Genomic DNA, 144,179 nt, shown 5'->3' with positions numbered 1-144,179 from the left:
GGTTTGTTCGAAGATTCCTTGGGAAACAAATAGAAGGCCATGGTTATTTCATCTATCCAATAATCATACTCAATGACACGAGGATTCTGAACAACTTTTCTCGGCCACTCAACTTCCGGAGGAGTGGGAAACACTGTGTCTCTCGGAGTCACTATTTCATTTTTGTGATTTTTTACTTTCCATACAAGATTATGTTTTGAAGATTTTTGTGAAACTGTTTTCTTTAAAAGTTGTGCTTTGGTGGATGATACATTTGGTTTTAAAAGTTGTTGTGCTTTGAAAATTGTACCATCAGATTTGACTATGAAAACAAATGAAGTTGTCTGAGGAGAGTTGGTTCGAGTAGATTGAGTACCCACAATGGAATTTTTCAGAGTAGGATTGACCATTTTCTTTTGTTTTACCGGATTGGGAGGTCTCTTGAGGATCTTAGTGGGTGTGAAGGTGTTGTGACTCTTAGTTAGTGAATTGGCAGTCCGAGATACACTCTTTTTGGAGTTCTCAAGGAATCTAGAATTTTGACTCGACTTAACTTCTTTTTTGTGAGCATTATGGGCTTCAACCTTAGGATCAACGTCTTTCCTTTTCAACAAGGGTTTATTTTTGGAATGAAGCGAAGATTTCGTGGTTTGTCCTACAGAAGGATTATCGAACACATGCTTGATTGGAACTAGTTATGTTTTGGAAATCACTTGGGGGTCAGAATCACATGAGATTGATGAATCATCGATGTCATTATCTAAAGATGCCCAAACACACTCAAAGAAGTTAGGTCCAGTTGTCTCCGGAAAAATTTCCTCAACAACATAGTTGTTAGGAGGGTTGTGGTTCAGAATTTGAACAACGGAGTTTGGAATACTATAGTGGGATTCCGGGGTCCGATTCAGGTCTAGGTTTATTAGAGGCGGAAGAGGCATGGAATCAAGACACTTGACAACTATAGGCTTAAACTAGGGAATTAGTGATGCAAATTGGTCAGAAGTCTCGGGAATGGGTGACAAAGGCTAGACAGTGTAAGTCCCAAATCCGGAACCAACCAGTGATCAAACAATGAATCAAGCTTAGATCAATCAATTAAGAACAAGAATGGAGTAGAAGAAGAAAATAATCAAGCAATGCATACGTTTATATAACCGTAAACATCGAGTACACCTTGAATAACATACACATACGTCTGACTAGATAACCCCTTGCACTGACACATTCCGACACTATATAAAGGACCAAGACCGAACACAGTTCACGACCATGAACACCCACATGGCCGCAAACACTAAAGAAACAAGACCAAAACCCTACCAAGACTTATACATAAAGAAACCTAGCCCAAACCATAATATGTGACCTAAAAATCTCCCCCTTGGTTTGGGGATAACATTGATTCAGTCTTTCTCGATTATGAGCACATCTGACCTCCCCATTGAGCCAAGCCACATCTCTTTCTCGATAATCTCTGCAATCATCAAAGTATACTCCTTAGCAGCAACTTCAAAAATATCTTCAACAACCTGGATTTGATGTTGAGTCAGATAGTGTATATCCCATTTTGCAAACTGAAGCAAATCCTTCTTGTCATATATCCGAAATACACCTTTAGGAAATATGATGACATCAGAATTTGTGGTTTCATCATAGACCCAATAAAGCATATTTCTTAGTGAACCATCGCATAAGTTCTGCACAATAGGAATATGTCTCAATTGGTTAGTAGGTGGCCATATCACCGTCTTGAATGGCTCGTTGGTCTTTGGATCCAGCACATATGGGAAGCTCTTGATGAGAGGTTTAGCAGTCTTCATATCAGTAAAACCCTTTTTCACTTGATTCTCCATAAAAAGCTTGAATTTTTTTGCCCGTGGATCATTGGATGGATTCGCAAAGGGAGCATTAGCAAGTTTAGACAGATCAACTCTCGTCCATGAACAAAAATATGTTTGTCCTTGTAATACTCCACATTCGAACTTTTGCGCTTCACAAGCCACATATTCAACTTGTCATGAAAACCTCACGACACTATTCCTGAACGATCACCGTACTTAGAACCAAATCGTTTCTTCTTGAGTTTTGTTATAGTGAGTTAGGGTTAACCTCCGCGAGCGTTCTTATCTGAGCTCTTTTTGAACATCCAATTTTGTTTCTTAGAAGATGATGCTTGTTGATCTCGCTTCAAAGCAACTATGTGAGGAGCTTGAACTGGCTCATGTTCAAATCAATCAACTAATCGAGTTGTTCTTACAGTGGGAGGATCAACAGGGGGTTCTTGATGTGAAGCTTGGGCAAGGTCAATGGTAGAGGTCTTAGCTTTGCCTGGTTCTCCGACAGATGATTTGAATTTGTCACCAAATTCCATAGTCAGCTTATTCTTGAGGTCGAAGTAACAGGCAGTCAAAGCTCCAAGGCGAGTTTGTAAATCAAAGATTTGTGTTGTCTTCAGAGAATTGTCTGCTTTAAGCTCCGATACTTGGTTTTTGAGGTTATCAATCAAGACATCTCTCTCAATGATTCTATGATTCATCACACCAATTTCTTCCTTGAGCTCTGACACAGATGGGTCTGCTCCCCCTGAACTGGCTTCCCCAATAGATATACCTTTGGCACGAGGGGAAAGGACTGAACCTTTTTGTACCAACAACTTGGCTAGCCTCTTAGAGGCAGATGCGCAGGTCATGGAGGAGAGCCCCCAGGATCTGAAGAACTCCTAACTTCATGAAATGAAAAGATTTGAAATAGATTGGTTCTTCATGGGTAGGTTGAAGCGGTGTAACAACTGTGGTAGGCGGTTGCACTGGTGGTTCTTGATCCCTAACAAGCACTCCCGGCCTTGGGTCAACTCGCCTTCTTTTCAACAGAGGCTGGGAGGAAAATGACATCACAAGATCACTCTCAGACGACAAAGAGGTTGGAAGAGCAACATGAAGGGGAGGAATCCTTGATGTTGAACCCGATATTTCTATAGTTTCGGCCATCTGTTCGGAGGTAGGAGGCATTACTTTTTGAACGTCACCAACTCCCCCTGTCTCCGACTCTCCGTTGCCGGTTGAGCAACTTCATCGACATTTTCAAAGAAGGAGTTGAGCTTCTCATTTGATGGGTAATACTCGCTATGCTCAAAATTGAATGAAATGTCATCATTGTCAAAGCCAGATAAACCACCACCTAAACCTATATATTCTTCATAATATTCCTCTACAATATTTTCCATCAACCCTTTCTCAAGATCACCTTCCTCAACATCATCATCATCATCATCCTCACCATCATTCTCTTTATTTTCTTCTTCATTTAATACTGGAACATGCTCTTCGGCGACTATGGCAACCGGATGAACGGGCTCTTCTTCCTTTTCAGAAGCAGTGGTCTCATCATCTTCAGATTCTTCATGAGCTGATGAGCTTTCAGTCGCGGATGAATCACTGACTTCTACGAATTTTCCGAATTTCACAAATGGATACTTGCCCTAAAACTTAAACTTCCCTTTTCTATTCTGCTTCATAAGCCCAAATGTGCTATAGCCGAGGGACTTCATATTAGTTGTTTCTCCTCTCATCTCAAGTTCCGAGTATTTCTTGTTAACAATCATCTGAAGGAACCTCGAAAACATGATGAATTTGTCTTTGCCTTTGCCTTCACTGTTGCCTACCATGTCATTCAGGATGAACTTTGAAAATTTGAAGTCTAGACCGGCAGCCAAAGCAGTAATTGCTCCTGTGTTGTGTAACGAGACCTCGTCAACCCTAACTCTTCTTCCCGAAATGCAACTCATAAAGATGTGGACCAAGAACCTCCAACAGGGTGGCAATAGTTTCTTGATAGTTGGAGGAAATACACCCTCATAGCCCATGCGAACGATAATTTCATTGATCTGGTCCATTGTGATTTTAGTTGGAAAACCCGGCTAGTCATCGATCTGGAGAACTTCATGAATGACTTGCTCTGTTACTGAGACTTTCCTTCCATTTACAGTAGCATCCATGGAGACAAGTTCACTATCCACTTTGAGCACTGCAACAGAGTTCCAAAACTACTTCACCAGCTCTTGGTAAATGGTTGGACTTGTAGTAAGAGCATAAGACAAACAACACTTCTTCAGTCCATGAATCATGGACTTGAAGTCGTCATGAGCTGCTGGTGGATCCATAAGAAAAACAGCAACGTTGTGGTTTTCAGAGATCTTCAAAGCAACCATTTTTATTCTGCATTAACCAAGCCAAGTGAGAAAACCAAATGATTTAAACAATTAAGATTTGGTTTTACTCATTAAACAATTTAATTAGGCTTTTATTTGAATTTAAGTGTAAAAAAGAATTTTGTTCATGTCCAAAAATTGTTCACGGTCAGAATGTGAGTTCACGGTCGAAGAAGGTTCACGGCCGTGAACGCTTCAAGGGCCGTGAACGCTTCAAAGGAGCCATGAACGCCGAAAAGTCTGATTTCTTCGATTTAACACTTAATACACGGTTGATTCTTGATGGATTTAGCATATTTGAGGTCGCCTTGATCATACCTATGCGAATAAACAAACAATTTCACAAAAAATACTAAAAGATGAGAGATCAAGAATTGAGAGTGAGAGAACACGGCTTGAGGGTTCACGACCGCAAATACAAAATGAGGGTCAGAAGGGTAAACGACCGTCAACCCTTGTATATATACCTGGACCCTACCCGATCCAATATCCATGGGCTGCAAACTCAAGCAGCTTCAAATCCAAGCCTAATACATTCTATTTATTTAAAAATAATACATTTTGAAGACTTGAAAATTAAAATGAAATAAAATTAAAAATTAAAAATAAAATAAAATCCAAAAGTTTAAACTAAACTAAACTTTTTATTTTTAGCAAAATAAAAAATAAAAATAAAATTTAAATTTAAATGAATTAACATTAATTTCTCTTTTACCAATGCAAATAATATTTTTGTGATATTGGGATCAAAGTTATTAGACAGTCTCAATCCGTTTATCGGTACCTCCCCCCCCCCCCCCCCCCCCTTCATGAATAGATCTGGTCAATCGTCGGTATTGTGGTCCACTTAAACACGAAAGATTGTGACAAAATTAGGACATACAATAAGTGACAAGACATTGTGACCTTACCTAGATAAAATTTAGAAGTACCATTCAACTGAAGACGACCAAGGATATTGTTGTCCACCTAAATTGAGCAACGAGATCTACAGACAACCTATTAATTGTTCAATTTTAGATGTACTGGAACATGTTTCCCGCTTCCTGATATACCCCAATAACCAGGGACTTCCAAAATACTCCTTACTGTAGATGAGCAGACAATTATTATGGGAGAAGACAGATTTATAATGTATATGTTGTACACCCATGTCGGATCTCTTCCAATCTCGCAGTGGGTGAACCATATGACTAACCAAATTTTGAGGGATTGAGAAGTATAATGGTGCATATGTTGTGTACCAGGTCGGATGTATTTCAATCACGCAGAGGAGACAACATATGGCTAACAGACAAGAAGAAATGCATAGATAGGAGATGCAGAAAGATAGAATTACATATGTTTCAGTCCAGGTCGAATGTATTTCAATCACGCAAAGGAGGCAACATATGACTAACAGAAAAAAGCAAGAAAATAACTTTCTACATACCTAATTTATCGGAATTCTCCAGTCGCCCTGTCAATACCGGAATTAAGAACAGAGTCCGCACATCAAGGAAAAGTTAAACCACGGTTCTAGATACAGATTATTTAGTGTAATCCGCAGATTCCCATGTATATCTCCCTGTTCAACCTACCCAAGCATCGTATTGTCAGGCTAAATAGAACTATCTAAGTCAAAATTTGTCAAGTCTCTATATACCTTAAGTTTATTTATGCCTAGTCAAAGTCCAATTAAACCTTTTGTGCCTACCAGCGCATTGAACACAGAGCCTAAACAATTCAACTTTGGTACCTTACACAAATTCAAATTGCATGTTATCACATATTGATATCACTTCCCATCACATAACCTACGTACCAGTTATTTTTGGATTTTCTATTTTTTTTTCTGATTTTTATATTTTTGAATTTTCTAATTTTTCTTTTGTTTTTATTTCTCCCCCTAAATTTGTGCATAGGAGAGAATAGAAATTAAATGCACAAATTTAAACTATCCTAAAACAAAAAATTAGTCTTCAAAACGGGTCATTTTCAAAAATCCTACAAGCACATCGAATTGAGTTTTGTTAAATGGTTTTGTGAACAAATCCGCCACATGGTTATTTGTAACGTCCGTAGATCCGGGCTAGTCAATTTAGAGATAATAAGTGTCGAAAATGACTTTTCGACAAAATATTATTTAGAATAAATAATTTGAACCAAGTTGTAGTATATGTCACAAGGTTTCCGTACATATAAAGAACGCCGAAATCCGAGTTATAAGGAAGAAGTTATGACCCGTCGAAGTTTCGCGACGCAAACCGGCACGACACCGGGAAGCGTAAATAGTGAATTTACGATAGAGCGAGTTTTAGCCTTAGCGATCTAAATGTAAGTTGTAGAATACGTTAAACCAAGAGCGTCCATAAAAAGAACGCCTAAATCTAACTTCGTATGAAGAAGTTATGATTTTTCGAAGTTTCGGCTTAGCGGTGTACAGCCCGAAATTCGAATATTAGATCGAGTAGTTTTTAGCTGATACAACCTAAACGAGAATTGAAGATCTCGTTATTTATAGCGTAACGATAAAAAGACAGACGAAAACGGACGTCGGATGAAGAAGTTATGAATTTTTAACGGACCAATCCTGTCCTGGCCTGTTATGAATATAAAATTTAAAATAAATTCAAAATTAGCCGACGGAGTCTAAATGAAAGTTGTAGAGTACGTTCCCACCTTCACGTGGATATAAAGAACGTCAAAAACGGTGCTTGTATGCGAAAGTTATGATTTTTCTAAGCCGGGAGGGTGTTGTGCGAGTTTGGGTGACGTGGCGCGATCACAGCCGTTGCTTCCTCCCCAAGGCTAGCCACCAGATGGTGACACATGGCACATTACGCCCAGCGTAATTTTGAGTACGCTCAGCGTAACTATTACGCTTAGCGTAATTTTTGAGTACGCTCGGCGTACTCGGCGTTGGCAGCCTATAATTAGAGGCGCAAATCTCCCATTTTCTTCACAACTCTCCACTTCTTTCCTCCCAAATACACCCAAACCTTCAAGGTTTTTCCCTAGCACCTCCAAGGTGTTAGAAGCAAGTCCCGGAGCACCGGGAAGCTCCGATAAGAGGAGCCTTTCGGCTCGGGAATGCTGCTCCAGCAAAGCCTGGTTTTCGATAAAACCCGCTGTTTTGTCGAAGGAAATTGTTTTAAGAGTAACGAAGTGATGTCCGAGTACCGAGTCACCACCGTATCAGGTGAGTGCATAGTACCTTTCATCTTAATCATAGATATGAAGTATTTTAATATGAATTGTGTGCTATGTGTGCATATTGTCTGAATACTTGTTGCCTATGCTGGGTGAAAGATTTTTATACATGTTTTAAATGATTTAAACTGTATATGTATTTTATATCTACAAAATGTTCTGGGTAAAACATGGGTAGATGAAATAGTTTTTGTGTGATAACACGATGGAAGACATCAATGTTGACAGTGATCCAGTCATCTAGTAGAGTATAGATGACGACCACGGACGATACTAGACAGTCCAGTGGAACGCTAGCAGGCTCGTAACCTGTAGGTGTTTTTGAACTAGGTGCTCATTAGGTATTTTTGAACCGAGTGTGTTCACTAGGTATTTTGAACTGAGTGTGTTCACTAGGTATCTTTGAACTGAGTGTTCACTAGGTATTTTGAACTAAGTGTGTTCACTAGTTACTTTTGAACTAAGTGTTTACCAGATGTTTTGCACTACGTGTTCACCAGTTATAATCTATAAACCTTGGTAACGATGGACTTCGTGCCGATTCCTTAGAATGATCCTTAGGAATAAATAAACGAGGAATAGCTGATTCTTAGGGTAGATCCTTAAGACTAAAGAAGATAATGGGGATGGGTAATTGGGTTGATTGTTTGATTGTTTAAACATAATAATTATATTATTGTGGGTTGAAAACCCTATGTACTCACCAGGTTTCCCAACCTGACCCACTCAGTTTATTTATATCACATGTGTTGATATGAAGTCACATTACACTGAGAGATTAAAGAGATGTAGATCACTAGTGTAATTAAATGTAAGTTCCGTTTATGCTTATGTTTCTGTATTGACGATGACATCTCGAACGTTTTAAAATGAATAAAATACGTTTCTTCGAGAATGTTTTGATAACGTATTTATCGTTTTTTTTTGAACAAATTCCGCAACATTTTTATGAAAAGAAGTACTCTGATTTTTTTACAAAGCATAAACAAAATCGATCTTTTATGGCCGTGAAAAATGCGGATGTCACATTATTAGTGTGGATTTGTTCTAACCGAATGAGCGAACGCTCAAAACAATCTCTGATAAAATGCACTTTGATTTCGATGTGCTTGGTTTTTGAATGTTGGACTGGATTTTTAGCAATTTGAATTGCATCATCGTTATCACAAAAAATGGGAGTTTGTAGAAAATTCAAACTGTAGTCCATTAATTGATGTTGAATCCATTTGACTTGAGAACAACAAGCAGAAGCATCAACATATTTCGCCTCCGTCGTTGAGGTAGACACCGTTTGTTGTTTCTTGCACTGCCAGGACAGTAGCCGGTCACCAAGAAATTGACACCCTCCATAATTGCTGTCAGCGAAAGCATATAAATCAAAATCATAATTTTTCGGGTACCAAAGACCCAATTTTGGGCTACCTTTGAGATACCTAAAAATTCTTTTAACTTCAATTTAATGGGAGAGTTTTGGATTAGCCTGATATCTAGCACATTGACAGACTGCAAACATGATGTTTGGCCTGCTCGCAACCAGATACATCAGGGATCCGATCATCGATCTGTACGCGGTCTGATCTACGGATTCGTCTTCTGGATCTGGATTCAACGGGGTTCGTTCAACCATCGGTGTCAAGACAGACTTTGCATCTTTAAACCTAAATTTCTCAAGCATACCATCAACATATTTTACTTGGTGGAATAGGATTCTGGTTGAACTTTGACGTACTTGCAAACCCAAAACATCGTCATCTCCCCCAAGGAACTCATCTCGAACCACTTCTTCATCACGGTCTCGAACTCCTTGCAAAGCTTTGGACACGTCGACCCGAAAATGATGTCGTGGACATAGATTTGCACCAAAATAAGATCGGCATCAACATGCTTTATGAACAGGGTTTAATCAATCATTCCCCGTGTATAACCGTGCGTGAGAAAGTGTTTTGTAAGGGTTGCATACCAGGATCTGGGAGCTTGATGTAACACGTAAAGAGCCTTGTCCAGCTTGTAGACGTGATTCAGAAACTTGGTGTCGATAAACCCAGGAGGTTGATCAACATAGATTTCTTCCTTCACCGCGCCATACAAGAAGGTGGTCTTGACATCCATATGGTAAACCATGAAGTTCATGTAGGAAGCATACGCAAGGAAAATGCGAATGGCCCCCAAGCGAGCAACCAGAGCATAAACCTCAGTGTAGTCTAGACCCTCTATCTTCCGGAATCCACGAACGATCAATCTTGCCTTGTTGCACATAATAACCCCTAAATCATATTGCTTGTTCCAAAAGACCCAACGTGTGTCAAGAGACTTCTTGCCCTTTGGCAGCTCAACGAACTGCCAAACCCCAAGTTTCTCAAACTGATGTAACTCCTCATGCATCGCATCAACCAAGTTGGGTTCATGCAATGCCATTTGGACGTTTTTCGGCTCGATCTGAGAGATAAAGCAAGATTAGAGACATGTGTTGACGTCTCCACCCTGACTCCTTGTTTTGACACCGTCTCCCTGTGGCCCAATGAAATTCTCGATCGGATGATCGCGTTGTAGTCTTGTGGGGATCTCATGGATGATATCATCAAGTGAGACATGAAGGTTGTGTACATTGACAAATCCATCATTTGCTGAAGGTTCTGCCTCTAATGATCTGGGACCATCAGAGGGGCTTTCCACATACTCGTTCACTATCGGTTCAGGAAAGAGAAGTTTCATGAAAGTTTAAGTTGCAGCGGAAGTATCTCTGGTCATGAACTCTCTTTCTGCAGGAGTGGGCGGAGTGGCATCAACATCTGGATTGATTTGTTGACACGGAGAATTTGAGGAAGTACTTGGAACAACTGTATCCACCATAGGAGTCATAAAAGGCACCATAGGTGGCCTATAGACAACATCCTCCTCTTCATCTTCAAGAACAACCTTCGAAGCGGAGGAAGTACGTGACACAACATCCGAAAACACATCAAATGATTTAAATAGAGAAGCGTAATCGAATAACCAGTCAGGACCGACTCGGGTGTCAGTCTCGTTCTCCTCCAGCCAGCGCATGTCACAGGTTTCCACAAATTGTTTTGATATTTTGTTGTAGACCCTGTATGTTGTGCGTACAACATATCCCACAAATTAGCTGTCATCGGCTTTCGAGCTAAATCTCAGGTTGGAATCCAAGTGAAGGAGGGTGCAAGGACATCCAAAGATATGAAAGTGAGCAACCGATGGCTTGTGACCGTATAGAATTTCATATGGGGTCTTTATCTGAGCTTTGTTGATCAGGACCCAGTTCTGAACATAGCAGGCTGTGTTGATCGCCTCGGCCCAAAAGAAGACTGGAAATTTGGAGTCATAAAGCATCATCCTTGCGGCGTCTTTTAACGTTCGGTTCCGCCGTTCAGCAACACCATTTTGTTGCGGTGTGTGAGCAGCACTATATTGACGAACGATCCTATTTTCAGCACAAAATCGATCTAGAACGACATTCTTGAATTCCGTCCCATTATCAGTTCTGAGTGCCTTCACCTTCTCGTTGTTTTGGTTCTCAATCATCACCACAAACTTCTTGATTAGGTCAGCTATCCTAGGCTTGTTGGACAAGAAGAAAACCCACATGAATCACGAGAAATCGTCTATCACAACTAAATAGTATGAACTTTTGTTGATGCTGAGAAATCGTCTATCACGACAATTGGAGAACTTTGTTGATCGAGTTGATTTGTTTTTGGTAGGTGTGGCTTCTGGTGATGTTATCCTTGTGCGCATGCCACACATTTTTCAAATGTAATGAATTCTTTGACTGGGTGTCCACGTATGATCTCGTTCTTTGCAAGTTGATTAAGGTTCTTTGCGTTAGCATGTCCAAGCCGACAGTGCCATAACATAGCATTGTGCTCGGAGACTTTGGAGAAGAGGCAGGCGACTTGTTCCGGGAGATTATGATTCATGTCTATGATGTAAGCGTTCCCGTCTCTTTTTGACTTTACTAGGATCCATTCTTCAGGTATTACGATGCCCGACTTAAAAACCTGACATTCTTTATCGGTGAAGTGCATAGAGTAGCCCTTGTCATAGATTTGAGAGACACTTAACAAACTATGCTTCAACTCGGGCGCGTAGTTGACGTTCTCAAAGCTTAGCAATCAATTGGTAATGGTTCCTTTTTGTGTGATCTTTCCTCCATCCCCTCCTGCAAAGGAAACATATCCCCTGTTAAAAGTTTGAATGTCGTGCAACTAAGAAATGTCTCTTGTCATGTGTCGGGAACAACCGTTGTCGACATACCATGGTCTGGCGACATTTCTCTGTAGTTGTTACTGCACGATGAGTGGGATCAATTAGATTTGGGGACCCAGGTCATTGCAAGCCTGTGTTTACCCTTGACATTCACAAATTTTTCTTTTTCACTTTTTGATTTTATTTTACTATTAGATGCACTGTCAGAAGATGAAGATGATTGGACAATTGAAGATTTGGGCACCCACTGGTAATTAGGTTTTGAAATATTCACATGTGATTTAGAAATAGTTTTCTTTTGCTTTGAGCGTTTAGACTTTCGGCTAGAATTAGTCGAAGATCCAGATGCAGTCTTTTATGATATCGACCTTTGCTTAGCCGCATTCAATCTCGTCAAGTCACCTGTGGCTGTTTTAGTACAAACTTGTTTATTCGTTTTAAGTTCGACCCTTTTCTTATCATTATGAACTTTCCAATCATCATCACGAAGACGAGATCTCGAGGATTTTCTCGTTAGAGACCTTCCTCGAGACTCATTTTCTCTTCTCAGTGAAAAAAAATGTACAAATGTCATATTAAGACAATTGCGAGCAATGTGGCCAGCACATTTAAAACATACTTGCTTTTTATCATGAAAACTGGCACTGCCTTTTTCAGTTTTTGTGCTATTATTTAATCTTCTAACTTTCCCACACGTGCAAGTGCATGAGTCAGGTTGTGTGACAGGTGTAGATGGAGTGGATGTGCTAGTGTCAGATTCAACAATTTTAACAAAGGCAACATCACATTTATCAGAAACATTAGACTTAGACACCAAATCATCACAAATCAAAATATCAGTTTTAACAACAGACACAAAATCAACATTGTTCAAAACATGAACACCAAATTTTGACACAAATTTATTTTTAGACTCAATCTTTCCATCCTCTTGATTTCCCTGACTTACTGACAAATCCGCAAAGGAAGTAGAAATGTTAGTATCTATTTCCCTAGTACTACATTCTGTCGTCTGTGCAGCTGGTTTACCATACACCATAAATGGTTCTCGGTCAATCTCCTCCTGAGTCAAAGGTTTGGCAATATAGTTGTGACTGAATGGCGGAGGGACACTCTCATATCCTATACCAACTTGTTTATGGTCCTTCCACTTCATTTTCTTTTCAATTATTGTTGCCCCTTTTTCACTTGACACATTGAACTTTTTAAAGTTAAAATCAACATTTTCAAAATGTATCTTCAATGTGTCAAGTTCTTTAATGACAGCAACAAGTTGTTTCTATATGTAATTATAATTCTCACACTTGTTGTTGTCTTCCGGCAACTTCCTAAAATCCCTAGTCTTGGCCTCTAATTTCTCTTTTAACGGTCTCTGATCTTTCTTAAGAGTATACTTCTCATATTCTAGGTCCTCGTTCTCTCTCTCTCTCTCTCTCTCTCTCTCTCTCTCTCTCTTTATCAACTCGATTTGATCACGCAAAATTTTGACAGTTTTAATACAAGATTGAGAACAAGAGTTTTCACTGACATTTGCCTTTGCAGACTCTGGGGTAGTTTGTACCATGAAGGCAAATTGCAGTTCCATCATTTCTTCCTCCGGGTCTACTTCAGGTTTCTCTTTAGGAACATCGTTGATCTGGGCCAGGTGAGCATTTTCAGGTCCTGAGATGTTCAGTGCCTGAATCTGATCTTCCCTGTCAAATGAATGATCCACCACTGCGAGATTCGTTGTCTGATTGTTGGTGGTAGCTCCTCGGCTGCTTCCTACGGGCACCATGGCTCTTTCACTGTTTTCCATCCTGTCAGGATTTGGGCATCTCTAGAAAAGTGACCAGGTTTATGGCAGTTGAAACATCTTAGTTTGTCGTTGTTGAAGCCGACCTTCTTCTCCATGTTCATTCCCTAATTGTTCTTGCCAGTTTTCTTTGCAAATTGTTTGGCCCTGAACACAGCCATGGCAATCTTCCATGTGATGTCTATCTCCTCAACATCTTCTTGGTGTACTTGATGGAGGTCATCAAAAGAGAACTGATGAGGCAACTCTCCAGCTACAAAAGTGTTATAGCAGTTAACAAGTCTGGTTGCGAAAGCCATATTCTCGTCTGATTCTTTGGTAGCAGGAGTGGAAATGGGTGCTTTGGAAAAGGATGCTGCTTGTTGAGAAGGCATTCGTGGTTGAAGTCAGTGCATCGGTGGTGGAATGACATGAGATGGTTGTGATGGAGCAAAAAATGTTTGTGGTTGTGGTGTGGTGAATGACGAGAAGGTATTGTTGGATGAAATCCCAAGGTTAGCATTTAAGTATGAGTTTACGTGATTGATCTCCCTCTGTTTGTCATCAAGGTCACATGATTTGATAATCGCCATGGATTCAGCGAGACTTAGATGATTAAGATCTTTTGTCTTCTTTATCCCTGAGACGTTCATGTCCCATGACTTTGGCAGCGAGTTCAACAGCTTCTTGTTGATTTCAGACCTAGTGACCAAAGCACCAGCAGAGCTCATCTCAGTAGTGAGAGTGATGAACCTCTGTAGTTGAGCTTCGAGTGGCTCTCCAAGAATGTGGTTGAAAAAAGTAAACTTCTGCCTAAGCATGTCCTAACGACTCTGCTTCATATCATCGTTTCCTTCGTATAACTCAATCAGTGCTTCCCACAATGCTTTTGCTGAAGTGTCTTCTCAAAAACCTTAGTGCAATCTCTGGGGATAAAGCCATGGTAAGTGTAGCCAATGGTTTTTCTTACTGTTCAACTTTTTCAAAGTCTTCTTCGGTGTAGTTATCAATTTCCTTGTCAATGAATTGTCCATTATCGAGTGTTGTGGTGATCCGAACTAGTCCTTTCAAGATGCTTCTCCAGATTTTGAAGTCTTTCATTTTGATATACTTTTCCATGTGGTATTTCAATTTCGGGAAACCTTAAGCAGACAGTAAGCGAGCAATTCGAGTAGCGGTTCCCATGATAGCGTCCAATTCTTGATGAACTGTTGAGTTTTGTGAATCCATTTTGTTTTTGGTTTTTCTGAATCGATTAAACAGACAAACTAACAAGGAAAGTATAATAGCAAACGGAAAGAGTCAATGAGCAAATGAGTTCACGGCCGTATAGTGTTCACGGTCGTACACACAAGTTAATTCACGATCCAAGAGTTGAACACGATCAAAGAATGGATCACGGTCACGACATGAACATGGTCAAATGGGATGAATAGTTTACGGTCGTACTCCTAGTTCACGGTCGCAAAAGCTTCAATAGGATGAACCGTAAACACCAAAAACAACAATTTTTCGAGCAAAATTTGATCCATTAAGCCTTGAATTTACTTACAATCAGCAAAACCCCGCAACAAACACTTGAAAATCTTGAAAAGTGAGGAAAAGCACCCAGCCGTAAACACCAAAAAACGAGTTTGACATCGGATTGGCTTTGATACCAATTGTAAGTCCCAAATCCGGAACCAACCAGTGATCAAACAATGAATAAAGCTTAGATCAATCAATTAAGAACAAGAATGGAGTAGAAGAAGAAAGTAATCAAGTAATGCACATGTTTATATAACCATAAACGTCGAGTGCACCATAAATAACACACACATACGTCTGACCCGCTAACCCCTTGCACTGACACATTCTGACACTTTATAAAGGACCGAGACCGAACACAGTTCATGGCCGTGAATAGGTTCACGTCCGTGAACACCTACACGACCACAAACACTAAAGCAACAAGACCAAAACCCTACCAAGACTTATACATAAAGAAACCTAGCCCAAACCATAAAATGTGACCTAACAGACAGGGGTGTCCAAATGTTTGATGTTCGGAACGTCTCCCATAAAAGTTAGGTTTTGTAACTACTTCAAGGGACAAGCAATAGGTTTCGGAAACTCGCTTCTGGGACCAGGAGCTTTTGACCAAGGATGACGAAAATTGTGAGTCATTCATTCAAGTGCTTCAATTGTGCAAAGCATCTATTTTAGCATTGAGACGTTTGTTGTCAGAAATTAAAATATTTCTTTCAGAATACGTGATTTCACATTTGTCTTTAAGAATGATACATTCATCTTGTGACATTACAAGCTCTCGTTCTAAAGACTCTATTTTCAACTTGTTATCCTTAAAATGTAATCTAATATGACTTAATTCACTTTCCTTCTTCTCACTAGCTTCTATGGCTGACTCATAGGCTTTGTAATGATGTTTATATCTGATTGGATTTGGGTTAGATATGGTTCTCAAAGAGATAAGTCAAAATTATTATCAGCAGGGCCGGTCCAGACGGTGGGCAACCCGGGTGACCACCCAGGGCCCACATCTCCTGGGGGCCCAAAATTTATGGGTTATGTAGTGTGTGTGTGTGTGTGTATATATATATATATATATATATATATATATATATATATATATATATATAATTACCTAAATGATTTTTAGGGCATAAAGTTGATTTAAACTCAAACTAGCTCAAAAAATAAACAATTTGGTTTGTTTGTTATTGCTAATTGAACACGTTTATAGTGAAGAATAAATGACATTTCTTTTGAATCTTTATTATATTTTTCTTTAAAGGGCCCTTTTTTTCTTTTCGTCCCGGGCCCCATATATGTTTGGACCAGCCCTGATTATCAGTAATCATAGATTTTACCTGTTGAACGATGCTTCTGCCAGGTGGATTGTTGGTAACCATGTAGCAGTAGTTTGGTTCAACATCTTCAACATCTCTCTCTGACCCAGACGACCAGTAGCCTTCATTACATTCTATTTCTTGTCGATCCATAAGACACATGTTCCTGCCAGCGGTTACGTCATCATCATCTCCAAAGGATCAATACCCTTCTACACCCCTTGATACAGTGGTAACAAAAACCTTTTCACTTTCTTCCATTTCTTGAGCTCGACGTGTATAGTAAGCAGAGTCCTTGATCCTGGGTTTATGTGGGACTACGGCTAGGCAATCCTTGGCAAAGTGGTTTGCATGTCCACATTTGTGACACACAATCTTGGCTTTTTCTGACTTTAGAGTTTATGATGATTTCGAGGAGTGATTCGGTGTAGGAAGGTCAGGCTTGTAGGATGACGGGTTTTTTAAAGGTTTGTTGAAAGGTTGAGGGTTATTTTGGTGAGGAGCATGAAAACGGTTGTGATGTGGCTTGTTATAAGGACAATTGTATTTCATGGAAAGTAAGGCCAACTCCTGTTGAAAGAGGATTTCTAAGTCCATATCTTCAAGATTAAGGTTACCAATGGATTGATACTTGTTGTTGGTGGGAACAGGTATGGTTGGAGGTGAGGGTTGAACAGGAGGAATATATGGAACAACAAGAGAGCATGGGTCCGAAACGGTGTGGTTCGGAGTTTGTGGATCATAGGAACTGAATAGAGCTAAAGGGAATCTAGTGAGTTCACGTAGGGTTTGTGCAACATTTGATTCATGACCTTGAAGCGCATCGAAAAGTTGGTAGAGCTTCAGTTTTTTCAGAGATCCATTACTTTGAAGACATGATTTTACATTTCCCCACCCCTTTCTGAGGCTGTTAATGAAATTGAGGTTGTATTCAATTGGATTTCGGACTATCCCATGAGTTGTCATGTTGTTGACGACGATTCGGTATCTGTTTGAGGCTGAGGCAACAGATTCACCAGGTGTTGTAGTGAAAGTGTCAAAATCATTGACAACTGAGGTTATACGCTTATCCTTCATGTTTTCTCACCCTTCGAACAAATCTTGAAGTGTGTCCCAAATTTCTTTTGCGGATTTGCACAATTTGATGCGCTCAAAGAGAGAAGGTGGAACACCAAACACCATTTTGAAAAAGGCAACTTGATCTGCATGCAGCTTTTCAAGATCATCCGCAGTGAAAGGTGCTTGACGTTGTTCATCCTGTCCCATGAGAGTTGCAGCAACATATCTAACAATGGTTCGAACTGGAACATGAGGACCTTCTTTAACGGATCTCCATAAAGATTCACCTTTTTCTTTTCCAAGTAAAAATCTTTCCATTCTGACTTTCTAGTGATCATACTCTTCAACAACTAGCAGTGGGACACATGTAAGGCAACCCACACTATTTGCTATTTGTATTGAGCATATTTGTTGAGAATTAGAAACAGCCATTGAAGTTAAGATATCTTGAGCAAAAGTGGTATATAGAAGAACTTTTATCCTAAACACAGAAATGATGGAAATACCAAGGTAATCTCGGATTAACTATAATATGTTGTTATGGATTCAAAGGACAACCACTCAAGCTATGATACCAATTGTGAGAACAATGATCTGATTACGCAGGGACAAGGATCGGAAATTCAAATCTTGAGTTAATGCTTAAGATCAATGTCTACTTCTGATTATAAGTTCCACCAGTCAAGACTTGAAGATGAGGATCAACAAAGTACTTCAAGTATTTGATAGAGAATAATGAGTATAATCAAAGTAAAGACGATAAATGAACAAGTAGAATGTTTGAAAGAGTTTGATTTGATAGAAAGATGCAAGTGAAGTAAATTCAAATATAGCTATCTTTGGAGGAACAATCCATCATATATTCTTTACATTAAACACTCCTTAAATAGGAGAAAGGAGTACATCATACAAACTCAAACACATACATAGGACCAAACAAAAGAGTTACTTCTGGCACTGTGATTATCCATTTGACAAAATAAACTAAGTCATATGAACTGTTACATCAAACTAAAAGACAAGAATAATTAATGCATAAAAGGATAGACGGATTCAGACTTATACTCCATTTTGGAACATCTTCACTTCGTACATTATCTTCTACTCCGGACACAAACTTCATTTCTGACCATATTCCACTTAGGAACTAAGACTAACTTCAGAACATGAAAGGTTAGATATTTCTATAGGTTCACTTTCAGGTTCCAACATAAAATCAACTAACTTGAATTCTCTCTTCTCCCAATTTTAGTTATGAAGATAGAAATGGTCTTCCTTGTTCTTATGGAAATGGTTTTCATCAATCTTCTGGAGATAGTCTTCCATATTCAAGTCAAGGTGAAATTGTATTCCTTCCTTAGGAAATGGTGGATTTGGGCATCGTCCTTCTTCAACTCTTCTACCTCTTCCACGTGTGACTCTCCCAATGTCACATTTTCTTCAAGTTGAAAGATATGAAACGACTCAAGCCCTATTGGCATGTAAACACAAAGATGGAAATTTTTGGATCTGTGCATGTTTTGAAAATGAAATCATACATTGAAAAGTTGGGAATTATGGTTTCGTATTCCCAAAGGATCAAACCAATGATTTGGTTCTTCTTTCGCTTCCTAAGTCATATGGTCAGTTTGTTAAGAACTTTCATATGAGGAATCTCGATGTGACCCTAATTGATATGAACCATATGCTGATGGTTGCTGAAGTAGGAATGCTCAACAAAACAACTGGAGAAGAAATTCTTGTAGAATTTAACAAGAAGCATTCCATGGACATTGACAATGGTAACATTGGTAATCTAGAAAAGACTTCTCTTTCCAATGGAAAGAGATCAACCAAGGTCAAACCGTTTGATCATATGGTAAAGATAAAGGATTGTTCTGAGATCATTACACATCTTGAACCCAATGAGTCTATTTGTTTCTATTGCCATTTGAAGGGACATTGGAAGCAAAGTTGCCTAAAATATCTGAATGATCTTGAAGGTGGTAAAGTCAATTCATGTGACTCTACTTCAGGTACATCCAATATCTAACTCCATAAGTTCCTATTCTTAGACTCTTAACACAAAATCTGATGATCACATTTTGATGGTATTTCATGATGTAAAAGAAAGAAACTTAAACAAAGTGAACTAAATCTAATTGTGGGAAATAGACTTTTGTCACATGGTTCGATGGTCAAAATTTGGAGCTACTACTAAAGAGTTAGGATAGCTTTAATAGATTGGTATTACTCTTGGATATGTCTAGAAATATAGTCTTTTCATTTTATGCATTCTAAGGACAAGTTCAATTTTCTTTTTATCAATAAAATGAATTTTTTAGTTTATTAAGTTGCCTTATATATATTTCCTTGCAATGGTATTTATGAAAGTGTTGGTTATGTTTCTAATAATAGAAATGTTAATAGTGGATATTGATTCTTCTAGAACGTGCTTGTGGTATTGTCATTTTGACCAAGTGAAAAGGAATCTCTTCACCAAGTTTCAATTGGACAAAGACTTGGAGTCATGCAATTCGAATTGTGTGATGCATGAAAATCTTGTTCATTGGAAAATGTGACTAATTCATTGCTCACTTGTTTATGTAATGAAAGTGAATGACTAATGGATCTAGTACATGTTGATATGGACTCTTCAGATCCACCACAAGAGATGATAACTTGATTTACTTATGCTTCAGTACATATGGTTTTATTTATAAGACTAAGCAGAATTCTAATACTTTTGGAGAAGTTCAAAGAGTAGCAAAATGAAGAGAAGAATCCATTATGAAGAAATATAAAATATTCTCCAATCTGAAAAAGAAAGTGGAACACTTCAATATCATGTTTTATGATCATCTTAGTAATTGTGGAATTGTATCACAATTAATTCCTCCAAAAACATCTTAGTTCAACTGTATGACTAAGAAGAGGGATCGAACATTGTTGGAAATGGTTCGATCATAGATGAGTCATACTTTCTTCAGATCAAGTTTTAGATCCATGCTTTATTAACTACGAATCATATATTGAAATTATTTCAAGCTAAGGAGGTTAATATCATCTTGTAATATGTGGAGTAATAATGTTTTCTTACTCTAGCACATATATAATCGGAGTTGTGATGTTTTCGTGAATCGAGAAACAAAATAAAAATTCAGTCCTATTGTATGAAGTGTTTTCTTGTCAGGAATCCACACGAAATTTTGAATATTTGTTTTATCTCGTCAAGGAATGTTCCTTGAGAGAAAACTCATATGTCAAGAAGTCAGTAAAAGTAATGATGATCTTGATCTTGCAAGAGTCCACCAACAACGATCCTTTTGTTATCACTAGCACGCAACCTGAGGTTGATAACATGTTGTGTTTAATCGACATATTCTTTTCTGTGCACTTCCAGATGAGTTGGAAATGCTTATGAGTTCTATGTTCTTCATTTAACTGCAAAAGCAACGCGGGTTGGCCAGTGCATGTACATTAATCAATATGGGTGAGCTGTTAACAACATGGAAGCACTAGTAGGCTCTTGAGCCGCCAGATGGCAAGAAATTAAAAATAGTGAAGTTCAGTCCATGAAGGAAAACTGAATTTGAATTTGGTTTGTCCTAAATCGTGTATGTTGGAATTGGTAGATTCACATAGATAGGAACGTATGCACCTTGAAGTCTAAGTGCAAAAAGGTTTCATTATAATTCATAAATATGGTTATGAGGAAATACTTTCGCTGATAGATTCTAAAGATACGATCAATATGGATATTGGTTATGTTAATTGCATTCTCAAATTCACAATATTATTATGACATCCCTCTTCATATTTTGAAATGTGAGGAACGTAAATGAATTTTTTGAAATTTCAAGAGATATATCTATCAAGTCTTGAAAGGTTTAAATGCACACACACACACAATTCAACTAAGGTGTATAAGCTTAAGAAGTCTAGTTAGAGACTTATTGAAGCATCGCGTAACAGAAATCTGCACTTCCGTAAGAAAGTTAAAAGGTATTGATTTCTAGGAGTCTAGTTGATTTCTAGGTACATGTCAAAGCTAGTGGGAGCATAACTGTTATGTTGGTATTGCATGCTGACAATACTATTAGTAGGAAATAATGTCTTTAGTTTGGAAATTGGAAAGTTTGGAAATTGTTTTGCTATATTGGACTCAAGGGAGAAGGCACACATACTTTGTTTCGAGTATAAAGGTTTAGAGTGTATGGTTTAATAGAACTTAGTCAAAGACATACACAAATAACATGTTGAAATGTTTCAACATAGGAGTTTTGATATAAAGAAATTTTATAGCAAGAGATTGAACATATATCAAGTCTTTATGTAAGACATAATGAGTCGAGTCCCTTATGCTTCATATATAGGATCGATTACATATGCTATATGAAAGACCCTAACTTTCATATTTATGAAAGACCCTAACTTTCATATTTATGAAAGACCCAAACTTTCATACTCGACAATATAGTTACTCCAAAACATGCTACTTGCATATTCATAAAAACAATATTTTACATTGATAAAGAGATTACAAACTACTGGATACAAACCGACTATTTTAAAGTGTTATATATTACATAACTTCCCCGGATTCTATAGTTTTGTACATATGGGAGTGCAAAATACAATAGTTTCAAACTATTCATAAGCTTCCATCGATACAATAGTTTCAAACTATTCAAAAATCTTCTACCAGTATATAACTATACTGGATGTTTATCTCCTGCAATTTGTTAAACATCGAGAGGGTAAGCGGACACGCTTAGTGAGTTCAATAATAGATACAATATAACGTTATGCCATATATATCCTTTAATAGGGCAGAAGCAAAGAGGAATAAGGAACAACAAGGGCATATGTGAATCATGTGACAAACATTCCATATCGATCATTGATTTGATTTAAAGATATACAATCAATGAGACATAACAATTTCCGTGCTTGATATACATCAATAAAGCTTTGGCCCAAACGGCACAGAAGATATACAACTTCGGATTAACATTTCGGTAGATTTCAGGCTTATAGCCCTATCTAACCTTCTGCCACTACCATAGAATAGAATTCATTCTCTTACGGAGACATGTTCCACATGGCCAGAGGCTACATACCAGTACCAACGTGAATCTAAGTCCTTTCACTGATCACATGGTTAAAGGTATTTCTTTGCTATTAAAAATAGCAATTAAAAATAACCCGGAATAATAACACTGAAAAGCACGTAGCACATATAACACATAACATACAATTATTTCTATATATTAAACTCACTGTAATTAACCGGGGGCTAAAATATTAATTTGGGCAGTACTTCGGCTCTAAATATGACTTTCGTCGTTGAAAACCGGGCTCTGCGAAGGTAGAGCTTCGAAACCGAAAAGATAAATTTTCGGGATTCTCGGGAGTCTCGAGGCGTGTTTCGGGCTTTAGAATCAGTACCGGGGCTTTAGGGGATGTCGGGATCGTAAAAATATTGAAAGAGGGGGTGAAAATGCCAAATTTCTAAAACTAGCCGAGAGGGCTCGCACCCCTTATATAGGGCTGAGCTTCGGATCCGAAGTGAAGGGAAGGAGACAGGTGGCTGCGAGGTTCGGACCAGATGGCAGCTTCGCAGGGCTCCAGCGAGGCTCGAATGCGAGGAGTCATCAGCTTCAGGCGCGTCATCGGCTGGGTCTTCGGCTCGGACAGCAGGTGGCTCGCACGTGGGTTGCGCATGCGAGGGTGATCAATGCGAGGCGCGTCGGATAGCCATTGGACCGCACCCTCGGTCGAATCAGCATGCGACACGCGAGTAGGGCACGAGGCAGGCATGCGAGAACCACGTGACGAATTCGGACTCCTGTGCGACACGCGTCGCTTCTCGGGCATTGCCGCGCAGCAACTTCGGACACGTTTCCAACTCCGAGCGAGGGTGACGTGGCATTTCACTATTCATACGAATTTTCTCGAAAAATGTACAAAAACTTCTAAAATCCATAACTTTCGCATACGAGCTCCGTTTTTTACGTTCTTTATATGCACGCGAAGCTAGAATTATGCTCTACAACTTTCTTTTAGACTTCGTCGGCTAATTTTGACTTTAATTTTAATATTATTATTTTTAACAGACCGGGACAGGAAAATCCGTTAAAAATTCATAACTTCTTCATCCGACGTCCGTTTTCGTCAGACTTTTTACCGTTGCACTACTAATGACGAGACCTTCAATTCTCGTTTAGGTTGTGTCGGCTAAAAATCACTCGATCTAAAATTCGAGTTTTTAGCTGTCTATTGCTAAGCTGAAACTTCGAAAAAATCATAACTTCCTCATACGAAGTCAGATTCAAACGGTCTTTATATGAAAGTTGATTATTTTCACAAGTTCTACAACTTTCATTTACATTATTATGGCTAAAAATTAGTTTATCGAAAACTAAATTTTTACGCGACAAGGTATTTTCCGGATTTATCACAGATCTTCGTTTGGTCATAACTTCTTCGTTATAACTCGGATTTCGATGAGGTTTTCACCTAAATGTTTCTAACGAGATTATCTACAACTTTCAATAATAAAATTTTAACTTATTCCAAATTTTATATTTTCGCTATATTTCACTATTTGGCTTTTAATTGGAATCTCATAAGACTTCCAATACTTTCTGAATGATTCTAAGCATAGTTTTACTTCAATTCTAGTAAAAACTATCTGTTAGAACTCAGCATTAAAATTCACATAATATTTCATAATATTATTTACTTAAAACACGATTTCAAAACGTGTATGTTACACTATAATATTTGATTATTCTAATTTTCAAATGCTTTTAGCATTGTGTGAAAATGACTAGAATTTCATGTGACTAAAGTTGTTAAAAAAATGTCAAGAACATTTTGAAGTTTTACCGAAGACTGGTAGCTTATGGACAGTTAGAGATTTGAAATTATTTAGAAAGGACCATAGTGACATGTTTTGGATTGAGATGATTCTTGGTCATAATTGATGGTCATATGAGAATATGGAAATGTTTCCATAATGGGAGATGCTTGTAGAATCTACATGTGAATTGGATACTTTAATACAAGAGAAGTGTTCAAGGAGTGTACCTTGAATTTGAGACTTCATAACCATGGAATTGTTTTAAGTAACAAATTTCAGTGGAACACTCGATAATATCAAAGGATCAAAATCTACATGTGAGTTTGAAACTTTGATACAAGAGAAGTGTTCAACGAAAGTACATTGAATTTGAGACTTCATAACCATGTAATTATTATGGGTAACAAATTTCAGTGGAACACTCTATAATATCGAAGGCTCGGTTTCTGTGACTTTATCACCTCCATATCACAGAAAGAAAATGTATGTAAATATGAAATTCCACTACATCTTATATAATGATAAGTATTTGGAATTGTGAAATGAGCATCATTGGAATAATGTCTAGTAAGTCTGTTCATAAATGAAGGACGGTCGAGAGGCACAATATGCTTGTGTATAACATGGCGTGACTACTCGAATCATTATACAATGAATAAATTCGTAATTGTTATGGCGATTAAATAATAGGGAATTATTTATATTCAATGTGTATGCTACCATAGTTAAATAATTTATTATTGTGTTTCACTTTGCATGTTTTTACTTCCCTGAGTTATTTTAATATTATTCAAAATTCCAAAGTCGTTCATACTTTTGGAAGTAAGTAGTGAATTCAGACTATCATGAATCGATTTGTAGATTGCCCATAGGGATTGGACATTGCATACGAATTGCTACAATGTTCATGAGTAATTGGAAATAGGAATTTGAGTATTTGATAAAACCACGCTTAGATCTTCATGGATTCAATCAAAATCTTCACAGATTCAATCAAAAGTAATTCTAAGACGATAATATTTTCTATTCTTCAAACAGAGATATATAAGTCAGATTTTGCAAACTAGTTGTGCGTTGGTTTACTCCAATGTATCTTGTAACTGGGTGTTATAAAGGGTAATTTCATGCATGATTTGGTGAGTAAAATGAAAGATTATATAGTTAAAGTTTATTCTTTCCTTTTGCCTTAATATAAAAGGCGATATCCATGGGCCATTCGGTGATTTGAGTTGATCTATAAGAACTAGGGTAGTCCGGACTAAATTAATGTATTCAACTTTGTAGTCTAAATTTGATCACAAATCGAGAAGTCAGAAAACAAAATAAGTGAACATGAGATTGATCATTTAATCCATGGCTCTGTTCATATGATAGCTTGTAGAATAAAGGAATGACTGATCACTTATCTAAGGGTCAATGTTTGATTTGAATCAGAGTTCTGCGGTGGTTTTGGAAAACACATTTTGATATCTGGTTCAAAATTATACTTGCAATTGTAGTTATAGACTTATCTAAGTGAGAGACTATTGGGTTAATGTGTCTAAGCTCATAACTAAATTGATATATTCTTGTAATTAGAAACAAAGTCCTTTTTGGGTTACCCTGATGACTAGAAATTGATTAGAATTACATTTGTAGAGAGAGGATAAATTTATTAGTTTATTATATGATTAATAAATTATAATAAATGATTTGTTACTATACATTATATGATTAATATATTAATTGGAAATAGATGGTTGACTTGTTAATTTATTATGTGATTAATAAATTAATATGAGATCAATTGATAAATAATTGATTTGTTAATTTATATGATTTATAAATTAATATGAAATCAATTAAAATTGATTAATTATTAATCATAATTAATTTGGAATTAATTTGAGATTAATTGAAATTAATTAAAGGTGTAAGGGTTGGATTGTAATTGTTCATAGTTGAGCAAGGAAAGACAATTCTAAATGGATCTATATGGTGTATAGTTTTTGTGGGATTTTTAGGCCTTAGAGCTGATAAGGATAACTGCCTTGAATAGATAAAATCTGCATATTTTATTATTCAAATCAGAGTTTATCCTGGAGATCCCTAGCTATAAATACCTTCCCTTGGGCATCAAATTTTGTTACTCTCACTTCATAAAGGGTTGTGAACAAAAATTTACTCTCTTCCTCTCTCCTCACCCATCTTCTAGTTATAGGGTTTGGGTGTGAGCCATTAGAGGCATCATCCTTTTGGTGCTAAGCTTTCCAATACCAACAACTATAAGGAATTGAAATGATTTGTTTACTACGACAAATCAAAGATATGTAACCCTAATTCTTGTGTTTTGATTATACTAGGGTTTCAAGTAGGGTTCATGTTAGTTTGTTGGTAATTTTATGTTATATTCAAAGTGTTATGTATAAATCCTTTAGGTTGCATGTTCCGTAAGTGTTAGGTGAAATTTCTCAAACGTATAGTTTTGTAACCTATAAAACCCATCATATTTTACCCTTAATTTAGAGGTGCTTCAATTAATCATCCAAGGAGTAATCCTCATACTTTTTAATCATCTTATTGGATAAGTCTTTCAAGATGGTATCAACTTTGCGATAATTACACCAACCTTAAAGAGCTCTGGTAGAGAGAGATGGAAAGCATGGTCAACCTTGTTAACTACGACATGAAGCTCATGAACCCTCTCCAAGATTAATCTTTCTTTGACCATTTATAACTCTAAGTACTTTGACACAAGGTACTTATTAGTACCTTCCTTATATGCCTTGTACTTGAGTTCCAACGCTTTTCAGAGTTCTTTAGGATTTGTGACCGCCAAGTACAAATCATAAAAGGTAGTTAGATATGAATTATTTATGTAACCAGGGAAAAAGGTAGTTAGATATGAATTCTTTATGTAACCAGGGCATAAAACCTCTGTTCTTTACGTAGAGACTTCATCATTTATGTACCATATATTGTTTTTAGCTATGGCTCTTGTTTATGCTTTCGGCACTAGATCAGATGGACTAGGGGTAATTTAGGGTCCATAAAAAAACCAACATGCAAAAACTTTACTTTGTCAACCCAAGAGGTATAGTTCCTACCATTGAGAAATTTATGATTCATGGGTATGAAGTTGGTTGGAGAGATTTTAGTATCAATTTATATGAGATTTTAATTACAATAAAAACTTTTAAGATTGTTGTGTTTCATACATGAAAAACAAAAACCAGATGATAAGTATAGTGAACTACTATTGAATCGTTACGCGAACAAGCCACACATTAATATTGATGATTATATATTGAATTGATGCAAATACTAAATCCAATTATTATTATTCTGTTACAAAGTTTTTTATAGAAAAGATTGATCATTCGCAATCAAATTTGATTATAAGAAAGGTAGAAGAAAATTGTCTCGTTATCGGACAAATTAAAATACGAGATATAAAACTCAAGCCAACCTAAAAGTCATAGATTAATAAATAGTAAAATTGCATGGGAGAACTTTAGTACTTAAAGGTTTTTAAGTCACACTAGCTGTAGATTATTATTAGTTCCAACATTTGTGGAAGAACCGATAATCGCAAAGCAAATACTCACTATCTTGAAGAATGGATAAGTATAGAGAGAAAAGAGAAGATAAGAGATCTCTATTTTGAGATGTTGAATACAGCTCCATGAGGGCTTTATTTTTGTCGCAAAGATCATAGGAGACTGAAAAAAATGTGTGATGTGATGGTGATGACTCTATCACGACTCACCACATGTAACGTATATTTGACAAGGTAAAACCCTAGTCGCAACTCCTTTTTCCTCAAATCAACACATTTTACAAAGGATTTTAGAAGCTTCCAGGTGTTTATCCAAAAAGTCAACTTGTGGTCAATGATGACCGACTTGGTTAACCATGATGTTGACTTGACCTTTATATTTTCATGCAAGTCTTTACATTTTCAATTGGCAAGATCGAAAATTTCCTAACTTGAATGATGCATCCGACTTAATTATAGTGATTATGGAAACAATGAACGATCTTGAGCTTTCTTTCATCTATTGATTATTGAAGCTAGCCTAATTTGTGATGATATTTTGAGCGTCTGTCTAATTTGTGTCGTAGATGAATAAGGATTGTCAATATTACGAATGTAGATCTAATGAATGGTTCTAAAAATGGAACCCTCATAAATAACTATTATATAATGTAATATGTCTCTAATATCTACTGAGATTGTACTTTTTCAATTAACCTTTTATTCTATATCATGTTAATCATGTGTGTGTCATGGTAAAATCTTGATTAGGATCTGCCTTACTCACAATTGACCTTCATGTTGCAAAAAAATAAGATAAACCATACAATATCATAAAAGACTACTAGGGTTCCGTAAACATCGTTTCATATAAACCATATAAATGAATGATCTCTCAAAATCTACCGACCTAAACGAACATTTTAAAGAAAACCAATATATGTTTTTATTTGTAAGTCCGAGTTATTTCCTACAACAAAATCAAAAGGTAAAGAATTCCGCAACTCGTGAGCTTTTTCAAAAGCATGCATCCAAAAGACAACAACAACATAGGGCAGCCAAACTGCACAAGAATAACAACATAATTAACAACAATACTATATTCACAAAGCATGTACATAAGGTAAGTAAAGTATTATTGTGATAAATTTGATTACATAAAATACATTACTACAATTAATATAATCTTATTTATAAACAAACTTATTTAAGAAGTTATATGCTTTCAAATACCTTTTAAACGATTTTCAACCGATTCAACAAAAAATAGGCACAAAAAGTGTACAACCAACGAAACCACAAGTAAATGTTAACAAAAACATAAATCTTGTTGGTTGGGTCAATGGAGGATCAAGACATAGTTTCTCCATTCTAAATTCATGCATAATTTGCAAGACTTGTAGTATCAATTTTTGTGAAATTATTCACATTTACTTTGATGTAATATCTTTTTATAACTCACATTTCTAAATTCTTGAAATAGATCTAAGAAAGATAAATAGAACTAATAATCAATTACCAGCCTTCCGCGAAACCGCTGCCTTGCGGGGGATGATGAGGAGGAACATAATGGAAGGCATACTGTTGTGGATACCCATGTTGTGAATATCCCTGTGGAGGGTATCCATGATGTGGATATCCTTGTTGTGGGTACCCTTGTGGAGGGTACCCATGGGATGGGTACCCGTGAGGTGAATACCCTTGCGGTGGGTATCCTTGTGGTGGGTATCCTTGTGGCGGATATCCTTGATATACGTATCCTTGTGATGGGTATATCTCTTTAGTTTGTCCTTCCGACGGATAACCTATAATACAATATCAATGATATATCATTATTTCCTATATTTATCTTTATAAAAAAGATAAAAGAAATCCAAATCCCACAAATTCTAAACAAAAAACGGAACCTTGTGGTGGTGGAGGAGGTCCGGTAGCAGCATCAGGAGGCTGGCTTTGATTGGTGTAGCTCATGATGAATACGATCGAAGATGATGATGAATGGATGTAAATATTTTCTAAAATTTTATTGGTATTTTATTATGACAAAATTTCACAATTGGTCCCTATGGTTTACAAAATATCGCACTTTGAGGACTTCCTAGCAAAAAGTCACGCCACTGGTCCTTATGGTTTCAGTTCATTGCGCGATTGGTCCTTGACCTAACCCCATCACTTTTTATCGTTAGTATAGGGTTATTTTTGTCTTTTCATTTATGTCTACCAAAACAACAAAAAGTTCAACCAATCATGACACCCCCCCCCCCAAAAAAAAAAAATAATAATTAAACTCCTAAAATACAAAACAATTTCCATGTTTACGTAGCCCTTTATGTCACATCTAATGCTCGACTCCTTCCAAATTTCTCAAATTCATGATTTAAAATTAATCAAATTTATAATTCTAAACATTTGTTTTATTGTTTATCAACCTACCTGAGCATGTCGGTGGCCTGCAATTGCAGCCCACTCAACACCGGCAAAATACTAAAATATTTTCCATCTCCAGTGAAAGTAGGGTGGCTAAGAGGCGTCAGCCTATTAGGAATCACCGGTACTTCAACATCTCCTTCCAACATATTCAATACATCCATAATCGTAGGCCTTAAAGCCACCATAAAATTCCCACAAGCACAAATCTCTCCATTATCCCTTTAGGGTTCATAGTCTCTGAATTTTTACATTCTCCCAACAATGAAGGATCCAAAACGTGCCCTAATTTTCCTTCTTTTATAAGCGACCATGCCCAATCAGTAATCACGAAACCATGCGTATCTGAACAAGTCAAATCCAAAGCTTTTCTCCCACACATAATCTCCAAAATCACAACCCTAAAACTGTATGTGTCGCTTTTTTACGTTAGTTGGCCGTCAGATCTTTGGAGAGGAAACAGTTGGGACGGGAAGAAACGGATTGAACGAGTTCAGTGGTGATCGCCGACAATGTTCACATGGTTCCACTGGAGTCTGTGATTATGATGGAGCACCACTGCCGCCCCTCATCGGGATCTGTGATTAAGAGGATGAAGGTTGGGTCAGATTGAGGGAGACGAACCTGGTAGGGAAAAGGAAGGGGACTGAAAATTTGGGTTGGCTATTTATTTTATTTTGATTTTTTTAATCTGAAAATGATGATAAATGAAAAGACAAAAATACCCCTACACTAATGGTACAAAAGTGACGGGGTTGGGGTCAAGGACCGAGCGCGCAATGAATTGAACCCTAAACCATCAGGACCAATGGCATGACTTTTTTCTAGGAAGTCCTCAAAGTGCGATATTTTGTAAATCACAGGGACCAATTGTGAAAATTTGTCTTTTATTATTGTGGGTGTTTTCAGAACATCCTGCTGATTTTGAGGGGTGGTTTACAAAATCATTGTCAACATCGATATTCACGCATTAGCAACTTCTATACTTGCAAAAATCACTACTAGTCATATAACCTATTCCAGGTATTTGATTTTTACCTCTATCAATTAATATTTGCACCTATAAAGTTAAATGCAACTATATATTGCAATCTAACAAAATACTAATTACAAATAACAATAGACAAAAAAAATTCATAATTAGTATGAGATTTTCTTAATTAAATGTTTATGTAACAACGTAATTTTCAAAACAAAATTTTCATTTCTTTAAAACATGATTTTATTCCAAACCAACCATAAAAAAAAATCCAATGTAACATAGTCATGATACAAAACATGTCAAATCCCAAGATCAACTAAATCCAAATCCGCCTGCGGGTGTGTGTACGAGTCATGCCGGTGCCTTCCCACGGTCCTCGCTAGTACCTGAAACACATAACACAACAGCTGTAAGCATAAATGCTTAGTGAGTTCCCCAATTTACCACTTACACACATACGCCCTTCCAGGCCATGAACTTCCGGTCCATGTGTCTCAGGGGACTTCCGTCCCAACCCGGTAAACCTTCCGGTCTTACCCATGTCGACCTTCCGGTCCATAACTCTCTGACCTTCCGGTCCACATCATAATGCCTACCGGCCCATAACATAATGCCTTCCGGCCCATAACATAATGCCTTCCGGCCCATATCAACATGGCATACAAATCACATACATAGCGCATACGAAACAGGCAACTCATACGATGCATATATCTCATAACATACCAGACCTTCCGGTCACACATAGGTACCCTTCCAGGTACAGTATAGTGAGAAGACTCACCTCGTATGATGTCTAGTGTCTCACGTGCTCGAAATCTCTAAATCTCGCAACAACAACCTAGCCTCGCCTAATCACATCAAATAATTATTCCAAATCATTAACGGCTCTAAAGGCTATACTATTTTCCTTTCTAAAATTCCACAGAAGGGTAAAAGACCATTTTACCCCTTCCTGACCCAAAAATCCACATGTTGACTAAAACCCTAAAAGTCAACAGCAAGCAGTACGCGGGGCATACCCTTGCTTTCTAGAAACGGGGTACGCGACCCTCTACGCGGCGCGTACTGGGATTACGCCCAGCGTAATGCCCAGTTTCTTTATCCAACACATTCAGGTCTTAATCAGCTAAGACTTGCATCCAAACTTCATATCTGACTCCTCTAATGTGTCTTAATCCATAAAGTTGAAACCTTTAAGCCTTTGCATGGATGTAAGGGTCATTTTGTGCTCAAAACACCTTTCCTCTTTCCATAATGAGGCTATAACTCATGCATGACACAAGATCCACGTCCAAGACTAGATTTTTATGACTCCTCAACACATATTGCACTAGAAAAGGTCAGATCTAAGCTTATGGAGACTCTTTGCACATAAAGTCTCCAACTTTGAACCAAAAACCCTAAAAATGGTCTAACAAGAAAAACTTATGCAGAACAAGGAAAGCTTTGAGCTTTATATCTCAGAAAGGATCTCCAACCACTGTAGAGCTCGGATCTACACTTGTTCTTCAACTTCTAGCTCCAACAATGGCTCCTTCTTCTCCTTCTTCACCTTGAAATGACAACTTCAAGCTCAAAAACACACACACAAGCCAAAGCACGAATCTCAGCTCTCCAAGGACTCACTTAAGGGTGTATGGTGGCTAGGGCAAAGGACTACATGTTCCTTTTATAGTGCAAGGCCAAGAATTAGGGTTTTGCATCTGGGCCGGTTACGCCCGACATAACCTTGGGTATGATGGATTTTGGTCATAAGACATCCTATGTGCTCATACAAACCCTAATGCTTGGATCTAGGTTTCTCTATTGTACATGCTTTGAATCCAAGACTATAAACCCTAATTCTAGCATATGGAAATCAATATTAACATATAATTAGGTTTATGATATTACCTTGATTGTTATGTAGCAATAACAATCCCAATTCCTCCTTGAATTGACTTTGGAAGGATTAGAGTCACAAGTGTCACTCCTCTAATGGTTTACAAACACCAAGAGCAAATGGAGAAGGTATAAAGAGAGAGGAGAGATGTAGGAATTCATCTTTAGGACTTCTTGGGAAGGCTTAGACGAATTCATGAGCCTTAGGGGGTTTATATAGGTGTAAAGATTAGGGTTTTAGTCCTTATCCTTATCTAGTTGCTTGCCCACCAAGCAACCATAAGATAAGTCTTAGAAACCCTTATCCTAGTCGAATTCTAAGGCATTATCACCTTAAATTCGTTCACCCTATATTTAAGATAATCCTTATCTTATTTTGTAACTATCACATAATTACAATTCAACCCCTCTAGTTTAATTAATTACACTTGATCACAAAATTAATTCTTAATTAATTATTGACCAATATTAATTAAACAAATATGATTTCTCCTTTAATATATTATTCTTATAACATATTAATAAATCATAATAACCTCTCTCTCTATTTATTTCTCCAATCAAGTTGCTTTGGTGAAGGCAACCCAAAAGGACCATGCACCATCGGGTCAAGTAAATACCAAAATAGTTATGGACTTAGACACTAATCCAACAGTCTCCCACTTGGATAAGTCTAACAACTATTATGCGTATGACTTCAGATCGTGATCTGCAATCGTAGCTTTCCAAAGCCGCTGTCAACTCTGATCATATCAAATACGTGTGTCCTTAGATAAGGGATCATATATTCCTCCATTCTAGATATCATATGAGATATGATTTCAAATCATTCTCTTTGTACTATATCTCGATTTCGATTTATGACGACTGACTAATTGAACAAATCAAATTAGCCCTAGCCCGGCCGAGCATTTACGTTTGCCATCACTAAACCATCGAGGGGCCCAAAGATATCGCTTTTATCCTACTTTGAATAAAAGGAATGGATAAACTTTGATACAATGCTTGCTTGCACTCACGCACTGAATCACACACAACAATATGTTTTATAACACCAAGTTACTAGTGCGTTTACATATTATCAATGTGAAACCGATTCGCAAGATACAACTCACACATCTCGGTTTCAAGAATATAAGATGTTATCGTCTCACCAATCACTCATGATACAATTCAAGGAGCGATCCAAGTGAGCGTGGGTTTAATCCAATGCTCAAATCATATTCATAAGCACTCATGAACGTTGCAACAAACATTTGCTTATGTCTAATACTCTTTTAGACAATCCACACACCAATTCACGACAGTCTTCATTCATATCTACTTCCAACATATGAACGACTGTGGCCCGTTCGAATAATTCGATTATTCTTAATAAACTCAATTATTCTGGAAGTCAAAACATGCAAATGTGAAACACAAGAATAATACTAATCCCATATGGCCTCAACCCTTTGAGCATAAATAAAACACCTTTTATTTATCACCATATTGATTACTCATTATTTGTCGTTTCGGGCAATCAACTTCTTACATGAATTATTACACTTGTCCCATGCTCCTAACATGCACACAATGTTTACCCATGGTTCTTACTTTGTGAAATAGATCACATTGGACACATTTCCAATCATTCTCATTTCACAACTCCAAATCCTTTTTCCATAAGTTTAAGAATATCAAATTCTTGCCACTTATAGAATATGCTAGATTCTAACATTTTATGTAATGATCCTTTCGTAATTTCACTGCACCAAAGTCACAAAGACTATTGCCATTGATATTACAAAGTCTTCTATCGGAGATTGTTGCAAGACAATTCCTTAGATATGAACACGCTTTTGCATAAAGGTTTCTAATCTAGTCATAGATTTTTCAATATTCAATTCCCAATATGGACACGCTTCCATATTTTCCATATGACAACTCATTCTTAATAGAATCTTATCTATTCGTAATGATGTCGATATGTTCCATCCAATATGGAAACATTTCCATATTTTCCAATACTATACTTTCAACTACTCACAAGCGACCAATCCTCGTCGAACTTTGGATTGTCCTTTGATAGCTGTTTAATCATTTTAGTCAAAACCGATTCTAGTCCTTTTTCCCTCTAAATGCGCTAGACATTTGGAAATTTTAGAATGGTCAAACATTAAAGCATTTGCAATCGATCCTATACCCGAAGCGTATGGGACACGATGCATAATGTTTTATTTGCTATGTTCTCAAAATTCGAATTGTGAAGAGGAATGCCATAATCATAATCGAAATTTTAAGAACACACTATGTACCTGATGTGTTTAAAACCCACTAGTTTTAAACCTACTTTTAATTATCAAATAACACACAAAAGGCAGTGAACCTATCAATTGTGGTATAGTTCAAGCAAGTAGGGTATCGAACACAGGGAACGGCAAATTAAATACTAAAACCTAATTTATCTAATTTAACTAATAAGTAGGGGTTTTCTCTAGTTTTACAAGACTAGAAACTTACTAATTATTACTAACTTAAACTAGAAAACAAAGTCTTGACTAGATTCAATAACGGAGAAGTACTTCTATTTAGTTCAACTTAATTGATCCTATGGTTGATTTCAAGGTAAAAGTGCAATGGATTAATTCTTTTGCTAGTTACCGATTCAATTGATTAATTCCGTATTCACTTCATTAATCCTTAGCAAATAAATCAATTTAAACAATGGCCAGTTGCCTATTTCAATTAAATTTACTAGATATAATATTCGGGTTAAGTTAGACTTGCAATAGCTAATTAATTTATCTTTAAATTAACTTCTTGTTTAATGGTCATCTCACAAGCTTGCACATAAATTTACTTGATTTTCTTATTAATCCTAGTTTCATGTTCATTACACTAGACATATGACTAAAAGTGTTCACCAAGCATATGAGATTGATAACTAATAGATGTTCATGCTAATTAATTATCTCCCTATTAACAGAAAATCAATTATCATTCATACACAAGGTTCTTTAGCAAGCTAAAATAACTAAATTAACCAACATAGAATTAATCCTACCAAGAATCAAACCATATTACCAATTTCGTATCCCCAAATAGAAGTTTAAAGAATTTAGCTCATAACTAAGGTAAATAACAGCAAACAAATAAGTTCAAGTTGCTTAATCATGTTGACAAAACAAAAGAAATAAATAGAATGGTGGAATTATGCCTTAATTACTCCCGGAATTGGATTCTAGCTTCCTTGGTCGACTTCTAGGGTTCTTCTGGCTTCTTATTCGCAGCTAAGCACTTCTGAATCGTCCCAGAACTTCTTGCTCTCGATCTGTGGAATTATCTTTAAATAAGCGGTTCGACTCGTCGAGTCAAGTGATGACTCGTCGAGTCCCTCTCACATTCTACGTATTGCGATAACTATCTGGGATCCTGAGTCGTTATCCTTCTGATTCCTCGACCGGACTCGTCGAGTAGATATATGACTCGATGAGTTGAAGCTTCTTTTTCAGTGTTTTCCTTCTTCATTCCACTCTCAATCTTCTTACCGCTTCTCTTGCTTCCTTTTGCTTCCGAACTTCATTTTTGGACTGAAAAACATAATTTAACACTTTTAAGTACCTTTTGTCCATAATATGCGATAATTTAGCTAATATATGAATAAAAAACTATACTAAATACACACTAAATATGCACATATCAGTACCTTTGACTAAATTTATTAACATTTCTCAACCTAAACCTTTAGATTTGAAATGAAGCATAATATTCTCTCCCTTAATTATAGCAAAACAACTTTATAACTCTTACTACTTTGCAAGGTATAACTCTTGTTTTCTATAATTAATATTGCCAACTTGCAATACGTGCCTTAATAATCATACAATCATAACATTTATGCTCCCACTATCATGATGATTATTATAAAACATAACACTTATGCTCCCACTAGCTTCGACATGTATTCATAAACATCTTAACTTTCAGAAAAACAATGCTTATTGAATTTCTTAAGTTCATGTTTCTAATACTTAGTGCTTTGATAATCTTTTATCAAGGTTTCTTGAACTTATACACCTTTGCCTTCGATAGTTCATACGTGTGTCTAAACACTTAAGACTAATTGCCAAACCTCACAATTCAAATTATGGAAAGGGATACCATAACCATAATCGAATTCGAGAATGCAATTTTACAATCACTATCTTCTTAAAATCTTTCTTAGTGAAAGCATTTCCTCACAATCATTTTCATGAAGGAGGAAATCTTATGACACTTAGATTTAAACGGTTTATGTGTTCCTATCCATGTGAATTTGTCAAAACTAAAGTTTACGACAAATTCAAACTCATATGGACCGAACTTTCTTAGTCTTGATTTCTTGCCTTATGGTAGCACAACTGCCCACCACGTCTTCCAAGTAGTTAAGCAGCTCACCCTTTCCTATCAATGTACTTTCCATTGATCAAGGTCCTTGCCTTTTATGCATTCATATGAGAACTCACAGGACTCACATGCATAATTAACTCGATTGGATTGGCACAGAAACAAAACAATGTCAACACGATAGGTTGTAAACCTCAACTCGTGTGCTAGTGATGATCGATAAGGTTTATTTGATTTGTTCTTGAAACCTTTCAAGACCATTAAGACTCCCACTGACTCCTTGACATATAAGATTCTCTTGTCAATAACCATTTCTTGACAAACAAATATTCAAGAGTTAGTGTAGCTTTTATCAAAACACTTCATAAATTGGTCCTAGTTGGTCTTCGTCTTATCTAAGACATCACAACTTACCACATTTAATGAATGTTTTAAACCTTCTTAATACTTTTTCACTCATTGTCACAATCTTAACTCTAAGACTTGTTTTGGAACGAAGTATGATTGACTTCTTGATTTGACCATTTCTTCAATCTTTGATTCCTCTTCTTGGACATACAATTGTACCAAGACTCACTTAGAGGATCAATTGAGATATGGTTCTTAATCATTAAGACCTATCATAAAGCATAAAAGGTACTCTCCCTTCTTCTTAGAATGGAGAAACTTTTATCTCTCTGCCTACTTGATTCTTGTTATTCGTTCTACTATTGATTTAAGCTTTTTCAATCAATTCAAAATTACACTTAATCTTATAAGTATAATCATATTTACTAAACCTTTAGTAAATCATGACGAATATCTCTTTACTCTTATGGTGGACTTTGATCAACACACAACTTTGTGTACTCGATCTCCTAGTCCTTCACTTGACATTTTGTCAATGAACTAGTCTAATTTCCAAATACGAAATTTCTCATTCGTCGTGCATCCACGTTGCATGATTCCAAGTTTCTGTCCAATTGACACTTGGGCGATGAGAAACTCTCCCTATTTGGTAAATTCTCGACTTTCCATAACATAATAAGAACCAAATCCATTATTGCTAATAATAGAAACATTTTAACATCAAATTTTTCATACACGCCATTGTAAGGATAAATAAATAAAATTTAAAATCAAAATTTATTTTATTGCGGAAAAATTTGTCCTTACAATGCAACTTATTGAAAAAATTATGCTAATACATCTTTCTTAGCAATCTAATTCTAACTCTAAGTAGTAGCTCAAGAATCTAATCTTCGAGAAACGCGATCGAAATCCATTCCTTCACGGTTAGATTCTGCTCACTTCTTCCCTTAAGCTTCCTTTCTTTTCTTCGATCCTACAAAACATCAATTGTAATCTTATCACATTATGTATTCAGAATCTAGAATGAAACTTAAAAGAGTTAGTCAATGGATTTTACCTAAATTAGAGCCATACGTTTCGACTCTCCCATCTCTTAGATCTCTTAGGTAAATGGGGCAGCTTCGTCTCCAATGCCCCTTCTCTTGGCAATAAAAGCAAATCGACTCTTTTGGAACAGGACATGGAACTACTTCAGACATCGCCTTTCTCTTATGATCAAACTTTTCGATCATTGCATGCCTTTCGTTGCCATTGTTTACATCCATTGAGCTCTTGAAGGTAGATTCACCAATCAACTTTGCTTTTCTTTTGCGCCAAACCATTGCTGATTTAGCAGCAATAAGCATATATGTGAGATCTATAAGGGTCACGTCGCGGTTCATCATATAGTACTCTCTTACGAACTCACTATATGAGTTAGGAAGTGACTGAAGAACCCAATCAACAGCCATTTCCTCACAGACAACGGATCCTAACATTCTTAATCTATCAATGTGTGACTTCATCCCTAGGACGTGTGCAAACACCGGCTTTCCTTCTTTATGTTTACTTGCCAAAAGGGCTTGAGTGATCTTTAACTTTTCAAGCCTTTGAACTTGTGGGTTAGGGAGAATAATTGGAGGAGGAGGAGGAAGTGAAGCATGATTTCTTGTTCCTCGATCGAATCGTGGAATATCATCTTCATGTGGAATGCTTGTTCCACGGGATTTGGGAAGACCATAGTTGTCGAACTTTGACATCTACAAAACGGGAGAAAACGAATTCAAGTTAGTTGATTGATTGAGTCCTTAGTATATCACCCAAATGAGATACTAAGGCTAGGACCCAACACAATATTCTACAACTCGGGAGAGGGATGCCGTAACCCTAATTGCAGAATATTTGAAGGTAAGTGAATGACGATTCACTAATTTCCACCATGAAAAACGAAAATAAATTTAAGTTTTAAATCTATGAAAACTCCTAGATCCTTTGAGATTCATTGAACTTTCAATGGCATGTTTAAATCTCGATATGCCCCACTTGTTTGTGACTGGGATGCCGAGGATCACAAAGCGGGTGTGAATAACCATGCAAATTTACATGGTGCCCTCACATGTTACAGTCACCTATTCGATGTGCCGGTAAACCACACACGCTCCACCGAACTATGACCAACATTGAGTCACCCTTTGCTACCTTTGCTTATAACCATTTAGTGTGCCGGTAAACCACACACGCTCCACTAACGTCTTCGCAAGGGCACAAAGTGTAATTTCATGGAATTGCATCAATTCACTTTTGCCTAAGTAACTAAGATTGGGAATTTTAAAAACATTTAGTTACTTTTATAATTCATTATACTTATAATGGAAGGTTTCGTCCTATCCTACCCGTTCGGCTAACGACCCTCCACTAGTCAAGAGTGCGGTGGGTAAGAGTGGATACTCATTCAATCGCCATTTTATAGGCAATTTCCTTAAACACCCCTTATAGACCAGCTTCGTGAATGAGGCCTACTAACGGTAAGACTGACTTTTACTCATATATATATATATATATATATATATATATATATATATATATATATATATATATATATATATATATATATATAGTATAGGGTGTATTTTATACTTTCAAAATACTAAGTGGTCTAATTTAACAATTATACCTTTAATTTAATTAAACTTTTATGGATTTATTAAACCTCTTTTAATTATACACCTTAATTAATTAATAAAACCATAAGGGAGTGATTTGAACTTTTACAAAACTATACTAGAGTTTTAGAATTTAACATTCCTAATTAAACTTTTAATCAACTTTTAAATTCCAAAACTTGAGGGCAGGTTTTGAAACATTTCAACACATTAGGGTTTAGAATTTAAATATTCATCAAATTAAACCATTTAATCAAAATTTAAATTCCAAAACTTGAGGGCAAGTTTTGAAACCTTTTTTTCAAAACATTAGGGTTTCAACTATTTAAATTTCAAAACTACAAAACTTTTGGGTTCAAATTTAAACTATAAAACCTAAAGGGCAAAATATGAAACTTTTCATAACAACAAGGATCAAATAACAAATAATTCAAATTAACATTTAATCACATAATTATCCATATTTGATTTATTTAATGATTTCTTACAAAACAATTTATCAATTTACTAAAAATAATTAATCAATTATCTTATAAGGAAACAATTATCTTATTAATTGATAAATATCTTCAATTAGATCAAAAATATTGTCAAATATATCATATAATCGGATTAATATTGATCTAACATGATAAGGTAACTATCCATAAGCAAAAACAACAAGAAATCCCAGAATACCCTCCATCTGACGAGCCGACTCGCCGAGTCAGGCATGGACTTGTCGAGTCACCTTGGACTCGGCGAGTCCAGCCTCCAGAAACACAAAATTCGAAATTTTCAAACATATCAAGCATCAATACAATAGAAACCAATCAAGTCTCTGATACCACTGATGGGTTTTGGTCATAAGACATCCTATGTGCTCATACAAACCCTAATGCTTGGATCTAGGTTTCTCTATTATACATGCTTTGAATCCAAGACTATAAACCCTAATTCTAGCATATGGAAATCAATATTAACATATAATTAGGTTTATGATATTACCTTGATTTTTATGTAGCAATAACAATCCCAATTCCTCCTTGAATTGACTTTGGAAGGCTTAGAGTCACAAGTGTCACTCCTCTAATGGTTTACAAACACCAAGAGCAAATGGAGAAGGTATAAAGAGAGAGGAGAGATGTAGGAATTCGTCTTTAGGACTTCTTGGGAAGGCTTAGACGAATTCATGAGCCTTAGGGGGTTTATATAGGTGTAAAGATTAGGGTTTTAGTCCTTATCCTTATCTAGTTGCTTGCCCACCAAGCAACCATAAGATAAGTCTTAGAAACCCTTATCCTAGTCGAATTCTAAGGCATTATCACCTTAAATTCGTTCACCCTATATTTAAGATAATCCTTACCTTATTTTGTAACTATCACATAATTACAATTCAGCCCCTCTAGTTTAATTAATTACACTTGATCACAAAATTAATTCTTAATTAATTATTGACCAATATTAATTAAACAAATATGATTTCTCCTTTAATATATTATTCTTATAACATATTAATAAATCATAATAACCTCTCTCTTTATTTATTTCTCCAATCAAGTTGTTTTGGTGAAGGCAACCCAAAAGGAGCATGCATCATCGGGTCAAGTACATACCAAAATAGTTATGGACTTAGACACTAATCCAACAGGGTACGCCCAGGGTACTCGGATGGACCCGCGTACAAAATAAGCACGCGAGTACGCGCGACGTACCCCCAGTACGCCCAGCGTACTCACCAAATCCACCTTTCAATCTTTAAGGGACTAATTTGTCAATTCTCCAAAATAGAAGGGTCATAAAACTAACCTGGCTTTCAGGTTGTTACAGTTTATTTAACGAGAAATAAACATAGATTGACAATTATATCCCTGGTTCTAGTTTATAAATATTGAAGATATGGAAAGTTCCATCTTTTTTCCAAACGGTGAAAGGGAGAAAGATCTTGTTTGTTTCCTCCATTGCTTCTCCTTCAGCCGTTGCTTCTTCCTCCCAATCTTAAGCACTAAGTGAAATTAAATCAATCTCTTATGTTTGACTTGAGTTTAGAACCATGGGTGATGTCTTATTCTTTTTAAACTTGAATGTGATGTCGTTAAAATTGACTCAAATGGGAATGGATAATCGTGCTTGTTCCAGTGGCGCTACTAATCCGATAGGTAAAAAGAAGGCTTTAAACGTCGGTAGCAATGGAGACTGAACGTCCGTTCAATTTTTGCCACGAAAAAAACCCACAGTCAGTGGGTGAGGGAGGTGGTGGTAGAATCAAAGGAGTTTTAAAGTACTTTAGGCAAATTGAACTGATTAACCATTGGTATTGGTTGTGCAGTAATTAAATTCAAGACATTGATTACTTGGAGTGTCGATCACTCAACCAATTGGCTAAGCTATGGGTTATTGAGAGCGGAGCATAACTTTTCACTTTCAATTTTGATTTCCTTGTTAGAGCTATTGATTTTTCTTTTGGTGATAAACTTGATGTAATCACCACTGACCCTTTATGGGTTTAAATTTTATCCATAAACAACATATTGTTGGTGACCATGTGGGTAGAGAAAGCAACTTTAATGCATTGGTAATTGGTTTGTGTTATAAAATGACAATTTGTGTAATACCGCGTTTAGAGGTTGGTGAATCTGTAGTAATACTTAAGGGTCCTCAAGGAAGGATCAATATAGTTGTTTGGGGACCTTTAAAGAAGACCATCATTATGCTTCCATTATCTCTCCAAATTATTTTTTCTCTGATCATAAATAAGGTCAACGTTGACTTAAAATGATTGTGACAAAAGATGATAAGTTTGTTCCACATCCAGTGAAGGATCAGCTTCCCGGAGTGGAGTTTTGTATAAATAGTAATCCTCCTTGGGGTATGTTTTTTTCCCTGATTTAATACCCATAAATTGTTATCTAATATGTATAGTTTGTGATTTGTATTTTGATTATAATTGATGAATGCAGCCGAAGCTGCTATTTTGGCTTTTCAAAACTATCTGGTGATGTTCGGGACCATTGTTCTCATATCTTCCATTATTGTTCCTCTAAGGATGTCAACGGGGGCAAACGGGACGGGGAGTGCATACCCCGCCCCGTCCCCGCCCCCGAAATGTTCAGTCTTCCTACCCCAGCCCCCGCCTTCGAATCCCCTTTATTACCCCCACCCCCGCCCCCGATTGATTTTGGACTGCTTTTTTTGCTAAAAGAAGTTGTTATTCACGTTAAAAGAAGCTATTTTTTAGGCAACAAATAATTATTTATATTAGAATTTTACATGTTAAAAATAAAAAAGTTATGACATCTTAAAAACATTATACTAACAATTTAAAAACATGTTTTTTGATGAATTTTGGAAGCTCAAAATCATGTTATAATTTATTATATTTATATAATTAATATATGTAAATATATGTGTAATTTATTAGCGGGGGTCCCCATGGGGTTAGAGACGGAATCGCCTATCCCCGCCTCCGCACCCGAAATTAAAACAGGGGTTAACCTTGCCTCCGCCCCCGATTTTTTTAAAACATTTCCCCCAAATGGGACGGGACCCCTATGGGAACGGGGTCCCATGAGACTTTTTGACATCCCTACGTTCCTCCAATTGTTGGAGGTCATGTAAGAAACTCATAAATCTTAGTGTGTATATATATATATATATATATATATATATATATATATATATATATATATATATATATATATATATATATATATATATATATATATATGTTTGAAATTAAAACTTTCAATATAAATATATAATGAATTTCTTATTAATTAATCATGTTTCAATTAATCGTGTTTAATAATTAGGTGGAGAAAGCTTATATGATACAAACAATGTTATTTGTTGCTGGAATGAACACATTGTTACAAACATGGTTTGGGACACGACTTCCTGTGGTGATTGGAGGCTCATTCAGATTCGTCGTTCCTATGCTATACATTGCCTATCACATCGGTATAGTTTTTACTTTGAACCCGCTATTGAATGTTCCCAACTAATTAAACATCTTATATACGTTTTATATTTAATTTGTTTGATATTAATATGTATATTAAATTTAAGCAATATGTATCAAATGATTCTTTCATAAACTTATTATGGATGCATGTATTAAAACATTATTTAAACGACTAATAAATAATTAACTACTTGTTAATTTTAATTTGTAGAGGTTTCGTCATACAATGAGGGAAATGCAAGGAGCACTTATCTTCACTTCTACCTATTATACTTGGATTCCTTGGTATTTGGAGATTCGTTGTCAGGATTCTTACTTTTCTATTTAAATGTTTTTAAATATTTGACCAGTTCATACAAAAGTCGTTTCTGATAAATACTTTAGCTAACTATTTCTTAACATTATATTTGGAGAATCCAAGTATTGTATATATTTATGCTTATCCATGTTTAACTTTATAAAATTTAATAGGTTATCACATAATCATTATAAAATCATATATATATATATATATATATATATATATATATATATATATATATATATATATATATATATATATATATATATATATAAGTTCAGGTTCATTTGAGACCATTCTAATTTTGTGAGACCGTGAGACCAAATCTAAAAATAATTTTAAAATGCAAAATAAATGGAAAAATTCAAAAATTCTTTTTTTTAAATATTATTTTCGGAACTTGAATTAAGTAAAAAAAATATAAAAAAATTAAAAAAAAATTCCGTTTTTTTTTGAAAAATACGTGAAATATTCTAAATAGAATATTACACTAACATATTCTAAAAAATAATTTTAAAATGCAGAATAAATGGAAAAATCTAAAAATTCTTTTTTTAAATATTATTTTCGGAACTTGAATTAACTAAAAAAAATAAAAAAAAATTCCATTTTTTTTGAAAAATACGTGAAATATTCTAAATAGAATATTACACTGTACATATTCTAAAAATAATTTTAAAATGCAAAATAAATGGAAAAATCAAAAAATTCTTTTTTTAAATATTATTTTCGGAACTTGAATTAACTAAAAAAAATTAAAAAAAAAATAAAAAAATGCGTCTCACGGTCTCACAAAATATACGTGGTCTCAAATGAACCTAACCCGATATATATATATATATATATATATATATATATATATATATATATATATATATATATATATATATATATATATTTGTCGAAAACGTTTTGTTTTAGGTTTTTAACTTTTTATGTTAGTAATGTTCAAAAAATCATTTACACAACAAAAAACGGATTTATTTTATAAATTTGACCTAGAGTAAACTACACGAATGGTCATTATGGTTTGGGGTAATTTACGTGTTTGGTCTCTAATTTATTTTTTTTTAACTCGGAAGGTCCCTAATATTTGCTTTTGTTACGCGCTAGGTCCCTACTATTTGTTTTTGTTACGCACTTGATCCTTATCTTACCTAAAAAGACTATTATTTATGGGATAGGTAAGGTAAGGTGATGAGGGTGAGGTTGAGGTGTGTTTATTTAAATAAATTAAAAAATAAATGGCAAAAGTCTTTTTTTAGGTAAGACGAGGACCAAGCGCGTAACAAAAACAAACAGTAGGGACCTCCCGAGTTAAAAAAATAAGTTAGGGACCAAACGCACGAATCACCCTAAACCATAGGGACCATTCGTGTAATTTACTCTTTGACCTATGAAAACAAAAAAACAAATTTTCAAACACTTGTCAAATTCACATACCATTAGCCATTTCTTACATTTCACCTGGGAGATTCATGACTCTTATTGAAATTCATGACTCTTATCGAAATTTCTCTAATTTTTTGCTTAAAACTTAAAAAAAACATTAAAAAGATTAGATAAATTTGTTTGTCCCTCTATAATTTATAACTTACTAAAAAGACAATATCAATATCAAAGTAAATAATATTAAACTTTTTCTTAAAAAAGCATTTTAACAACTAACAAACATAAAACTTAATTTCTAATTTGAAGTGATCTATCCTTCTAAAAAACATAAACCCTAATTTCATAAATAAATAATTATAGAGTTAAGTGAATAAAAAGTAACTAACCTTTTCTATTTTCTTATTTAAAATAATTAAAAAAAGAGTGTTAAATATATTTATTTCAAAAGTATTTATCTACTCTAATAAATGAAAGTTTTTTGTTGCTACATGTCACACTCTCATACAATTTGCCAAATGTCATTTTGTAGTTATTTTGAATTAATTTTTTTTACATGTCATTTTATGAGTTTTTCTATTTTAATAAATTCTACATAATAGTTTAATGTAATAATTACAATAAATATAGTAATAAATGAATATAGATTTAATTAATCGACTTACCTTCTTCTTTCAAAATTCTCAAATTAAAGCTCATTAGTTTATTTTTTTACTTATTTAAATTTAAAAGATAAAAGAAAACAATTTTAAAAATTCATTATTTTTCTTATTTTTTTATAAATTCAAAGTTCTTAAATATTTAGACATTTATATTTAATTTTAAAAAATTAACCCATATAATATATGTGTTTTACCCTAGTATTTTCTAAACGTCTTTGTATTAACGCCACGACATACATCGAATTCCAAGGTCATGCCACTTTCATTACCAACTTACCATTCATTATCAGCCTTGTTAGCCTCCTATATTATGGATAATGTTCATAGATAATAATTCAAAATATCATAGAGATAAATATTAAATAGTTGTCAATTCATTTTATATTTTTCATAAGAATTATATTTTCAATAGTTATCTTATCTTTCTTTTGTACTTTTGTACTAAAGACACTTATAACCTCCATCTTTCTTTCTTTTTTTTCCTTTTTTTTTTATAATTTTTTAAAAGCATAATTATTAAAGAGTCATTCATTGATTTGTTAACCCCTTGTTTTAATGTCATGTTTTGACCATCTATTGACCTTTACTTTACCTTTGTACAATGACATCATCTTTGATTCTAACTGAATACGTAACTAGAAAAGTGACCCTGCGTTGCGGCGTCGGTAAGAAGACGGCGCTTTAACCCAAAACTGTAAAAACAAATAGGGGACAACCCTAATATTTTTTGAAGTCATCTTACGAATTTGGTCTGTTTGTTTCACTCAAAACTGCAAGTTCAATCCGCAAAGTCTGAATTCATTTTATGAAGGGCAAACTAAAAGACGACATTCAAATGATTCCAAAAAATTGGACAATTTTTGTAAATATATATATATATATATATATATATATATATATATATATATATATATATATATATATTTGAAAATTAAAGTAAATGATAAAAGGGAAAAGTAGCTATTTTTCATGGGAGAAAAGACCAAAAACATCATAAAAATCTCTATTGGGGAATACTACTCCAAAAGATTTCTTTTAGGACCTAATCCAAAAAGACCACCTAAACACGGGGACCTAAAGTGAAAATTATTGATTATAAAGAAATTATTTTAAGCAGAAGCTACAGTTCTAACCACCATTCACTGTCATAAGATGATTGAATCCATTAAAGGCAGTGATTCTAAATATGAATTGCCACCTTTCCCGATGCTGCCTTATTTAATCTATACAAAGATTTGTTATAAAGTATGATAGTTAGCAAATAATAATGAAAATCTCATTGAACAACAACAAACTTGCCTTGCTTTTATCGATTTCATTAGCGTTGCATTTCATTACATCTTTGCACTTGATAATTTTCATTTGCCCTTTGATTTTTATCATTAACAAACCCATAATCCACTCTTCCGACTGAATCCATTAATATAACTCAGTAGCCTGCATTTCATACAAACATCAAGAATCAAAACATGAATCCAAAAAATTTATAGATTTTTTAACAATTTTTTCTACTTATGAACAAACTGAAATATTAAAAAAATAGAACCTTCAAAGTTCTTCAATGTCACAAGTGGTGACAGTGTAAATCTGTCCAATTAACACTCCTACTAAAATATATGTAACACCGTGAATTTTAAAATAATTTTTCACAAGTTATAAAAACATTTCTCATTTAATTTTCATAAAACATTAAGTTTAAATCCCAATTCACATCATACAAAATCCCAAGATCAAATGTATATCAAAAATCCCATGCGTGTGTACAGATCAAGCCGGCGCCTTCCCACGGTCATCACTAGTACCTGAAACAAACAACACTAACACTGTAAGCACAAAGCTTAGTGAGTTCCCCAAAATACTACATAAACATATATTAGCCACTCGAGGCTATAACTCTATAGGTCCGTGCACCCAAGCTCTGTGAACCCTCAGGTTCTAACTTTGGGAACCTTCTGGTTCCAACTCTATAAACATGCACAGCATAAATCACATAGACATCATGCAGTACAACACATAGCATACACATAACATACACATACTCTGACACATACTCTGATTACCTACTCAAGGTAAAGTATAGTGAGAAGACTCACCTCGTATATCTCGATAACCCGCGAATCCCGGTAATCACTCGTGCTCGATCCTCCGAGCTATAATCCTCCTATAACATCATACATCTCTAATTAACACTTTTACCACTAAGGTTGACTACCCCTATCAAGTCAACTCTGGTCAACGGTCAACTTTGACCGGACTCGGCGAGTGCACTGGGGCGACTCGGCGAGTCTATACGTGTTCACCAACTCTCTAGGATTCTCTTTTGACACGTCGAGTACTCCCCTAACTCGACGGGTTCCACCTGGCATGAATCGCGGGGCCACCACGACTCAACTCGCCGAGTCTGAAGAACAACTCGGCGAGTCCCAGCTCGACTCAGTCCAACTATCAACCCTCTCTAACTCTACCTGACTCACTGAGTCGACCCTTAACTCGGCAAGACCACTTGCTGAGTGGTTAAGGATAATCTTCATGCTACTCGCCGAGTCTGTTCTTCAGACTCGGCGAGTCCATGCCATGCATCAACTCAAACTAGCTTCTGAGGTCAGATCCACACCATCCACTCATAGATCTGGCCCTCCTAAGCTTATTCATTACGTAAAGTTCATATCTTGGTTACCATACAACACCTACAAGGCTCTTTTTGGAGAAATGACCTCTAAAATGGCAACCCTAGCCTCCAACCCAAAAGGGAGGACATAAAGCATGACATTAGGGACTCTCTGGACCTACTAAGGTCCAGATCTAAGCACCATATCCCCGAGGGACCTCTCACACTTCCAATACAAAGCAAATAAGGCATGAAGAAACCCTAGATTTGACCATATCAACAAAAATACGGAAATAAGCTCTGAATGATACCTCAAGAAGCCTCCTCTGATGAAATGAAAGAAGATCCAAGCTCCCCAACTCTTCTAGCTTGACTTTCCTCTTCCTTTCTTGCAAAAACACACAAATTTGGTGAACAATGGCTTCTTTTCTCACTCACACGAATCCCTCAGCTGCTTTGGTGCTCTCAAGATCCAGGTAGCCGCAATGAAGGCCATAAGGTCCTTTAAATAGGGCTTAGGACCGGGAAATTAGGGTTTCATTAAACAGCGAGGACTCGCCGAGTCCATTCCTTGGACTCGTCGAGTCCGGGCGCGAACCTGCGTCCAAATCCGCGATCATACTCGGCGAGTCTAGGCTCCAACTCGCCGAGTCTCCACGCAAAACTCAAAAAATATAAGCGTAAAAGATACCTGGAAATCCGGGCTGTTACAATTCTCCCCCACTAGAACTAGACTTCGCCCTCGAAGTCTCGCTCTGCAAATAGCTCCGGATGCTGCTCACGCATCTCACGCTCCGGCTCCCAGGTCATCTCCGATCCCCTCCGATGCTGCCACTGAACCAACACCAGGGGTACGTCCTTGTTCCTCAAAACCTTGATTTTCCGATCTCTGATGGCCACTGGTCTCTCGGCATAATTCAGGCTCGCATCCACCTGAATATCCTCTAATGGAACCACTGCCGACTCATCGGCTATACACTTTCTCAGCTGCGACACATGAAAAGTGTCGTGAATCTGCCCCAACTCTGCTGGCAAATCCAAACGATAGGCTACCCGGCCTACCCTCGCGATCACTCGGAAAGGACCAATATATCGGGGTCCCAACTTGCCCCTCTTCCTGAATCGAATCACTCCTTTCCAAGGAGAGACCTTCAGGAGTACAAGGTCGCCGACCTGAAACTCAAGCTCGGACCGGCGCCTGTCTGCATAACTCTTTTGTCGGCTCTAAGCGGTCAACAACCTCTGTCTGACCTGCTGAATCTGCTCTGTCGTCTGAAGCACGATCTCTGTACTGCCCATCACCCGCTGACCAACCTCTCCCCAACAAATAGGGGTCCGACACCTCCTCCCATACAACAGCTCAAAAGGCGGCATACCAATGCTCGAATGATGGCTGTTGTTGTAGGAAAACTCTGCCAAGGGTAAGTACGCATCCCAGCTACCCCCGAAATCCAACACACATGCTCGGAGCATGTCCCCAAGCGTCTGAATCGTCCGCTCACTCTAACTGTCTGTCTGGGGATGATATGCGGTACTAAAATGCAGTCTAGTACCCAACTCCTCATGAAATTTCTTCCAGAATCTGGAAGTGAAGCGCACATCACGGTCCGAAACAATCGAGATCGGCACCCCATGCCGAGATACCACTTCCCTCACATACACCTCCGTCAATTTCTCTGCTGAAGAACTCTCACTGATGGCAAGGAAGTGAGCGCTCTTCGTCAACCTGTCCACAATCACCCAAATTGCATCAACTCCTCTGGCAGTCCTCGGCAATTTGGTGATGAAATCCATAGTGATCTGTTCCCACTTCCACTCGGGAACCTCCAATGGCTGCAACTTGCCATGCGGCCTCTGGTGCTCGGCCTTAACCCTACGGCAGGTCAAGCACCTCTCAACAAACCACGCAACATCCCTCTTCATACAGGGCCACCAATACTCCTTTCTCAAATCCAAATACATCTTAGTGGCCCCCGGATGGATCGAAAATTTCGACCAATGCGCCTCCTCCATCAAAATAGTACGCGTTCCTCCCACAAACGGTACCCAGATACGCCCCTGAAATGTCATAAGCCCCCGACCATCGGTAACGAACTCTGAAACCAAACCAACAACCTGTTCCCTCTTCTGCATCTCAGTTTGCACAGCCTCGGCCTGTGCCCCACGAATAGTGTTCAATACCGGGGCTATCACAGTCAATCTCAAACATACCTCCCGCAGCGGGGTGCTCTCCGCCCTGCGGCTCAATGCATCGGCTACCACATTAGCCTTGCCTGGGTGGTACAGGATCTCACAATCATAATCCTTGACCACATCCAACCACCTTCTCTGACGCATATTTAGGTTGGGCTGATCCATCAAATACTTCAAACTCTTATGGTCCGTGTATATCGTACACCGAACCCCATACAAGTAGTGACGCCAAATCTTGAGGCCGAACACCACTGCCCCCAACTCTAGATCATGGGTGGGATATCTCGTCTCATGAGGCTTCAGCTGCCTCGATGCATACGCTATCACATGCCCCCTCTGCATCAGCACCGCTCCCAATCCCAAAATCGATGCATCACAGAATACCACAAAGTCCTCCATCCCTTCCGGGAGAGCTAACACCGGGGCTTCGCACAACCTCTGGCGAAGTGTCTCAAAGGAGGCCTGCTGCTCGGGGCCCCATGAAAAAGTAACACCCTTCCGGGTCAATCTGGTGAGTGGCACTGCGATCTTGGAGAAATCCTTAATAAACCTCCGATAATACCCTGCCAGCCCTAGGAAACTCCTGATCTCGGAGGGTGACTTCGGCACCTCCCAACTCATCACCGCCTCAACCTTGGCCGGATCGACCAATATCCCTTTCTGATTAACGAGATGTCCTAAGAATTGGACCTCCCGCAACCAGAAATCACACTTGGAGAATTTGGCATAAAGCCTCTCCGATCTCAGAACCCCGAGAACCTCTCTCAAATGCTCCTCATGCTGCTCTCTAGATCTCGAATATACCAGAATATCATCGATAAATACAATCACCGACCGATCCAACATCGGTCTACATACTCGGTTCATGAGATCCATGAACACTGCTGGGGCATTGGTGAGCCCGAAAGGCATCACCACAAACTCGTAATGCCCATATCGCGTTCTGAACGCTGTCTTCTGGACGTCCTCATCCCGCACCCTCACCTGATGATATCCAGATCTCAAATCAATCTTGGAAAACCAAGATGCTCCCTGTAACTGATCGAACAAATCGTCGATCCTCGGCAACGGGTAACGGTTCTTGACCGTCAGCTTGTTCAACTCCCGGTAATCAATACACATCCGGTGTGTACCATCCTTCTTTTTGACGAACAGGATAGCTGCTCCCCACAGCGAGCTGCTCGGCCGAATAAACCCCTTCCCCAGTAGCTCCTGAAGCTGCGAGGATAACTCTTGCATCTCTGGAGGTGTAAGGCGATAAGGCACCTTGGCGATAGGCGCGGCCCTCGGAACCAAATCGATACTGAACTCCACTTGCCTCACAGGAGGCACACCCGGAAACTCCTCGGGAAATACATCCGGGAACTCACGCACCACCGGAACCTCCTCAACTGAACTCGGCCTCTTGGAATCCACCCGCGTATCCATCACATACGCCACAAAACCCTTACAGCCCTGCCGTAGACACTGCCTCGCTCTAGCGGCCGAACAAAACGCTGATCCTGAACGTGTACCCTCGCCGTATACCGAAAGAACTCCCCCACTAGGGTCTCGTATGGTCACCAGCTGTCGCTCACAGTCGATAACCGCACCGAATCTGCTCAACCAATCCATGCCCACAATGACACAGACATCACCCATAGCAATAGAAACCAGATCAATCGGGAACTCAACACCGAAAATCTCAACTACGCAACCTCGGAGAACCTCCGTGGCATATATCACCCTCTCATCAGCTATGGAAACTCTCAGAGGCCGACTCAATGCCTCACGACTAACACTGATATGCTGACTAAAAGCCAAAGATACAAAAGATCAACTCGCACCCGAGTCAAATAACACCAAGGCAGGTACAGAATTCACAAGAAAAGTACCTACGCATAACATAACATAAGCATAATATCATAACATCAAAATAAATACATGAAAGAATACATACCAGCCACGACATCAGGCGCTGCGCGGACCTCCTCCGCGGTCAGCTGAAAGGCTCTCCCTCGTGCCCTCGGCGCCTCGGCCTTCACTGGCCGACTCTCTGTAGCTCTGATGGCGGCAGGGGCAGATCCCTGAGGTGCTCCCTGAGATGACCCTCGCAACTACGGACACTCTGCCTTCCGGTGTCCGGTCTAATTGCAGTGGAAGCACACTGCAAACCCCTTGGGGCAATCCTTGGCCATATGCCCCTCCTTGCCACATTTGTAGCAAGATCCCGCTCTGCAGACTCCATCGTGACCCTTGCCACACTTCCCACAAGTGCGGCCCTTCTGGCTCCCTGGTTTGGGATCAGCGGGCTTGGCCTGCTTGGCTGCCGGCTGAGACTGTGCCGGTCGCCGATCCCTCCCCTGAAACTCCGCCTCCTCCCTGGCCTGAGTCTCCAGCTCAATCTCCCTCTTCCGGGCATTTGCCTGAAGCTCAGCAAATGTCCGGTACGAGGAGTTCGCCGCGAACTCCCGAATGTCTCGCCTCAAAATACTCAAATATCGGCTCATACGTGCCTGCTCAGTGGACACGTGCTCAGGGCAGAACATCGCCCTCTCATGGAACATCCTAGTGATCGTTGTAACTGACTCAGTACCCTGTTTGAGGGTCAGAAACTCCTGTGCCAAACGCTCCCGCTCCACCTGGGGAACGTACTCATCTCGGAACATGACAGTGAACCTCTCCCAGGTCACTGCCGCAAGCTCAGCAAGCGTATAATGCGTTGTCACAAACTTCCACCAGTCCTTCGCTCCCAAGCAAAGCTGGTTCAGCGCGAACCGAACTTTCAAATGCTCAGGAGATGAACAAGTGAAGAAGCACCCCTCTATATCAGATATCCACCTCATAGCTGCCACCGGATCTTGGGTCCCATCAAACTCTGGTGGTTTTGTGTTGCTGAACTCCCGGAACAGCAACGCATCACCACCTTGCGGCCTCGCGGCAGCAATCGCTGCGGTGGCCGCTGCAACAGCAGCCTCAAAAAGGGCGGCATAGCGCTCGTCAAAGGTCTCAATCAGCATGGTCTTAATAGACCCAAACATCTCCGGTATCTCTGCCCTGATGGCCGTAGCCACCTCCTCATGAATGATCCGGCGGATCTCCTCATCACTGGTACCACTGCTCTCAGGCATCAACCGTGTCCTCACCATGATCTACCTCTGAAATACAACATACGAAAAATTTGAACCCCTTCGAGCATGCTCACACTCATCAACTCTTTCCTCCTTGATCCTTGGTATTCCAAAGATTCTTACTTGGGTTGTACACTGCTCCGGTGCTTTCAGTTGTACGGGCCCAATACTACTGTCCGCACCGTATCAGAATACACCCCAAGTCCTCCTCTTCGAATCCCAAATTCCAAGTACTCTAACATGCATAGATCACTCTCTAATAGATCTCTCATAAGCCCCTCGCTGCTACCTACTCACTCTCAAGCATCTCATAGCAGCTCACCTCTTCCTAGGCTAAGGCATCACAAATCAGGCCACTCTAGTCCTAATAGGAATACCTAGCCTACTCTAACATGCGAATACATCTTATCAGTATCAATATCACATAACATAAGGGTATTTTGGGAAATCACCGTTCGGGCGCGGACTGATCGTACATACAACTCTGCTCTGCGTTTCTTTTCAAAATCTTTTACTCTTTTTGAAAATACTTCTTAAATCTTCAGTTTGAGTTCAAATACGCCCGAAGGTGTACTCGAATCCCTCAAACCAAGGCTCTAATACCAACTTGTAACACCGTGAATTTCAAAATAATTTTTCACAAGTTATAAAAACATTTCTCATTTAATTTTCATAAAACATTAAGTTTAAATCCCAATTCACATCATACAAAATCCCAAGATCAAATGTATATCAAAAATCCCATGCGTGTGTACAGATCAAGTCGGCGCCTTCCCACGGTCATCACTAGTACCTAAAACAAACAACACTAACACTGTAAGCACAAAGCTTAGTGAGTTCCCCAAAATACCACATAAACATATATTAGCCACTCGAGGCTATAACTCTATGGGTCCGTGCACCCAAGCTCTGTGAACCCTTAGGTTCTAACTCTGGGGACCTTCCAGTTCCGACTCTATAAACATGCACAGCATAAATCACATAGACATCATGCAGTACAACACATAGCATACACATAACATACACATACTCTGACACATACTCTGATTACCTACTCAAGGTAAAGTATAGTGAGAAGACTCACCTCGTATATCTCGATAACTCGCGAATCCCGGTAATCACTCGTGCTCGATCCTCCAAGCTATAATCCTCCTATAACATCATACATCTCTAATTAACACTTTTACCACTAAGGTTGACTACCCCTATCAAGTCAACTCTGGTCAACGGTCAACTTTGACCGGACTCGGCGAGTGCACTGGGGCGACTCGGCGAGTCTATACGTGTTCACCAACTCTCTAGGATTCTCTTTTGACACGTCGAGTACTCCCCTAACTCGACGGGTTCCACCTGGCATGAATCGCGGGGCCACCACGACTCAACTCGCCGAGTCTGAAGAACAACTCGGCGAGTCCCAGCTCGACTCAGTCCAACTATCAACCCTCTCTAACTCTCCCTGACTCACTGAGTCGACCCTTAACTCGGCAAGACCACTTGCTGAGTGGTTAAGGACAATCTTCATGCTACTCGCCGAGTCTGTTCTTCAGACTCGGCGAGTCCATGCCATGCATCAACTCAAACTAGCTTCTGAGGTCAGATCCACACCATCCACTCATAGATCTGGCCCTCCTAAGCTTATTCATTACGTAAAGTTCATATCTTGGTTACCATACAACACCTACAAGGCTCTTTTTGGAGAAATGACCTCTAAAATGGCAACCCTAGCCTCCAACCCAAAAGGGAGGACATAAAGCATGACATTAGGGACTCTCTGGACCTACTAAGGTCCAGATCTAAGCACCATATCCCCGAGGGACCTCTCACACTTCCAATACAAAGCAAATAAGGCATGAAGAAACCCTAGATTTGACCATATCAACAAAAATACGGAAATAAGCTCTGAATGATACCTCAAGAAGCCTCCTCTGATGAAATGAAAGAAGATCCAAGCTCCCCAACTCTTCTAGCTTGACTTTCCTCTTCCTTTCTTGCAAAAACACACAAATTTGGTGAACAATGGCTTCTTTTCTCACTCACACGAATCCCTCAGCTGCTTTGGTGCTCTCAAGATCCAGGTAGCCGCAATGAAGGCCATAAGGTCCTTTAAATAGGGCTTAGGACCGGGAAATTAGGGTTTCATTAAACAGCGAGGACTCGCCGAGTCCATTCCTTGGACTCGTCGAGTCCGGGCGCGAACCTGCGTCCAAATCCGCGATCATACTCGGCGAGTCTAGGCTCCAACTCGCCGAGTCTCCACGCAAAACTCAAAAAATATAAGCGTAAAAGATACCTGGAAATCCGGGCTGTTACAATTCTCCCCCACTAGAACTAGACTTCGCCCTCGAAGTCTCGCTCTGCAAATAGCTCCGGATGCTGCTCACGCATCTCACGCTCCGGCTCCCAGGTCATCTCCGATCCCCTCCGATGCTGCCACTGAACCAACACCAGGTGTACGTCCTTGTTCCTCAAAACCTTGATTTTCCGATCTCTGATGGCCACTGGTCTCTCGGCATAATTCAGGCTCGCATCCACCTAAATATCCTCTAATGGAACCACTGCCGACTCATCGGCTATACACTTTCTCAGCTGCGACACATGAAAAGTGTCGTGAATCTGCCCCAACTCTGCTGGCAAATCCAAACGATAGGCTACCCGACCTACCCTCGCGATCACTCGGAAAGGACCAATATATCGGGGTCCCAACTTTCCCCTCTTCCTGAATCGAATCACTCCTTTCCAAGGAGAGACCTTCAGGAGTACAAGGTCGCCGACCTGAAACTCAAGCTCGGACCGGCGCCTGTCTGCATAACTCTTCTGTCGGCTCTAAGCGGTCAACAACCTCTGTCTGACCTGCTGAATCTGCTCTGTCGTCTGAAGCACGATCTCTGTACTGCCCATCACCCGCTGACCAACCTCTCCCCAACAAATAGGGGTCCGACACCTCCTCCCATACAACAGCTCAAAAGGCGGCATACCAATGCTCGAATGATGGCTGTTGTTGTAGGAAAACTCTGCCAAGGGTAAGTACGCATCCCAGCTACCCCCGAAATCCAACACACATGCTCGGAGCATGTCCCCAAGCGTCTATCGTCCGCTCACTCTGACTGTCTGTCTGGGGATGATATGCGGTACTAAAATGCAGTCTAGTACCCAACTCCTCATGAAATTTCTTCCAGAATCTGGAAGTGAAGCGCACATCACGGTCCGAAACAATCGAGATCGGTACCCCATGCCGAGATACCACTTCCCTCACATACACCTCCGCCAATTTCTCTACTGAAGAACTCTCACTGATGGCAAGGAAGTGAGCGCTCTTCGTCAACCTGTCCACAATCACCCAAATTGCATCAACTCCTCTGGCAGTCTGTGAATGCAAGAGGTATATATGTTATATGTATGTATACCTTAGAAAACCCATTAACTGTTACTGTTTGTTGCGACATACAGGTAAAGATGCAAAACTTATGTGCTCATAAGTTTCATTAGAAAGAACCTGAACAAAATCATCATTAATTTTGGATATATTTGTAAAGACTATGAAGCAATGTTACCATCACCATCTTCATCTTCTGATAAGCCTCTCACAAATGATCCAACCAAGATTCAGACCCAATTTTTTCAATATTTGAAGCATGGGCAGCTGCCAGCCCAGGGTTGGAAGCCTTCACTTGATTCGAAATCCATAGAGCTTGAATCATAGCCATCAAGCATCCACAATGACATCATATTTTCAGATTTCAAGCATTTTGATTTAAGGTATGGGAAAAAGTCTAATCATATTCCTTGCAAAATGCAACAAATGCCATTTTTGTTTTTACCGGTTGTAGTAAGAAATCCAATTCATAAATAATGCAGTAATAGAATAGGTGATGAGGCCTAATTTGAACTCTTATGAAATAAATATACTATAACAGTTAAAACTGAAAAAAAAAATCAACAAAAAAACATATACCTTTATAATATAATAATCAGAGGTTTGAACATTTTGGTTGTGGTTGGTCTAATTGGATCCAAGTATACCATTGTCCAATGCTTAGAGATGAAATAAAATGAAAGTAAGATGTTGCAATACAGGTATCAAACACAAAAACAATAGAGACATCAAACACCAACACAACTACAAAAAATCCAATAATTTGAACATGTAGCAATTAAGGAATAACAAATAATTGGATCTCAATCGAGTTAAGCAATATTTCAGTAAGGAAGATGCTTACCAAGCTTGTTGATATTTGAATCGTTGTAGTTCTGAGGCCAAGACACACTTCCCACTAACACCATATGTAATTAGACCAAAATAGATTCAATCAGATGAAAATCTTATGCATTAAAGATTTTATATAATAGTTAATTTGGTTGAAAATCAACATACCCTAGTTCAAGCATTTCATCGACCAGTTCGGGTGCATAGTCAAATTCTCCTTCGAATCTCATTACAACATCAAGGGCGATGCAGTGCATCAGGTGGTGAGTGGTGATGATGAAATCCTCCTCGGTCGTAACTTAACTACCAACCACTCGGTGTTCTTTTTCGTGCTCGCATTCTCCAATTGCAGAAACAACAGATATGAAAGTAAACCCAAAAAGCGAAGACACGCCAACCAAAAAGCAGCCGACATCAGTTGTTGTAGGCTTCATCATGCCTGATGACAAAAAAAAACAAATGATCTGGTGTGACAGATTCTGACAAACCTAAATTAAAAATCACATATTTGTAGTCGTCTGGTCCAAAATCAAGCACAAATCGGAGAGAGTGAAGTCGTAAGTTGCAAACACATACCCAAATCAGTAATGAATGGCGGGAACAGAAGGAAATCAATGAAGGAAGAACCAAAAAAGACCCAAACCCATAAATAGGGTTTTTTTTGCCAACCTCTTAGGCCTGTCTTGGACACCATCGATAGTAGCAGAAGAATATCAGTCATGAAGCATCGACAATTTGAAGTTAGAAGGGAGAACATCGAACGTGAAGAGGGAACTGATTTCGTGAGAATCATCAACAAAGAGAAGTAGAGATATCCGCCTATACACCAGTTTCCATCGCCTCCTCCTGAGAGAAGGTGTGTAGACGCCGACGAACTCATCAACGGAGCATGTAGAGAAGGAGGGTAAAGATGATAACCGATGTGAGGAGATCGATAGGAACCTTCTGTGATTTCTAAGCACCTGATGATCGGTTGAGAGAAGAGTGAGAAAGGACAGTAGGAAGTAGAAGAAATCAGGTTAAAAATTAGAACAATCGGGAAGATATCGAAATGGAAGCGGTTTGGAAGAAGGGAAAGAGGGATTACACAGATCTGAATTCTATTGGAGAAAAAAGCGGTGAGAAGCAACACGTATACACAAACAATATGAATATTGACATAAAATGACCTGGAGACATATCTGAATGCACATACATAAACAGGGATACTAGAAGGGCCGAAATTGACAAAATATATAGGAGTTTACTGTAGCTAAGAACACACAATTTTAATCTATAGTATAATTGTTTTTTACCCCCCCCCCTCTCTCTCCCTCTCTCTTTCTCTCTCTCTCTCTCTCTCTATATATATATATATATATATATATATATATATAACTTTAGATGTTAGTATTTATTTCATACAAACACCATTATGTTTACATCTCCAGGTTTGTTTTTTATGATATCATTAACTTTATAATTGTATTCAAAAGTTTCTTCAAATTTGCATTTAATTTACTGTTTTCAGTCTTAAAGTCATTATCGTTATTTTTTTTACATCAAAAATCTCGATGGAAACTTGGATTTGCATTTTCGATTTTATAATGATCCAAAAGCTTCAAATTTTGTTTTGCATCGTTTTAAAGCTTAATGATAGGATACTACTGGAGAGTCGACTTTTTATTTGGGTTCACATTGATTAAAAGTTATGATTTATTCTTCTTCCGTACCTCATAATCTTTATATATTTAAGCTATTATATATTATACTGAAATAAGCAATATTTATTGTTCATAGTTAAAGCTAAACTGGATAGACGTATATTCCCAGTAATGGAAATCGACCAAACATATGGAAAACATTAGACTGCCACCGTTTAGATCTTAGAATGTCATCACGTACAACATATGACCAAAGACGATAGTGAGTACAAGAGAATTATGATGATCCATCAAGAAGGAACGAAAGTGATAGGGCTCATTTTTAGTGATCATTTGGATCATTATGCAACCATCTTCAGCCAATACCACAAGTATAATATCTCTAGTGTTGATGTTATATGAAATAATCCTAGGTATTCTGTTGGTTCCTATCATTTTTCATGGATTTTGACCAAAAGTACTCTTGTGGAATAAATCTACTCTAATAAATGAATATTTTTTTTGCTACATGTCACACTCTCATTCAATTTGCTAAATGTCATTTTGTAGTTATTTTGAATTAATTTCTTTTCCACATGTCATTTTATGAGTTTTTCTATTTTAATAAATTCTACATAATAGTTTAATGTAATAATTACAATAAATATAGTAATAAATGAATATATATTTCATTAATGGATTTACATTTTTTTTCAAAATTTTTAAATTAAAGTTCATTAGTTTATTTTGTTTACTTATTTAAATTTAAAAGATAAAAAAATCAATTTTAATAATTCATTATTTTTCTTATTTTCTTATAAATCTAATTTTTTTTAAATATTTAGATATTTATATTTAATTTTTTTAATTACCAGAATGTTGTAATACATTTGGTAATAAATCTCCATACTTAATAAAAACCTCTCTTATGTGCCACTTGTCGTTTTTTAGACTTCATTTTGCCACATGTCCTGTTTCTGTTTACCCAAAATTTGTTTTCCCACTCATCTTCCTTTAACAGATTTCATCCCCAAAAAATCAAGGATCTTAATTTACAACTTAACTGTTATCCCAATAAATCAGAAATCCTAATTCATCTCTTAATTTCTATATTTGTATTATGCATTCCATTGATGTATCTCACCGTTTGCTATTCCCTATGTGATGCGTCGATTAAACTCTGGAATACACAGCTCTCTCCTACATCCTTCTTTCTCGCCGACAGTCAGTCCAGAAGAAAGCAAACATACTTCCGCCTTCGCCATGTATTCTCCCTGCAACAACTGCAACAACAGGTATACCACTTTTGCCACCGTCGATGATTAGGTTGTTCCTCCGGTAACCGACCTTCCCACCAAGAAAATGCACGAGCCAAGATTCGTCGTTTTGGGTTCCGGTTGCACCTACCTGCATACTTGGACATCCGAGGCAAGATTCCCAAAGTCAAGCCCTATGCTTTCACGAAACCACCAAGAATCATGCTTATATGTACTCTGACTATGAACCCTAATCCTCTCCGATAAGCATCGGGTTTGAATTTTGAAAAATTTTACTTAGTTACACAACATCGATGAAGGGAAAATGCTTATGCCATACATGTTTGATGAATATGCTGTTTGTTTTTTAATGAATGGGTTTCAATTTTACTTTGTGTTTTGATTTCAATTTTTTTTTTGCTTCTATTAATGGTGAGCTTTATAATTTCCAGTTACTATTCAGGTTCAACAATCTTGAGCATGGTTTTTTTTGCTAATGTGATTTCTTATAAGTAATGTAACATGCAGATACATCCAAAGTTGGTATGCATAATGATATGTTATACATGAGCTTTGTTTTTTATTCAATTTACTTTTTTGATTAATTAACAAAGATTTTGTGTTAATTGGATAAGTGGTTTTAATTGGTTTGGCGAAAAGCATTTTTTTTCTTCTAAAAGTGAAGAAAGCAAACCTTTTTTACCGTTGTATATAAACAAGCTTTATTATTTTTTTTTTTACATCCCATGGTTTTTCCTCCACAGTTTCCTCTTTTGAATCTTACAATCAAAATAATATTGCCGAAAGGTTGATAATCATCATTTTATTTAACATGCTCTGGTTAGATGGGATTTTTTCTACTAAGTTTTTTGGCATCTAAGTTGCATCTTCTGTTTTGTTATTATCATTTGAGATAAATGGATAAAGTTGGCTTTGTTTAAAGGGGCGATGGAGTGTACCACTAAGAAAGTAAGAGAAAGCAACATAAACTAGACGACTTGAAAACAGGGTGGAGCTGGAAAAGGAGCTTTTTTTTCCATCTTATCTAAGGAATTACAGGTAATAGGCTTGTATTTTTAGTCTTTAGTTATGGTTGAACAATGTATTTGTGCTAAAAATTGGTCAAACTTTTTGGACATGGTAAATCTTCTTTTATGATAGCAATTGTGAGACTAACACAGACAGGAGACATGAGACAGGAAATGGAACTATCATTGTGGTCATTTTCTAAATCATTGATTAATCACTCTTTTAGCACATTTTTGGTTGAGAGTTTGGTAATGGGGTAATTAGTTATTCCTAAATGGTTACTAAAGTGAAAATAAGTTTTTCTCTTTTACTTAATCTTTTTTTCATATTGATACCGGAATGATATGTCTGTTTGTTTGGTTTCTATTGCTCAAAATGAATTTAAACTTATTTTTCTAAAATTGTGTTTGATTTGTACACTATAACATCTTACTATCACCTATTTTGCCACGTGTCATGTTGAGATAGGGGTGTCAATTTATGACACGACACGACAAAAATACACAACACGAAACGAAATCGGGACGAAATAAAAATTCGAATTCGTTTCCGTTTCGTGTTCGTGTCAAGTATAAAAACACGATGTCGTGTCGTGTCGTGTTCGTGTTTATAAATCCACATGAAATTGACACGATTGAGCATGTGTTTGCCGTGTTTTTCTTGTTTGTCGTTTTTATCGTGTTATATATGATTAAATATGAATTAAATAAAATAATAGTTATGTAATATTATCTTTGTCGTGTCGTGTCGTGTTGTCGTTTTTTAATTGGTTCGTTTTCGTGTTAATGAAAAAAAAACACGACATCGTGTCGTGTCGTTTTCGTGTTACAAAAAACCTTGTCGTGTCGTGTCGTGTCACACAAAAACATGACACGACGATCCGATTTGACAGACCTATGTTGAGAAAGCATCCTGGGTTGTTTTTCCCCAGTAAAATGCATAAACTAGCAATGTATTTTCTATTGTCCTCTTATTATGGGAATGTATTTTCATTTCCTTATTACAACAATATACTTTGAAGATTATTTTGTTAGAGCTGAGTACTTTATCCCATATTGCTTTATTTAATGGTATTAAGACCTACCATAGTATTGTGTGTGGATTAGAATACAAAAAGACCTGAAAATTTATGCGTTCTCTTTAAATGTTATCTATCTTGCACTTTTTACTACATAAAGTTCTGAACTACATAATTTCCCATTCATGAAACTAATTTTTCAAAAACTTAAAGGTAGATGCTATATTAGAAACAAAAGTTAATATTTAGAAAATAGTTAATTTCAAAACTCGATATAATCTTTGTTCTGACATTACCTCCATCAAAAGTTAATTTCAACAAAATAGCAATGTACTTTTATTTTATGTCAAATATTGCATCATACTTTAATTTTTTATTTGTATTTAAACATTACTTTTTTACAGGGATCATTTAAGACCTCTATTTGATTAATTATTTTCCTACAAGGATCGTTTATATACACTACTATTTGGTTAAATATTATTCTTTATGCATCTCTCTTACAAAATTTTAAGCTCTATCACATATATTAATTGAGCCTTTATTTTTTTCTTTTTCATATATTATTTTAATGTCTAAGAATGATTTTAGAGACTTAAAATTTAACTATAAAATTTTCACACCACCGTATAAGTGGTATTTATGAATACCTATTATATAAACCTCTTATATGTTAATATTGTGGACGCTAACCTTCAAAATTATAAATAAAAATCTTATGAATGAAAAAGCACATGCATAATGTCCCATATATCTTAAAGGAATTACTTATTTATTAACATAGTAATAATTATGTTTTTCAAGTACCAAAATTAATTTAATTTTTTAACCGGGATTCCACGGGTTATAACCTAGTAACTAAAATCAATTTAAGACGGACGGGTGTGGGCAACGCGAATGTAACATCCAAAAAATACGAGCCAAAAATTTCATTTTTAAAACATATTCTTAGCAAACCAAAAAAATAAAACGTTCACTGATCTTATCATTTCATAAAAGTTATCGCATGTCTTGAAAAACATTTCATAAAAACATAATAAGGTCAGAGTACAAATTCCCAGGAGGATCTCATAAGGCGAAATACAAGGTGTGTGTGTGATGGGCCGCTACCGCGGCAGCTCCTTCCCCTTCGAAGAAGAGGTACCTGAAACCAAAACTGAAAACTGTAAGCACGAAGCTTAGTGAGTTCCCCCAACATACCACATAACATACAATTACATATCATACATTTTGCCGGGCAATTCTGGGGTGCCCGACCTACCCGGTACGGCCATTCTGGGGTGCCGACCTGCCCGTGTCAAGCCGTTCTGGGGTGCTGACTACCCATCGGTCCTAACAACCGATCCTCGGGGACTATTTCACCCCCTACTGCTACTATCACAAATATCATAACCTAACATATCATCAGACATATCTGGGGTGTCCGATCTACCCTTTGGTCCTAACGACCGAACTTGGGGACTATTCCCCTCATACTACCGCTATCACATATAACGTATCATGCTAGCATATAAACATATCAGGTAGCAGCAAACCTAGATGATATCACAAAGACAATCATCTAACATACAACTCCTACTGGTGGGCCGGCATTGTGGCCGTAGACACACCGCTATTAGAAGGTAACTCACCTCGAAAGTAACTGCTGAAGTCTGCTTGCTAAGCGCCTGACTGCTGAATCAGAAATCCTCCGGCTATAAATCATAAACATAGGTTAGCCTCTCATTCACACCCTTAGGTCAGATGACTGACCCTCCCTTCGACCAAAGTCAACTTCTTAGTCAAGGTCAACTTCCAGTGACTGGACTCGTCGAGTCGTGGCACCGACTCGCCGAGTCCTTCTCCACTAACCCGGTTCCACTCTACAAGTCCCTTCTTCCCACTCACTGAATCGTCCTTAACTCACTACTCGGGACAATAGGACCGGCTCGTGATCTGTGACATCCCCAAAATCACGGCCAGAAAAGACCGATTTTGTTTATGCTTTATAAAAATCAGAGTTACATTTTAAATGAAAGTGTTGCGGAATTTGTCCCAAAACAAAAATATGATAAAGATTTATCAAAAGCATTTCCATAGAAATGTATTTCATTAAAAGACTCGGGATGTCATGTTCGTATAGATCAAAAGCATAAACAGTACAATATAAGCCTTACTACATTATTTCATATCTACAGGCCTATATCCGTAATCCCTCGTCCAAAACATCACACCTATGCTCATGCGCCACTACCTGTAATACAAGAAACTGAGTGGGTCAGGCTTGGGAGCCTGGTGAGCACATAGGTTTTTCAACCCACAATAAATAAGTTTATTAATTTCATCGATCAACAATAACCCGATTACCCGTTCCCGTTATCCTCACTTTACGTCCCTAAACACCTATCATAAGGGACCTAGCCTAAGGATCATCATCGGGACGGACACTACTGCTAAGGGGATTCCTCAACAATAAATGTCCTAAAGGCAACCATGTGGGGGATGGAGTACACCGGTAAACACATCGTTCACAAACACCTACAGGTTGCGAGCCTGCTAGTGTTCCACTGGACTGTCTAGAAGAGTCCGTGGTCGTCATCCATACTCCGCTAGATGACAGAAACAACAACATCAACATCGAGGCCTCTCATCATTTTATCACACATCAGCTATTACATCTACCCATGTTTTACCCCAACATTTTCGTAGATATAAAATACATATACAGTTTAAATCATTGAAAACATGTATAACAATGTTCATCCAGCATAGATAGCAAGTATTCAGATAATATGCACACATAGCACGTAATTTATATAAAATACTTCATATCTATGTGTAAGCTGAAAGTAACTATGCACTCACCTGGTAAGGTGGTGACTCGGCACTCGGACAGCTCTTCGTTACTTCTTAAAACAATTTTTCCTTGACCAAACCTTGTATTAATACCACTAGAGTTTAGTTTTAACGTTAATCGCGACTAATTAATAGTCTAGCTATTATTACTATTATATAAGCGTTAAATAACACTCAATATAACTCATAATAATAGCCCAAATAATTATTTTAATGTCCTAATAATGTTACTATAATTAAATAAAAGCTATATTAAATATAGTATAGGCGTAACTCACTTACAATGGGTTTTTATTAAAAACCGGACTTCGCTGGAGCAGCGTTTCCGAGCCGAAAGCTTTTCTTCTCGGAGCCGTCGGACGCTCCGGGGCTTTCTTCTCGTGATAGGGAGGTTCCCTAGACTTGGGAGGGGTTTAGGGAGGCTAGAGAGAAGTTAGAGACAGAAAGAGAGGCTTATGGTGTGAAGAAAATATGAGGAGTTCACCCTTGTATTTATAGGAGTTTTATAGTAAAGTAGTCTCTAAGCTTCGTCCGTAACTTTTGCATACGAGCTCCGTTTTTGTCTGTATTTTTACCGTTGAGTTCCTATTAATGAGATCTTCAACTTTCATTTAGACCTCGTTAGCTAATTCTCATTCTATCTCGGATTTACAAAACTGTATCGAATTCGCCGCGCTCGAAAAGTAGAGACTAAGCTTCGTCCATAACTTTCGCATACGAGTTCCGTTTTTGTCTGTCTTTTTACCGTTGAGTTCCTATTAATGAGATCTTCAACTCTCATTTAGACCTCGTTGGCTAATTCTCATTCTATCTCGGATTTACAAAACTGTATCGAATTCGCCGCGCTCGAAAAGTAGGGACTAAGCTTCGTCCATATCTTTCGCATACGAGCTCTATTATCAACGTTCTTTATATCCACGCGTTGGTATTTACGAGTACTACAACTTTCATTTAGATCCCGTCGGCTAAAAATCGACCGATCTAAAATTCAGATTTCGGGTTGTGCACTGCTATGCTAAATCTTAGAAAAATCATAACTTCCTCATACGAAGTCAGATTTGGGCGTTCTTTTTATCGATGTTCTTAGTTTAACATATTCTACGACTTTCGTTTAGATCACTAAGGCTAAATCTCACTCTATCATAAATTCACTATTCACGCTTCCCGGTATCGTGCCGGTTCTGTCGTGAAACTTCGACGGGTCATAACTTCTTCGTTATAACTCGGATTTCGGCGTTCCTTATATGCACGGAAACCTTGAGAGATATTCTACAACTTTATGTAGAGATATCGGGATTATCTCACACTTTAATTTTGACGCTCATTTTTATTCTTTATTAATTATACATTTATAATTAAATAATAAACACATATAATTCACATAATACTCAAATATTTCATCTTTATTACTTCAAAAAGAGTTACAAGAGTTGACCTAGACTATTACATTGACAAAAATGCTTAGCCCTGAAACCCGGGCGTTACAATTCTCTCCCCCTTAGGATGATTCCGTCCCGGAATCATGCATCAGCAAACAGATGTGGATAGCGACTCATCATGTCATCCTCTGTTTCCCAAGTGAGATTCGGCCCATTCGAATGTTTCCATCGGACTAGCACCAAGTCGACCATCTTGCGTCGTAACTTCTTAGTCTTACGGTCAACAATTGCCTCAGGCTCTTCGATCATCCTTTTATTTTCATCCATCCTTAACTCTGAGATTGGAATTATGTCGGGAACATCTCCCGTGAATTTCCTCAAATAACACACATGGAAGGTGTTATGAATACCATTGAGTTCTTCGGGCAATTCCAGCTTGTAAGCTTGGTTCCCTATCTTCTGAAGAACTTTGAACGGTCCAATAAACCTTGGACTCAACTTTCCCCGTTTCCCAAATCGTATAAGTCCCTTCCACGGTGAGACTTTAAGCAAAACGGAATCCCCAACTTCGAAAGTTATCGGTCGTCTTTTCTTGTCAGCATAGCTCTTCTGACGATCCTGGGCTGCTAACATCCTTTCCCTAATCACCTTCAACTTCTCAGCAGTCTCATGGACTATCTCGGGGCCCATAAACTGCTTCTCTCCGGCTTCAAGCCAACAAGACGGCGTACGACACTTCTGCCCATACAAGGCTTGATAAGGAGCCATCTTGATGCTCGAGTGAAAACTATTGTTGTAGGAAAATTCTACCAGAGGTAAGTGCTCGTCCCAATTCCCTTGGAATTCGAGGGTACATGCTCTCAACATATCTTCCAGCGTCTGAATCGTTCTTTCGCTCTGACCATCAGTTTGCGGATGGTAAGCAGTACTCAAACACAACTTTGTACCTAACTCCTCTTGTAGACTCCTCCAAAACCTTGACGTGAAACGACTATCACGATCTGATACAATCGTAAGAGGGACACCGTGAAGTCTTACAATTTCCTTCACGTAAGCATTTGCGAGCTTATCCATAGACCACTTCTCGTTGGCTGCTATGAAGTGTGCACTCTTGGTGAAACGATCCACGACTACCCAAATCATGTCGTGACCGTTCTTCGTCCTGGGCAGTTTAGTCACAAAATCCATGGTGATGTCTTCCCATTTACCCATGGGTACAGGTAAGGGTTCTAAACTCCCATACGGTTTCTGATGTTGTGCCTTAACCCTCGCACATGTTACGCACTCGGCCACATACTTCGCACCATCGAGCTTCATCGTCGGCCACCAGTAGTAGGGTTTTAGGTCCCTATACATTTTAGTGCTACCGGGATGAATCGAGTACATGGTCTTGTGTGCTTCTTCCATTAGAAGATCTCTTATTCCTCCCGTCTTAGGTACCCAAATTCAATCTTGGAATGCCTTCAGTCCACGACTGTTTGTACCGAACACTAACGTTCTTCCCAAACGTTCTTCCTTTCGGTCATTTTTCTCTAAAGCTTCTTCTTGAGCTTTCCTGATGCTTTCCACAATCGTCGAGACGACTTCAATTCTTAACGCTCTTGGCCTTTTCCTTTCAAGATTGACTTTCCGACTGAGAGCATCAGCAACAATATTTGCTTTACCTGGGTGGTAAAGTATCTCACAGTCGTAGTCCTTGAGAAGTTCTAGCCAGCGTCGTTGCCTCATGTTCAACTCCTTCTGATTAAAGAGGTACTGGAGACTCTTATGATCAGTGAAGAGCTTGCACTTCGTGCCGTAGAGGTAATGCCTCCATATCTTTAAGGCAAATACTACCGCTGCCAACTCCAGATCATGAGTGGGGTAGTTCTTTTCGTGCTCTTTCAATTGTCGAGATGCGTATGCTATCACCTTTTCTCTTTGGGTCAGAACACAACCCAACCCGACTCCAGAAGCATCACTATAAACCGCGAAATCTTCGACTCCATCGGGTAGAGAAAGTATCGGTGCTTCACATAACTTCTTCTTTAGTTTCTCGAATGCCTCATCGTGTTTCTCACTCCAGGTATATGTAGCTCCTTTATGAGTCAAAGCTGTTAATGGAGCAGCTATCGAAGAAAAGCCTTGGATAAATCGTCGATAATATCCGGCTAATCCTAGGAAGCTTTGAATTTCCGTGGGACTTTTCGGACGTTCCCACTTCATCACAGCCTCGATCTTTGCGGGGTCAACCATTATTCCCTCCTGGTTAACAACATGACCCAAGAATTGGACTTCCCGTATCCAAAAGTCGCATTTGGAGAACTTTGCAAAAAGCTTCTCCTTCTTCAACACTTCTAATACTTCCCGTAGATGCTTTCCATGCTCCTCTTGGCTTTTTGAGTAGATGAGAATGTCGTCGATGAACACTATCACGGATTTATCGAGGAATGGTTTACAAACCCTATTCATCAAATCCATGAATGCTGCGGGAGCATTGGTTAGCCCGAATGACATAACCAAGAACTCGTAGTGTCCATATCTTGTTCTGAATGCAGTCTTTTCAATATCCTGCTCTCTCACCTTCAGCTGATGATATCCTGACCTAAGATCGATCTTTGAGAAGTAGCTCAAACCTCGTAGCTGATCAAATAGGTCATCAATCCTCGGCAATGGATACTTGTTCTTCACCGTTGCCTTATTCAGCTCTCGGTAGTCTATGCACATCCTCATGCTTCCGTCCTTCCTTTTTACGAATAACACCGGAGCTCCCCAGGGTGATGAACTAGGTCGAATAAAACCGTTGTCCAACAGCTCCTGAAGTTGCGTCATGAGATCCTTCATCTCCGTCGGTGCTAATCGGTAAGGTGCCTTTGCTATCGGTGTTGTTCCTGGTAACAAGTCTATACGAAACTCCACTTGTCTATCAGGTGGTAATCCGGGAAGGTCTTCGGGAAAGACTTCCGGATAATCACACACAACCGGTATATTCTGCACCTCTTTCTTTTCTTTCTTAGCATCGATTACGAATGCCAAGTACGATGCGCATCCCTTGGACAAACATTTCTTGGCTTTCATCAAGGAGATGATTCCAGAATTCACTCTGTGTTTGTCCCCGTACACCATAAATGATTCCTTTCCGGGTGGGTTCACCTTTACTATCTTCTTTCGGCATTGAATCTCAGCATCGTTAGCGCTAAGCCAATCCATACCCAAAACGATGTCGAAACCGTTTAACTCTATGGGTAATAGCTCTTCGTGGAATTCGTTTCCGTTTAGGTCAATGACGATGTTCCTAATACGATTACTAACAGGTACGAATTTGCCACTGGCAACTTCTACAATCAGGGCATTATCTAGTTTTTCTACAGGCAATGCTAATTTCCCACCAAATTTATGCGACACAAAGGAGTAGTTGGCTCCGGAATCAAATAGTATATTTGCAGGCAAACCATTTACAAGAAAGGTACCTGAAGCGACGTCTGCTGCCTCCTTTGCAGCCTCGAGCGTCATCTGGAAGGCTCTTGCCTTCGGCTTCGGTGGTATGTTGGGTCTTCCTGTCTCCTTCTTCTTCGGACAGTCCTTCAAAATGTGCCCTTCTTCATTACACCCATAACAGGCCTTCTGGTTGAGGGTGCATTCATTAGCATAGTGCCCATGCTTTCCGCATTTGTAACAAGTGACCCCTCCGTCACACTTTCCTTGGTGCTTCTTCTTGCATTTGTCGCACCATTTTGCTTCGACTCCTCCTCCTCTCGAACCAGACTTCGAGAATTTACTCCTCTTGCTGGACCTTGAATATCCATCTAACATCCTTTTCTCTCCTACCTCATATCTCTACAGACCTTCTCCCTCAACTAGGTCGCTACATTCTTGGCTGCTCTAACGGTTGTCTTCAAAGTAGTTGCCATTTTGACCATTGGGCCAAAGTCTGCTGACAATCCATTAGCAAACCTCTCTATCTTTGAGAGTTCGATAGGCACCAAGCTGAAGTTTGAGACGAGAATATTAAGTTAGGGAAATCTTTACTTACGATAAACGTTTAAATCCTCCTCGAAACATTTACATGCTAGTTCTAATATCGTAGTCGTACGTTTAGAATCCTAAACACATAAGGTTTCCAGATCCGGTCGGCAACAGACCATAGATCCGAAGAAATAACAGCATATCATGCACAAAGCATTTAGCACATAAAAGCATTTTAGGCACAATTCCTAAAATAAGCTAGTGCTCACACCTCACAATCATCGCTTAGCATTTTAAGTTTAAGTCTAGAAATCCTACAAATTCCTAGTTCGCTTAAACTAATGCTCTGATACCAACTGTGACATCCCCAAAATCACGGCCAGAAAAGACCGATTTTGTTTATGCTTTATAAAAATCAGAGTTACATTTTAAATGAAAGTGTTGCGGAATTTGTCCCAAAACAAAAATATGATAAAGATTTATCAAAAGCATTTCCATAGAAATGTATTTCATTAAAAGACTCGGGATGTCATGTTCGTACAGATCAAAAGCATAAACAGTACAATATAAGCCTTACTACATTATTTCATATCTACAGGCCTATATCCGTAATCCCTCGTCCAAAACATCACACCTATGCTCATGCGCCACTACCTGTAATACAAGAAACTGAGTGGGTCAGGCTTGGGAGCCTGGTGAGCACATAGGGTTTTCAACCCACAATAAATAAGTTTATTAATTTCATCGATCAACAATAACCCGATTACCCATTCCCGTTATCCTCACTTTACGTCCCTAAACACCTATCATAAGGGACCTAGCCTAAGGATCATCATCGGGACGGACACTACTGCTAAGGGGATTCCTCAGCAATAAATGTCCTAAAGGCAACCATGTGGGGGATGGAGTACACCGGTGAACACATCGTTCACAAACACCTACAGGTTGCGAGCCTGCTAGTGTTCCACTGGACTGTCTAGAAGAGTCCGTGGTCGTCATCCATACTCCGCTAGATGACAGAAACAACAACATCAACATCGAGGCCTCTCATCATTTTATCACACATCAGCTATTACATCTACCCATGTTTTACCCCAACATTTTCGTAGATATAAAATACATATACAGTTTAAATCATTGAAAACATGTATAACAATGTTCATCCAACATAGATAGCAAGTATTCAGATAATATGCACACATAGCACGTAATTTATATAAAATACTTCATATCTATGTGTAAGCTGAAAGTAACTATGCACTCACCTGGTAAGGTGGTGACTCGGCACTCGGACAGCTCTTCGTTACTTCTTAAAACAATTTTTCCTTGACCAAACCTTGTATTAATACCACTAGAGTTTAGTTTTAACGTTAATCGCGACTAATTAATAGTCTAGCTATTATTACTATTATATAAGCGTTAAATAACACTCAATATAACTCATAATAATAGCCCAAATAATTATTTTAATGTCCTAATAATGTTACTATAATTAAATAAAAGCTATATTAAATATAGTATAGGCGTAACTCACTTACAATGGGTTTTTATTAAAAACCGGACTTCGCTGGAGCAGCGTTTCCGAGCCGAAAGCTTTTCTTCTCGGAGCCGTCGGGCGCTCCGGGGCTTTCTTCTCGTGATAGGGAGGTTCCCTAGACTTGGGAGGGGTTTAGGGAGGCTAGAGAGAAGTTAGAGAGAGAAAGAGAGGCTTATGGTGTGAAGAAAATATGAGGAGTTCACCCTTGTATTTATAGGAGTTTTATAGTAAAGTAGTCTCTAAGCTTCGTCCGTAACTTTTGCATACGAGCTCCGTTTTTGTCTGTCTTTTTACCGTTGAGTTCCTATTAATGAGATCTTCAACTTTCATTTAGACCTCGTTAGCTAATTCTCATTCTATCTCGGATTTACAAAACTGTATCGAATTCGCCGCGCTCGAAAAGTAGAGACTAAGCTTCGTCCATAACTTTCGCATACGAGTTCCGTTTTTGTCTGTCTTTTTACCGTTGAGTTCCTATTAATGAGATCTTCAACTCTCATTTAGACCTCGTTGGCTAATTCTCATTCTATCTCGGATTTACAAAACTGTATCGAATTCGCCGCGCTCGAAAAGTAGGGACTAAGCTTCGTCCATATCTTTCGCATACGAGCTCTATTATCAACGTTCTTTATATCCACGCGTTGGTATTTACGAGTACTACAACTTTCATTTAGATCCCGTCGGCTAAAAATCGACCGATCTAAAATTCAGATTTCGGGTTGTGCACTGCTATGCTAAATTTTAGAAAAATCATAACTTCCTCATACGAAGTCAGATTTGGGCGTTCTTTTTATCGATGTTCTTAGTTTAACATATTCTACGACTTTCGTTTAGATCACTAAGGCTAAATCTCACTCTATCATAAATTCACTATTCACGCTTCCCGGTATCGTGTCGGTTCTGTCGTGAAACTTCGACGGGTCATAACTTCTTCGTTGTAACTCAGATTTCGGCGTTCCTTATATGCACGGAAACCTTGAGAGATATTCTACAACTTTATGTAGAGATATCGGGATTATCTCACACTTTAATTTTGACGCTCATTTTTATTCTTTATTAATTATATATTTATAATTAAATAATAAACACATATAATTCACATAATACTCAAATATTTCATCTTTATTACTTCAAAAAGAGTTACAAGAGTTGACCTAGACTATTACATTGACAAAAATGCTTAGCCCTGAAACCCGGGCGTTACATGATCCGACTCGCCGAGTCCATGAACAACTCGCCGAGTCCATGAACAACACGCCGAGTCCATGAACAACTCGCCGAGTCCATGCGAGCGGACTCCCCACTCACATCCAGATCCTTATCCGAACATCCTTTATGCGGATCTGGGGTTTCTGGGACTAACGGAACACGTTAGATTGCTAATCCTACGTGCAAACACGAAGGGTTGGACTTTTGACACTTAAACCCTTTGTACTCAATAACAGTTCATGCAACTCGCCGAGTTTGAAGAACAACTCGTCGAGTACCATGCAATCTTCATAGGACTCGCCGAGTTGTTCATCCAACTCGCCGATTCTAAGGCCATCTTCATGGAACACGCCGAGTTCCACTTTGGGACTCGCCGAGTCCCTTGACCCATTTCCCATATGAGCCAAATCTGAGACATGCAACTCTTCAAAACCACAAATCTATGTTCCTAGGGCATGCCTAACACGTAAAGTTGCAAACTTTACGTGCATGCATGGCCTTGTAAGCTCAAAAATGCAATTCCAAGCTCTTAAAGAGGTCATGCACTCCATGGGGTCCTCAATCACTTCAACCACAACAACTTTATGTTTATAACACATCCATAAAGTCTAGATCTGAAGTCCTTTCGGATTATTAAGCACAAACACATAGGGTTTGGTGTTTTAGGGCTTGAAAACCACCAAATTGGGACAAAATGGGATCTAATGAACTAAAGATCAAGGTAGAGACTTTACTACCTGAATGCAAACTTCTCCCAAAGTAGATTTCTGATCTACTCCCTCTCTTGCACTCTTCAAACTCTTCTTTTCTTCTTCTAAGCTCCAATTCCCTTCACCAAGCAAGAACTCACTTACAAGCACAATGAGGGGGACTAGGGACTCTCACTACAGCTCTCTGGAAGTATTAAGGACAAGGGGCCGAGTTAATGTGCTTAAATAGGGTGACAATGCTCGGGTTAGGGTTTTTGCCCAAACAGGGCCTACTCGCCGAGTCGGGAGACCGACTCGCCAGTCCACGGCTCGGACCCCGTATCCCATCCCGCTTTTACTCGGCGAGTTGGTCCTTCAACTGGCCGAGTCCAAGGCAAAAATGCACGAATTAAGAATTTAAATTACAAGAAGTACGAACCGGGAACCAGGTGCTACAGCGAACATTACGTTATCTGACGTGCCACGCGCCATAACGGCGCCATAATGCGGAACATCGCCCCATGTAGCCGTTATGGGGCGTTACACCATTAGCCGTGACCATGGTAACGAATGGTAACACCATTTTTTTGACCGTTGCAAATTTTGTTCCGTTGAAAAACGGTAATATTACCGTTTAATACGGTGATTTGTAAAAAAAAATTACTACTTAAAAAATTAAACTATATCAATACATATACCTCATTTTATTATACTTATATTTCTCTATATCTATATCTATCTCTATTTCTCTATATTTCTATCTATTTCTCTATATCTATCTCTATTTCATTCAAAACAAAAAAACCACTATGGATCAAAACCCGAAGACCCCTCCTCCGAAGACAAACACATCCACTCCATTAGGTTTTGCGGGATATGAGGGATACATTAACCTTCTAAACTCCCAAAACTCACGACAAATTTCATATTCCGACAATTTTTTCAATCCCGCTTCACCCCCACTACAATTCTCTACCTCACCATTTATGCAACAAAATGCAAACATTTAACAAAACCTTTTTAACACATTCGGTCCCATGCGCCAAACAATCACACAACCCACACCCACGCAAGAACCCGTTGTCGAGACGCAAGCCGGGGGTAGTCAGAAAGCATCGAGAAAAAAAGGGAGACCAAAAAAGAAAGGGAAAGAGGTCGTTGTCGGGACGGACGAAATGGAAGCACCTCCAACATGGTGGACACCGGAGGAAGAGCATGCATTGGCAACAACTTGGTGCGGTACTTCAAAACAACCAACTATGGAGAACAATATGAAGAGAGTTGCTTTTTGGGATGCCGTAATCGTCAAATTCCGCACAATTTTAAACAAGGGTGACACGTATCGCAATAATGATATACTTAGTGGCAAATGGACTCAAATTAGCCGGAAGTGCACCAAATTCAATTCCATATACAACAAACTTTCTTCGCAACGTCAAAGTGGTGCCAATGATATCGATGTGTTTAGAGCCGCGAGGGAGGAATATCACGTGCAAATGGGGCACGTATTTGAGTATGAAAAGTATGGGACATAGTGAGGAAAGATCCAAAATGGATAAAAACGCCAACATCATCGGAACAACAATCAAAGAGGTCTCGTGGTTCAGGTTCGGTTGACGTTTCCGACGAACACACGAACATCGACCTCAACGCGGACACCGATGAGATCCCAGACGAGTTTGATGACATCGAAGAAATCTCTTCGCCACGACGATCGATGGGGCGTGACAAAGCCAAGCGCGCGCAACGACATGCGCAAGAGAATGAAAGTCGGCTTCGAGAGCACGACGAAATAAAAAAAAATCAACGCCTATACGGAAATCGCAAATAAAATATATGAATTGCAAAGAGAGCATTTGGATTTCCTTGGTAAAGAAGCCGAAGAAGATCGTATATCGAAGGATTTGACAATTCTTACGACAAACGAAACAAATTTACCACCGAGACGAGATGAAGTGATACGGAGGATGAAGGCAAAGATCGAGAGCAAATACTTGGGCGAAGAATAGTTTGTCGGTGTTTTTTTTTAAATTATTAGGACTATCGTGTGTTTCTTTTTTGTTTGTATGGTATTTTTAATTTACTATTTAATGAAATTATGTTTTATTAATTTACATGTTTTTTTATAGATAGATGATATAAATAAAAAAATAAAACGAATTAGAAATATATGAAGTAAATGAAAAAAATAAAACAAATTAGAATAATAGAAATTAAAAACATTCAAAAAAAATAAAAAAAATAGAAAATAGAATGTGTTATCCCATGTTATTTGGTGTTATAACACCAAATTGTGATTAAGGTGATGACGTGTACAATTTCGATGTGATAACATCTCCCTATTCTAATAAAAGAGTATGTTTAATCTTCTATTGACGTGTACAATTTCGATGTGATAACATCTCCCTATTCTAATAAAAAAGTATGTTTAATCTTCTATTGACAAGTGTCATACAAGTATCACTTATCATGCCACTTGTCAACCTATTAATTATCCATTTTAAATTTAAAATTTTAAAATTTCCCACTCTAATTACATTAAATTAATAATTGATTCTTTATTTTAAATTTCAAATTTTAAATTTTCTCACTCTAATTATATTAAATTAATAACATTAGATTAAAAAATAAAATAAAATTAATACATATTATAAGATGATATAACTTCACGTATTTATTTAAATCAACGGTTATAATTTTATATAACTAAAAAAATATCTCTTAAGTAATGATTTATTTAAAATAATTAATTAATAATTTTGATTTTTTAATATGAAAGTTTAATTAATTTTATAACCGTGGTTCTCACGGGTTATAAATTAGTATAATAATAATGTAATAACATGGTGTTTTCCACCTTTGGTGTTATATCACCAAATTGTGAGTGATGAGGTTTACAATTTGGATGTGTAATAATAATGTAATAACATGGTGTTTTCCACTTTTGGTGTTATATCACCAAATTGTGAGTGATGAGGTTTACAATTTGGATGTGTAATAATAATGTAATAACATGGTGTTTTCCACCTTTGGTGTTATATTTAACATACATGTTTTGAAATCGTGTTTTGTAATCAATAAAATTGTGAAATACTATATGAAATTGAGTGTTGAGTTCTAACAGATAGTTTTTACTAGAAATGAAGTAAAACTATGTTTAGAATCACTCATAAAATATTGGAAGTCTTATGAGATTTCAATTAAAAGTCAAATAATGAAATTTAGCGAAAATATAAAATTTGAAATGAGTGAAATTTTATTATTGAAAGTTGTAAATAATCTCGTTAGAAACTTGTAGGCGAAAACCTCGTCGAAATTCGAGTTATAACGAAGAAGGTATGACCAATCGAAGATTCGCGACAAAACCGACACGGCGCCGAATGACGTAAAAAGTGAGTTTTTGATAAACTAATTTTTAGCCTTAGTGATCTAAATGAAAGTCGTAGTATTCGTTAAACTGAGAAGTTCGATAAAAAGAACGCCAAAATCTGACTTCGTATGAGGAAGTTATGATTTTTTACAAGTTTCAGCTTAGCAGTAAACAGCTAAAAACTCGAATTTTAGATCGAGTGATTTTTAGCCGACACAACCTAAACGAGAATTGAAGATCTCGTCAATAGTAGTACAACGGTAAACAGTCTGACGAAAACGGATGTCGGATGAAGAAGTTATGAATTTTTAACGGATTACCTGTCCCGGTCTGTTAAAAATAATAATATAAAAATTAAAGTCAAAATTAGCCAACGAAGTCTAAACAAAAGTTGTAGATCATAATTTTAGCTACGCGTGCATATAAAGAACGTCAAAAATAGAGCCCGTATGCGAAAGTTATGGATTTTAGAAGATTTTGGCTCAAAAACCGAGAAATAAGTGGATAATATCGGAAATTTTCGCATAGCCACGTCACCTCGCATGAACAGTAGCCACTCTACCCAGATCCGACGCGTGTTGCCTTCCGCCGCGGCCCAAACAGCTTCCGACGCGCCTCGCCCCGTGTCACCCTTCCGAGCCTCGCACCTGGCCGCCTCGCATGCGCGACGTTTGGCGACCGACCCTCGCATCCGAGCCAGCTGCTGCGTCCGATCATCGCTGCTGCGCCCTCTGCCTTCGCCTCCTGATGCTGCGTGTTCCTTCTGCCAGCGCACCATCCGAACCTTGGCCCTATAAAAGGAGGGCTGCGAGCCGTCCCGGGTAATCTTTAAAAATTGTCATATTTTACCCCTTTTTCCATGTTTTCTTCATATTAAAATTCCACGAAGCCCCGATATCGATTATAACCCCCGAAATACGCCACGAAGTGCCCAAGAAGCCCAAAAAATTTATCTTTTCGGTTTTGGAGCCCTACCTTCGCAGAGCCCGATTTTCAATTAAGCTCCCAAATTTCAACATAGAAAGTCATATTTAAAGCCGAAGCACTGCCCAAATTACTATTTTGACCCCCGGTTAATTCAAGGTGAGTTCAATATATAGGAACAATTGTATGTTATGTTTTATATGTGCTATGTGCTTTTCAGTGTTATTATTCCGAGTTATTTTCCCGTGTTATTTTATTCGCTATTTTTATAGCAAAAGTAATACATTTGACTATGTGATCAGTGAAAGGACTTAGATTCACAGTGGTACTGGTACGTAGCCTCTGGCTATGTAGAGCATGTCTCCGTAAGAGAATGACTTCTATTCTATGGCATTGGCAAATGGTTAGAAAGGGCTATAAGCCTGAAATCTACCAAGATGTTAATTAGAAATCTTATGTCTTCTATGCCATTTGGGCCGAAACTTTATTGATGTATATCAAGTATGGAAATTATTATGTCTCCTTGATTGTATAACTTTGAATCAAGTCATTGATTGATATGGAAAACTTAACATATGATTCACATATGCCTTTGTTGCTCCTTGATTCTCTTTGCTTCTGTCATATTGAAATATATATATATATATATATATATATATATATATATATATATATATATATATATATATATATATATATATATATATATATATATATATGACGTAACATTATATTGTATCTATTATTAAACTCACTAAGCGTCACCGCTTACTCTATCAATGTTTAACAATTGCAGGTGATAAGTAACCAGTATAATCATATGTTGTTGAAAGAATTAAAATAGTTTGTAATAATACTTTTGTACTTCAGTTTATGTTTGTATAAATTACAATATTCTGGATAGTTATGTAATATATAACAATTTGTAATAGTCGGTTTGTATCCAATAGTTTGTAAACTTTTTATCAATATAAAATATTTTTTTTTTATGAATATACAAGTAGCATGTTATGTTTTGATGTTATGTTTTGTGAAGTATGAAAAGTATCGTGAAGTATGAAATTATATCACCAAATTGTGAGCGATGAGGTTTACAATTTGGACGTGTAATAATGTAATAACATGTTGACACAGTAGTCTAAGCGAAATCATGCCCCCATCGTTGTTCATGGTTTTGCGGATTATGCAATATCCGTTACCCAATAAACGCATAACTCAATTGATTGCTATATCAACTTCCGTCATGGAATCAAACTGAATTCAAACTCATCACAGTGAATTGTGAATCGACTGAATTTGGGATTTATTTGATGATTGTAGGTTCTTGAGTCCTCTATCCGCCGTTCCTCTGGTAACCCTCGTCGGACTTGGTCTCTATGCACAAGGATTTCCACTCGTAAGCAAAATACTTTCTTTACTTCGTTTAGGTTTTGTTTGGTAACTCTTTGCTTTCGATCAAAACGTCAGCTCTTATTGCTCCCATTAACGGATTGTTTTGTAACCCTTGGATCTATTTGTGGGACTGGATTACTGTTGTTTCTCTATCAAAAGTCACATTGTTTTACAGACATATAACCCCTTTCTAACAGATTTCTTTCATGAATCTTGATGCTTTTGTAGTTGGCAGAATGCGTTGAGATTGGGCTTCCCCAGTTAATTCTACTAGTTCTCTTCTCCCAAGTGAGTTCAATTTCTTGATTAATTAATATCAATTCTTTCCCCAACTTCTCATCTTCAGTTATGTAATTGATTTGTGACGATTTATTATTAACAGTATGTCCCTTACTGGTACAAATCAAAGTGGCTCGATCGATTTGCTGTCCTTATCTCTGTAGCAATTGTATGGGCATACGCATCTCTTCTTACAGCAGCTGGCGCTTATAAAACTAGACCCCCAACACTCAGTTCAGTTGTCGTGTGGATCGCTTTGGTCTTGTAAGCGCTGCTTCATGGTGAGCCACATAGGATTAAGGCCCTGTATAAGCTGACTTACTTTTTGAGCTTATTGCAGTTTAGTGTTTGGTAAAACCACAAAAGTAGCTTATCATAGCTTATAAACTAGCTTTTTGATAAGCTATTTCAGATAACTTTTTGATAAGCTAGTGTCCCAAACACAGCCTTCTTCATGGCTTATTATGTTCATCATGTTCATTTGTGTTATGAATTTTCTTGTTGCAGGATAAAGTTTCCATATCCACTCCAATGGGGTCGACCCACTATTCATGCTGGAGATGTTTATGTAATGTTAGCAGCTGCTTTTGTGTCTCTAATCGAGGTCTGTATATATATGCAAAAACTTGATTCGACCTACCTATTGGTTATTGCTTTTCATTAAAATCCCATTTTGTAAAATTTAATTTAAAATCCGGGTTGCAGTCAACAGTTCAATGAAGGGATGTTTGTGATATTCACAAAGATGTAAGAACAGATGGAGGAAGACATTGGTGGGGAAAATTTAAGTACTTTGAAAGAGATGTCAGGAGTGCTGAATTCTATTCCCTTCCTTATGGACTTTCTAAGTACTTTCCTTCTGTTTGATTCTTGAATCTTGATTTTGTGTTTATTAATATATTCAGATACATTCATTCCAGCCTATAGAAAAGAAAAGCTTTTAGCTTATTTGTAGGCTTTGTAGTCTTGTGAATATGACTGTTTGTAATGAATGAATGTATCTATTAATAATTTAATATTCCAATGTATCACATGACATGGCTTATCTTATTTTTTCTAAGATGGCCCTTATTCATAGAGGTGCACAAAACGGGTCCTGAGCCCAACCGAAATGTCTTAATTGGGCCTATAATGATAGGTTTTGGGCCTGCTCCAAAAATAGTATCAATTAATATTTGCACCACCTATAAAGTTAAACGCCAACTATATATGGCAAATTGGCAATCTAGTAAAATACTAATTAAGAATAACAATAGACAACAAAATTTCCATAATTAGTATGAGTTTTTTTTAATTAAATGTTTATTTAACGAGATATCCAAGAGTTAACATAATTCTTCGTTTGATAACCTAATGTTTTACCATGGGTCAAGTTTTGTTGGTGAGATTAGGTCATTGTCTATATACACAAAAATCCATCCTAACTTCAACTACACTGCTTTTAAAGCAAAAAACACCATAAGATTTTCAAGTATATTTGTTACAATCAACCACCATTTTCCATTTTATGCTTCCACTATCTCTCTAAATTATTTTCTCTAAACATAAATAAGGTCAACGTTGACTTAAAATGACAGTAGCAAAAGATGATAAGTTTGTTCCACATCCGGTGAAGGATCAGTTTCCCGGAGTGGAGTTTTGTATAAATAGTAATCCTCCTTGGGGTATGTTTTTTTCTTGATTTAAAACCCATAAATTGTTATCTAATACGTATAGTTTGTGATTTGTATTTTTTTGATGCATGCAGCCGAAGCTGCTGTTTTGGCTTTTCAACACTATCTGGTGATGCTAGGGACCATTGTTCTTATATCTTCCATTATTGTTCCTCCAATGGGTGGAGGTCCTGTAAGAAACTCATAAATCTTAGTATATATATGTTTGAAATTAAAACTTTCAATATAAATATATAATTAATCTCTTATTAATTAATCATGTTTAATAATTAGGTGGAGAAAGCTTATATGATACAAACAATGTTATTTGTTGCCGGAATGAACACATTGTTACAGACATGGTTTGGGACAAGACTTCCTGTGGTGATTGGAGGCTCATTCAGATTCGTCGTTCCTATGCTATACATTGCTCTATCACATCGTTATAGTTTTTACTTTGAACCCGCTATTGTATGTTACGTTCAATTCCTAATTAATTATATACGTTTGTTATTAATTTCTTTTGATATTTCGTATATTAAATTTAAGCAGTATGTATTAGAGGATTCTTTTATAGGTTTATTATGTATGTAGGAGGCACGTATTAAAACATTAGTTAAACGACTAATATTATATATAATTACTTGTTAATTTTGATTTGCAGAGGTTTCGTCATACAATGAGGGCAATGCAAGGAGCACTTATGATCTCTTCACTTCTTCCTATTATACTTGGATTCCTTGGTATTTGGAGAATCGTTGTCAGGTTTGTTACTTTTCTATTTATTTTGATTATATATTTGACTAGTTCGTGCAAAAGTCGTTTTTTATATGAACCAAATAAGCATCCAAATACTTTATCCAACGATTTCTTAAAAGTTAATATTTTAAATTTTATAAATTTAATGGATTATCACATAATAAACATTATAAAATGTTATAATTATAGGTTTTTTTTTTTTTTTTTTGTTGAAAAACGTTTTGTTTTGGTTTATTATGTTAGAAATCTTCAAAAATCATTTACACACCCAAAAAAAAAAATTATTTTGTAAATTTGAATAAAAAACAACATCTCGTTAGTTTCACATACCATTAGCCATTTTATTCATCTCACCCGTGTGTCGTTCTAAAAAAACATAAACCTTAATTTCATAAATAAATAAGTAAATAACTAGAGTTAAGTGAATAAAAGGTAACCAACCTTTTATTTGAGTGTTGAAAATATTTATTTCAAAAGTATTCATAGCAAATAACTAAAATCAAACAGTCGATTTAATTATAATAAATAATAAATTAAATATTATTTTATATTTTTTCTTATTCATATAAAATAATAAAATGTTAAATAAAATATACTGATTATCTCTTTTATTTTTTTTTTAAATTTTGATAATTGTCTCGATCTAATAAATAGGAACATAGTTAGGAACTAGAAGTGGACAAAAACAGAACCATAAATAAAAAAATTGAAATAACTGCATAAACTTAAATCAAAACGAAAACTGACGATATGATTTTCAATTTTTCAAAAAAAAATAATTTCGTGGTGGACCGAACTACAAATAACGAACTACACCGAATAGATTAACGGTTAACCGAACTACAAATAATAACCGAACCACAGCTTTAAATAATTTAAACAAGTATATATATATATATATATATATATATATATATATATATATATATATATATATATATATATATAATAGTTATTAATAGTAATTAAAAATAAAAAATTGAAATAACTGCATAAACTTAAATCAAAACGAAAACTGACGGTATGATTTTCAATTTTTCAAAAAAAAAAAAATTTCGCGGTGGACCGAACTACAAATAACGAACTACACCGAATAGATTAACGGTTAACCGAACTACAAATAATAACCGAACCACCGCTTTAAATAATTTAAACAAGTATATATATATATATATATATATATATATATATATATATATATATATATATATAATAGTTATTAATAGTAATTAAAAATAAAAAAATTGAAATAACTGCATAAACTTAAATCAAAACGAAAACTGACGGTATGATTTTCAATTTTTCAAAAAAAAAAAAAAATTCGTGGTGGACCGAACTACAAATAACGAACTACACCGAATAGATTAACGGTTAACCGAACTACAAATAATAACCGAACCACAGCTTTAAATAATTTAAACAAGTATATATATATATATATATATATATATATATATATATATATATATATATATATATATATATATATATATATATATATATATATATATATATATATATATATATATATATATATATATATATATAATAGTTATTAATAGTAATTAAAAATAAAGGGTTGAATCAATATGGTTAAGCCTTTAAACTAGATAATTTATCAAAATTCTAACTTGCAATAGCTTTCTACAATTCCATTCTTGTCTAGATAAGCCCTCACTATTTTGTCTTCGACATATGGCAAACACCACATCAATATACAATAACTAACTATCTCATAAAAATCACAACTAATAGTCTTTGAACTTTTATAATTTATTAGTTTGTTGGTGTTTTAATTTTTCTTATATTTTATTATTTTTTATTAATACAACTAATAGTTTTTAAACTCGAAAAAAAAATACAAAATCCATGTGATTAATAAACCGATTGTTCATATTTTATGGTTTTGTGGTCTGCGGATTACCTGAGCGCATCAACTGAATTCAAACTCATGGCTTTATCTGCTAGGAGCTAAATCAGTGAATTGACTAAATTTGGGATTATTTCGATGATTGTAGGTTCTTAAGTCCGCTATCTGCGGTTCCTCTGGTAACCCTCGTCGGACTTGGTCTCTATGCACAAGGGTTTCCTCTAGTAAGTAAAATGCTTTATTTACTTCGTTTAGGTTTTGTTCTGTAATTCTAATTCCTGTATTTGGATTCGAAATTGGAGCCACTTTTGTTGTTGCCCAATTCGTTCGAAACCAGAAGCTCCATGATCCAATACCCTCCGAAACTCTTTAAAACATCAGCTCTTATTAACTGATTTTTGGACCCTCAGTTCCATTGCTTGTATCTATTTGTGGGACGGATGGGAGCATATGACCCCTTTCTAACTGATTACTCTCTTGATGCTCTTGTAGTTGGCAGAATGCGTTGAGATTGGGCTTCCCCAGTTAATTCTACTAGTTCTCTTCTCTCAAGTGAGTTTAATTTCTTGATTAATATCAATTCTTTCCCCAACTTCTCATCTTCAGTTATGTAATTGATTTTTGACGATTTATTATTCACAGTATGTCCCTTACTGGTACAAATCAAAGTGGCTTGATCGATTTGCTGTCCTTATCTCTGTAGCAATTGTATGGGCATACGCATCTCTTCTTACAGCAGCCGGTGCTTATAAAACTAGACCCCCCAACACTCAGTTCAGTTGTCGTGTGGATCGCTCTGGTCTTGTAAGCGCTGCTTCATGGTGAGCCACATAGGATTAAGGCCCTGTATAAGCTGACTTACTTTTTGAGCTTATTGCAGTTTAGTGTTTGGTAAAATCACAAAAGAAACTTACCATAGCTTATAAGCTAGCTTTTCAGCTAGCACACCAAACACAACCTAAGATAGTCCTTCATGGCTTATATTCATCATGTTCATTTGTTTTATGAATTTTCTTGTTGCAGGATAAAGTTCCCATATCCACTCCAATGGGGTCGACCCACTATTCATGCTGGAGATGTTTTTGTAATGTTAGCAGCTGCTTTTGTGTCTCTAATCGAGGTCTGTATATATATATGCAAAAACTTGATTCGAACTACCTATTTGCTATTGCTCTTCATTAAAATCCCATTTTGAAAATTTAAATTTAAAATCCGGATTGCAGTCAACAGGCACGTTTATTGCAGCAGCAAGATATGGGAGTGCTACACATGTTCCATCTTCTGTATTAAGCCGTGGAGCTGCTTGGCTGGTGAGAAGTGATTGTGTTATACTAGTTTTTTAGACTTGGATGTAAAGGGTATTAACGTCTTTTGCACATATGAGATATCGAAAGAGAGTCCCTATCTCACCTTGCTCAACTTTTTTGGGTAGGACAAAGAAAGGCATTTCTTGTCTCATTGACAATCCCAGTCCAATGCATGTCAAACGCAGTACAACTTGTTTTGTTCAGTCATGTCAAACAAAGTACAACCTGGATGATGATGTTAGTTTCTAAACACATATTAATCTTTTTCCACAAAATCTTACAGGGAATTGGTATATTGATGGATGGGTTATGGGGTACAGGAACCGGCTCAACTGCATCAGTGTATAAAATCAATTTAAATGACTTTATCTTTTTAATAAAAAAATTCACTTTCCTTTTCATCCATGAATGATGTATTTTTTTGGTGTTTTTTCATAGTGAAAACGTTGGTCTTCTAGCAGTAACTAAAGTGGGAAGCAGAAGAGTGGTACAAATGTCTGCAGGTTTCATGTTCTTCTTTTCCATTTTAGGTTTGTTCCTCTATCTCCATCTTCATCATGCTCCAATATCTCCATTACTTTTAACAATTTTAATATAATTTTCTCTTGATTTAACCAGGAAAATTCGGCGCCATTGTAGCTTCCATACCTTTACCAATCATTGGAGCTCTATATTGTGTCTTGTTTGGCTACATGTGTAAGCATAATTCTTGATCTTCAACACTCCTTTCATCCAACAAAAACCACAATACATAGATTTTTTAATATATGTATTGTGACATGACATAACAGATTGTACTTTCTTCTTTTTGTACTCTACTTACTGTACTGAGAGACTGATGTCAGTAAGACAAAAATTGCAGCTTCTGCTGGTCTAGGGTTACTACAGTACTGCAACCTTAACAGTTATCGTACAAAGTTTATCCTGGGTTTCTCACTCTTCATGGGTCTTTCCGTCCCACAATATTTCAATGATTACGTGATAACAACTGGAGCAGGCCCTGTTCGCAGTAGATCCACTTGGGTATATAACAAAAAAAGTTCACTTTTAATTTTTTTTTCTATAAAAAAAAATTAAAATATGATTTTTTTTTCTTATTTACAGTTCAATGAAGCGATGTTGGTGATATTCACGTCTCCAGCAACAGTAGCGGCTATTGTGGGTATGTTTCTTGACAGGACTCTGGGGTATAATCACAAAGATGTAAGAACAGATGGAGGAAGACATTGGTGGGGGAAATTTAAGTACTTTGAAAGAGATGTGAGGAGTGCAGAGTTCTATTCCCTTCCTTATGGACTTTCTAAGTACTTTCCTTCTGTTTGATTCTTAATTCTTGATTTTGTGTTTATTAATATTTTGAGATTGAGATACATTCATTCCAGCCTATAGAAAAGAAAAGCTTTTAGCTTATTTGTAGGCTTGTAGTCTTGTGAATATGACTGTTTGAAATGAAGAATGTATCTATTAATATTCCAATGTATCAATATCATGACATGGCTTATCTTATTTTTCTAAAATGGTCCTCTTAGTCGTAGAGGTGCACAAAACGGATCATGAGCCCAACGGAAATGTCTTAACTGGGCCTATAATGATAGGTCTTGGGCCTGCTCCAAAAATTGTATAACCAGTGTAGAGGTGCGCATAACATATACAGTCTTTGGTTTTCTCTGGACAGGAAGTTATAATCGGTTTGGTTTTTTAGGAAGGTGAAATTGCGTTAAAAAATCGGTTTGGTTACGGTTTAAAAACTAGTAAAAAAAATCGGTTTCGGTTTTGTGGGGCGAGTTAAAAAACCGATTTGCTTTGTGCCTCTCTAAACCGGTGGGGCCCAATCCTTTTTTATATCCAAAATGATTGATCTTTATACCTTATGCTACTATGTTCGAGTCATTCTTTTGTATTTTGGTTCTTGACTGAATTTTGTTTAAGGGAGAAATTCCCCTTAAAATGATATTGAATATGTTCAACGATTGTGGGCAACACGATTTTTATTTTCTCAATACATTTTTAGCCATTATATTTTCATTCTTTTCACAATGGTATAAAATATGTTCATTTTTAAAATGAATAGTTTTAGGTGGTGCATTGTTTTGAACATGTATATAAGGTTGTCTCCTTCATTATATTAAGCATATAAATTCAACTTTTTACTTATGAATGTTTTTAGGTGGCCCATTGGTTTTTAACATGTATATAAAACTGAAATCATTTCTATTTAAATTTTTGTTTGATTTGTACAGAATTTGAATTATATCTATGCTAAATGACAAAATAATCTTCTTTTTTCAATTTTTAATTATTACATGTTTGTGCTATAAATTGTTAAAAATAAATTATAAATCATTATAATCTTTAAATATTATTTTTTATGTATGATTTTTTTAATTATAAAAGTTGGTTATTCTATAAAAATGATTAAATTAGTGGCCACAAAACAAAACACATTTTTTTTTTCATTTTCTATACAAATCTAGTTTATTATTATTATTATTATTATTATTATTATTATTATTATTATTATTATTATTATTATTATTGTCTTGGTGTTTTTTATGTATGTTGTGTTATGAAAAATAATTAAAATTTTAATTTTACAAATGAACACCTAATAATTAAGAAATATTTGGTAATTGATGATTTATGATTATCTTTTAGTTATTTGAGTTATTTTGAACAATATTGCTTTATTATTTAAAGTATAAACTTATTCATCATTTCTTTTTAATTAATCCATGTAATAAAACAATCCACTCGGACCAGGGTGAAGCCTATTTAGCAATAACGACATTCGACATAGCGCGGCGATCAATGGAACCTGCAAAAACTTTTTCCAACGAAAATTCGAGCAACAATGATTTCTTTTACTATCCTTTTTTTGGGGTCAAAATTTAAATTTCAAATATGAGACATTGGTAATTCATATAAGATGTGTATGAGATTTTTATGGCCATATTTATGCACATGTGGCTAAGAGGGTTTTCTTTTCACCCTCGTCTTGAGATAATTTTTGTCTTAAGGACCATGCATTTTTTCCTTCGGTTGAGTAGTAGACTTTATTATCAGCTCAATATAGAGGTGTGCGACTTTTAGTCCCAATAAATGGGTTTATGGTCTGCTAGGTAGGAATCTCCTGAGCTGAAAGTTCCATACATGCCTTATGCTGCTCAAGAACCGGTGAATCTTTGTACACATTCAATATATAATATAATATTATTGATTTGCTCCTCCTGTCATCCAATACAATATGGACCCTGAAAACTGATTACATAAACCCATTTTCAATAATAGAATGATCCTTTAACCCATATGCTAAATGTGGCTCGAGCATTCACATGGAGAATTTAGAGCAATTGAAACTCAATGAAGCACTTGGGTATGACATTCCCATTTTTACGGCTATAAAAGACTAGTTTTGTTTATGCTTTATAAAAATCAGAGTACCTCTTTTAATAAAAATGTTGCGGAATTTGTTCTCAGAAAAAGATAATAAATACGTTATCAAAGCATTTCCGAATAAATGTATTTTTATTCATTTTAAAACATTTGGGATGACATCGTCACTACAGAAACATAAGTATAAACAGAACTTACATTCATTATCACTAGTGATTTGCATCTCCTTAATCTCTCAGTGTAATGTAACTTTATATCGACATTGGCAAACCTGGTGAGTACATAGGGATTTCAATCCCACAATGTTATATTATATATATAATTTAGATCTCAAAAAATATACAATTTTCCCCATATATATAATCGACTCTTACCCCACCCTGTCAATCCTTACAATGAGACTATCCATACTCTCGGACATTAAATTTTACCTCTTACTCCCGGATTTAATCCATACTCTCGAATCAATATTTGTGCTCATTCCATGCTCTCACATTAGGGACAAATGTCTATGTCTAAATCCATACTCCCAGATTAATGACGAATAACTATGTCCTGTCCATACTCCCGGAATAAAGACAATTGACTATGTCTTAATCCATACTTCCGGGTTAATGACAATTGACTAAGTCCAATCCATACTCTCGGACTAGGTACGAATAACTATGTCTAATCCCAAAGAGTGTCATCATATATAAAGAGTGTCATCGTATCCAAGTGAGTCATCACATCCAAGTGTGCCATCACATCCAAGCATGCCATCACATCCAAGCATGCCATTAAATCCAAGCATGGCATGAGATCCAAGCGTGACATCACATCCAAATGTGCCATCGATCCAAGTGTGCCACCATATCTAAGTGTGACATTAGAATGCCCTAAATACCCAAGTCACATTTAACACTACTGTCTGATGCTTTTTGAGGTATTGACAATATGAAAGTATAAAATGAAGTAAATGAGATAAAACTGGAATAGAAACAACGACGACTTGGAGAATCTTTATATATTTACTGACAAGGTGTTCTTATTGCATTTCTCAGTGTATTTTCTATAACTATGATACGAATAAATCGGGTAGGTAAATAATAAAGCAAGTTTGTTCTACTACCAGTATTTAATTGTTATTTATTTTCCCAATAAAGTCAATAAGGTAGTGTTTGTCATACGGAACTGGATTGAACGAGACTGAACTGAACGGAACAATATATATATATATATATATATATATATATATATATATATATATATATATATATATATATATATATATATAGAGAGAGAGAGAGAGAGAGAGAGAGTTAGATTCATGTATGAATTTTAATTATTGTATGAATGTATGACTGATTTTGGACCACTCATTTGGTAAGAGTATTATAGTAATTTAGTTATTTAAATTAATTATTATCTTAATTAAATCCTTATGTTTATGGAAGATAATTTGAATTTTAACTCAAATTCCTAGTTTTATGGAATGAAAGCATCTTTTGTGCAAATTACGTTCATTCTACCAAGAACCATCGTTACTCCAGCATTCATCATACGCCATCAACAACATAAAACCAACATTGACACCTGTTCGTAACGTACAATAGTAAACTCTTATTCCACAAATACTTCAAGTTACCATATAACGTCAGTTACCGTCTTCACCAAATCTCCACCACCACCCACCATTAACATACACCTGTATAAACCAAGCCACCATCGCATATATTCCATCTTGTTATCATTATCTCCGTGTCGTCTTCAATTTGTTAATCAAAACCATCACAAAAGACAAACATGTTCATCACATCTTCATAGCAGTACACCACCACCATATCCTCTCCATACAACAATTATTCAATGAAGTCATATCAAGTTCTTGTTTCTAGAAAACACACTAACAAGTAAGAGATAGAGAGAAGAGGAACAAAGGTTTCTTCAAGGTGCTATATTCTTAAAGAATGTTAAATATTGCATTCTTCAAGCATTCTTTATAAAAAGGGTTGAATTCTTCAAGAATGTTTAGATTCTTCAATAATTATTCAGATGTATAAAAATATGTATATTATTACATACATACAAGTCAGAATTTCATGTCAAATTATGAATTTTTCTTCTACAATCTCGCATAATGTACTTGATGTACGTTCTTGAATATGCCATCTTATCTTATATTTTTCATTCTCTTATAATTCTTGAAGAATTATTAAGTTGTATAAATATATTTGTAGTGTTATAGATATGCAAATCAAACTTTTATGTCAAATTCTGATATTTTATTCTTCATTCTCACAGAATGTAAATGATGTTCTTCCTTAAACCTGATATCTTATTTTTATCTTCTTTATTCTCTCATAATGTACATTCTCAAATAGATTTAGTTTTATTATCCATCCTCATACCATGTACTTCATGCACACAATTCATAAGATTAATTTAAGAATGATAAGAATGGATGCAACCATATTAGAGAATATTAACATTAGTGAGAATGTTTTTGAGATTTCCCTAAATAATTGAAAATGTATTTTTGTGAGAATGTTTATTAGATTACCTGCACTGTTAAAAATCTATGTTCATAAAACTAATGTTAGAATGATAAGAATTGATGCCACAATATGTTACTTCAATTTCCTTAAAAAATAAGAAACGTATAAGCATGTTTGGAATCATGGACAGATTAAATGGTGCACCCTAAACTATTCATTTTTTAATTATAGTGGTTAGAATTTGGTCATACATTTAATCCTAATCCTCTCTCTCTCTCTCTCTCTCTCTATATATATATATATATATATATATATATATATATATATATTGGTTAGAATTTGATCATACATTTAATCCTAATCCCCTCTCTCTCTCTCTCTCTCTCTCTATATATATATATATATATATATATATATATATATATATATATATATATATATATATATATATATATATATATATATATATATATATATATATATATAGCTTGTTAATACATTCACAAAATGGTAAAATTACTTGATTGTCATGTCTTTTAGTATATAGTAATAATTATTAAAGATATATTTTATTTTTTTGTGCTAAAAAAGGTTACATATAAATATACAAATCTCATTTTGTTAAAATCAACCGGACCCCTCCTTTGTTATCTCACTTCGTAATATGATTTTCTCATCTCATTTTTTATTTTTCCAATTAACTAACTAAAATACACAATATCTTCCTCTTCTTTACTCCCTCTTTGTAACCAAAGAGTGTAAAATCCATAGAAATTAAACGTTCCCCTATGTAGTCAGAAAAATCACCTCTCGATCGCACTCTAGATCCTTGATTATCTGAAGAAATTAGTAAGCCTTGCGCTGGAAGTATTGTGGGCATTTGACTTTGTGTTTGATTCACTAAAATCTAATTGATCAGATGTAAATAGGAACTAGGAATCTTAAATAAATGGTGTTTTGATTTTTTTTAGAATGGCATTGTAGTAGTATTTTTATAGCTTAGCAATTTACAATCTGATTTTTGATGTTGTTTAAGATGTGAGTAGAAGAGAGGAACTTGTTACAAAACGGAACTTGCCAGACAAAATGATGGTGGAGATTGTAACGACCCAATTTTCACGTCCAAAAATTTCGTTTGTAAAACATTACTTAGAAAGCATTAATGATTATAACATTGTTTAATTAAACCATTTCACATCGAAAACCTAATTTGAAATCCACAACATGTAAATAATCAAAACATCAGAGTATCAATCCCAGAATAAGCTCATAATTGCGGAAACAAGAGAGTGTGTGTGTGACGTGCTGCTACCGCGCCGACTCCTTTCCCCTAGCTGAGGAGGTACCTGAAACCAAAATTGAAAAAACTTAAGCACAAAGCTTAGTGAGTTCCCCCCATCGTACCACATACCATACAAACACATAACATACATACTGCCAGGCTATTCTGGGGTGCCTGTCTACCCGGTACGGCCATTCTGGGGTGCCGACTATCCGTGCGGCCATTCTGGGGTGCCGTCCTACCCGTGTCAAGCCATTCTGGGGCGCTGACCTACCCATGTCGAGCCATTCTGGGGTGCTGACTACCCTTCGGTCCTAACAACCGAACCTCGGGGACTATTTCACCCCCTACTACTACTATCACATTTACACATAACATAAACATATTATCAGACATATCTGGGGTGCTTGAACTACCCTTCGGTCCTAACAACCGAACCCGAGGACTGATCCCCTCCTACTACCTCTATCGCATAAACATAACAAGCCAGCATGCAACACATCATCACATACTGTTAGACGTATCTGGGGTGTCTGACTACCCTTCGGTCCTAACAACCGAACTCTACTACTTTCACATACAACATATCAAGCTAGCACATAACATATCAGGTAGTAGCAATCCTAGATGATATCACAAAGACAATCATCTATCATACGAACCCTACTGGTGGGCCGGCATTGTGGCCGTAAACCCACCGCTACTAGAAGGTAACTCACCTCGAAGTAGCTGCTGATCTGCTCGGGAACTGACTGTCTACTGCTGCTGCTGCTGCTCCGGAAATCCTCCGGCTGCAACTCCCACAACATACTCAATCAATCACTGCTAACTGACCTTTGGGTAAAATGACCATTTTACCCCTGATCATGTCATAAGTCAAAGTCAGAGTCAACTTTCAGTTGACCCGACTCGCCTAGTTGGCTCTCCAACTCGCCGAGTCCCTATCCAATCGATTGTCCTGGATCCCCTCCCTACTCGTCGAGTTAGGCGTTGACTCGACAAGTTCTTCTTCTAAACTGAGGTTCAAGTCCTTCATCCTACTCGCCGAGTTGTATGAACAACTCGCCGAGTTCATCTTCATCCGAAGAACACTATATGCTGTGACTCGCCGAGTTGTATGAACAACTCGCCGAGTCTGTTCTTGATCTAAGGAGATTGCCTTGAACTCGCCGAGTCAGGGCATGGACTCGCCGAGTTCCTCCATGGATGAGTTTGGCTTCCAACTCACTGAGTCACACCCCGTGACTCACTAATCGCACTCGACACAACGAAAAGGGGACAACTCGGAGACTCGCGAGCAGACTCGCCGAGTCATCGCCATGCAATCACTATATACGCGATTTTGCTCGATTCCAGTCTATGCCATTCACAGATCTGGGTTCCTAGAACATGAATGACACGTAAAGTTTCCAAATTTACGTGTAGATACTCACCAATGAGGGATTTAGGGCTCAAAATGCCTCAAAAGGGTAGATCTAGGGTGAACAAGCAACATGGGTCCATAAAGGTAACGGATCTGTGCTCCTGGAGCTCAATCTTGCCTAGATCTAAAGGCCAATCAACTTATTACGACTTATATTGCACATACAAGCTTGGGGAAGGGCTCAAGAAAGACTTAATGGAGCAATAAGCATAAAAACAGAGGGAAAACGGGTTATACCTCAAAGAAATTACTGAGGGGACACTAAGATGCTTGGCTTCCTTCCCTTCCTCTTGATCTACACCACTTCCTTCACAAATCCTTCAAGAATACACAAGAATGCTTCAAACTCTCAAGGAAATAAGCTTTGGAACGAGGGTTGGGAGCTCTGAGGTGAATGGGGGCTGGTTTGGGGCGGACATGAGGTTTAAATAGGGTGCAAACCCCTGAAACTTAGGGTTTAATCCAACAGCGGTGACTCGTCGAGTACAGGATATGGACTCGCCAAGTCGCCAACTTAAACATGTCCCGGGTCCCGTATCTTCTCGGCGAGTCGGTCCTATGACTCGCCGAGTCCAAGGCTAAAAAAATGGATAATACTCAAGTGAGATTTACGTACCAGGAACCAGGTGCTATAGAGACCAAGATGTGGAGTTAAGATCTTGATTTTTGATGGCATTTTCGTCAAAATGTTTTAGTCTAACTTTGTTCCATCCTTGAGTAGGACTAAAATTTAGAAAAATTGTTCCATTTAACTTGGCCTTTATTCCACAACCACCTTGTTTCATCCATGCCAAACGCTTCATCAAATGAACTTGTTCTATTTTGTTCGGCCCAGTCCAACCTACCAAACACAACCTAAATATACCACTACCTCTCCAACCTTTCAATCACACAAATAAAAAAATCGTAGATATTCTATAATAATTTGTGTTTATTCATCATGTATTCACCATCTTCTCCATACTCATCTAACACCAAAATGAATAAACTCGCTAAGAAAATTATGTTGCATGGATACATGAATTAACCGATAGCAACAAGGAGAAGGGGCAATATAAGAAGTGGGGATTAGCTAGAATTCAAGAAAGCTACACACCTTAAAAAACAGGAAGATATGAAAAAGCACATAGAGTCATTGAAGTAGATTCCAATTGGTGAAATACACGATCTTTCTTTGCTTTACCTTTATGAAAAGAATGAGAGGGATAAACATTTAGTGAAGAAGATTGAGGAGGCCATGAGAACATTGATGAAGAGAAACCGTGTCAATATCTTGTTTTAGGAAATAATATTTGTTTTTGAATTTGTGTTGTAATGTTTGTGTTATTCTGTTTTGATGTTATTGATATATCTTTTGTGTTTCTAGGTAGTTTGTAATGATATAACATATTCTTCATTATCAAAATGCAAGTGTTACAACATGTTTACAAATGACCCAAATCTTAACCTTAGTTCAACCTACCAAAAACCATGTTAATTACAAACCTAATACCAAAATGCAAAATAATCATGATTCCTGCTCCTTAACTGAAAATCAACACTTCATGATTATTGATGTTTTTCAGTAATCCCGATATTATCACACAACGGACCTTGCAAACATTGGAGGTTCAGTCAATCTTAAAAAACCACATTTAGAACCCTACAAGATAAAAAAAGTGTAAATTATTTTCTATTTTGTGACTATTGAAATCTTTTCTTTAGGCCAAGCAAGAAACCTACGACCAGGGCTTGTTGACGTCCAGGAGAAGTACCTATAGTCACCACTCTACCACAAAAGCACAACACCATTTGTAGTTTTTTTTTTTTTAAAACTTTGTAGGTCGAAGAAGAAAGAAATTTATGTCTTTATTTATGCACCCTGTGCCACATATGAGAAAGACTACAATGATCGATAAAAAAAACTTGTTCTTTAAGCACATGGTACAAATAGTAACAGTTTTACCATGAAAAATCAAAATCACTAAGAAATCCAAAATTATACTTCTGTTACAAAGTTCAAACATTTTTGAACCACAAATCATTAAAAAGAAGTAGTAACCACATTGACCATTTTTTTTATTAAGTTCTTACTTATAATGATTAGTTTTGTTTAAATCCATATATTAATTGCTTATCATTTTTATTACTATTAATTATTCGATGAAAATGCAATAAATAGAAAGAGTTGTTGCCAATGATATATCCAATAATGTGAACGTTCCTAAAATACGTGTTGGTGTAGTTGACTAGTCAATACACGAATTCCCAAGTGAGCCTGCCTAATGGAAAGTTGAACCGAGATCTGTTCATATACATCGCACCACACCCGTAATACCATACCTCAAACACACTCGCCGTTGATCCATCTTCCACCATTAAATCATCTTTTTCCACTCCGTCTTAAACACACACACACACAAAAAAAAAAAAACAAATTTTGTTAGAAACATGTCGTCTTCCAAACCATAAGCCATGTGTTCCTCCTCCACCACTACCACCACCACCACCACTCTTCCACCAACATTCGCCACCACCAATGCTGTCTTTGTCTTAACCGGCACTACCACCACCACAGTCTCCCTTTTTATCGACACTTTTGCTGTTGTTTCTTTCTTTGTTCTTCACCATGTCCGACAACTCAGCTTCTAGTCTTTTTTTCTCCGCCGCCGTCAACCACCTGTCACCATCGATCCAAGATTCCATCATCGACTCACTCATCGCCGCAGAACCCCATCACTCCCCGCATCCTGACTACCTCCTCCGATGCCAACGCCGCTCCGTCAATCTCACCCACCGTCAAGATTCCATCAACTGGATTCTTAACGTATGCTATGCTTATATTTACATGCATAAATCGCTATCTGCTAAAATCTTTTTCAATTGAATGCAGGCTCACTCACATCATCGTTTTCAACCAATAACCGCCATTCTTTCCGTCAATTACTTAGACCGGTTTCTCTCTTCCTCCGCCGCCTCTCTCCTGGTATTTAAACTTCTACACATTCAATTATTATGTAATTTCTACACGACCATGACGTTGGCATTTGTGAAAACAGGGGAATAATGGATGGGCGTTTCAGTTGTTATCGGTGGCATGTTTATCATTAGCTGCGAAAATGGAGGAGCCTGATGTACCTTTGCTTTTAGATCTTCAAGTTTTGGAGTCCCCTTTTATATTCGAACCCAAATCGGTTCAGAGAATGGAGCTTTTGGTAATGGAGAAACTCAATTGGAGGCTCCGATCGGTGACCCCTTTTGATTTTATCTATTATTTCATCTTCAAACTTCCACCTTCTTCTCGAACCAACGAACTCCATTTTCACTCGAAATGTTCGGATCTCATCATCAAGACCATTCGTGGTAAAACACGACCTGACCCGATTAGTTGATTCTTAATCACTTGATATGGTTTTTTTTTGTCAATAATTTTAGGTTTTGTTTATGAATGCCAGTGATCGACTTTTTAGGATTCCAGCCGTCTGTAATTGCAGCAGCGGCGGTGATTTCTGCCGCCGGTGAAGGAGTGGATGTACCGGAGAGTTACTACGAGAAAGTAAACAAAGTACTGATTCGTGATTTTCTTTGTGATTTTGTTTTCTTACATAAAAAGCGTGAAATTTAGAATCAGATTGTTGATTTGTTTTTTTAATTATTGAATTCTACAGGAAATGGTGAGAAGCTGTCATCAACTAATGGAGGAGTACTTGGTGGACACGTGCCCTTCGGCTGTTCATAAAGTCAGAAAGCAATGGAGACCTGATCAGCCACCGCCGAGTCCAGACGGTGTCCTGGATGCGGCGGCGACTTGCGTCAGCTGCGACACGCGTTCCGATAATCTTTTGTTTGTTCCGACGACACCCTCCGGCGACGACGACAGAGAAGCCAAGCGACTAAGGTTTAGTGTACAGGAAGAGCAGCCATAGTCCATAGATAAGCAATTTCTAATTTCTATTATTATAATATCTTGGATTAAGTAAAAAAGTGGGAACTTTATCTTTTTTTTTTTCTTTTTGTTTTATTTATAAATTTTGATCTGTCGTTTGATTATGAAAATGAAGGGTAGGGATCTTTGCTTTCAAACATTTTTAAAAAGTTCATATAAATAATATATAAATTTTTGAAAGCTGGCTGTGGAAGCTGTCAATTTAGCTGGATTTAGTTTTAATAAATTAATGTTAAATAATATTAACTAATTATTCTAACCAAAATAATCAATTAAATTACAAGTATTTTTCCAGATGTTTTAGTTTTATCAGAAAGGGTATGATATAAAAATTTAAATCATTTTTGTAATTTAATCTTAAAGGGTAGAATATTTTCTATTTTAATCATAAAAATTGTAGATTGGTATTGTTTTTATAAAATTTGATATTGTTATTATATAAAAGTTTAATTAATAGTTATAGTTTTTATTATTACTTATAATGATTATCGTTTTATCTATTAATATTATTATTGATGTTGTGATGAGAAAAACTTATCAGTATAAGTTAGAAATGAAATATGGGAATTGATTAAAACCCAAAAATAAAACCAGCAACCCAACCCAAACAAAATTATTACTGCCTCCGTCTCATATTAATAGTCCATGTTTCCTTTTTGGTTTGTTCCAAAATAATTGTCTACTTTTAAAAATAAATATGTCTTTTACCATAATACCCCTCATTATTAGTTAAATTACCATAAAATTAAATACAACTACCATAGAATTAAATGCAACATAAGAGTAAGACTGTCATTTCATTTAATAAAGTTAATGGTAATTAATGTTTTCTTAAACTGTGTGTTTTTTGTCTGTGGACTATTATTTTGGGACGGAGGGAGTACTATTTAGTAGGAATTTTACTTATATTTCACCTTTTGGTTGGATGCATGATCCTTAGCTGTAAATGACTAGAAGGTTTAATAATTTACGTTCATTATATATGATATATTATTAATTTGGCATAGGAACTTTGAAATGTTAATATTCTTATGTGCATTTTTTTAAATAAAAAAATAAAAAGTTGTAGATAAGTTTAAAAATTATTTTTTCATTATCCAAGTACATTGGAAACCGGAGTACAAGTACAGTATTTGGCAATGAGTATAGTATAAGTACAGTATTTGGCAATGAGTATATATTAGTTTCAGGGTTGTCTAAAAACACTTTTTATTTTACGGTGTTGACATATTGTTTAATTATTTATTAATTTTTATTAATTGAAATTGTATTGTTTTTTTTCTTGAAAAAACTAGTTATAAATAGTTAATGATGGGATGATTTTTAATAAAAATTGTTCAATGAAGTGTCTATTTAGCAAAACACCTTAGTTTATTAACAAAATTATTGATTTATACACATGCAATTTTTGAAACTAAATATTAATAAATTATCAATAAAATGGTAAAATTAATTAAATAAGTTGGTAATCAATATTTATTGCATGAAAAGCAATTTTTTTTTTTTAAATGAAAAATGAAAACATAACAGTAATACATTTAATAGTGAAAGAAGTAGATTTGTTGGTTGTAAAATGAGACGACAGGAATTAAATTGGGGTGGGGTTATATAAGTAAACCCCGTGACCGAAAACCTTCATGTGAAAACTGTAGCAGGCCTTTTTGTCCTGCGACCTGCCTATTGTGGGGTTCTGCCACGTGTCATGTCAGATTATAAACTCTTTATCTGCTCACCAATTTCATTATGTTTAATAAATAATATTTATTATTTTTAAAATATTTAAAGTAAAATAACAAATACATATAAATCTAACCTTAAGTAATACTTAAGGTTTATTATAAAACTAAATGTTTTAAATGTTACATAAAAAGTTAATATTGAATGTTTCTTATTAAATAAAAAAAATTAGAGGCTTACATAAAATAACGTAAAATACACCAAGAAAAATTACATAAACTAAACTAAAAATTAATCTCATTACCAGGTTTCCTGTGCATAGCTAGAACCGCACACATGATTCCTTCCCAGTCCACTTGGAAAGTTACTTTGTTCTGTCAATAGATGTAATGCCCTTTCCTGTCGAAGCCCTTTGTGTCTGTCACTTATATTAGATGATCAGTGTTCGTTGTTATTATTTTAAATTCCTGTTCTTTCTCACGTTCTTGTGACCTTACTAAACATTTCTTTTTCGAATTTCAAATATTCATTGTAAATTGAAGTGATTTTCTTTTATATTCTAATCTAGCCTTCAAACTTTTTGTACGGTACAAACAACTTTTTTGATGATAAAACGATTTTTTTTTAATAATTTTATCCCTCTCGGTCGTCGGAAGATGAGGTGCTTCCATCTTTTTATCATCGTCGTCGAGGTCGAAGTATCAACTTGCATCCAACAATGTTGTATTCGTATAAATGTTCGGGTCAGATCTCTTGCTTCATTTCAAACTCATCCTTGAAAGAGGCACGTCGACCATTTTAAGAAATTTCTTACAACACTCGTCGAGGTCGAAGTAGCAACTTGCATCCAACAATTTTGTATTCGTATAATTGTTCGGGTCAGATCTCTTGCTTCATTTCAAACTCATCATTGAAAGAGGCACGTCGACCATTTTGAGGAATTTCTTACAACACACCAAGCCTCCACATGATTCAAGATCAACCTATTACTTTTCAAACTATATTCCTCGAGTGCCACATTAAACATGCTCTCGTCAACTTGGCTATTTTCGAGTCGCCATCTTGTTGTCACAGATGTTGCTAAAGTTAGACATCTTGTGATGTGTAACAACTGGAAAAATTCGAGATCAATCAAGGTCTAAACTTCAACTATGTACCAGTAAATTCACAATGTAACTTAATGTAATAGTCTAAATCAACAATTGTAACTTGTTTTAAAGTAATAAAGATATAATAAATTAAAATAAAATGTTAGATAAACTCAATATCTAGGAATAAAATGGTAGTGGTCGTGACAAAGATTTCAGAGATATAAAGAATATCGAAATCTGAGTTATAACGAAGAAGTTATGGTCTATCAAAGTTTCGCGACAGAACCGGCACGACGTTGTGTGACCTAAAAGTGAGTTTACAATAAAAAAATTTCTAGCCTTAGCGATCTAAACGAAAGTTGTATCATACGTTAAATCGAGAGCATGAATAAAAAGAACATGCAAATCTGACTCCATATGAAGAAGTTATTGATTTTCTAAGATTCGGCATAATAGTGTGCAGCCCGAAATTCGAATTATAGATCAATCGATTTTAGCCGATACAACCTAAACGAGAATCGAAGATCTCGTCAATAATAGTACAACGGTAAAAAGACAGATAAAAACGGACATCGTATGAAGAAGTTATGAATTTTTAACAGACTTTTCCTGTCACGACCTATTAAAAATATAACTTTAAAAATAATGTCAAAATTAGCCAACGGAGTCTAAATGAAAGTCGTAAAGTATGGTCTCACCTACGCACGGATATAAAGAGCGTTGAAAACGAAACTCGTACGCAAAAGTTATGAATTTTTTAAGTTAAGGGTGCAATTTTCGAGGTGTGTCCGAAGGGGAACGCCCTGCGTACAAGGGAATGCCCCGTGTTCGTAGAAACTTGGTCCGTAGTCAGCCACATAGCTCCTTCGCATGGCTGACATGTTCAAATCTCAGAACAGGAGCTCACACCCCGCTCCTCCGCGCTACGTACGAGGGAACGCCATGCGCATCGAAGAGTAGACCCCTCCTATAAATAGCATGCGAAGCTGCCCTGATTATTTTGTAAAATTACTCCTTCTTTCACTCTCTACACTCTCTAACCCCCCCCCCCCCCCCCCCCCTCGAAGCTTAGGGAACCTCCCTAGCACTAGAAGAAAGCCCCGGAGCATCCGAAGCCCCGGAGAAAAGAGTTTTTCAGTTTGAAAATCTTTCCGCGCAGAACCCGGCTTTTGGCAGAAACTCGCGGTTTCGTCAAAGGAAATTATTTTAAGAAGCGAAGTACTGTCCGAATCACCACTTTATCAAGTGAGTTCATACCCCTACGTTTTCACTATCTTATCATACTTTTAGGAGGGGAATACAAGTAAAAACATAATGAATCTTGTGTTAATATCAAAACTATTCAAATAGTTTTCAATTGTCGTTTTTACTAAAATAAACATAGTACTTTACTAGTTCGGGATTCAATACAAAAACGAATATATAAACTATAATAGGTATAGTTTATGAGTCATACATATGATTTTATCAATACAAAATGGCTTTTCTTTATTCTACACGTAACTATCAATATAGCTTTGTGAGATATACTTCAAGTACTTATCTAAGTACAAACCAAGCTCTGAAATTATAACCCGAGTCTTCTGGAAGGAGAGCGTGACACTTGTGTATAGATTTATACGAGATTGACAATCCCGCACCTAAACTGTTAGCTATAGTTAGGCCGGCAGACCTGGGGTGACAAATGTCGTACTGATTCCGACATCTGAAGAACGTCGTGTTCAGGCTATCTTAAGTCATCAAGCATGGTTATAATAACTCACAAATGGGGTATTGAACAATACGATTAATGTACGAATACGTAAACAACTTCACATGGTTTTATTAATATAGAACTACAATACAATATTTTATAGTACAACTGGTGGATCCAGGCATATCCATTCATTGAATTTTATACAAATACAATTACAATATATTATTTTCCAATACAAAGAAACTTACATTTCTGGAAACATTCATTTTATGGTTTTATGTGAATTAAAAATACATCATACTATTTCAGAGTATAACAACATTTACACGTTTTGGTCTTAGGGTATTAAGACTACAATTCATTTACAATAGAAAATATAGGATTTTATGGAAGAACACACCTACATTTTCAAGGAACAAATGACAGATTTCTTACACAAATAATCACTAACTTTTGAGGATGAGACGCTAAGGTGTCTAAACAAATCTTTTGACAACATATTGTAATTGTCTTTTGAAACATGTAAAGCATACAAATGATTTAACTATTTCAATTATATATATGTTGGTTGTGTTTCTTTGATCATTTATACTCAATTGTTATGATACTATACATGATTGTCACCCGCCCCCGAACGTTTCCGCCATCCTGGTTTGGGGGTGTGACATGATGCAAGTCTCTCAATTTTCTGTTGAGTTGGTGTTTTGTGCTATATTCATCATTATCTATTTTTATTGTAAATTGTCTCCATAACACGGTCTCAATAATACATCGACTTTTGCATGTTACCGGTTATGGATCCTCCAAGGTATTGATGTAAACACTTGTAAGTACAGCCTCTTACTCTCGTGTCCATGTTTGAGGGGTAGCTAGACTAGTAGGATCTTTGGTTCTCTTTCGTTTGCCTTTTGGTTTTAGGTATGAGTCGTATGGCCTTTTCATCATTGATGCCTTGGGGTTGGGTTTGGTTTGAGATACTTGAAATAAGTTTCATCGATCTTGTGTATGAGACTGAAAATATGGTTGGTTCCACTCGGTAAACTGGTATAAATGTGTGGATCAAATTGCAGAAAATATGGTGGAGCATCGAGATAGAATATATTATTGGTAGGAGGTGTGTTTGAACTTGGACCACGAGGTATGTCACATGTGGCATGGTGTAGCCTGATGAGGCCCTAGGCCAACTTAGCACCTCACTCTTATGCATGCCTTTTACTTCTTATGGTTTTATGAGTTGCTTTTTAAATAACTAAAAGCTAATCCTTCAATAATCTTCACAAAACCTTTAACCATGGTACATGTCAAAAAAGTAACGTAGGCTTGGGGATCCTTGTAAGTGTCCCCAAAGTTAGACTTTCGAAGGATATTGGATAATGACAATAATCCAATCCCAAAGTCAAACTCCTAAAAATATTTCAAAATCATTTACATATAAGATATGTGGGAATAAGAAGCATTTATAATAATAATTCATAATCAAACCAAAAATGCAACACACATGGTTTGAGATTTTGTAACACCCAATTTTCGGGCTAGAATTTATGAGTAAATTAGAAAAATTCATTAAAATATATTAAAAATAATAAAATGTAAATAAACAAGTTAGAATAATACGGATAATAAAAGTAAATCATAATAACAATTTGAATGGTAGTTGGCAAGATTAAATGTTGAAATTATAACATTTGGAGATAAATGAATAAAATTATCAAAATGGTGAAAGTGTTAGTAACTAAGTGTTGACCCACTTAAATGAAGTTGGATTATAAAAATCATTTTATGAATGAGGGAGGAAAGGTATGGAAACTTTCAAAGTTAAATATAAAAAATATGTTAAATGGGGTTGTTTTGGCAAAACGTGCATTCTTGAGGATACAAATAAAATTTTTAGAAAATAAGATGCATCTCCTCATCCCATTTCTCCATAACATCAATTTTGAGGAGTTAGGAGATCTTCCCATGTCTATTTTCCGCTCCAACTGTGTTTTGAATCAATAGATGGTGATCTAGTGAAGAATCGAGCATTTCCATATCAAATTCTAGCTTAAGAAGCAATATATCAACATAAGATGAGAGGGGATAGGGGAATTACGAATTTGAGTTCCAAAAAGGAGCTATAATGCTATAGTTTGAAGTTCAAGTAAGAGATTAAAGTTACTTTAAAGAATTGGAAGTATTTGAGGTATAATTCTCATCCCATAAACTTTATTTTCGGACTGGGGTTTTGGGTGTAAAGTTAAATTCTATTTTAATAAGTTTTGATGCTTATGGTTTTGTTTTCTAACCCTCATTGTGTGACTTCCATAGTTCCAAGGTCGATATTATCATTTAAATCCATGGATTTGATGTTTAGGTAAAAACCTAGCCATGGACCATATAATCTCGATTATGATTATGAAATTGTTAAATTGTTGCCCATATGATTCTATGATCATAAATATGGTTTTTTTTTTAATAAATACATTATAGATGCAGAAACTCAAGGAATGAGAGAATCCAAATTTGGATGATTGGAATTAAAGATTCTATGGTTGATTTAGGAAATTCTACACAAATTCCAGCATCTAAGTGTGTAAATTATATTCTAATCATAAATTGATATATTGATTATAATTAAGATGCTCAACATGAAGGAGTACTTGACCCTAAAGTGAATCTACAGATTGTTAACACATTGAATGTGAGAGTTTAAAAGTTAAATGTAGTGAGTATGGATTTCATTGTTGATTGATGGATTTCAAGGAATTAGATGACCAATATGAGTAGATGATGTTCATAGATATTGAATTGATACTTTGGTAATAAATTAGAGGCTAAACGTGAAGAATTACTTGATTTCTAGGTAATTTAATGAATGATAATCATAAAGGCATTTTGGGAACTATGGAATTGAATTAGTAATTCCATAGTTACATTAAAATCCAACCTTAACAATGTGTTTTAGCATGTTGTTATGCACTTGGAACATTCATGTGGATATTGATTAGTTTGGGAATGAATCTTGATGGATAAAGTGTGTTATAGGGAAACTTAAGCTCATAAGCCCTTCATTTGTGGTTTGAAGAATACTATGAGATTAATAGTTGTAATGAGGACATAATGGAATAAGTTAAATGTTTTGACATGATAAAACATTCTCTAAACTTTCTTGGGATCCCATATAATCAGTATAAATGTTTGGGAAATGACCTAAAAGCATATATAAAGAGTAGGATTGTCTAATGAGAATGAAAGCTCAAAAAATGGAGTTACCAAGCTAAACGTGTAGCATACCTTATGAAAACATATCGCATAATGAACACACATGCATTCAAAACTGTTTTGCCATAACTTTTGCATACATACTCAAAATCACACACCTTTTTCACCTACATTCATATTTTAGCATGACGAATGAGTTGAAACTATAAAATTTATATTTTGGAGTTAAGATCTTAAAAAGGTCTTAATGGACCACCTATTGGGATGTTACTTATTTATAGTTAGTTTTAGGTGATGCTTAAGTTCTCGAATTCTTCTAAAAATGTATTATAGTCTTTTGACACCTCTTAATGATTAGGCATTGATTGATAAGCATGTAGCCTGGGGAAGAGTAGTTCAAGTGAGGATGAGTATCATGTTTGCTAAACTTTGGACTAAGGTGATTTATTGAGAACACATATCCCTTACTTTATACTAATAATTTTTATGATGTTTTTTCTAAAATGATATTTCATGTTATTTGTATACTATACATATTGATGCATTAATGCAATGTCATTTTTAAAATGGTTTTATTATGAAAGAAAAAGCGCTTACTCTATGTGAAAATGATTAGATCATCCTACTTGTTCATATCATGCTAGTATGGGTATGAATATGAGGTCCCATGTACCCGAATTGACAACTTTTTTTGTGAGTAGATTGCTAGATTATCCTCATAATATTGTTATATTTATACACATATTTATACATTATTTTAATACATTTTACCTATATTTGGTTCAATACAAAGATATTTGGTACTTATAAGGTTTAGATTCTATTTTGTAGCCAAAGAAAGACATTCTCGTGAAAATGGACTAAAACGAAGCAAAGTTGAAAACTTGGAGGAGGCTAGCATAAAAAGAAGAAGAGAATAATTTCTAATAAAATAAGAAACCCACGGTGTGTCATCTCCTGACCCATGACATGGCCTTTATAATCTTCTCGACTGTCCATTAACGAAGCTTACAGAATACATGTATGGAATGATGTCCACGACGTGGCGACTATTTGGACATGACATAGAAGCGATAATTTGGCAAGTATAAATATTGGTTTTTAGGTCAAATTTCGCGGTGTATGCATAAGGAGTTGCTGTTTTATTCAACCTAAAGCAACCACGAACCCTTGGAGACCCGATTTTGATTGGAGAGAAAGAGTTAGAGATTGAAGTAAAGTTTCATCATTAATCATTCGGTTTTCCTAGAGTTACTAAGTTTAAACTAGTTTACTTTATGATTATGAGTGTTTATTCTATAATCATGGGCTAATAACCCTTTACTTTCATTTGGATTAGATGAACCCTAATACTGTGTGTTGATTTCTGCTTATGTGGATTATTAAAGTTTGTTTTAGCTTTTGTTTGGATGATCGCATTCTAGCATGTGAAGGTTTCTATCTTTATTGCCTTACCCTTAAGTTTTGTGTAGTTAAGTGGCCATTGATTGCATGAACTTGTGTAACTCATTGTTTATGATCATTAAATTGATAGAGCTAGAGATTGACCATATCCTAGTATATGTAGTAAATTTAGTTGCTTAAATGTGGTAGAGATCACTATTAGATCATAATATGTGCTTGATTGTTTATCTTAATCGTAGATATATAACCTTTAGATGAAATCCTTTATATTCGAAATATAACTTAAAATCAATTTGATATACTTAGCTTGCACGATCATTGAGGTTAGTATTCATAAATTGACATAAACTGGTTAGTTTGATCATGATAACTAGTTTTCTATGAACTCTACACATCCAACCTTCAAGTTTGTATTTGTTACCATTTAGAAGTTACCAGTATTCATAAATGGAAGTATCTTATAATTCTTGATCAAAACTCATTTTCTAGTTGTTTATTTAAGCGTAAAGTGTTTTTAATTTATTGCTTTAATTAACTTTTTCTGAACTTGAAAAATCAGATAAAACCTCCATTTTAAGTTTGTTTTGTTAGTAAATTATTAGAATTATTTTCTTAGTTAAAAGTCCATTCCTTATGTTCGACTCTTACTTACTCTACTTTACAACTGTGCGACTAGGTACACTTCCTAATGTGTTTTAGCTGAGTTGAATAAATATGATATAAAATTTTAAAGCTTGTTTTATAACGCATCACCTCACATACTCAAGTAGAGGCTAGTTGCCGCTTGTGTGGCCTAAGGTGATAGCCTCTAATGTCTAGTTAGTGGATGCTAGTGAAAAAGTTGACAATTTCGTTTGTCATGAACTCTACACATCCAACCTTCAAGTTTATGAATTGGGCTAATTATGAGATTAACAAGGGCATGTTGTAGTTACATTCATTGCATACTTTTTTAAAACAACTTGTTTGTTGATAATTTTTCATTATTATTTTGATATAATTATTTTGTTTACCTTGAGAAGTTTTAAAATATTTTCGGAGGTTTGATCATAGTAAGTTGGATTGTATTCCTCTTACTCATGATGAATCAAAATCGGGTAACTCACAAGGCAAATACATTGCCTAACTATTTTGATGTGTGTTCACATTGAAGGATTTGAAGTATTTGAGGTGCATGGCATTTTAGAAGACCCAAGTTTGTAGGGAACTTGGACCTTCTTATGATACCTATTGACACCTAACGTTTTGAACAACAAAATCTTTTAAATTGTTTTGGCATTGTTTGTTTTTCGAGATTGTTTTGAACTAAAAAATTTAAGGGACTTAAAAGCTAAAATATGTTTTTAAATATGAGTTTGAATCCACCTGGCGAGCGGTGTTACACATTCCTAACCTACGTTTTTATATTCAAACAAGTCCATTACATTTGAGGGTTTTGCTAGTTAAATGAAATAAATAAGGTAGTAGCATCCAAAATCCATTTAGAGGCCTAGTAGCAAATAACAATACCTCAGAAACATGAGTCATACCACATGAAACATTAGAATAGGTTTCTAAAGTCAATTCATTAAACATTATTAACTTACACTGTAACCAGTACTGAAACAGGTAATCGTTACCAAAATTAGAATTTAATCTCCTTAGTGTCTGATAGACATATAATTCAACCTATCCTAAATGGCATGCACAAGTATGATTCTTGAATAAGTTTTCAAAACAGTTCTAGTATTTCTAAGTGAAAACACTTCCTAAAATATGTTCCATGTGTAACATCCATATTCCCAATACGTAATTTATTTTGGATTTATTCTGCTTAATTCGTTGAAATCTGTAAACTAAGAATCTGAGATTTTTCCTAGAGGCACAAAACTGTTCTTATCAGGACACGAAGCGTTTGGCCCAGTGGGCGGAACAATTCAATTAGGGGGTTGTGATTATTTAAAGACCTTTAACCCCAGGGTTTGATCATTCTTAGCTTCCACTTTAAGCAACAAAGGTTGAGCCCTTGACACTTACAAAGGTATAGAAACATTATGATATGATATGATGTTGTTTTATTGCATGCTCCACCTACAGAACACCTTCTTCTCCTTCTTCTCTTCTTCTTTAAGACAAAAAATGCTCCAAAAGACCTAAAATCACCAAGGCAATTAGGGTTACGTTTTTTCTGAGATAAAAGGGTGTTGGAGGCTGATAATGAACCTTAAAATCAGCTTATAGGGACTTAAATATGAAGGAAAACCTAAAAGATTAAGGGCTTGGGATGTAGTATGTTTCATGTCGTGATACCTTCTGTCTCATGTCATGAGAATAGTTCAGAAAAATGATTCTCATATTTAGCTTGTCATTTCATGACCACCCAATGGTCACGTTGTGACACTAGGATTTTCCCAAAAACCATGCTTTTGACTCATCAAAATTATTCCTTAAGAACTTCACCTCCACATCCGACGACTTGACAAAACTTCCAGAATCCCTATTAGGACTGAGATGTCATGTTACACCTAAAACCGCTCACCAACACTGCTATCAAGAGCAAACTTAGCAGAGATCACACGTTTGATGAGGAAGCGAACCTAGTCACTCCAATCTTAAGAAATGAAGAGTGACCATCACTAATCTGACCGAAATCAGAAAACCTGACACCATTTCTAACTTCAAGACATACAACATAATTCCAAAACACATCCAAAATGACTCTATTCTACAACCCAAACTGAACAAACTTGTCCGACCCTGGATTATCCCATTGGTACCGGAGAAACAAAATCCCCGACCATTCATCGATGTCAATAACCTTGCACCCGACGCCAAGGTAACTCCCACTGTGAGTCTTAACCATGCCACGCACTACCGCCGAGACCATTATATCATCTTGAAAGTTAAGGTCACAAAACACCCAGTTCTTGCCATCCTTCCATCACCGACCTGGGGATTTACCGCATCTACCACATGCTTTAAGCATAACCTCAACTGACTAAACGGTCTACTCACCAAACTTATTATAGTCAAAAGGGTCTTGACCACGGGTCTCACACAAGCTATCATAACCAAACGGGCCTCGCCTACGGGTCTCAAACAAACCTCATGTATAACAAGGGGTCGCCAACAACAATAACAGCCTGACTTAACCCATGCGAGTGTAGTGATCCTCTCACAGCTAACAACCACACCTATGGTGGTGTAACTCATCCTAGTGAATGTTACGACAAAAAGCATAGACTTACAACACTTCCACAACAGCCATGAGGTGCAACCCATAGTCTTTTCAACCATCCACAACACTGAACCAAAATTAACATGAGCCAAAACTTCATTCCATTAAACCCTAAATCAGGCGTGTGGGTCATGCTTCGAACCCCAAAGCCTTCATCAGACAAGAATAGGCAGAGAGGTTCTAATACAACCCTCGACCTCAACCTAGTCACATACACATAGTGTGTCATCATCGATGCTTTACGTCTCTGGATAAGTTTTCCTAAACTTTCCGCATTTTCATCTCTAATTACAACTGGTCGATGAACATTGTTCGTTGCGTAGACCTTGGCTCATACCACAATCTGAACTAGATGTCCACTTAACCCAGGATAAGATTTTGCACTGCTTAATATTCATAAATATTCCCATCAATCTAAATGGTTCTCCCCCACTTGGGTTCAACTATACAATGCCAACCTCATAACCTCTCCACTCCACCACTATTATCCTAAGCTTACCAGAACTAAGATTCAAAGACTAAACAGTCTAGCATACCCTCACTTTAAACCAAATCAAATTCCTTACTATTCTTAACTAAAGATTGTTTCCACTAAATCACTTTACCTTTATACAATTCCAAGTCCTTGAACAATCTCAACTTACAACAAAGAACGAATGACCCATAGTCAGAATAGGTGGATAACCAATCCAACGAATCACTTGTCGAAAGATTGATGCACCCAAATCATCATCAACTGATACAACACAACACTCTCGAACGTTTCCAACAGCTAAATAAATCATGTGAAAATGCATAGCCCACTCCCAGAAAAAACAATTGACCATGATGAGATCCTTGACTAGAAACTTCTGATGGTAGATCTAAATGCATACCTCTAAAAGCAACACACTCTACACATGTTTTCTGATCAATTCCTTATACCCCTCATGCACGAAAGATCTCATCCATCTCGAACTCTAAAAAAATCCAATGAAATTACACTCCAACTTCCTCCGACCCATTGAAATGAAGTCATCAAAATCAATCTGGCTCCTAATCCTTCAAGCAGAACACTCAGCTTTACTCTCACCTAGGCCTCACGTCATCACTAAATGATGGATGTTGAACTTACGCATATAACCGGATAAACCAGATACCCTTCGATCATGGTTCTCAGTATATAAAATGGCATATAACTGACCTCGACCAATAATGATAATAACCAGGCAAACATAAGGAACTACGATCCTTAGGTGGAGACTTAACGAAATATAACATAATGTCTTACACTCATATACACATGATCAAAATCATATATATATATTTAAATATATTAAGGCATGAAGAAAGAGATAATTATACACACCTATAATAGCATCTGGTGGAACTTGGGTCTTCTCAGCCGGCAACTGAAATGCTCAGATCTTCACTACTAGAGCCTATGCCCTGCCCTTGTAGCCATTAGTGAATCTCAATGTAGCTGGAGCAAGTGCCCTCACATCTTCACTCGCTAAAATCGGACAACCGGCCATTTTTTTGCCCACCCGATTGTAGTGAAAATACATCGGAATCGAGCCCCAAGGATAATCGTTATTGAAATGTCCAGACTGGTCGCAACTAAAGCAACCCCTCCCTTTCTCACGACTGCTCCCCTCATGAGTTCTCCCATACTTGGCACAACGACCATGTCTCTGATGGCCTCTTAATCGCAAATCTTGAATCTTGGGCCTCTTTGCTTGCCCACTGTTGTCTGTACCTGCTTTGGCCCGCGCTTCAACCGAAGTTGCAATTCAATCTCCCTCTCCCATGCTCTAGCAATCATATCATCCAAAGTGTTATAGCTTGATAGGATCAAAAAATCCTCGACATAATCCCTCAACATATCATGGTACCTCATCCACTTTATCTCCTAATCTACAGCATACAACATACCAACAAAGCCCTTTCCCTAAACTTGGCGATGATCTCAGCCACGGTCTCTGTCATTTGGTGAAGGTCCTGAAACTCCCTCACCAATTGTTTCACCTCAATATCCAATGCAAACTTTGCCCTAAACCTCAACACAAAATCATCCCAATACATGGCGGCTACGGACATAGATCCTACTGTATAACAAACCTCCTCCTACCAGTCACGAGCTCGGCCCTTCAGAAGGCAGGATGTGAATCCCGCATTCTCCCCCTCAAGGAAGAAGATCATTCATTGATCATTATCCATGTCAGTGATCCACCATCGGCTAGCAATAGGTTCCTTTGCCCCAAAGAACTATGGGGATCCACTAGCCTTGAACTCCTAGAATGAGAGAGTCTGTGTTTATCACTGTACTGCTACGTTCTCAGCCCGGATGACCTCCAAGCGCTCATCCAGCAGCTTCATGATCTCCTCCTTGATGGTACCAAACATCACAGGAGTTGCATCCAAAATATCAGGAGTGATCTCAGACAACAAGAACTCACGTATCCTCTCATCAATCGGCTCAACGCCAAAGCCTGAACCAGATCCAGAACCATAACCAAAACCTCCTCAATGAGTGCTCATCACCATATTGAAAAGCAGCCACACAAATGATCAAACATACCCAAAGAATCCTCACTCCACAAGCTTCCTAGAATCTCTTTGACTATCCTTAGTTCGAGTACGAATCATGTGCTTTCAATAGGACAGGCCCAATACTATCTTCCACAGTTATCCATACTTTCCTCAAAGAATTATCCTGAATCCTTCAAGTCACCTTCTAAAAATGGTATTCCCAAATCTCTCTAAACAACACACCATTCCCATTAAAACACCTCCTAGGCTCTCCTAGTATTCCCCACATCACCCTGCCATCAGCTGCTAAAGAACTTCTACCAAATTCAGCTAATTACTTCATGAATACAATTACGTGAAATAAAACTTAAATAATCTTTCGACTAAAAGACCCAACCCTACAACGATTAGACTCATATGAAAGACGTACAATAAGGCCAAATCAATCATTCTAAAATTATTTAACCTTTGCAACATGTAACTCAGTATATTCACTTAATAGTTAACTCATATCAATAAGAGTTCCACGAAGCACAAAGCAAGCAACATTCATGTAGTAACACTTAAAAGCCACAAAACAATCAAAGGACATCCCACACTCAAACTGTTGGTTGCCTTATGCAGACAATCTATACATAATAAGAGATCAAATAGACTGTTGAATGAATGATTCTATGCTAAGACCATAACCATACAAGGAACATGAAATAAGACTAACTTAGTCATTCTATGGGTATATGATCCTAACAGTATATAATTTTCAAACATACACTTAGCAATCAATTCCACCAATATAGATTCCAAATATAACATAGTATCCAATTCTTCCAAGGCTACAAGGAATCACAAATCAAGCCATTCTAACATGCAATTCCTGAAAGTATCCTTAGCCTTATCCTATCATGCAAACATTTTGTATCATATAACATATCAACATATATGAGTATTTTGGGAATCACTTACTTGACTTCGGCTGATTGCATGCATCTCACCCCTTTTTCTTTGTAAAAATCTTTTAGAAAAATTATTTTCATTCCAAAAGATTTTACCAATTCATCATTTCGAGTTAATACAAACACGGGAGTGTGCCCAAATCTCTCAAACCAAGGCTTTGATACCAAATTGTAACATCCCAAAAATATTAAGTAAAAATTTCATTTTTAACCAATCAAACCATTGATTAATTTGTTCCGAAAGATAGTAATAGTAATAGGTTTCTCAAAACATCAGAGTAAAAATCACAACTAGCCAATGTGGAATAAACTCTAGGGGATGTAGTACAATCATGTCAGGCCCTTCCCTTTGGAACTTGAAGTACCTGAAAAATGTTTAAACTACAAACTGTAAGCACAAATCTTAGTGAGTTCCCCAAATACCACATACTAAAGATATCATCGGGCCCAACCCATCACAATGGGCACATCCCTCCATATAAATGGGCCCAACCCAACATGCATACTAGTGGCCCAACCCAACACATAATGCAAGCATCATATAGACAACTAGCATCGTATATGAGTACCTTACATGAATACATTACATGAGTATCTTACATGAATACATTACATGAGTACCTTATGTGAATACATTACATGAGTACCTTACATGAATACATTACATGAGTACCTTTACGTAGATACATTTTCCTGTATACATTTACATGGATACTTGTACCTCAATTCATTAGTACCTTCTGAGTAAATTGTCCTGCCTATCCCAGTTCAACGGGATATCTAGATGGGACTAACCATTCCGAAACCCACCTGTTAGCACCAGTGGTTGATGAACATCTACGGATGCCTATGGTTATTACTTATATTAAGGGTACCTTTACGGGACTAACCATTCCTTGGGCCTACTGTTCGCTACAGAGGTTGATGAACATCTACGGATGCCTACGGTTAATACTTATATTAGGAATACATTTACGGGACTAACCCTTCCTCCCCCCTGCTGTAGCTACAGAGGACAATTGAATAATCTACGGATGTTCAAAGGTTATACATTTCGCTAATCGCGATGTCGTGTTAATCCTAGTACAAAAGGATAACAATTACATTAGTACATTTTCCTATTGCTTTATTTTGTGATACATTCACATAAACGAGGAGTTAGACTAAGTACTTTTAGTACTAGTCAAAAGAAAGGAAAAACCATCATTTTACTTACAAAACATTCGGGTCTTGGTAGAGGACTACATTTCATACTAGTAGGAAATAAGGGATTTTCTAGGGTTTTCATACTTATATCAATTGTTTCATTTAAAGATTTACAAGGCATTCATAACAGTTTTCCAAAACAAGACAAGGACACTCAAATACTTATGAATTCACCAGCTTTAGGCTGATACTCGCTTTCAAAATAACTTGTATTCCCAGGTCACCAGTAGACAGGTACGATGGCTAGGTTTTGAGAAGACGGAGCACAGACAAGACTCGTCTTTTATTTTGATTGTATTTTTGGTGTCTTATTACATTGAAAGAACACACATGTATTAAAACTTTACTTTTAATGCAATGGATGATGTTGTTGCTTGTTTACTACTTTACACTGTTGTGATACTGTACATGACGTCCTCCACCCCGGAACGTTTCCGCCGTTCTTGGTTTTGGGGTGTGACAGATTGGTATAAGAGCTTTGTTTATAGTGAATGTAGTATATCATCCCATAAAAGATATACTAACTATAAATACATTGGGATTAAAACACTCTGTCTAAGAGTTATACTTTTAAATAATAAAATATTTAAGTAAGTATACGTGCCTGCATTCATACTAAAATCAGTGTCACAATGACAAGAACAAAAGTATTACGATTGTTGAATATCACAAGTAAGCCTGGGGATATATGGTCAGTCTTGGGAATGGCATAGCCTGATCAACTATGCTGGTCCAAGTAGTGATTAGCATATGCCCAAGAATGGTTGTGATGTGGCAACAAGTCTAAAAACTTACCAACACAACCACAAAGTAATACCATAGGGGTATTTAATCTTACTGTAATTATCTTAGTCAGTTCGTCTATTTAGCTATTTCTTATATCCCTTTTCTCGTGTAGATTTTAATGGCTGGATTTCACCATGGTGATCCGTACTTCCCGAACCAAGGCAACGCTGGATGGCTAGAGGAAGAACCAGAAGATGATCACCCAATCCCTTTGGATGATCACCATGCTAAGGGTTTTTCCGATAGTTCTGACTCCGAACCAAGGCAACGCTGGATGGCTAGAGGAATACACGTAGACCCTTCCAAAATCAAGGCCATTGAGAACGGGTCAGCACCTAAGACACCTACATAAATTCGTCAATTTCTAGGTCTCGCTGGCTACTATCACAGGTTCATTCGGAACTTCTCCAGCATAGCGAAACCTCTTACAACACTGACCCAGAGGGGCGTGGCCTTTGACTGGGAAGAGAAACAGGAAAGAGCATTCGAAACGCTCAAACGAACCTTGTGCACCGCACCAATACTATCCCTCCCCGAAGGGATAGAAGACTTCGTTGTCTATTGCGATGCATCCAATCAAGGACTCAGATGTGTTCTAATGCAGCGAGGTAAAGTCATAGCCTATGCCTCGAGACAGCTGAAGACAAATGAGGTTAACTACACCACCCATGATCTTGAACTAGGAGCAGTTGTGTTTGCTCTGAAGATCTAGAGACACTACATGTATGGTACAAAAAGCACGATCTTTATAGACCACAAGAGTCTACAACACATTTTCGACCAGAAGGAGATCAACATGAGACAACGACGGTGGGTCGAGCTACTCAGTGATTACGAGTGCGAAATTCGTTATCATCCGGGTAAAGCCAATGTAGTAGCCGACGCCCTAAGTCGGAAAGAATATGTTGGTCGTAGAGTCAAATCTTTGACTCTAACTATCCACTCACACCTGTCCACGCATATTAAGGAGGCTCAGCTCGACGCTTTGAAACCTGAAAACGTGGCAGGTGAATCCCTTAGAAGGATGGATAAGAACTTGGAAGTCAAGGGTGGTGGAGCCTTATATCTCATGGATCGGATCTGGACACCGAAACACGGTGGCTTCAGAGACTTGGTCATGACCGAGGCTCGCAACACTCGTTATTCCGTCCACCTAGGTTCAGATAAGATGTATCTGGATCTTAAAAAGTTATACTGGTGGCCTAACATGAAACCAAATATGGCTACCTTCGTAAGTAAATGCCTTACTTGAGCGAAGGTAAAGGTCGAATACCAGAAACTCTCCGGTCTTCTTCAGCAACCGGAGATACCAAAATGGAAGTGGGAGCGGATCACTATGGACTTCATAACCAAGTTGATCAAGACAATGGGTGGACTTGATTCCATATGGGTCATCGTCGATAGACTGACCAAGTCTGCACACTTCTTGCCAATCAAAGAAACAGACAAGATGGAGAAACTTACGAGAACTTACATTAGGGAGATTGTAAGATTGCATGGTGTTCCCTTATCTATTATCTCGGAAAGAGATAGTAGATTCACTTCGAGGTTCTGGCAGTCGTTACAAAGTTCCCTAGGAACTAGGCTGGACGTGAGTACAACCTACCATCCACAAAACGACGGACAAAGTGAGAGAACTATCCAAACCTTAGAAGATATGTTGCGAGCCTGTGTGATTGACTTTGGGAAAGCTTGGGATATCCATTTACCCCTTGTCGAATTTTCCTACAACAACAGTTATCACACGAGCATAAAGGCAGCTCCATTCGAGGCCCTCTATGGCCGAAAGTGCAGATCCCCTCTATGATGGGCTGAGGTGGGTGATACCCAGTTAGCTAAGGGATGAGTTCCCGAAAGCACTCTCATGGGTCCGGAGACCATTCGGGAAACGACAGAGAAGATCGTTCAAATTTGTGAACGATTGAAAGCCTCTAGAGACCGACAGAAAAGCTACGCTGACAAGCAAAGGAAACCGTTAGAATTCCAGGTGGGCGACCGAGTTCTACTGAAGGTCTCACCCTAGAAGGGCTTGATACGCTTCGGAAAGTGTGGGAAGCTCAATGCAAGATACATAGGGCCTTTCGAGATTCTCGCGAGAATCGACCTTGTAGCTTACAAACTCAATCTACCGCGTGAACTCAGTAACGTACATACTACCTTCCACGTCTCGAACTTGAAAAAGTGTCTGTCCGACGAGACTCTTGTTATTCCACTCGACGAGATCGAGATCAATGAGAGCCTCAACTTATGGAGGAACCAGTAGAGATCATGGACCGAGAGGTGAAGCAAACGAAACAAAGCCGTATCCCGATAGTGAAGGTTCGCTGGAATGCAAAACGGGGACCTGAATTCACTTGGGAACGAGAGGATCAGATGAAACGGAAATATCCTCATCTTTTTCCTTAGTTACTTGTAAATACTTTATTTGCTTAAATTCTAATTTTGGGAAGAAATTCCTTCTAACGGGGGGTGATGTGACAACCCGCAATTTTCATTATGTACGAACATTATCAAGTCAATAGAAGTTAGGACAGTCACAGTAAATTTTCAGAATTTCCGTATAAGTTTGAGTATTTCAGGGTTTACACTTAAGGAGATATCAGGAGAGTGGATGCACTAGGGTTTTGTGTAACTCTGTTATTCCAAAACTCTATTATATTAGAGTTCATTTCGGGAATAAAATATTTTCTGCCAAAAATCCCAGGACTATATATAGAATTCTGAACCATATTCATTCATTATTTACATTTCCAACTAGAGAAAAGCCATTTTCTCTCAAACGGATCTTCGGGTTTTCATCCCAAATTGTGAGTACCTCTCTCTAGTTGTATTATATAGCTAGTAATGTGCTTAATAACATTGATTGCATAGCAAAACAACTAGATTCGAGAGTTTACCGCCCAAGAACACCTTGGGGAGTAAACTCTTAAAATGATGCCTAGTCCTTCCCCCATGATATGTAACTACCTTAGGCTTGTATGCTAGTGTGTATAAGAGTAGAAATCACCCATGAACACCAAGATTTAGGTGTTCACGGCCCAAGAAGTTCTTGGACTGTGAACTCCAAATTCAAGGGCCAAAGAGTTCCTTAAACACTCCTAAAGCCTTGGATCAATACCTAGAATCACTCCTAGTTAATTCAAGCACCTTAAAAACATCAAAGACCCATCCCGAAGAGAGATTACGGCCGTAATATCTCATGGAAATGGTCTTTGGGTCGTGAACATCCATCAAGGGTACCAAAGTGTGCCTAAGGCCTTCATTAGCCTTAGATAAATGTCTAGAACCTATCCTAGATGAGCATGAGACTTGAAAACATAAAATACCCCTTCCCATATGAGTTTACGATAGTAAACTTAAAAGGGAATGGCCTTGGGGCCGTAAACTCCTCAAAGGAGTGTCTTAATGCCCTAAACTCTTCCATGGATTAAACCACGAAGTAGAATTGCTTCTAGGGATCATGTAACACTTCAAAACACAAAATGTCATTAAGCTTAGGAGCTTACGGTCGTAAACTCAAGGGTTTTACGACCGTAAACTCCTTGTGTGAGGTTATTGGAGAGCAAAATCATATATAGGGTCCTTTGGAACCCTAAACCGATTAGCCTTGTCCCACAACAACTTAGATGCAATCCTTAGGGCTTATAACACTTATATAAAGCATTTATCATGTTCTAGGATGTCTTAACATTTACAATTAGTAGTTTAAGACTAATTGGGTGCATATATGTGTGATTATATGTTCATTAGGATCACAGTGTGTGTATAAGTCCTCACTTGACACCTAACAATCCTTCACCGTTCAGTACATCCAAACCACCATCTATAGGTGAGTTCATACCCCTTAATCAATGTTTAAATGATTTTAAATGCTTTAATGGGGGAGAATATTGTGACAACCCGTAATCTCTATGTGAGGGAGCGTGACTTGAGTGTATAGATCTATACGGGGCTGACTACCCCGCACCTGGCTGCTAGCTACAGCTGAACCGAAAGGTTCAAGGGTGACGAAAGTCATAAATGATACTGGCCTTCCTTTGCCATATCTAGTCTTTAGTATGGTTATAGAACTCGCAATTTGGATAACAGAGATTTACTTGTTAGTAATAATGAATATAGTAAATTAATAACCTTTGAAATTAGTTACTATGATGATAGTTTTATATACGTGTTAAAACTAACATACACTTCACAAGGATAATCAGGTTTTTAGTATACATGTTTTACATTACATTTCGGATTGGTAACCAACTTTTAGGAAAATATAGGATTTTCCTGGGGTAACAGCTATTCATAACCGGAATTGTGTAACATAATGGAAAACTAAACATTACTTTTAAGAAAATATGGGATTTTCTTGGATAACCACTTTTTTTCAGAAAACAAAAGGAATCTTGTTCATTTTCACAAAACAAACCGCTTATGAACTCACCAGCTTTATGCTGATTTTTAAACTGCTTGTATTCTCAGGTTCTCCTTAGACAGGTATCCCGCGTTCTTTTGTAGAAGACGGAGCGTATGGAGTCACGTCTCTCTTTTGTTTGAACTTATGTATCTATGAAACTTGTAACACTTTACTTTTAAATAGATGTAATGAATCTATGTAATGTATTGCTTTGTGTTACTATGCTTACTATGTACATTGGTCGCGATATTCATGATGTCCTCCACCCCGGAACATTTCTGCCTTCGGTTTCGGGGTGTGACAAATACATGTAGAAAACAACATGTTATCAAATCATTCATATGTATTTATAACAGTGTTTTCATCCAGCAGATTTCACATACTACAAAATGTGATGCATCAAATGGTTTTATATCTTAAAAATACCTTGATAGCAAAAGTATTACGTTTGAAATGTTTATTAAAATGACATCAAGTCATTGTTAATTATTGTTCAAAACTCTTAGATTTCTTACAAAACCGTTTTTACCTTGTTGAACAAAACTATATCTATACACTTATGTTCTTTTATATGTATTGATGTTATAGTTTTCATCCTTCATTCAGTTTCCCACACTCTTGTGTAGCAAGGGTGTATAAACCTGTTTGGTTAATCAATTACCTTCCAGTTAACTATTATAGGGATAGTTAGGAGATACATAACATTATTCCTATTACAAGGAATTACATCAGAGCCAGTTCATTCATGAGTCTACACTATACATTACATGAGTACCTTACATGAATACATTACATGAGTACCTTACATGAATACATTACATGGGTACCTTACATGAATACATTACATGAGTACCTTACATGAATACATTACATGAGTACCTTACGTGAATACATTACATGAGTACCTTACATGAATACATTACATGAGTACCTTTACGTAGATACATTTTCCTGTATACATTTACATGGATACTTGTACCTCGATTCATTAGGATGATTTATTAGTACCTTCTGAGTAAATTGTCCTGCCTATCCCAGTTCAACGGGATATGTAGACGGGACTAACCATTCCGAAACCCACCTGTTAGCACCAGTGGTTGATGAACATCTACGGATGCCTACGGTTATTACTTATATTAAGGGTACCTTTACGGGACTAACCATTCCTTAGGCCTACTGTTCGCTACAGAGGTTGATGAACATCTACGGATGCCTACGGTTAATACTTATATTAGGAATACGTTTACGGGACTAACCCTTCCTCCCCCCCGCTGTAGCTACAGAGGACAATTGAACAATCTATGGATGTTCAAAGGTTATACATGTCGCTAATCGCGATGTCGTGTTAATCCTAGTACAAAAGGATAACAATTACATTAGTACATTTTACTATTGCTTTATTTTGTGATACATTCACATAAACGAGGAGTTAGACTAAGTACTTTTAGTACTAGTCAAAAGAAAGGAAAAACCATCATTTTACTTACAAAACATTCGGGTCTTGGTAGTGGACTACATTTCATACTAGTAGGAAATAAGGGATTTTCTAGGGTTTTCATACTTATATCAATTGTTTCATTTAAAGATTCACAAGGCATTCATAACAGTTTTCCAAAACAAGACAATGACACTTAAATACTTATGAATTCACCAGCTTTAGGCTGATACTCGCTTTCAAAATAACTTGTATTCTTAGGTCACCAGTAGATAGATATGATGGCCAGGTTTTGAGAAGACGGAGCACAGACAAGACTCGTCTTTTATTTTGATTGTATTTTTGGTGTCTTATTACATTAAAAGAACACACATGTATTAAAACTTTACTTTTAATGCAATGGATGATGTTGTTGCTTGTTTACTACTTTACACTGTTGTGATATTGTACATGACATCCTCCACCTCGGAACGTTTCCGCCGTTCTTGGTTTTGGGGTGTGACATTATGTGCATGTATAGGTCCTGTAGTAGCTAGCTGAAGCTATGTTTGTAAATCGTGAAGAGATTCCAGACTATCCAATATATAGGGACCCTGTGAGTGCTTTAATAAGTAATACATATTTTCAACTTGGAGGGGTTTAGAAATTAGCATTACCATAAGGTCTCTGATATGTCAATTTAGGTTCATGATTTTATGGGCCAGCTTTAATTGAAAAGTTCAATGAAGAGATTGAAGTTAGGGCATTGAAGGAGCAGGTGTTTGCGATTGATTGCTCACATGTTGGAGGACGTAAGTATGCAGAATATATAGTTCAGATGAAGATGGAAAAGTGTCTGGACATCGGTAAAACAATCCATAATCAAGACCACAGTCCAAAAATACCCTCCCTCCAAATATCATCTAAAACTTAGTGGGCTCGATCGCACCCCCAAGTATAAGACTCTACCTACAATAATCGGGACCACAGTCCAAAAATACCCTCCCTCTAATCCTTAGACTACAAAACCTGACTTACATGTTTTTACAGGGATGAAGAGAAGAAGATGGGTATAGTTGTGAAGGAAGATTTTTGTGGTCCGGATAGATCTAACACCATGGTAATCAAGAGAATGATAGTATTACATTTATGAGTTTCTCAAGGTAACTTTTTCATTCAATATTCCCCCTACTCCTTAATCTATTCTCGTTGTTGTCAACGTTGGCGTACCCACTATATGCTTGTATTGTCAATGCTAAACACGATCACCTCTATCAAACTCAATTTTACTTCTTGATTTCTCTGATTGCTTGATACCACAATCAATTCATCATCTTCTTGTTTGTTTCCTTAATTATAATTTTTTTTCATGTAATCGGCGTTGAGGAGAAGCTATGATTAATGATGTCTTCGATTGATCTGGAATCTATCTCGGAGGCAACATCAGGAGCTATTGGAACTGTTTTGAGCACAACCATCTTGTACCCTCTTGACACCTGTAAAGCTAAGTATCAGGCCGAGGTTCGCTCTCATGTCCGACAGAAATACAAGTACTTTTCGTTCTTCAACTTCCCTAAAGTCATCTGTTTTGAGTGATCTGATTCTTGTTATGCTGTTGAACTTGATTGATTGATTTTTATATGGTACCAGACTAAAAACCGAGTCGATATTCGAGATCTATATACCGAGAAGATATTCTTCAACGATCTAGTCAGATCCCATTTCATTAATTATTCCTTTTTCTACACAGAAATTTCTGCAATTTTGTTCCGGGAACAATGGCGACTGATATCTGGACATCCACACACTAGTAAGATTCACTAACCTCGTTATATTCATCTAATTGTGTCTAGTGTTGGGGTTCTTTGAGTTAAATATTCTATTTAGTCGTAGCATTACTGCTCCGATTTGATTGTTTTCTTACTCGCTACATGGACTTGATTCATTGAACTGATGTTTCTGGTTGTGGTTTTGGTTGGGATTTTTACCTCCGGTGGTTTGGTTAAAGAGAAGGTAAAAAGTAAAACTAATTAGTAACGATTTTTTAAATAAAAAATCGTATTATATCTAGGGATTTGACATTATGGATGGTAAAAAAAATATAAACTTCCAACTGTTTCATTCATCATTTTCAAATCTCCGAAGTTTATAGGGTCCCTTATGTATTTATCAAGTATTTGATTGTAATGAACTGAATTTATTTATTTATTTATTTTTGCACTTATGTTGATATCTACATGTGTTTATAGGGTTGATGATGAAAGCGAATAGCTTTGGAGTTAGAAGAGGAAAAGAAAGCTCAAGCTGAAAGAGATAAGATGCTGTAAATGCAAGTGTTGCATTCTTCATTCCAGTTGTTAGTATGAAACACAGAGTAGATTAGATGAATGCAAATTTATATATTGTAAGAAATAGAATTATATGACATTAAATTTTATGCAATGGATTGTATTTTTTGTATATGGTATTTTATTTCTATTATGAGAAATTAAATACAAATTTAATTTGAAAATTAGTAAATCTATAAATAATGTTTTTTTATACATTTAAAATTATGATACGCAAAAATGTGTGTCATATTCATTTATGACATGGCGTTTCTTGACAGGGGCTTTCTTGATACACAATGCGTATCATTAACACGCGCGTTGTAAGGTTACGACATGCGAATGCGTGTCGACTTCCTTTATGACAGGGCCTTCGTTGATACGCATTGCTTGTCGTAAACGTGCGTCATAATTGCATGTCATAAATGAGCGTCATAAATGCGCGTCGTCTCTCTTTATGACAGGGCCTTCCTTGACGCGCATTTGCGCGTCGTCTGAGCCTTTTACGACGCACAATGAGCGTCAAAAAGGTTGTTTTTCTAGTAGTGTCTGCAAAGGTTCCTATGGGTTTCGGACACAAGATCTTCTTGATGTGTTGCTGTTGATCAAAAGAAGTCTAGGGGAATGATTGGATCGCTACTCTAGCTTATAACAAGTTGCACGGACATCATGTTCTCAACATGCTTATGAGTTAAATTTTTGGTCAATCCGAAGATGTCTCATCTTTTGGCTATCAAGAAAATATTTTGATATCTCAAAGGAACCAAGAGCCTTGGAATTTGGTTTCCAGCTAATGAATTTTTCCTTCTTCAGGCATACTTTAGTTGAAACTGTGGTGGTCTACAACTGGATAGAAAAATCACCTCAGGAGGTTATCAAATTTTGGGTGGAAGATTGGTTAGTTGGTCATCTAAGAAGCAGAACTGTGTTGCTCTCTCAACAACCAAAGCATAATACATTGTTGCTGCTAGTTTCACTTCGCAAGTTCTTTGGATGAAATCTCAGCTTTTGGACTATGGTTATCGATTTCAACAAATTACAATTTTTTGTGATTCTCAAAGTGCCATTTCAATTTCTCACAATCCAATTCAGCACTCCATGAAGAAGCACGTCGATATTCAGTAGCATTTCATTAAAGATCATGTTTTAAAAGGAAACATCAAACTTATTTTTGTTCCATTTGATGTTGAAATTGCTGATGTCTTTACTAAGCCATTAAACGAAACCAAATTTAATGGGTTTCTAAACAAAATGGGTATGATGATGCCTGATTCACAATTCTTCAAAGAGGCTTGTACTCTCTGATGGAAACATCAGAAAGTGAAATAATTCCGAAGTCAAAATCTTTTCATCTCGGAATCATTTCCTCTCCGAAAATATAGGATCATTTTACATGTCTTTTTATCTAACCTCTTCTTCTAGTTTTAAGTTGTACAACTTTCGTCATCTGTTGAAGATTATGACCAATATAGTTATATTGGTGTATTTATATTGATCTCTCCTCGAAATTTATCTTATATGAAGTGTTATGAAGTTCACCTTGGATTTCAAATTTGAAATGGTAATGCGCGTTCATCTCTTACCATTTTCCGAGCTCTGATCCTTCATGTCTTGGAATCTCAATCTATTTAAAATTGTCCTCTAAGATCTTTATGCATTTTACCTATGATATTCAGTCTAAGATTGTGTCGTTTTGAACTCGATATCATGTACTAATGATGTGTTAATATTCTCTTCGAAGTATCTTATGACATGTCATCTTGGAATTTCCTTATTCCGAGATCCTCTGATTGTACAAAGAAGTTCAAAGGTTTTCATTAAAGTTTTTTTTTTTTACGAAATGTTTTTCTCAATTGAATTAACAATAATTTTTCTTAATGATTATCCTGAACTCCTCAATAAGCATGCTTTTGCACACGTCTTGATAAAGTGTACATCAACTCAAACTGAAACAACAGTTTTCCCTTTTCGCATGTATGGCCGTCCCATCTTTCGCTCTTGCAGTTTTTAAGAATGCTAATTTTGGAAAAACATTAAATGTGACGCATTTTTCCATCGGGTTTCATCGTTACTTTTTCTAACCTGACCCAAAAATCCAACCTATAAAATGTTTTCAAACACCAACTGTTACTTTTTTACGCTTTATTCATCTTCTTCTCCAAAATTCTCTTTGCAACTATTCTTCGAGCATTCAAACCTTCAACAATGGCTTCCACTCAAATGTTCCAGAAATCTCAAAGCGTGCCACAAAGAAGAAATCATTGAAGCATTCTGCATCCTCTTCATCCACTAAACCGGTCTTACACGAAACTACCCAACTGTTTTCACTCGATCCCATGGATTACGATGAATCCATTCGAGTGATGATCGAGTTCATCTCCCATCACCCCCATTACCATTCCACTTACCAAAACCCCAAACCCACAAATTCCATTACGCATCCTTCACACAACTTTTGAAAGAATCAAAATCTAAGACGGTGGTCTTGAGACCAAAATCACATGGGATAGGATCATCCCTCTAACCAAGCAGACGTTCCGCAAAGCAATCGGCATTCGTGAGAAACCCAAGGGTTTTCAAGTTCAAGAACCCTCATCTAACGAGTTGCAGACATTTTTGAATGAAAATTGGGTACAGTGGTGAGTTCAAGGCGGATAAATTCAAGAAATCGACAGTTCCCGGACTTTGGACCGTGTTGATGCACCTCATTCTTCGAGGTTTATCATGGAAACATGGTGGAACTGACACGATGAGCAATGACCGGATGTATGTGGTGTATAGCATCTATTCAGGAAGAAGCAATGATGTTGATCTAACCGAAGTTCTATGGCAAGACTTTCGGAAGTTTTCTGTCAAAAGAGAACCAAATGAGATATCGAGTTCGAGATTCTAAGCTCTCACACTCCCACAAATCTAAAAGGAAAGAAGAGAGCCAATTCCCATCAACACTGAAACAAAAGAGGTATTCCTTTCCTTCAAAGATATTAAAACGTATAGGCTTCCTTACCAGACCTCGTTCGGACCTATTCGTAGGTTGCCACAACATATGTTAGCAATTCTTCCATCCGATTCATTTTTCTCAAACATCATTTAGAGACCCTGAATGTGTTTGCCCCAACACAGTCTGCCCCAAACTCATATGAACAACAGCCCGCGGATGTGAACAAACCAGTCTCCACTGGTGCTAAAAAGTAAAAGAAAAACATCTCCTTCCAAAGATCCAGCTAAAAATAGAACCAATTCAGTGGTTCCTCTCAAAAGGAATCACACATTGACATTTCGTCTGACTCTGGACGTCCGATATCACCACCTGGCCACTCTCCCGAAGTACTATTCAGAGTTTCAAAATCACACAAACACATTTACGGGGAGTTTTCACATAATCCACCCCCATATTCCTAAAAAGATGGTGCAAGTGTTGAACAAATCTCCTTGAAGCCCCCTAGAATAAACCAACGTGTCTCTTCGCACATTCCTATTTCTTCTACACATGCACAATCTGGGGCCCCAACCTCAGATTCTAAGCTTGCAGAAGCTGGAGTTGTCCCTCTGACTTTTAGAGCCCCAACTGGTGTGATACATGGTTCAGGTAAAGGACGACCAGTTACTGTTGAAGATCAATGGAATGAATTTGTTGACAGGGCACATACTCGACATCCAGAGTTGAAAAGAGCTCAAGTAGAATCCACTCTAATCTCCATGCGTAGAAGGGCCATTCAGAGCAACATGCCATTCACTGCTCCAACTGATGAAGAAACAGACCAAGAGCTTGTATCTCCCGAACCAACCCAAACAGCAAGAGAAGCTCATGACACAACAATCATCTCAGATGATTCTCCAAAGTCTCCACATGGTGATGCGTTATAGACGCCCTCGGAAGAAGAACACTCAACATAATTTATGTTCGATGATGATAGCGCTTATGTTGGCGCTCTTCCACTCTTCTCAACTTTCAAGTCTCTACAAAAACCATCTTCTTCATATCCAGTTTACGATTTCAGCCTTTCGTCATCCTCCTTGGAACATGTAGACGAGGAAATCCAAATTGATGTCAAAGTTCAAGCCACTCAAGGGAATGAAATAGAAAAAATCCTCCTCAAGGAAATCAAACCGAGACAAATCCCTCTCTTTCCGAACTACATGATGACAAAGGTGGTGATGATGATAAGTCTGAGAGTTCCACCTTGGACACCGGAACCTCGAATGAGAACATCGTTTATCCGTTTTCCCTCCTGGAAATTCGAGACAATGTAAGGTCCTGAAACGGATCTTACCAGTGATCAAAGAATAAACACAATCGATAAGAATAAAGAACAGAATAGAAACAAGAATCTAAACAAGCTTGCATACGCTTCTATTAGCAAAAATGTCTGGTACAACTTGTGGAATAGAAACCGAGACTCTGTGGCATCAACAACTACTAAATGACCTAGCACACCTCTATTTATAATGGACCTGGGCCGACCTTGGGTTTACGGCCGTAAACAGGCTTACATTCGTAAACTCATAGCTCGCCATAAACTCACAGCTAGACTACCAAAAATGCGTATTTAAACAAAAGAACCTATTACTTTGAAAGCCTAGACCAAACCATTAACTGGATCCTTCAATCTCCCCCTTGGTTTGGTGCTAGCTTGAAGTTAATCTTTGTTGACCACCATCACATCTGCCTGTCCCATTGCCCCATTCCACATGCGCTTATTTATAATCTCGGCAACCATAGACGTGTACTCTTTTGCTTCTTGTTCAAAATGTTCCTCGACAACTACTATTTGAAAAGCACTCAGGTGATGAATGTCCCACCTCACAAACTGGAACAAATCCCTTCGATCATACAGACGAATACCCATTTTTAAGCTTGATAACAGCAGACATCGTAGTCTTGTTGAAAACCCAATACTCCATGGAGCTTAGAGATCCATATGGGTAACTTTGAAGCACAGGGATTTGTTTGATCTGATTGGTTGCAGGCCACATCACCACTTAAAGAGGATGACCAGTCTTGGGATCGATGACATCAGGGTAATGTTTGATAACATACTCAGCAGCCTTCATCGAGGGAAAACCCGTTTTCACCTAGTCTTCTAGAAAATGTTTGAACTGAGTTGCTTGTGGATTATCCGAGGGATTTGAAAAAGGAGATCGTGACAGTTATGATAAATCCATCCTAGTCCATGAATTGAAATCATGACTGTCTTGTAGAGCTCGGTGTTGCCACGCTTTCTTCGAACAATCCACATATTAAGAGGATCATCAAATCCCCAAGAAATGATCCCAGATCTATCACCATACGTATCTATAAAGCGAACAGCTCCAAGATCCGTAACAGTGATTTTTGCTTGATCCGCAGGTACATTCTTGTCAGAACTCCTCTTGAACAAGAGTTGTCCTTTCTCAGCAGCTTCAGCTTGTCTATCACGCATGATTGCCTCAACATGGGGAGCATGAACGGGAGCTTCTTCGAAACGATTAACAACCTGCGAAGTCTGAGCGGTTGGCATGGTAACAGGAAAAGCTTGAGCATGTAAATTGATCCTATACTCATCTGCAGATGTTTGGTATTTGTCACCAAGATCACTTTCAAGCTTTTTCTTCAACTCAAAGCAGCTGGAGGTCAGGAGATTGAAATGGTCTTGAAGATCAGAAATCTGCTTTTGTCTTTATTGCTCTATCTTCTTGGAGATCAGAAACTTGAATTTTCAAATTTGTATTCTCACTCAAAAGATCCAACTCGAATGCTGAGCTCAATGTTTTTTGATCCAACACATTCACTCTCTTCTGAAGTTCATCAATCACATAATCATCTTCTCTTGACTGACCTTCTCTAAAAGCAATTCCTTTACCCTTAGAAGAAGGTGCAGCGGTTTTTTCTTGAGCGAGATGCAAGGCCAAACGCACAGAGGCCTCATCGAGATCTATCCTTGGAGGAGAGAATCCTGGTGGAACAGAGGAGCCACCGAATTCAAAAAATGTTCTAGGGCCTTCACGCAAAGTTTTTGTAGTTACAATAGCAGGAGTGGTAGTTGGTGTAAATGGCAAGCCTTGAGACAAGCTAGAATCCAGAGGCCCGAACCTAGGATCTCTTCATCTTCTTTTGGATGGAGGCTGCGAGGTCTGCTCCGTTGAGTGATCACCCTGAAGTGGTTCAGATGTAGGTGAGACAACGTCAAGGGGAGGAATCCCTAACACTGTCACCATTGGAATTGTAGAGATAACCACTTGTTCTGTAGTTATCGGTGTTGATTCGAGAGCGTCTTCTGTATCCCTACTCTCCGTTGTCGTGTGAGCAACATCACTGAGATTATCAAGCAGCGAGTTGAGGTTGACATTCGACAGGAAGTCATCATTAGTTCCAAAATTAGTTGGAATCTCATCTCTATCAAATCCTGTAAGGTCAAGGTATTCATATTGATTAGGCTCAACAGTATTCTTCGAAGACCCTTCATTGTAATCTCCTTCAACTTGGACCGTTTGTAGGTCATGCTCCTCAGCTATTGACACAACAGGAGCAACCGTCTATTCTCCTTCTTGATCTGACATGGTGATCACATCTCCTTCCGAGATCACCTTTTCTGATAAAGTGTGCTCTGATGGTATCTTATCTGAAGATTCGTGGGACTTGGTTGCTTCATTCGGCTCAGCGAATCATCCGAATTTAACTAATGGATACATTCCTTGAAAGATCACCTTCCCTTTGCGGTTATGTTTAATGAGCCCAATAGTGTGAGGACCCAAGGACTTCATATTGAGCGTTTCTCCCTCCTTTACTAAGTTAGGAAATTGTTTATTGATGAAGAGCTGAACGAACCCAGGGTACATTAGGAAGGTATCTCAGGTGGTGGCATTAATGTTGACCATAAACTCGTCCAAGATAAACCTAGAAAAGTTGAAGCCAGTCCCCGCAGCAAGAAAAACAATAGCGCCAGTGTTTTGCAGGGATATTTCATCTGCACCGAACCTTCTGCCGGAGATGCAGCTCACGAATACGTGGGCTAGAAATCTCCAATAGGGCGGTAGAAGCTTCTACATAGTAGGAGGAGAATCACCTTCATACCCCATCTTCTTTAATATCTTATGAGCATCTTCAATACCAATCTCCGTGGGAAAGCTCGGAAGGTCGTTGATCAGCAATGTTTCTCTGATGAACTGCTCATTGATCACAATATTGCATCCTTGAATAGTTACCTCCACAGTCACAACTCCATCATCATCTCTTGTCATTTTGGCAGTATGCCAGAACTCGCGTATGATTTTCTGATAGATAGCAGTGTTCATAGTATTGACAGAGGCCAAGTAGCACTCTCGTAATCCATGAATCATTGATTTGAAGTCCACATGAGCCATTGGAGGATCAGCAAGAACCATCGCCAGGTTGTGCATATCTGCAAATTTTAATGCCGCCATTTTATCTGCACTAATATACACCAAGTAAGACAAGAGAGAAATTTGAGCAAATAATATTTTAAATGATTTAATTTCGAGCCCAAAAGAGCTTTATCAATTTTTTAAAATTAAATTTCAAGTCAAAGGGGAGTTTACGGTCAACGGGGGTTTACGGCCATAAACTCGTGACCGTAAGCCTATGGCCGCAAACGGAGTTTACGGTCGTAAGCTCTTCACGACCGTAAGCTTGGGCCGCAAACTCCGACAAACCCTTTTTTGTCGATTTTAGGCTCAAAACTCGTTTAATCTCTAAAATAAACACATATCCATGGTCGAAAACATGATACCTTCGAATTTACCTGTGACATCCCCAAAATCTCGGCCAGAAAAGACCGATTTTCATTTATGCTTTTAAATAATTTCAGAGTAAATCCTTTTGATTTGAAAGAATTGCGGAATTTGTTCCCAAAAACAAAACATGATAAAATAATATTTATCAAAGCATTTCATCAAGAGATGCATTTCATTATATAATCAAAACTCGGGATGTCATGTTCCGATACAGACCATAAAGCATAAACGATAAACATTACAAGTCATTCAACAAATATATATATATATATATATATATATATATATATATATATATATATATATATATATATATATATATATATATACAGACTTGTAAACAAAACAACAAGATGATCCATCCATCTTACGCCCTTGTGCCACTTCCTGTAATACAAATAAAACTGAGTGGGTCAGGCTTGGGAGCCTGGTGAGCATATAGGGTTTTCAACCCACAATAAATAAGTTATATTTAATTTCACCAACCAATCACTATCCCGATTACCCATTCCCGTTATCCTCACTTTACGTCCCTAAAACAACTATCTCAAGGGACCTAATCTAGAATTTTCATCGGGACGGACATCACTGCGAAGGGGTTTCCTCAACAATAGATATCCTAAAGGCAACCATGAGGGGGATAGAGTACACCGGTGAACACATCGTTCACAACACCTACAGGTTATGAACCTGCTAGCGTTCCACTGGACTGTCTAGAAAGAGTCCGTGGTCGTTATCCATACTCTGCTGAATAACTAGATCAACAACAACAACAACAACATCGAGGCCTCTCATCTGTTTATTACACACCAACTATCTACCCATGTTCTACCCAACATATTAGTAGATAAAAATATACATTTGTATACATAGTTTAAAGAAAAACCTGTATAGCATGCTTGAATCAACACATATATCACATAACAGACGAGGCACACACACACATAACACATATCTCATAAAGAAATAAGCAGATCTATAAGATAGAAGAGAGTGAATACTCATTCACACATAACACAACCAAATATATACACATAGCACGTATTTTTTTATATAAAATACTTCGTATTATTGTATTAGAAGAAATAACTACACACTCACTTGATCAGAAGACGATCCGACAGCACTACGGCTTATAGAAGTAGTAATCCACAGCAGATCTGGAAGATCTCCTCGAAAATCGAACTTCTCGTGGGCAGAGCTTCGACTCGGGAACCGCGCTTCTCGGGATCTTCGGGGTCTCGGGACTTGCCTCGGGGCTAGAGTATGATACCGGGACTTCGGGGTAGCTTCGGCACGAAAAACGATGCAAAAGACTAGAGAGAAGAGAAGAAAATGAACAAGAAATGAGGCTGTCTTCGGATCCTTTATATAGAGGCTGGAACCTCGGAGTACGCGGGGCGTACAGGCGTACGCAGCGCGTACGCGTCCGAAATCGTCATTGCATGCGTCATCCGAAGTGTCGACACTATCGGAGTTACGCAATAGCGTAACCTCGTACGCGGGGCGTACTCCGGATTACACCGGTGACACGGCTTCGGATAATACCTCCGATTTTGAATTAAATAAAAATATAAAATGATTAATAAACTTCGGAAACTCATAACTTCTTCATACGAACTCCGTTTTCGACGTTCTTTATATCCACGGAAAGGTGAGATCACGCTCTACGACTTTCGTTTAGACTCTGTCGGCTAATTTTGACTTTATTTTTATTAATTATTTTTAATAGGCCGCGACAGAAACTTTCGTTATAAATTCATAACTTCTTCGTTTGACGTCCGTTCTCGCCTAACTTTTTATCGTTTCAATACCAACAATGAGATCTTCGATTTTCATTTAGATTGCTTCGGCTAACAACCGCTCGATCTCAAATCGAGTAAAACAGGCTGTATACCGCTAAGCCGGAACTTCGATAAATCATAACTTCCTCATACGAAGTCAGATTTGGGCGTTCTATATATATTCGGAAACCTCGTTTCGACTACTACAACATTAACCAAAGATATTAAGTTTATTTTACAATTATAAAATTTGACGCTTATTTTTATTCTTAATTAATCAGACCACATAATTAAGCAATTAAGCACAAAACACATAATACTCAAATAATACATTCTTATTATTTCAAAACGGGTTACAAAGGTTAACCTAGACTATTATATTGCTAAATATGGCAAGCCCGGAAACACAGGCGTTACAATTCTCTCCACCTTAGAATGATTCCGTCCCCGGAATCACACATCAACAAACAAATGCGGATAGCGACCCATCATGTCACTCTCCGTCTCCCAGGTGAGATTCGGCCCATTCGTGTGTTTCCATCGGACAAGCACTAACCCAACCATCTTGCGTCGCAATTTCTTAGTCTTTCGGTCAACAGTTGCCTCTGGTTCTTCAACCAACCTTTTGTTCTCATCAATCCTCAATTCAGAAATCGGAATTATATCGGGAACTTCTCCCGTGAACTTCCTCAAATAACACACATGAAAAGTGTTATGAATTCCATTCAGTTCTTCGGGTAATTCGAGCTTGTAAGCTTGGTTCCCAATCCTCTGAAGAATTTTAAACGGTCCAATAAACCTTGGACTCAACTTTCCCCTTTTACCAAATCTTATAAGTCCCTTCCACGGCGAGACTTTAAGCAAAACCGAATCCCCAACCTCAAAAGTTATCGGTCTCCGCTTCTTGTCAGCATAGCTCTTTTGACGATCCTGAGCCGCTAACATTCTTTCCCTAATTATTTTCAACTTTTCAGCAGTTTGATGAACCAACTCCGGTCCTATAAACTGCTTTTCCCCAGCCTCAAGCCAACAAGACGGCGTACGACACTTCTGTCCATACAAAGCTTGGTAAGGTGCCATCTTAATGCTTGAGTGGAAACTATTATTATAGGAAAATTCTACCAACGGTAAATGTTCATCCCAATTACCTAGGAATTCCAGAGTACATGCTCTCAGCATATCTTCAAGTGTTTGTATCGTTCGTTCGCTCTGACCATCAGTCTGCGGATGGTAAGCTGTACTTAAACACAACTTGGTACCCAATTCCTCTTGTAGACTTTTCCAAAACCTCGATGTGAAACGGCTATCACGATCCGACACAATCGTCAATGGAACACCGTGAAGCCTCACAATTTCCTTCACGTAAGAATTCGCAAGCTTCTCCATAGACTATTTCTCCCTGGCCGCTATGAAATGCGCACTCTTAGTGAATCGATCAACGACCACCCAAATCATGTCGTGACCATTCTTTGTTCTGGGCAGTTTAGTGAGAAAATCCATAGCAATGTCTTCCCACTTGCCCATAGGCACAGGAAAAGGTTCTAAACTCCCGTACGGTTTCTGATGTTGTGTCTTGACTCTCGCACAAGTCACACACTCGGCCACATACTTTGCAACATCAAGCTTCATCGTCGGCCACCAGTAGTAGGTTTTCAGGTCCCTATACATTTTAGTGCTACCCGGATGAATCGAGTACATGGTCTTGTAAGCTTCTTCCATCAGAAGATCTCTGACTCCTCCTGTCTTAGGTATCCAAATCTGATCTTGGAACACCTTCAGTCCATGACTGTTTACACCGAACACCAACGTTTTGCCCAAACGTTCCTCCTTTCTGTCATTCTTCTCAGCAGCTTCGCTCTGAGCTTTCTTTATACTTTCCAAAATAGTCGAGACAACTTCAATTCTCAACGCTCTTGGCCTTTTCCTTTCAAGATTGACTTTCCGACTGAGAGCATCAGCAACAACATTAGCTTTACCGGGGGGGTAAAGTATCTCGCAGTCATAGTCTTTAAGTAATTCTAGCCAGCGTCGTTGCCTCATATTCAATTCCTTCTGATTAAAGAGGTATTGGAGACTCTTATGATCAGTGAAAAGTTTGCACTTCGTGCCATAGAGGTAATGCCTCCATATTTTCAGAGCGAAAACTACCGCTGCCAACTCCAAATCATGAGTCGGGTAGTTCTTTTCATGCTCTTTCAGCTGCCGAGACGCATATGCTATCACCTTTTCTCTTTGGGTCAAAACACAACCCAATCCAACCCCAGACGCATCGCTATAGACAGCGAAGTCTTCAACTCCATCGGGTAGAGAAAGTATCGGTGCCTCGCATAGCTTCTCCTTTAGCTTCTCAAATGCTTCCTTATGCTTCTCACCCCAAGCATAAGTAGCTCCTTTGTGGGTCAAAGCTGACAATGGACTAGCGATCGAAGAAAAGCCTTGGATAAACCTTCGGTAATATCCGGCTAATCCTAAAAAGCTTCGAATCTCCGTGGGACTTTTCGGTTGTTCCCACTTCGTCACAGCTTCGATCTTCGCTGGATCAACCATTATCCCTTCTTGGTTGACCACGTGACCCAAGAATTGGACTTCACGAATCCAAAAATCACATTTGGAGAACTTTGCATACAGCTTCTCCTTCTTCAAGACTTCTAACACTTCTCGCAAGTGTCTGCCATGCTCCTCTTGGCTTTTCGAGTAAATCAGAATGTCGTCTATGAACACTATCACGGATTTATCAAGGAACGGGTTACAAACCCTATTCATCAAATCCATGAACGCTGCTGGAGCATTGGTTAGTCCAAACGACATAACCAAGAACTCGTAGTGTCCATATCTTGTTCTGAATGCAGTCTTCTCGATATCTTGCTCTCTTACTTTCAGCTGATGATATCCTGACCTAAGATCGATCTTCGAGAAATAACTCGAACCTTGCAATTGATCGAACAGGTCATCAATCCTCGGCAACGGATATCTATTCTTTATTGTTGCCTTGTTCAGCTCTCTGTAATCGATGCACATTCTCATACTTCCATCTTTCTTCTTTACAAATAACACCGGAGCTCCCCAGGGTGATGAACTAGGTCTAATGAAACCGTTGTCCAATAACTCCTGAAGTTGCATCATTAGCTCCTTCATCTCCGTCGGTGCTAATCGATAAGGTGCTTTTGCAATTGGCGTCGTTCCTGGCAACAAGTCAATACGGAATTCCACTTGTCGATCAGGCGGTAATCCAGGAAGATCTTCGGGAAATACTTCCGGATAATCACACACCACTGGAATATTCTGCATCACCTTCTTTTCCTTCTTAGCATCAATCACGAATGCTAAATACGATGTACACCCCTTGGTCAAAAATTTCCTGGCTTTTATCAATGAAATGATTCCAGAATTCACTCCGCGTTTATCTCCATACTCCATAAACGAATCTTTCCCAGGCGGGTTTACTTTGACTATTTTCTTCTTGCATAAAATTTCGGCGTCGTTGGCGCTAAGCCAATCCATTCCCAATACGATGTCGAAACCATTAAGTTCGATAGGCAATAATTCCTCGTGGAACTTATTCCCATTCAGATCAATTAAGATGTTTTTCATGCGATAGCTAACAGGTACAAACTTGCCACTAGCAACTTCGACTAATAAAGCATTATCTAGTCTAACAACAGGCAAAGCTAGCTTTCTACCAAATTCATGCGATATAAAGGAGTAGTTGGCTCCAGAATCAAATAAAATTTGGGCAGACAATTCGTTAACGAGAAAGGTACCTGAAGCGACATCAGCTTCATCTTTAGCAGCTTCCAGTGTCATCTGGAATGCTCTCGCCTTTGGCTTTGGCGGAATGTTGGGTCTAGCTGCCTCCTTGTTCTTCGGGCAGTCCCTCGACATATGACCCTCCTCACCACAACCATAGCAAACTTTCTTCGTGAGGGTACACTCATTGGCATAGTGCCCTGGCTTTCCACACTTGTAGCATGTGTTCGCCATCTCACATCTTCAATGATGCTTCTTCTTACATTTGTCGCACCATTTCGCTTCACCTCCACCTCCCCTCGAACCAGACTTCGAGAACTTGTTTTTCTTGTTGGACCCTGAAGTTCCATCGAACTTCCTCTTTTCTCCAACATCTATTCTTTCCAGACCCCTTTCCTTCTGCTGGGCCTCCACATTCTTAGCTGCACGAACAGCCGTTTTCAGAGTGGTTGCCATCTTGACTGTCGGACCAAAGTCAGCAGGCAGTCCGTTAGCAAACCTCTCAATCTTGGAGAGTTCCGTTGGCACTAGGTACGGAAACAACTTCATCTTATCAGTAAATGCAGTAGCATAGTCATCTATGCTCATCTTCCCCTTCTTTAAGTTTTGAAACTCATTGTTCAGATCAATCAGATCTATCTCCGAACAATACTGCACCCTTAACTGTTCCAAGAACTCCTCCCATGACATTTTCAGAGCTTCTCCTCGTGGCATAGTATCTGCCAACAACTTCCACCAACTCAAGACTCCAGTCTTCAGTTGTCTAACCGCAAAGACGGTCTTCTGTTTGTTGCTACAGTTGCAACTTTCAAATACCATCTCCATTTCGGAGATCCAATCCATTATCTCAACAGGCTTTGGGCTTCCAGAAAGACTTGGCGGCTTGGCGCCCAAGAAGTTCTTGTACATACGCCCATCCTTGTTGTTTCTCCTTTCTGGATCGTTCCTTCGTTCTACTTGAGTCCCAACTTGACTCATCGTGCGACTATTGTTCCCTTCCTCCGATTGCTCGGGAATCAATTCAGGTTCCTCAATAGGTTTGACAGATTCATCCCTATTATTATGCAACATTTGTCGCATCTCCTCCCTTTGTTCGGCTAGCATAGCCCGAATCATGGCTTGCACCGCAGCCATTGTTATTGGTTCTGGTGCTGCTGCTGCTACAACAGGTATCTGCTCAATCACTGGCGGTTGATTCCTGTTTTCATCCGCGTTTCCAACGCCACTCCTTGTTCTCACCATTTTGATCTACACACCGAATAAGGTGAAATTAGATCCTCATTCACGATAGATATTCAAATCATCCTTATCACTCCGAAACATTTACATGCTAGTTCTAATATCGTAGACGCACGCTTAGAATCCTAAGCACATAAACCTTCAGATCCGGTTGGCAACAAACCGTAGATCCGAACAAATAATATCATATATGGCAACATATAATATTTAGCACATAAAGCATTTTAGGCAACTTCCTAAAATAAACTAGTGCTCGTGTCTAAAATCCAACAGACACACATCTCATCATTCCATTTAGCATTCTAAGTTTAAGTCTAGAAATCCTACAAATTCCTAGTTCGCTTAAACTAATGCTCTGATACCAACTGTGACATCCCCAAAATCTCGGGCAGAAAAGACCGATTTTCATTTATGCTTTTAAATAATTTCAGAGTAAATCCTTTTGATTTGAAAGAATTGCGGAATTTGTTCCCAAAAACAAAACATGATAAAATAATATTTATCAAAGCATTTCATCAAGAGATGCATTTCATTATATAATCAAAACTCGGGATGTCATGTTCCGATACAGACCATAAAGCATAAACGATAAACATTACAAGTCATTCAACAAATATATATATATATATATATATATATATATATATATATACAGACTTGTAAACAAAACAACAAGATGATCCATCCATCTTACGCCCTTGTGCCACTTCCTGTAATACAAATAAAACTGAGTGGGTCAGGCTTGGGAGCCTGGTGAGCATATAGGGTTTTCAACCCACAATAAATAAGTTATATTTAATTTCACCAACCAATCACTATCCCGATTACCCATTCCCATTATCCTCACTTTACGTCCCAAAAACAACTATCTCAAGAGACCTAATCTAGGATTTTCATCGGGACGGACATCACCGCGAAGGGGTTTCCTCAACAATAGATATCCTAAAGGCAACCATGAGGGGGATAGAGTACACCGGTGAACACATCGTTCACAACACCTACAGGTTATGAACCTGCTAGCGTTCCACTGGACTGTCTAGAAAGAGTCCGTGGTCGTTATCCATACTCCGCTGAATAACTAGATCAACAACAACAACAACAACATCGAGGCCTCTCATCTGTTTATTACACACCAACTATCTACCCATGTTCTACCCAACATATTAGTAGATAAAAATATACATTTGTATACATAGTTTAAAGAAAAACCTGTATAGCATGCTTGAATCAACACATATATCACATAACAGACGAGGCACACACACACATAACACATATCTCATAAAGAAATAAGCAGATCTATAAGATAGAAGAGAGTGAATACTCATTCACACATAACACAACCAAATATATACACATAGCACGTATTTTTTATATAAAATACTTCGTATTATTGTATTAGAAGAAATAACTACACACTCACTTGATCAGAAGACGATCCGACAGCACTACGGCTTATAGAAGTAGTAATCCACAGCAGATCTGGAAGATCTCCTCGAAAATCGAACTTCTCGTGGGCAGAGCTTCGACTCGGGAACTGCGCTTCTCGGGATCTTCGGGGTCTCGGGACTTGCCTCGGGGCTAGAGTATGATACCGGGACTTCGGGGTAGCTTCGGCACGAAAAACGATGCAAAAGACTAGAGAGAAGAGAAGAAAATGAACAAGAAATGAGGCTGTCTTCGGATCCTTTATATAGAGGCTGGAACCTCGGAGTACGCGGGGCGTACAGGCGTACGCAGCGCGTACGCGTCCGAAATCGTCATTGCATGCGTCATCCGAAGTGTCGACACTATCGGAGTTACGCGATAGCGTAACCTCGTACGCGGGGCGTACTCCGGATTACACCGGTGACACGGCTTCGGATAATACCTCCGATTTTGAATTAAATAAAAATATAAAATGATTAATAAACTTCGGAAACTCATAACTTCTTCATACGAACTCCGTTTTCGACGTTCTTTATATCCACGGAAAGGTGAGATCACGCTCTACGACTTTCGTTTAGACTCTGTCGGCTAATTTTGACTTTATTTTTATTAATTATTTTTAATAGGCCGCGACAGAAACTTTCGTTATAAATTCATAACTTCTTCGTTTGACGTCCGTTCTCGCCTAACTTTTTATCGTTTCAATACCAACAATGAGATCTTCGATTCTCATTTAGATTGCTTCGGCTAACAACCGCTCGATCTCAAATCGAGTAAAACAGGCTGTATACCGCTAAGCCGGAACTTCGATAAATCATAACTTCCTCATACGAAGTCAGATTTGGGCGTTCTATATATATTCGGAAACCTCGTTTCGACTACTACAACATTAACCAAAGATATTAAGTTTATTTTACACTTAAAATTTGACGCTTATTTTTATTCTTAATTAATCAGACCACATAATTAAGCAATTAAGCACAAAACACATAATACTCAAATAATACATTCTTATTATTTCAAAACGGGTCACAAAGGTTAACCTAGACTATTATATTGCTAAATATGGCAAGCCCGGAAACGCAGGCGTTACATTACCAATGAAACATTTGTGACAGAATTTGGACAATTTACCAATGACATGACATTTTTAGCCCTTATTCTTAAATAAATTTCCTTGAGACCATTTAACTGACTACAACCATGGATATTGTTGTCCACCTAAATTGAGCAGCGAGATCTATAGACAATCTGTATGTCTTCAATTCTTAATTGTACTAGAACATGTTTCCCGCTTCCTGATATGCTCTAGCCATCAAGGACTTCTAGAATACTCCTTACACTGGGTGAGCAGACAATCATTAAGAGAGAAGATAGATTTAGAATGCACATGCTATACATCCAGGTCAGATCTCTTCAAATCACGCAGAGGATGAAACATATGACTAACTGAAGTTTTAGAGGGATTGAGAAGAGAATGTTGCATATAGTGTGTACCAGGTCGGATTATGAGTCACGCAGAGGAGACAGTATGTGGCTAACAGATAGAAAGAATTGCATAAAGAGAAAATGCAGAGAGATAGAATTGCATATGTTACAGTCCAGGTCGGATCTCTCGATCACGCAGAGGAGGTAACATATGACTAACAGACAGAAAGCAAGAAAATAACCTTTTACAGACCTAGTTTATTGAAATTCCCCAGTTACCCCATCAAAACCGAAATTAAGGACAGAATCCGCACATCGAGGAAAAGTTAATCCACAGTTCTAGATACGGGTTCTTTTAATGCGACTGGTAGATTCTCATGATATCTCCTTGCTTAACCTATCCGAGCGTCATAATGCCAGGCTAAACGGATCTAACTAGGTCAATGTTTGTCAAGTCCTTGAATTCCTTAAGTTTAACTCTTCCTAGTCAAGTCCATTTAAAATCTTTCATGCCTACCATCACATCGATCATAGAGCATAGACAATTTGATTTAGGTACGTTACACAGATTCAGATTGCCCGTTATCACTTGCTAATATCATTTCCCGTCACAACACCTACAACCAAAACCGTCAGCAATTTTTTTTAATTTTCTGGATTTTTATTGTTTTTGGATTTTTGGATTTCTTATTTTTTTTTGGATCTTTTTGATTATTTCTCCCCCTAAATTTGTGCACTAGTGAGAATGAAAATAAAATGAAATGAGATGCGCAAATTTAAACTAACCTACCTACAAAAACAAAAAATAAATTTAAAAATTTTAAGGAGAATTAAGAAAACAAAAAACTTAATCCTCAAAACGAATCATTTTCAGATAACCCACAAGCACATCGAAGCGAGCTTTGTTCAAAGGCTTAGTGAACAGATCCGCCACATTATTAGCAGTGGGAACCTGTTCCAGCCGGATAAGTGAATGCTCATAACAATCTCTGATGAAATGAATTTTAATATCGATGTGCTTAGTTTTAGAATGTTGGGCATGATTTTTGGCAATTTGAATTGCGGCCTCATTATCATAGTAAATGGGGGTTTCTAAGTAATTCAAACCGTAGTCCAACAGCTGATGTTGGATCCAGATAACTTGAGAACAACAAGCAGATGCAGCAAAGTATTCCGCCACTGCTGTTGAGGTTGAGACAGTGTGTTGCTTCTTGCACTGCCATGACACTTGCCTGTCACCAAGATATTGACACCCTCTTGAAGTAGATTTCCTGTCAAGCTTAAAGCCTCCATAGTTACTGTCAGCAAAAGCATATAAATCAAATTCAGAATTCTTCGGATACCAAAGACCCAATTTTGGGTTGCCTTTGATATACCGAAAAATTCTTTTGACAGCAATAAGATGTGAAAGTTTAGGATTAGCCTGGTAACGTGCGCATTGACAAACTGCAAACATGATGTCTGGACGACTTGCAGTAAGATACATCAACGATCCGATCATCAATCTATAAAGAGTCTGATCTACGGAATCGCCATCAGTATCTGGAGTCAGAAGAGGTCTTTTAGCCATTGATGTCGATGAAGATTTAGCGTCGTGAAACCCGAACTTCTCAAGAATATCCTCCACATACTTGGCTTGATGTAACA

The 144,179-nt window shown here is 37.3% G+C and overlaps 2 protein-coding genes, 1 long non-coding RNA gene and 1 pseudogene across 3 annotated transcripts; 3 read left to right on the top strand and 1 right to left on the bottom strand.

Annotated features, from left to right (window-relative positions):
* Positions 1-43,056: 43,056 nt before the first annotated feature.
* Positions 43,057-82,229, top strand: LOC111887005 (nucleobase-ascorbate transporter 4-like; annotated as a pseudogene).
* Positions 72,258-73,643, bottom strand: LOC128134137 (uncharacterized). Its single transcript, XR_008232475.1, has 3 exons — positions 73,335-73,643; positions 73,062-73,132; positions 72,258-72,450 (listed from the first exon to the last, which is right to left on the bottom strand). It is a non-coding gene; the product is annotated as an uncharacterized LOC128134137 (long non-coding RNA).
* Positions 82,230-82,672: 443 nt separating the features above from the next.
* On the top strand, positions 82,673-88,260 carry LOC111887022 (nucleobase-ascorbate transporter 4). The gene is made up of 14 exons (XM_023883251.3): positions 82,673-82,860; positions 82,944-83,041; positions 83,143-83,319; positions 83,513-83,613; positions 85,626-85,701; positions 85,970-86,029; positions 86,120-86,298; positions 86,501-86,597; positions 86,701-86,787; positions 87,068-87,126; positions 87,223-87,314; positions 87,403-87,480; positions 87,647-87,807; positions 87,889-88,260. Exons 1-14 carry the CDS (start codon positions 82,767-82,769, stop codon positions 88,105-88,107), a joined length of 1,578 nt encoding a protein of 525 aa, XP_023739019.1. The 5' UTR covers positions 82,673-82,766; the 3' UTR covers positions 88,108-88,260.
* A 9,322-nt stretch (positions 88,261-97,582) lies between these two features.
* On the top strand, positions 97,583-99,340 carry LOC111887036 (cyclin-D1-1). The gene is made up of 5 exons (XM_023883258.3): positions 97,583-98,165; positions 98,232-98,324; positions 98,398-98,701; positions 98,794-98,903; positions 99,007-99,340. Exons 1-5 carry the CDS (start codon positions 97,968-97,970, stop codon positions 99,262-99,264), a joined length of 963 nt encoding a protein of 320 aa, XP_023739026.1. The 5' UTR covers positions 97,583-97,967; the 3' UTR covers positions 99,265-99,340.
* Positions 99,341-144,179: the final 44,839 nt, after the last annotated feature.

The sequence above is a fragment of the Lactuca sativa genome, chromosome 5, assembly GCF_002870075.4.
Source record: "Lactuca sativa cultivar Salinas chromosome 5, Lsat_Salinas_v11, whole genome shotgun sequence".
In the NCBI taxonomy this organism is placed as follows: Eukaryota; Viridiplantae; Streptophyta; class Magnoliopsida; order Asterales; family Asteraceae; genus Lactuca; species Lactuca sativa.
This window is presented reverse-complemented; position numbering and strand designations above follow the sequence as displayed.

Coding starts and splice junctions, on each gene's coding strand:
- LOC111887022 (XM_023883251.3), top strand. CDS start 82,767: ATGACAGTAGCAAAAGATGATAAGTTTGTTCCACATCCGGTGAAGGAT. Junction 83,320..83,512: donor TTTACTTTGAACCCGCTATT/GTATGTTACGTT, acceptor TTTGATTTGCAG/AGGTTTCGTCATACAATGAG. Junction 87,127..87,222: donor ACCGGCTCAACTGCATCAGT/GTATAAAATCAA, acceptor GTTTTTTCATAG/TGAAAACGTTGGTCTTCTAG.
- LOC111887036 (XM_023883258.3), top strand. CDS start 97,968: ATGTCCGACAACTCAGCTTCTAGTCTTTTTTTCTCCGCCGCCGTCAAC. Junction 98,166..98,231: donor CCATCAACTGGATTCTTAAC/GTATGCTATGCT, acceptor AATTGAATGCAG/GCTCACTCACATCATCGTTT. Junction 98,904..99,006: donor ACTACGAGAAAGTAAACAAA/GTACTGATTCGT, acceptor TGAATTCTACAG/GAAATGGTGAGAAGCTGTCA.